This window comes from Schistocerca gregaria, chromosome 1, assembly GCF_023897955.1.
Source record: "Schistocerca gregaria isolate iqSchGreg1 chromosome 1, iqSchGreg1.2, whole genome shotgun sequence".
Lineage (NCBI taxonomy): Eukaryota > Metazoa > Arthropoda > Insecta > Orthoptera > Acrididae > Schistocerca > Schistocerca gregaria.
Window position 1 is genome coordinate 179,627,750 of NC_064920.1, and position 128,396 is coordinate 179,756,145.

Below are 128,396 nucleotides of genomic sequence, written 5' to 3' on the forward strand. Positions count from 1 at the left end.
TTTCCAAACCGCTCATGAAAGTATTAATACAAACTCAAATTTACTTTACAGTAACTATAGATACACTACATTCACTGTCAGTGGTCTCCTCAATATGATCATTATGTGAAAAACCACTTGTCATAATCTCCTACAGTAATGTTGCACATTATTCACGCCGTCCATTGCTTTGAACGTTATGAGTGAGTGCTACAATGCACTACATTCGTAAAAGTAGCTCAGTTTACCGCTAGATGTCCCTGTCTTGCAATGGCATCGGTAGTTTCATGCGAAAGGCACTGGTACTTCAAGAAAAAATTAATAAAATGGTGGTTTCAGATACAAATCACTGGTACTCAAAGGGTTAAATCACTTATATTCGGTATGTCTTTGTGCACGCAAAATGCGTTTCTGCTCGTATGGGACTTTGTGATTCCTACGTATTGCAGGTGACCTGCAACTACTGAAGGCGCTCTCACGCGATGGAGTACTATCGTCAGTGTACAACGGTTGGCAGCACTGGGAACAGCTTCCCACATTTCACATGGACGGGAATCCCCTGCTCTTCGTTCTTGACTTGGAATGTGAAGAATCTTCCGCTCTACTGAAGAAAGCAGGGGAAAACGGGGTACGTATTAGTATAAAACGTATAAGTGCATGCTGTCGTCTATTCGTTCGGCATGTCTTCTGTGTATTTCTGTTTTATTTCACTGACTTTAACGTCGTTTGTATTATAACATACAGCATTTAAGTATTACAGTTAACTGTAGTGATGCATCATTGGGATGTATAACCAACGTCTATGTTTCTACACTAGATGGCTCTGTAGTCCGTATTACAGTGTATTAGAATGTTAGCAAATCTACATCCATAATTTGCAAAATAATGAGAAATGGATGATAGATGGCACATTCTTTGGTGTCGTATACTAGGATTTCTCCCTTATTTGTGAATGGAGCGTGGGAAGACCTCTACACACGCCGTGATTTGTCCAATCTTGTCTTCGCCGTCTCTACAAGAGCGATATGTAGGGAACTGTACTATACTCTTCCAGTCTTCACTTAACACTAATTCTTCAAATTACGTAAGTAGGTTTTCTTGTGATAGTTGTCGTCTACCTTCAGGCTTCTGCCACTTCAGGTGTTCAGCATCTTCGTGAGGGTCTCCTGTATCATCTGTCGGCTGCTGCTGTCTGTATGCTTTCGGCACTCCCGTTATTCCTACTGGGTATGAGTCCCTTACAATTAAGCAATATTTAGGACGTGTTGAAAGAAGACTGATTACATTTTCAAAGTAGTCCACCAGTGCACCGAAGATAACTACCTTCTTTACCTATGACTGAACCTATGAGAGCTTTCTATTTCAAATCCTCACCAACTATTAGACCCAGTTATTTACGAAGGTTAGAACTTTAATAGTGGCAGCGATTTATTTACAGCTCGTACAAAATAGATACGTGTTTCAAAGTTTTACTGACTTTCAAAGTAGTCACCAGCATTGTATATAACCCGTTGCCAGCGATGTGGAAGTCGTAGGATACTCTTAGCAGAGCCAGTTGTGTCGACAGTTCGCCCGCATCTCGTGGTAGTGCGGTAGCGTTATCGCTTCCCACGCCCGGGTTCCCTGGTTCGAATCCCGGCGGGGTCAGGGATTTTCTCTGCCTCGTGATGGCTGGATGTTATGTGATGTCCTTAGGTTAGACAGGTTTAAGTAGTTCTAAGTTCTACGGGACTGATGACCTAAGATGTTAAGTCCCATAGTGCTCAGAGCCATTTGAACCATTTGTCGATAGTTCGAACGGCGCGGTCTATTGCCCGACGAATTTGTAGCAGTTCTGAAGCCAATGCCGTGAAGTGTTTCCTTCAGTTGAACTCACGAGGGCAGTAGGTGAGTGCTTGAGCATTGTCCAGCAAAATGATGGTCAGATCCTGCAGAAAGTGTCATTACTTCTGTCTCTATACTGTTCATTTTTGGAACACAACCTGTGACCAGCTTAGACAGAAGTGATGACACTTTCTGCAGAATTGACCATCATTTTGCTGGACAATGCTCAAGCACGTACGGTGTAAGCTGTTACTGATTTGTTTGACTGATGGGGCTGCTAAGTGCTATACCACCTACTACACTACACACCTAAGCCATCGTGAGCTCTACTCGATTTATAAACTGAAAGAAACACTTCACGGCAATCGCTTCAGAACTGCTACAAATTCGTCGGGCAATAGACCGCGCCACTCGAACTGTCAACTCAAATGTCTCTATCCTACGACTTCCATATCGCTAGCAACGGGTTATACACAATGCTGGTGAGTACTCTGAAGGTCAGTAAAACTTTGAAACACGTATCTATTTTGTACGAGCTGTAAATAAATAGTTGCCGCTATTAAAGTTCCAACCCTCGTATATGAGCTGACTGATTCTACACTTGACTCGTTATCATCGTATACTATATTACGTTTTTTGAAGGGCACAATTTTACATTTCTGAACTTCTAAAGCAAGCGGCCACTCTCCGAGTACACCTCAGTAGCTGCGTCATCAGTGCGATTCAGAATCATACGGAGCACCCTGGTTCAATTTCCGCTACTGCCTGGAATTTTTGTTCTTCGTGGAAAGACTGGAACCGTGTCAGCTCGGCCTCTTGATTCCAATTGACCCACCCACACAGCAGCCCAGCCGAATGATGCCATATGGCACCGCGGACTACCTTCACCGTGCGCTCATCCGGGCACGACCGCAGAGTTTAGTTTAGCCAGTCTTAGACTTTGTATGTCCCTCCTTGTAATAGATAGTTACAAGGATGCAGGCTATTCAGCATGAAATTAAAATTTTAAAACAACTGCAACCGTCTCTTTTGCATTTAATTTCTTTACGCAGGGAGTTTCGGTATTCCATTACACCACCTCACGCCCCTTGACAATAGTACATTAGAAGGAACCTCAAAACGTCTTTGTATGTCCCTCCTTGTAATAGATGGTTACAAGGATGCAGGCTATTCAGCATGAAATTAAAATTTTAAAACAACTGCATCCGTCTCTTTTGCATTTAATTTCTTTACGCAGGGAGTTTCGGTGTTCCATTACACCACCTTCACGCCCCTTGACAATAGTACATTAGAAGGAATCCAATCTCGTGTGCAGTCATAGCAGGAGCCAATATTAAACAACCGGTGTCCACGACACTATCCCTTGGTTCATCAAACGACGACTCAATATTTGCTCCTCTTATGAGTGCACGCGAGACTGGATTCCATCCAATTTAAATTGATCAAGGGGCCTGAAGATGGTGTAATGGAACACCGGAACTGATTACATAAATAAATTAAATGCAGGTGTTTTAACTTTTATTTCACTTTCAAATCTTGTCAGTATATGGCTGTACATTTGTGTAGTTTTTTTTTCAGAGAATACTTCATTATAGACCATTGTATCATCCGTAAAAATCTTAAGCTCTTATTAACTGTCTCCCATATCTTACATATAAAACATGAACAGAAAGTTCCAAGGAGCACGCCCAAAGCTACTTTTACGTATGTCGAAGTCTCTCCATCCCAGATAACAAGCTGAATCCTCTCTACCAAGAAATCTTCATCCACTCACAGATTTAGTTTGACGTCCTATGGGGTCGTACCATTACCAGCATTGGTGTGATACTGAGCAAATTTTTCTCGTAAGTCCAGAAATACTGCATCCGCCTGCTTGCCTTGACCCGTGTGAGAAAAGAGCTATACCAGTTTCGCATAACCCATGCTGCGCTGGTACTGCGAACGGCTGAAAGCAAGGGGAAACTACAGTCGTAATATTTCCTGAGAGCATGCAGCTATACAGTATGGTTAATTGATAATGGCGTCCTCTTGGGTAAAATATTCCGAAGATAAAATAGTCCCCTATTCGGATCTCCGGGCGGGGACTACTCAGGAGGACGTCGTTATTAGAAGAAAGAAAACTGGGATTCTACGGATCGGAGCATGGAATGACAGTTCCCTTAATCGGGCAGGTAGGTTAGAAAATTTAAAAAGATAAATTGATAAGTTTAAGTTAGATATAGTGGGAATTAGTGACGTTCGGTGGCAAGAGGAAGAAGACTTCTAGTCAGTTGAATACAGGGCTACAAAAACAAAATCAAAGAGGGGTAATGCACGAGTAGGTTTAGTAATGAATAAAAAAATAGGTGCGCGGGTAAGCTACTACGAGCAACATAGTGAATGCATTATTATAACGAAGAGAGACGCATAGCCCACGCCTAGCACAATAGTACAAGTTTGTATTCCAACTAGCTCCACAGACGACGAAGAGATTGAAGAAATGTATGAGATAAAAGAAATTATTCAGATAGTAAAGGGAGACGAAAATTTAATAGTCGTGGGGGACTGGAAATCGATAGTAGGAAAAGGAAGAGAAGGAAAAGTTGTAGGCGAATAAGGAATGGAGATAAGGAATGAAAGAAGAAGCTGCCTGATAGAATTTTGCACAGAGCATAACTTAATCATAGCTAACACTTGGTTTAAAAATCATGAAAGAAGGTTGTTTACAAGGAAGAGGCTGCAGACGCTGGACGGTTTCAGGTAGTTTATATAATGGTAAGACAGAGATTTAGGAACCAGGTTTTAAATTGTAAGACATTTCCAGGGGTAGATGTGGACTCTGGCCACAATCTATTGACTATGAACTGTAGATTAAAACTGAAGAAACTGCGAAAAGGTGGTAATTTAAGGAGATGGGATCTGGTTAAACTGACAGAACCAGAGGTTGTAGAGAGTTTCAGGGAGGGCATTAGGGAACGAATGACAAGAATATGGGAAAGAAATACAGTAGAAGCAGAATGGGTAGCTTTGAGAGATAAAATAGTTATGTAAGCAGAGGATCAAGTAGGTAAAAAGACGAGGGCTAGTAGAAATCCTTGGGTAACAGAGGAGATACTGCATTAAATTGATGAAAGGAGAAAATATAAAAATGCAGTAAATGAAGCAGGTCAGATCGCTAAGCAGGGATGGCTACGGCCTACAGGACAATTAAAGAGACCTTTGGAGAAAAGAGAAACACCTGTATGAATATCAAGAGCTCAGATGGAGAACCAACTGATAGCCTTGGGAGAGCTAGCCATGACAAAATTCCACCATCTGGTGAGGAAGAAGAGACAGGCGAAATACCATCATACTTCAAGAAGAATATAATAATCCCAATTTCAAAAAAGCAGGTGTTGACAAGTGCGAGAATTACCAGGATATCAGTTTAATAAGTCCCGGCTGCGAAATACTAACACGAATTCTTGACAGACGAATGTAAAAAATGGTAGAAGCCGACCTCGGGCAAGATCCGTTTGGATTCCGTAGAAATGTAGGAACACGCGAGGCAATACTGACTCTACAGCTTACTTCAGAAGATAGATTAAGGAAAGGCAAACCTACGTTTCTAGCATTTGTAGACTTAGAGAAAAATTTTGACAGTGTTGACTGAAATACTCTCTTTCAAATTCTGAATGGCAGGATAAAATACAGGGAGCGAAAGGCTATTTACAATTCGTACAGAAACCAGATCGCAGTTGTAATAGTCGAGGGGCATGAAAGGGAAGCAGTGGTTGGGAAGAGAGTGAGACAGGATTGTAGCCTATCCCCGATGTTATTCAGTCTGTATATTGAGCAAGCAGTAACGGAAACAAAAGAAATATTTGGAGTAGGAATTAAAATCCACGGAGAAGAAATAAAAACCTTGAGGTTTGCCGATAAGACTGTAATTCTGTCAGAGACAGTAAAGGACCTGGAAGAGCAGGATATAAGATAAACATCGACAAAAGCAAAAAGAGGATAATGGAATGTAGTCTAATGTGATGCTGAGGGAATTAGATTAAGAAATGAGACACTTAAAGTAGTAGATGAGTTTTTCTATTTAAGAGGCAGAGTAACTGATGATGGTCGAAGTAGAGGGGATATAAAATGTAGACTGGAAATAGCAAGGAAAGCCTTTTAGAAGAAGAGAAATTTGTTAACATGAAGTATAGATTTAATTATCTGGAAGTCTTTTCTGAAAGTATTTGTATGGAATGTAGCCATGTAGGGAAGTGAAACATGAACGATAACTAGTTTAGACAAGAAGAGAATAGAAGCTTTCGAAATATGGTGCTACAGAAGAATACTGACAATTAGATGGGTAGATCGCATAGCTAATGAGGAGGTACTGAACAGAATTGGAGGGAAGAGGAATTTGTGACACAACTTGACTAGAAGAGGGGATCGGTTGGTAGGACATGTTCTGAGGCACCAAGGGATCACCAATTTAGTATAGGAGGGCAGCGTGGAGGGTAAAAATCGTAGAGGGAAATCAAGAGATGAATACACTATGCAGATTCAGAAGGATGTAGGTTGCAATAGTTACTTGGAGTTGAAGAAGCTTGCGCAGGATAGAGTAGCACGGAGAGCTGCATCAAACCAGTCTCTGGACTGAAGACCACAACAACAACAACAACAACATGAAAACATTGAGCAGACGAGCATTTTACAGAGGCAGTGATCAAGTCTACTTTCAAGTGCCTTTTTAAGCAAAATGCTGAGATATTTGCAGGATCTCCAGAGAGACGCCATGGTAATCAAACACCAAAAATTTAATAAAATGGTTGTCTTATGTTTTCACACTGTCCTGAGGCCTGAATGTGCACAGAAGATGAACTGCCTTCTCTCTTATAAGCTTATATAATAATATAAATCTGTAATTTGTACAGTTTCTAAAAGTCATTTACCACTTTCTTTACAGGAGTTCTTCAAACCTCCACATATTTGGCTGATCCTGCACGATGCTCCTCCTGCAGGTGCTCTGCGACTCACAGATACTGTCGCTGACATTAAGTTACAAGTATCAACACGGATAAATGACGGAAGGAACTTCGTAAAAGAACAACATATTACCGTGCCCAGTTTCAACAATACAATAACGACGGATGTAATAAAGCTGGGAGATAAAGATTGCAATTCAGCGGAAGTCTATGACCTAAGTGACGGGACTAGTTCCATAAGAAGCACGGGGTACACAAACGGTAACAGTATGCACGTAACTCAAATACCTTTTCGCACCAGCAAGGAAAACTCTGAACTCAACTTTAAAGGAGTTAGTGACGATACTCCAGTGGATGAGACTGTAGAAATTTGTTTTTATTGTGAAGTGTTTCGTGAGCTGAACATCCTGGTTGACAGTCAGGTCCTTGTGGGTAGAAGGGATGCAGATAGTAAGTACACAATTCTGGAAGCCTACAGGCGTAGAAAACACGAAGAACTCGTCGTTTCGGAGCTGGGGTACTGGGAGAGGTCAACTGCCGTCGTCTGGAAAGCTGTCCGTGAAGTAGCGGTAAGGAGGCTCAACCTGAAGCGCACAAAGGTGGTGGCATCCATAGTGGTAAGTTTCAACATAATTACAAAGTAGATATCTTTTAAGTCTGATTCGTTACTAAAAAGCTACATAGTTCCACGCGTTAGGTGCAGTTGACACTACCATTTTTGAGAATTCATTTGTTTCAACAACGACTCTCTGACAGTTGGTAATGTCATAGGTTCCTGAGTGCAGCGTAGACTTCAATTACGTTCCCTGACTTATGACTTTGAACATTATCCATCTATTCCGTGCAATAAAGCATCATGGACGCCTTCACCCTGTTGAATGACTTCTGCTTCAGCTTCTGCCCCGTGCATCAGTGAGAAAAACAAATGGGTCGAGGCGGGAAAAGGGGGGTGGGGGGCACACAGTCAGCTTACTCATCTCGGAGCATTGCTTTTATTTCTTTGATTCCGTCGGACTATGTGAACCACAGCTCCTTAGTTGCGGAAAGAATCAGCACGTAGTTTACGGAATGGTGATTAGAAAAATTATAAACGAAGAGTTAAAGAATTAATAAAACACGAAAAAACTGGGACTATACAAATAAATAACTCATTATAAGTAATACTCCTAACAGCTCCTGTGCAGCTCTACCCAGTAGGTTCAGTTAACATTACTAGTATGGGAAACCCATTCCTTGCACTGGTGCCTCTCAGGCAGTTAGTGTTGTCATAAATCTCTGAGTACAACGTAGAATTCAATTCTCTCGCCCAGACTCGCACCGGGAGGACAAAATTCAACACAGCCGTAATTTTTCCCGAGGGCATGCAGCTTTAAAGCAAAACGACGATAATGGAATGAAGTCGAATTAATTCGGGTGTTGCTGAGGGAATTAGATTAGGGAATGAGACACTTAAAGTAGTAAAGGAGTTTTGCCACTTGGGGAGCAAAATAACTGATGATGGTCGAAGTAGAGAGGATATAAAATGTAGACTGGCAATGGCAAGGAAAGCGTTTCTGAAGAAGAGAAATTTGTTAACATCGAGTATATAGTTAAGTGTCAGGAAGTCGTTTCTGAAAGTATTTGTATGGAGTGTGGCCATATATGGATGTAAAACATGGACGATTAATAGTTTGGACAAGAAGAGAATAGAAGCTTTCGAAATATGGTGCTACAAAAGAATAGTCAATTAGATGGGTAGATCGCATAACTAATGAGGAGGTACTGAACAGAATTGGAGAGAAGAGGAATTTGTGACACAACTTGACTAGAAGAGGGGATCGGTTGGTAGGACATGTTCTGAGGCATCAAGGGATCACAGATTTAGCATTTGAGGGCAGCGTGAAGGGTAAAAATGGTAGAGGGAGACCAAGAGATGAATACACTAAGCAGATTCAGAAGGATGTAGGTTGCAGTAAGTACGGCGAGATGAAGATGCTTGCACAGGATAGAGTAGCATGGAGAGCTGCATCAAACCAGTCTCAGGACTGAAGGCCACAACAACAACAACAACAACATGTGTTTATCTCACTTTATTCCATTCCAGAGTAAGCCTGTTGAAAATGAAACCTGCTGAATAATGCACACCTTTCCTTACAGTGCTTTACGTACACGTTTCTGCACAATGTACAGTGCTATGCAACCGTATACTGTTTTTACGTCTAGTGCTCACTGAATGAATACTGCTGTTTATTCTGAATGAGTCACTGTTGTCAATAACGTATGCCTTGACTGAGCACGTGCACAGGGACGGCAGAGTTAGAATTTCGAAACATCTGAACAACGGCCTACACGAAGTCAGCAAACTGACGAATAGTGTGACCGCGCGCTTCTGGGCTGACAACATTCTTGGTGGGTTCACAGAGTTCCGCAAACCGTAACACCATACGAGTAACAGAGTGAAAGTAACCAAAGTAAATATAAAGTCTTCGAGTTTCGGTGTCAGAAACAGTGGAGATCATTCTTACACTCTGAATACCATCTTCATACAGATAAGGCTTACCGTCCAGTGACCTTCAGTGCGGATGAACTCACATTGCCCGAACTCTTACGGGAATCGGTAACTAGACTGCCACGAGTAATTAGTGAGCAGGGGCACTACAAATGTAGTGTGTGGACAGTAAGTTGGGTCTCACTGGGAGCGTGCCAGAGATAAGTCCCTGCAGTCGCGCTATTGTCTGTGTCCTCAGTGGCTCAGACGCATAGAGCGTCTGCCGCGTAAGCAGGAGATCCCGGGTTTGAGTCCCGGTCGGGCCACACATTTTCAACTGTCCACTTTGATATTTATCAACGCCTGTAAGCAGCTAAATGTCTGGATTTTGTTGTAATTTCAAAAAAAATCATTGACACTGGAGGATAACCATCTTCTTCCTACTCTGCAGCTGCGAAGTGAAGGAGTTTTGAGTTTTTTCTCCTAATCCCACAATTCTACGACTTAAACAGGAGTGCAAAATATATGATCAGGTCAATATCCGCAACTGAGGAACATATATATAAAGAGATCCGCTTCAGGTGCCAATAATTTTCGTAATTTATTCCACGGCCCATTTTGGAGATTAAAGCCTCTTCTTCATGTGGCACCAAATACGAACAAGAGGGGCTACTAACGTACAGGTAACATGTGGCTGATGTATTAGAATGAAAGCTATAGTTGCGGGAAGTGGTGTACCCGCATTAATTATCGGAACATAAATGTGTGGCGGTCGGGCCAGTGAGACATGGGGAAGCACACCCAAGTGAAATGAACACATGGGGCTCGAACAAAACCGCTAACTTCTCGACAGAAATGAACTCAGTAATACTGTAAACATAAGTAACTGAACTGACGAGAAAGATCAGCACTCGCAGCGACAGCCTTGACGGCACGACACGAAAGAAACTAGTGCAAATTTGGAAATTCGTGGTAAGGTACTATGGGACCAAACAGCTGAGGTCATCGGTCCCTAGGCCTACACACTACTTAACCTAAGTTTAAACTAACTTACGCTTAGGACAACACACACTCATCCATACCCAAGGATGGACTCGAACCTCCGACGGAGGGAGGGGGGGGGGGGGGGGGAGCCGCGCGAACCGTGACAAGGCGGCTAGACCGCTCGGCTACCCCGCGTGACAGTAACAAGTGCAGACGGCCCAGAAGCCAGATGACAGCGGCGGCGGAAACGACTGGCGTAGGAGCCTATGAGGAGGGGAAGCAAAGTAAATAGCCGCAGAGGGCAGGAAACGGGGGTTCACTGGTCAGTCTGCTTACGTACGTGTGGTTCACAAGATCGATACAAAACAGAACTATAAATATAAGAATAATGTAGTAACATACACATGTAGGGAATCGGCAAAAATACCTAAAAGCGCCCCTGACGGAGTCCATCAGAATAAAGAGATGTGTTGTCTTGGGGCCTTCGTCCCGCGTCACGCAGGGTCGGACGTGTTGCTATTGATTTGTACCCCAGGTCTGCGTCTAGTGTAAGCCATAGAATAGTGCGAACGTCTGTAAATGTCTGTGAGTCGTGTAACGGAGGCGGAACGTGGGGACCAGCCCGGTATTCACCTAGTGGGATGTGGTAAATAGCCTAAACACCACATCCAGATTGGCCAGCATACCGGCTCTCGTCGGTAATCCGCCAGGCGGATTAGATCCGGGACCGGCGTGCCTACTCCGAGTCCAGGAAGCAACGCATTAGCCCTCTCGGCGACCCTGGCGGGTCCATCAGATTAAAGAGAAATAAGTTACAAACACAACAAAAAGAGTGAGTACCGATGATATATAAAAATGTATCTAGAAGTTGAATATTAGGGCAACAAGAGATGTAACCACATTCAGACTTGTCTTACAGAGACAGAAAACATCTTAGTATAAAAGGCTTAGTTAGGCTTAAAATGATAAACACAAAGGTATAACAATATACACTTATAAGCTAGCCCTTTTCATCCTCACAATACCAGACGTAATAAAAATAAGCGAGGAGTAAAAGGGGCTAAAAACTAGGACTAGGGATAACGAGTAAATAATCTTATGGTTGGGCCACAGTAGGATTAACGCAACGATAGAGTCGATGACATGAAATAACGTAAACTCACTTAGATACAGGGGAACGTCATCTCTAAGACACTAAATGTACTAATACATAGACATGAGTGTTCAGGGAAGTGCGTAAAAGTCAACGCCCAATGTGTTACCTCTGTCTTATGCGACTGCGGCGGTGCTGTCTGCTACACCCCCTCTGGATCAGTCGTCACCGGTGTCGGCGCCTCTCGACGATGCGATGCTCTTTCCGTCTGCCTCTCCTACACCCCTGCCGGAGGCAATACAAATGAACGACGAATGTCAGCAGGCACACGTTGCCACATGTCGGACGATAGCCGCCCACCACCCTACACGGAACAGGAAGCAACGGCCGGCGAGGAAACAAAAGAGACATAGCTGTACCCCTTCTGATGACTGCGTCCATCGGAAGTCTGCACAGAATGACGACCCTGCTACGGATGGTGTGCTGTCCTCGGACGCCCTTACACCGCGACGTCGATCCCTGCCTTCATCTCCAGTCACCGACCACCTCCGGACATCGACCTTCTCCAGCCTGCGACTGATGCGGTTACGTCTCTTTCTGTATCTGACGCTACCTGTGGGCGCGCCTCCGATGGCCACTGAACCAGCCTTGTGACACGTCTGTTCCTGGGTGGACGATGTTGACGCTGAGGATGGACATTCTGGAGGTGTACAGAACGATGGACCCCCCCTTCGTGGGGTCGGCTCCCTCCCAGTGATGTGTCCTTCCTTGGGACCTAACAGGGTGATCCCTGCGTTTTCACTGTGTTTGAATCGCCTGTCCTCCTGGCGATGGCATCTTTCCAGACACCGCTTAGTCACGGTAAATGCCAAAACCATTCTCTTACGTCACGTCCTCACTTTACTCCATGACATGCTGTGTGTTGGGGACGTTGACGTAGCTCGCCTTCAGGAGGTGCATGTTGCAACTTTCTGTGCTCCTGATGGTTTTACAGTACATGTCTCTCATGCTTCCGCTACTGGTAGTGAGGTGACGATCCGCTTACGTGACGATATCCTCCTGATGCAGTTGACTAGAGGTATGGTTCTCATTTTTAGTGGCGTCGGGATCATTAATGTCTATGTACCGTCTGGTTCACGTCACTGCCTAGAAGTTCCTTATTCTCACAGACAGTAATGCCTCTCTTCCTGGGTCGGCAGGATGCTTTGACCATGGGAGGCGATTTCAACGGCACCCAGGCACCCAAAGACAAACTACCACGACACTCTCCGTGCGCGGTGCTAACTACAATTCTCCAGCACCTCAGCCTAGTAGATTCTCTGGAGCAGGTTCATTGCGACCATCCGGGGCTTACCAACTACAAGAGCCATTCTTCCAGCCGACTCGATCGTGTTTACATTTCCCGCAATATTGTCAGTAGGATGCAGGCTGCTGCGTTCTCTGACCATGACGCATATATCTGCGCCATCAATCTCTGCCGCCAAAGGGTGTAGCACGGCCGTCGACCATGGGGCTGGGACACGGTCCACCTTACTTCACCCAACTGCCGGCAGCTCATCGAGACCACGTGAGCAACTTGTCGTCGACGCCGTGATGCCAGTCAGTCTGCCCTGTCGCAGTGGGTCCTCTTTGCACAGCTTGCTCTCCGCAGTGTGTTGATTGGCTACGGAAAGGAGGTTGCGGCGTCGAGGCAACTGACTCAGGAATTCTATTTCACCTTTCTCCGAGAATGTTCTACGATGCAGTATTCGCCAGAGAGCCAGGCGATGGCGAATCGTGCCAAGGCACAGCCCGCGTCCATCTCTTGCCGCCACCTTGAACTATAGTCAGGTCGCGCACACACGATGGGTTAGTGCAAGAGCATCCATCTATGTATCATGTCATAGCGGAGCGACCCTACCGTCGGAGGAATGATGATGGGCAACGTTTTGATACCCAACGGGATATTGGTTCCGCCCTCCATGCATATTATGTTACGCTGTACTGTAAACAACGTCATCGCTCTGCTAACATTAAGGCAGTCTCCAGACTCTCATTTGGCTCGGTTCCCGTGGATACCATGATGGATCTGATTGCTGACGTCACGCAGGACGAAGTCCATGCCACTATCCAGGAGGGTTCTACAAACAAGTCGCCCTCATTTGGCTCGGTTCCCGTGGATACGACGATGGATCTGATTGCTTATGTCACGCAGGACGAAGTCCATGCCACTATCCAGGAGGGTTCTACAAACAAGTCGCCCTCATTTGGCTCGGTTCCCGTGGATACGACGATGGATCTGATTGCTTATGTCACGCAGGACGAAGTCCATGCCACTATCCAGGAGGGTTCTACAAACAAGTCGCCCTCATTTGGCTCGGTTCCCGTGGATACGACGATGGATCTGATTGCTGACGTCACGCAGGACGAAGTCCATGCCACTATCCAGGAGGGTTCTACAAACAAGTAGCCCTCATTTCGCTCGGTTCCCGTGGATACGACGATGGATCTGATTGCTGACGTCACGCAGGACGAAGTCCATGCCACTATCCAGGAGGGTTCTACAAACAAGTCGCCCTCATTTGGCTCGGTTCCCATGGATACGACGCTGGATCTGATTGCTAACGCCAGGCGCAAAAGTCTGGAACCGAGCGACCGCTACAGTCGCAGGTTCCAATCCTGCCTCGGGCATGGATGTGTGTGATGTCCTTATGTTAGTTAGGTTTAAGTAGTTCTTAGTTCTAGGCGACTGCTGACTTCAGATCTTAAGTCGCATAGTGCTCAGAGCTATTTTGATTGCTAACGTCACGGAGGACGATGTCCATGTCGCTATCCAGGAGGGTTCTACAAACAGGTTGCCTGGCCCTGACGGCTTCCCACTGGAGTTTTATGGAACATTTCGTCCCCCTCTGGCACCAGTGTGGACGGAAATTTGTCAGAACCTTATGTCACCTTTCGTGCCTTTGCCGCCATCTGGACATAATCGCTCTTGCTCATACTCGTCGTATGCCAGGACTTTTCGCAGCTCGTGACTTCACGCGTTCGCTCGAGTTGATCACTACTTCTAGGAAAGGGCGCTCCGCAATACGGGCTACCCTGATACTGCCGTCGACGTCGTAATCCGTCTCCTCCGTGGAGCTACGTTTCGCGTAATCCACAATGGCCGTCTCACTCCTCCCACCTCGATCCGTCGATCAGTGCGTCAAGGCTGTCCGCACCCTGCACTGTTGTATGCATTCGCCATGGAACCGTTGCTGTGCAGCCTCCGTCAACGCCTCTCTGGTATGCCTCTCGCTCTCGGTGACCATGTATTCAGGTGCACTGCTTCTGCAGGCGATCTCGTCACCGTTCTCCAAAGCAGTGCTGACGGCAGGGAGTCCCTGGCATGGGTTACCACCTACGGCGAAGCTTCTAGTAGCTGTCATAGGGTCAGAAAATAGAAAAAAATCGTTCAAATCGCTCTGAGCACTATGGAACTGAGGTCATCAGTCCCCTAGAACTTACAACTACTTAAACCTAACTAACCTAAGGACATCACACAATCCATGCCCGAGGCAAGATTCCAACCTGCGACCGTAGCGGTCGCGCTGTTCCAGAGTGTAGCGCCTAGAACCGCTCGGCCACCCCGGCCGGCCCGAAAATAGAACGCCACGGCTATGGGTGGAGGCTTCCTATGAGCAGTGCTGCTGCTTTCCGTGTAGCTGATACTCTCCGATCCTTAAGACTCGATTTCACAAGTGATCTGCGGCGGACAATTGCCCTCATCTGTGACGTCTACTTACCCAACTACGAGTTGGGCTCTTAGATCACCGTGTACAAACTCTCGATCTTCGGCAACGCATAAAATACATACATCTATATTTGGCGTCACGTATCCCCAACGTGGCACAGACACTTCCTATTCCGCCATCCATTGCCCACTGCTCTTGGCATTGGGTTCGTTTGCTTGCCATGGCCTGCTTTTCAAGATAAGGAACGAGGCCCTCACCCTTCCCCGGTGCAGGGGCAGTTTAGACCTGTGTCATGTGCCTGACAGAGCGGTGCCCCGTTTATTGGCTCCCACATGACTTCGTGACGCCGTAGTCCTACGTTCTTTACCAGCCTATTGCTGGAGACCCTTGCACCACACTCTCTCTCTCAACACCTATCCAGCTTTCGGAAGTCTCGCTGCCCTTCTTTTACTTCCGCCAGTTCTTCCTTGAACTGAGCTACTCCCTTATTGTAATACTGCCGGCGCAATTGACATCCACGAAGGCGATCTATGGTTTCCTTCAGCAGCGCATTTCACCGAATGTGGTTTAGAGGAAGCTTCCCAACGTCGACTGGAGTGGCGTTTGGCAATCGGTGTGCGCTCCTTATCTTGATTCTGAAGTCCAGTCTGCATGGTACCTTACTGTCAATGGGAAGCAAGTACGCCGGTCTCGCCTTCACAGGATTCACCTCGCAGGCACCCTGTTGTATGTCTACTGTGATGTTACGGAGTGAACATCGGCGAGAGGTGTCTGGTTCTTGGTCCGACAGATGTTGCCCTAATTACCCGTACTACTCCTCATCAGATACCTACTTAACTACTCCTGTTTCCGGACGTGGGATACTTCCCGCAACCAAAGACTGTGAGGTTTGTTGATGGCGGGAAATGTATACTTGACTTGTGGCAGTTCCTTAATGAACGCCATTGTGCAGTTATCCGCAATCCAAAATACAGACAATTTTTCTCCAGTTTCCTTTGATGTCTTCCTTAACCCACCTCAGACCTGAGGTGTTCCGGTCATGAAGAGTTGATCTCTGCCTCTTCCACACTTAGAACTGATATATTCACTGGTCACCGCAATGTTCTTCTCGGAAGAACTCTACATTGATAGTCTCCATTAGTCTGACCTCTTACTGCGCCTTCCTCCTCCCGTGACGCCTGTTTCCTGATATTCTCGGTGGTATTAACGACAAAAATGATAAATAAATAAAAATATAAGAGAAAGAAAATTAGAATAAATAAATAAACGATGTTCATTGTACCTCTGCTCCACGTTCCCTACGCTTTCCTTGGTTCCTGGAGGATGGGAGCGGGGCATGGTGGCCAAGCCTTGGGTTGCGATCCTTGCCCACTTTGCTCCCATCCCTCCCTTTGGACGCCGGCAAGGTTCTAAAAAAAAGGGGGGGGGGGTAGCCACTTTGGTTGGTAATTAAATCATCCGCGGCCCCAGATTCGAAACACTGATTAATAATCAGCAGGCAGTGTGATACTGGGAACAGTTCAGTGATAGGGTTGTTCTTATCAGAATCGACAGCAAACCAACACCGACAACGGTAGATCAGGTACACATGCTGACGTCGCAAGCTGAACACATAGAGAAAGTATAGGAGGATATTGGAATGGTAACACAGTACATAAAGGAAGATGAAAATCTAATAGTCATGGGGGTCTGGAATGCAGTTGTAGCGAGAGGAGTAGAAGAAAAGGTTACAGAAGAACATAGACTTGGGACAAGGAATGAGAGAGGAGAGTAATTGAGTTCTATAATAAATTTCATCCTGTAATACCTAATTCTCTGTTCAAGAACCTCAAGAGGCGGAAATATACTTGGAGAAGGCCCGCTGATATTGGAAGATTTCAGTTAGGTTACATCATGGTCAGACAGGTATTCCCAAATCATATACTGGATTATAGAACATTTGCAGGCGCAGATATAGTTTCAGATCATAATTTGGTAGTGAAGAAGAGTAGGATGAAGTTTAAGAGATTATTCAGCAAGAATCAATACGCAAGGAAGTGGGATACGGATGTACTAGGGAATGACGAGATACACTGGAAGTTCTCTAAGGCTGTAGATACTGCAATAACGAATAGCCCTGTACGCAGTTCAGTTGAAGAGGAATGGACATCTCTAAAAGGGCAATCGCAGACGTTGGAAAGAAAAACATAGGTACAAACAAGGTAGCTGCGAAGAAGCCATGGTAACAGGAGAAATACTTCAGTTGATCGATGAAAGAAGAAAGTACAAGAATGTTCATGGAAATTCATCAATACAGAAATACAAGTCGCTGAAGAATGAAATAAATGGGAGGTGCAGGGATGTTAACACGAAATGGCTGCATGAAAAATGTGAAGAAATCCAAAAAGAAATGACTGTCGGAAGGACTGACTCAGCATATAGAAAATCAACACAGCCTTCAGTGAAATTAAAAGCAAGGGTGGTAGCATTAAGAGTGCAACGGTAATTCCACTGTTAAATGCAGAGGAGAGAGCAGATGGATGGAAAGAGTACACTGAAGGCCTCTGTGAGGGAAAGATTTGTCTGATGTGACAGAAGAAGAAACAGGAGTGCATTTAGAAGATATAGGGGATCCAGTACTAGAATCAGATTTTGAAAGAGCTTTGCACGGCTTAATATCAAATGAGGCAGAAGTGGTGGATAAAATTTCATCAGAATTTCTAAAATAATTTGGGGAAGTGGCAACAAAACGACTATTCACGTTGGTGTGTAGAATGTATGAGTCTGCCGACACACATCTGACTTTCAGAAAAATATCATCCACACAATTCCGAAGACTGCAAGAGCCGATAAGTGCGAGAACTATCGCACAATCAGCTTAACAGCTCATCCCTTCAGGGGACTCACCGCTTTCTGGCGGGTTCGTGCTTGGCTACCACCGGGCCCCAGCCATTACAGCATCTTTTCCCTTCCATGCTGCATATCTGTCCTCTTGCTATTATTTTCCTCGTCCCTTAGCGAACATGTCTGGGCTGTTTTTGGAAACGTATTCTGCATTTTAGGTATATCAGAATTCCCTCCACTGATTTTCGTTGCTTTTTTCTTTCTACATTCACCTTCTCCTATCCTTCCTCTGCTTTGGCGTTTAAGGTTTCTCTTTCTCTTCTTCCTTCCTGTGTGCTCCTGAAGGCCGGCCCACGCGTAATTTCCAGCGCCAGGTCGACAGGTGGGAGTCTCACGTTCCCCTTTGTACAGATCAGGCACAGATTGCCGATTGGTCCCTCTGTCGGGTGTTCGGGAGGTGTGACCTGTGGTGTGTACGATCATTCAAGGTGGGTGCACCCCTCTCTGAAGGGGCCCCAGTAGGAACGAGCGCGCCATCGGAGACGCTGCCAATCATGGGGGATTTTCTCACAATGAGCCAATCATCTTCACAGTCAACGGCTACGAAACGTAAAAGGAATGAGGCTAACGGTTCAAAGATCTTCCCAGCTGCACCACGGTTCCTCTTGGTTTCACGTATTTACCTTCCGTGCCACACACCGTCAGGTGGCTTGCGGAGTATGGATGTAGATGTAGATGTAGATGTAGAAGGGGCAGCCGGCGCATCGCCGACTTCAGACGAGTCGACTGCTATAATTAGTTGGGGCATTCACACTGATGAGGGGCTAGAAGCGCTATTCTGCCATACGATTCCATGTTGTGCCCGAGCGGCAAAGTTCTACTTCCTGACAGTTCTTGCAACCCAAGACTCGTGGTGAACTCCAAGAAGCGACTGTCAACCGTCAGTATCTAGGGGCCGTCGGCCATCTTACCGTGCCGTTACTATACCTATTCTGTTAGGGGTTCATAATATACTTATTTATGTAAGTTACCAATTACTAATAAGATAGGTACATAGGCGGTTCGAGGCACTAGGCTACAATGTCAGTATAGGGCCTTCAGCAGTAAAATTTACTGACCACCTAATTGGCCCCAACATCTAGTTTAAAAATGATTATGACGCAGCAGTCCTTACCTATGTCTCCTGCAACTGTCGATCTACACCGCACGAACAACTGCTCCCTTGCCTATCTAATTTAGGCTTCCTAATAACGTTGCGTCTGTCACAGTTGAGCAACTGCTGCAATTTTTTATTAGTTTTGTTAAGGACTGAAAATCCTTAAATCAACATCACACATGAAATCTTCTTCATTTGGATTGATTAATAGTTTCGGCTAACAATAAAGCCACCGTCAGATCACGAAACGTTCTTGACTAAATTTGGTACCATTACTATGTCTCATATCGTTACAATCTTTCTTAAAATGACAACATCCATACACAACACAATTAAAAACAGCTTTTCATCGTACGTGAACCATGTAATTGAAACATGGACATAAAACAATGGCGTTATGTCGTTACAAAAAATGGTTCAAATGACTCTGAGCACTATGGGACTTAACATCTTAGGTCATCAGTCCCCTAGAACTTAGAACTACTTAAACCTAACTAATCTAAGGACATCACACACATCCATGCCCGAGGCAGGATTCGAACCTGCGACCGTAGCAGTCCCACGGTTTCGGACTGCAGCGCCTAGAACCGCACGGCCACCGTGCCAGCTATGTCGTTACAACTCAGTAACTGACACAATCAGAATTTACATAATTTCGTAACAACTCAATAACTGACAAAATCAGAATTTACATCATTTCGTAATTTACATCTCTGTTACGAAATTATGTAAATACTGATTGTGTCATTTACTGAATAATAACGACATAATGCCACTGTTATATGACCGTCGTTCAATTATACTGGCTACGGACGATGAAAAACTGTTTTTAATTATGTCGTGTATATCTGTTGCCACTTTAAGAAATATTTTAGCGATGTGTGAAGCCATAGTGGCACCAACACTAGTCAAGAATGTTTTAAGATCTGAAGATGCTTAGATTGGTAGCCGAAAATAGTAATCAATCCAAATAAAGAAGATTCCGTGTGTGATCTTGATTTCATGGGTTTTCAGTCCGTAACACAAATTTTAAAAAGCAAACACTCAGTGAACTGGACCAGCTACTTCTTCTCACCAACAAGCCGCTCACTGGCTTTTTCGACCAAAGAAATATGCTTGACGGTAATGAGGAACAAACCCAGTCCGTCGTGTAACGTTTAGTCATGCTTTCATGGTATTCACAGGTTTATCAATTCATAGTCCAAAAGCAACATTCCCTCGAGTTTTTGTTGCTTTTACAGGTCACCAACCCAGAGACGCTAGATCACCTTAATGACCTTCACAACAGGCATATCGATACAGTCACTAAGCTCAACTACCTTCTCCTCTTGCACGCAACTGACGTTTTGAATGCTAGGTGAGTACTTACGCACGAACTTTTTATCGTGGAAAACGAACGTATGTTCATATGTTATTATAACCTTCAACTTTTGGTTTGCATTTAACACACAACAAAATTCTTCTACTTGATCAAATTAAATATATTTTGAGGCTTTTTTCCATCAGAGGAAGTTAAATTCATATATCCATACATATTATAAAAGTGTGTGTGTGTGTGTGTACGTGTGTGTGTGTGTGTGTGTGTGTGTGTGTGTGTGTTTATGTTCCATACCGCCTCAATCCCAAGCACATGTTAAAAGTAAAAGTGGCTACTATTTTGTTAATAGCTTTGCGTTAATGCTGGTTAACAAAGAATGACATCAAAAATTTTTTTGAAACCACAGCGAAATTTTTATGGATCGTATCATATATGATACCACAGGACGTAATCAGGATAACTATACATACAACTCCGCGTCTTCATGTTGCTTTACTACAAAAAAATAAACATATTCATACACACATTCCTCATATTTGTTGTAGATTTCAAGATTGGTCAAAATACGCCCTTGGTATCAAAACTTTCAACAACTGTAAGTAAACAGATAAAAATACTTAAACAAAATTACTGTAGCAAAATTTTTCAAAGCATTTTTGTTTTTCCTGGTATTATCACATGGATCTGTATTAAATAAACATTACTTGTGCAAATTTAATTGTAGTTTTTGTGGTATATGTAAAGCAATTCCCGTCAGAATACTTCATTCTCCTCACACCGTACGACGATAAGGCCTCTGCAGCCTTCTGCGTGGTATTTTGTCCTGTTGTTCTCAAAATGGCAGTGAAGCCTGGCAATCAGACTAAAAAGAAAATAGCCTCACTTCCGCTCAGGTAAAAATTTAGCATTGAGTCCTGAGGTATCATATATGATACCCAAGAGTTTAATGCTTATAAATCCACCATAACATTAATTCACAGTTATCTAGTAACTGAGAAATGTCCGTACAGCTTTAATAAATTATTAAAGCATATGAAAACATTTGTTATTGGAAAAAGACATGTCTTTACCTTTATTTCGCCGAGACAAGCTGTGCAGTTGCAGAACCCGAATTTTGCAGAAAGTGTTGCTACGTGCTACTTCGTGGTGCTCGACGCAAGGATTTACAAGTGGGCTGCGGCACGCGCGGTGAGTATAGTACATGATACCACAGGCCAGAAGAGGTTCAGCTGCATATGCACCAGAGAAAAAAATTAAAATCTGTAGGTATATATGAATCCTGGGGACTGTAGAGGATAAACCACTGAACCGATTTCAACCAAACTTGGTGCACACACATCGTTCTATCAGGTAAAAATTGGAGAGGGGGGGGGGGGGCGGGAGGGTAATAACTACCTACCTGTCGCAGTTCAGGAGATATGACGTCATAAACACTACGATGCATGAAAACTGCCGTATCATGCATGAAGTTTAAACACACGTATGCGTTACTACTGAGAAACTCCCACAGTCGATTCAGTATAAGGCAATCCCTGACAGCTGGCAGCGCTTTTGATAGGGTTGGACTATGAAGCGCAATGTGCTGTAGGCGAAAACAGTAGTCAGTTACAGAGCTATGAAGAGGCAGTTCTTTAGAGATGTATACAAAATCATACTGTAGACACATCTGCTTGCAACATTGTTGTTGAGGATCATGTTTCTTAATTTGAATGCTGGCCTAAATCTCCCACAACCTAGAGTCCCAACATTCGAATTGCATTCCCCATCTTTCATAAACTTGCCTCTTTCTGCCTTACCTCTATACACAAGTCCCACCTTTTGACACCACCAAATATTTCACAGGCTTTCCTCCGTCTTCCATCCACTGATATAATTCCTAAGATCTGTCCATCCTATCAACTGAGCCTCATATCACCTGTTCCATCGCAAACAAAGACTCCATTGCATCCCGTTCCAGCCTACTTGAAATCGAACCGACTAATTCCTGCATCTCAGTTATCATCCCACATCCATTTTGATGTAACATTTTTTGGCATACTTCCCTCTTCCTCTTCAGTTTCTAGGAGGACCCACCATCACCGTCCTCGCAGAGCAGATCAAATACATCATTATCACATGTCATTTATATCACCATTGCTTCATTCTACTAATTATTTTTTACTACTTTTACTCTTGTAAATCAAGGCCAAAGAACAGCAACTTGGCTGCTCACAGCTCGCCCCCTGTACCATTAAAGCATTGTGTGACGTATGTTTCGTTATGTATTCTGTCACGTTGTGTAACATGGTGGCTCTATGGTGTAGAAGCACAAAAGATAAAATTCATTCTTATGTACATTTTCGTGTTAGACATATTTGCCTGTTCCTAAAAGAAGCAACTAGCGCTTATCACTCCACTATTATTAGAACATGGACCCCATGTCTTACCTCACTGTTCCCCTCATGATCTAATTTACATCCTGCCAAAAGTCTTAGAAGTCTCGTCCCTGCCAGTGTGCCACAACTGTTTGATTGTTAAAAACCTATACTTCCGATCCATATAGTAGTAGAGGTACTAGCATAGTAGATGACTATTCAAAAACAAGGAACAGCTGGCCGAGGTGGCCGATCGGTTCTAGGCGCTTCACAGCTACGGTCGCATGTTCGAATCCTGCCTCGGGCATGTATGTGTGTGATGTCCTTAGGTTAGTTAGATTTAAGTAGTTCTCAGTTCTAGGGAACTGATGACCTTAGATGTTAAGTCCCATAGTGCTCAGAGCCATTTGAGCCATTTGAAAAACGAGGAACAGATTTCAAACATTTGTTCCTTCGTAACTACAAAAGACAGAAACACAAACGAGAATTTCTCGAATCACGTTCGACGTTACCTAAATGACACCGTCACAGGACATTGTATTAGAAGAACTTCATCCCCGTTACCTTCCCAGGTCTCCAGACCTCATTTTTATCTGTAAGGTTACGTAAAAGACAACGTTTTTATTCCCCCTATGCCTGGTATTGTTGAAAATCTGCGACATCGCACTTTTGAAGCTTTGAATTCGATAACGAGAGATCAGCTGTTTCGTGTGTGGCAGGAAATGAGCCACAGTTTTGATATTTGTCGTGTAATATAAGGTTCTCACACTGAATGCATATAAATTTGAACTTTTCTCCTTCCAGGGACGTTGGAATTGTCTTTCTATATCTTGTAGTTTGGAAGCAATAAATGTTTGAAGTTGTTCCTCCTTTTTGAATAGCCCTGTGTTACAGAATTTAAGCACTGTTCCTTTCCTAGTTTTGTTCACTAGCTTCCTTTTAATCGTATCGAACATTTATACGTACCTTCGTAGTTTCTTTTCAGGATCATTTTCATAAGCGTAAGAGATCATCTGAAAAGTGTTTCCTATCGGAGCACAAAAAAGGCGAATATGCTCCTGCTTATTAAACAAGTATGAAGTGGAAAGTGGGACACCAGCTGCTTCATTCTATCTTGCTCAGCAGTTTTAAAAATTTTTCCAAAAATGCTGGCATGCGAACCTTTTCGCGTTCTTTTTAACATGCAACTCACCTCTCACTGCCACAAGCCCCCCTAACTGTAACTCGCTCACGACCACTGGTCCATCGCTGTAAGTCGTTCGTATCCGTCCACTTCACTTGCCCATCCTCACTCACTAATTGAGTCCAACTCATTGTCATCACCTCTTTGTGTCCCTCCTGCTGTCACCAGCAACTGTCTCACAGCCACCGTCTTCTCATTCGTTCTGTCATACTAATTCTGTCTTCTCTCACTGTCACTGTCTGTCCCTCCACCGCTGAACTCGTCGTGCCTGTCTGTTTGTCTGTTTGACACGCTACTCCTCAGAACGAATAGAGGAATTCTCGTGGAGTTTCCACAGGATACGTGAGCATAGCTTGGGGCAACATATAGGCTTTATTTCATCAAAATCGGAACACGGAAAAGAAGATATCGAGATTTAAAGTTTTATCTAAAATAGTCTGCTCAGCTTAGTAATTCGGATATTTATCACAGTGATACGATCGCCACGTCGTAGTATACCGAAGAACAAATAGATGACGCTTGTCATTTTTTTTAACTCAGTGACCGATGTATTGAACATAACTGAAATATTACATATCTACTCTGAAAAAACTATTTTGTCTTTGGGTTTTGAACTTTTTTATATTTTTGAAAATGATTTTATTGTTGATAAGTACTACTTAATACGATTCAGCGCAATGAATGCAATACACAATCCTCTACATATTTGATCCATATTTCCATGCAAATATTACTGAATGCGAAAGAAACTCTCTATATTACTTTTCATGACTAATACGCTGATTACTAGTTACAGCAAAGTTACACTACTGGCCATTAAAACTGCTACACCACGAAGATGTCCTACAGATGCGAAATTTAACGGACAGGAAGAAGATGCTGTGATGTGCAAATAATTAGCTTTTCACAGCATCCACACAAGGTTGGCACCGGTGGCGACACCTACAACGTGCTAACATGAGGAAAGTTTCCAATCGATTTCTCATACACAAACAGCAGATGACCGGCGTCGCCTGGTCAAACGTTGTTGCGATGCCTCGTGTAAGGAGGAGAAATACGTACCATCACGCTTCCGACTTTGATAAAGGTCGACTTGTAGCCTATCGCGATTGCAGTTTATCGTATCGCGACATTGCTGCTCGCCTTGGTCGAGATCCAATGACTGTTAGCAGAATATGGAATCGGTGGGTTCAGGAGGGTAACACGGAACGCCGTGCTGGATCCCAACGACAACGTATCACTAGCAGTCGAGATGACAGGCATCTTATTCGCATGGCTGCAACGGATCGTGCAGCCACGTCTCGATCCCTGAGTCAACACATGGGGACGTTTGCAAGAGAACAACCATCTGAACCAATAGTTAGAACACGTTTGCAGTAGCATGGGCTATCAGCTCGGAGACCACGGCTGCGGTTACCCTTGACGCTGCATCACAGACAGGAGCGCCTGCGATGGTGTACTCAACGACGAACCTGGGTGCACGAATGGCAAAACGTCATTTTTTCGGATAAATCCATTGGAATCGTGTGTTCGTCATCGCCATACTGGCGTATCACCCGGCGTGATGGTATGGGGTGCCATTCCACGTCTCGGTCACCTCTTATTCACATTGACGGCACTTTGAGCAGTGGACGTCACCTTTCAGATGTGTTACGATCCGTGGCTCTAACCTTCATTCGATCCCTGCGAAACCCTACGTTTCAGCAGGATAATGCGCGACCTCATATTGCAGGCCCTGTATGGGCCTTTCTGGATACAGAAAATGTTTGATTGGTGCCCTGGCCAGCACATTCTCCAGATCTCTCACCAACTGAAAACGTCTGGTCAGTGGTGGCCGAGCAACTGGCTCGTCACAATATGCCAGTCACTACTCTTGATGAAATGTGGTATCGTGTTGCAGCTGCATGGGCAGCTGTACCTGTACACGCCATCCAAGCTCTGTTTGACTCAATGCCCAGGCGTATCAAGGCCGTTATTACAGCCAGAGGTGGTTGTTCTGGGTACTGATTTCTCAGGATCTATACACCCAAATTGCGTGAAAATGTAATAACATGTCTGTTCTAGTATAATATATTTGTCCAATGAAGACCCGTTTATCATCTGCATTTCTTCTTGGTGTAGCTATTTTAATGACCAGTAGTGTATATTGCCATCTTCACAACATGGGACACGTGAATTATAAAGCTCCTACGTGCGGCACACTCCATCCAGCCATTGAAAACATAGAGGCAAACTAACATAAAAGACATTCCCGTGCAACACTAAGTACACTAAAATTTGTTGCACAATTTATACATTGTAAAATGTGTAGTTAGTTCAATAGCATGAAGCATAAATGCTCGCTACTGTGCACATGCCTCTGCAAGGATCGCTCGGCTACGATGCTGCACACGTCGCTACATCGTGGATTGGGGCAGGAGGTTGGGGAGGGGGGAGGGGGTGGGCGGGAGGAATACATCACGAGCTACGCCTATCTGAACTGGCAAACACGTAAGCGCAGCTGACGTTATTGAATGCACAATAGCTTACTCACCACAACTAATCACAACAAAACTACTGTAAGTGGCCACTATAGGTTAGGTAAGTAGGTTTTGTGTCAGGAGCCTTTCTCTCAGATGGCTCTTTGCCAGTTGTCCACCGGTAGTTGCAGTGGAGGATGATTCAGAATTAGTTATCTATTTCCATAAAACTCGTAGTTGGCACCGTCTGTCAATTGCCGAAGAGGTATCACGCCGTAAGCGGCCTCAAGCCTGCTGACAACAGCTGACACAGCACGCTTCGTTCCAGACGGCTGCTGCATTGGCGGTTCGCCGCTTGCGGTGGCCGCGGCACCAGCTGTATCGCGATGCCGCGGCAGTGAGTGGCGGCTGCGCGTGTATTGAACTTAGAACACGCCAACTTGGGAGGTGCTCTGCCCCCTCTTGTAAGTAGGCTGTTTAGGTTTTTATGGTGGTAACGCCACATTTCACATGTAAAACAGTTTATTGAAAGATAATCTGCTTTTTAACTTAGTCTTTGCCATCAAATCTTTCACTTCACGTTACTAGTACGCTTTGTCACACTTAGAAATTGTTAACATGCAACTATGTTTTGAAGTCAACTATACAGGCAAGAACCTAGGAAACTTATTTAGACAGTAATTACGAATGCATTGTTATAGGCAGCAGACGACACAGTATTATTGTGTGAACAGTGTTCCTTGTTCGTTACATACGGAAACTTATTTAGACAGTAATTACGAATGCATTGTTATAGGCAGCAGACGACACAGTATTATTGTGTGAACAGTGTTCCTTGTTCGTTACATACTTAGAACATATACTGCTAATGAAATTTTACTGCAACATTTTGGTTTACTTGAAAATACATTCTCGATTTAAAGTACTTTCTGAGAGATACCAGATGACACATTCGTTAGTTTCTTTGACAGCTACACGATTATATCACGACGCTACTAATGAGTGACACAATTTATATTATTACTTTTGCGCTGTATCTGTTTTATATCTACACAGTTTTTCTGAATTCTTCTGGAAAGTAAAAAATGTTTTAGTAGTAACTTTTATGATATAGTTTCAATGAGACAGCCTTTTCCGTAGCACAACAATATGTTACAGTATAGTACTCTCTTGATCACAGTAGTGTATGTAATATCTACGATATCTACATGCATAGCATTTCAATTTTGTTTATTACGAGGTAAGTACATTGACTTCCACAGAACTTTGCTTAAGGATGACGATAATTACGACACTTGGCACATTTTTACCGTTAAGTAGTGACAGACATTATCTTACAACAAGACGCACATGTATTTGAATGATTAGTTTTGTACTTTAAACATTTATTTTTAAATATTTTTGAATTACAAAGATACAAAGAAGGTTTTCGGTGATACAATTCATTCCATTGCTGTAATATTTAACACCTGATGGTATAATTATCTTTATCCTCAGGGGGTACACTCCTACTTCGTGTACTAAGCGTGTGGCAAGCGCTAGGAGCTAATACAGTATTTGCTTACACAACTTTACACATCGATACCATATTCCTCTACCACAGAATTACACAGCTATCTGATCGATGTATGTGGCTCCCCACATGGGATGAGATGGCAGAGTTTTGAGAGCGGACGATCTGGACGTGTGTCCATTAGAAAAACGAAATTTGTACGACTGGATGTCATGAAGTGATATAAAGGGTGTTTCAAAAATGACCGGTGTATTTGAAACGGCAATAAAAACTAAACTAGCAGCGATAAAAATACACCGTTTGTTGCAATATGCTTGGGACAACAGTACATTTTCAGGCAGACAAACTTTCGAAATTACAGTAGTTACAATTGTCAACAACAGATGGCGCTGCGGTCTGGGAAACTCTATAGTACGGTCTCTTCGCGAGATATACGTAGGAGGGAGCAATATACTGCTTGACTCTTGGGTGAAGGTATGTTCTCGAAACTTTAACAAAAGCCCGTACCGAGCTACTGAGCGTCTCTCCTGCAGAGTCTTCCACTGGAGTTTATCTATCATCTCCGTAACGCTTTCGCGATTACTAAATGATCCTGTAACGAAGCGCGCTGCTCTCCGTTGGATCTTCTCTGTCTCTTCTATCAACCCTATCTGGTGCGGATCCCACACTGCTTAGCAGTATTCAATCAGTGGGCGAACATGGGTACTGTAACCTACTTCCTTTGTTTTCGGATTGCATTTCCTAACCCACAGTAAGTATCTAAGATTATTACTTTTCGCTCCTTCTCAGTGAACTCAGTACTGCACTGTAGGCTACGCTTTAACGTACAAGCTGTGACAAATTTTCTTTCAGAAAACACTTTTTTAGTCTTTGAGGAAGAGACGTGTTCTTCACTGAGTTGCCTTGGAATTTTCAGATTTATTTAATCCAAGAGGGATTTTTTTGGAGGTCTTTCTTTTGGTGAGCTGTTTTGGGGGCGACACGATTTTTTGCCGATGTATTTCTTTATTACTATGTTGATATGACGAGAGTAGTGAAGAAAAACTAGCCCCTACTATATATGAACATGTGGGATGGGCATCAGATACTCGTAATGCATGAACTCTGGTTAAGGGGCTATCGGCAAATGGGGAAGCATTTTTATCAAAAATGGTTCAAATGGCTCTGAGCACTATGGGACTCAACTGCTGTGGTCATTAGTTCCCTAGAACTTAGAACTACTTAAACCTAACTAACCTAAGGACATCACACACATCCATGCCCGAGGCAGGATTCGAACCTGCGACCGTAGCAGTCGCACTGTTACAGACTGCGCGCCTAGAACCGCGAGACCACCGCGGCCGGCAAACATTTTTATCCTCAGTTTCAGACAGAAAGTCTTCTGTACATGAAGATTCACTCTCTGAAGAAACTTCATACTCTGGATCACAGTGCGAGTCATGGACAGGTGGTGATAAACTATCACTGTCTTCATTACATCTTTCTACAAAAGAAGAAAGATTTTGTTTCGGAGATGTCCCACAATTAGCAATGAGTGGGCTACACTTTCTCAAAATGAGCCTCGTTTCACCCGAAGCGTGCATTTCACTACAATAGGATAATAAATTTCGAGTCACAGCAATTTCATTACTGCCTTCAGCTTGTTCTCCTGTAGGTTCACAAGTTCCCTCAGAAATTGTACACTCCTGGAAATGGAAAAAAGAACACATTGACACCGGTGTGTCAGACCCACCATACTTGCTCCGGACACTGCGAGAGGGCTGTACAAGCAATGATCACACGCACGGCACAGTGGACACACCAGGAACCGCGGTGTTGGCCGTCGAATGGCGCTAGCTGCGCAGCATTTGTGCACCGCCGCAGTTAGTGTCAGCCAGTTTGCCGTTTCATACGGAGCTCCATCGCAGTCTTTAACACTGGTAGCATGCCGCGACAGATTGGACGTGAACCGTATGTGCAGTTGACGGACTTTGAGCGAGGGCGTATAGTGGGCACGCGGGAGGCCGGCTGGACGTACCGCCGAATTGCTCAACACGTGGGGCGTGAGGTCTCCACAGTACATCGATGTTGTCGCCAGTGGTCGGCGGAAGGTGCACGTGCCCGTCGACCTGGGACCGGACCGCAGCGACGCACTGATGCACGCCAAGACCCTAGGATCCTACGCAGTGCCGTGGGGGACCGCACCGCCACTTCCCAGCAAATTAGGGACACTGTTGCTCCTGGGGTATCGGCGAGGACCATTCGCAACAGTCTCCATGAAGCTAGGCTACGGTCCCGCACACCGTTAGGCCGTCTTCCGCTCACGCCCCAACATCGTGCAGCCCGCCTCCAGTGGTGTCGCGACAGGCGTGAATGGAGGGACGAATGGAGACGTGTCGTCTTCAGCGATGAGAGTCGCTTCTGCCTTGGTGCCAATGATGGTCGTATGCGTGTTTGGCGCCGTGCAGGTGAGCGCCACAATCAGGACTGCATACGACCGAGGCACACAGGGCCAACACCCGGCATCATGGTGTGGGGAGCGATCTCCTACACTGGCCGTACACCTCTGCTGATCGTCGAGGGGACACTGAATAGTGCACGGTACATCCAAACCGTCATCGAACCCATCGTTCTACCATTCCTAGACCGGCAAGGAAACTTGCTGTTCCAACAGGACAATGCACGTCCGCATGTATCCCGTGCCACCAAACGTGCTCTAGAAGGTGTAAGTCAACTACCCTGGCCAGCAAGATCTCCGAATCTGTCCCCCATTGAGCATGTTTGGGACTGGATGAAGCGTCGTCTCACGCGGTCTGCACGTCCAGCATGAACGCTGGTCCAACTGAGGCGCCAGGTGGATATTGCATGGCAAGCCGTTCCACAGGACTACATCCAGCATCTCTATGATCGTCTCCATGGGAGAATAGCAGCCTGCATTGCTGCGAAAGGTGGATATACACTGTACTAGTGCCGACATTATGCATGCTCTGTTGCCTGTGTCTATGTGCCTGTGGTTCTGTAAGTGTGATCATGTGATGTATCTGACGCCAGGAATGTGTCAATAAAGTTTCCCCTTCCTGGGACAATGAATTCACGGTGTTCTTATTTCAATTTCCAGGAGTGTATATCCCACGTTACTACTGCTGCTGTTGCTGCTGCTGCTACTGCTGCTATAGAAAAGCCAACGTTTCGGTCTACCCAGAAGAAGGCCGCTGCAATCGTGGCCGAAACGTTGGCTTTTCTATAGCAGCAGTAGTTTTTTACATTATGACGCGGTACCAAACCCAGAAAACTTTGATGTCGACTGGCTCTGGCCGCGGAAGCCTACGTGATTATAATAACCTAAGGACATGACACACATCCATGCCCGAGGCAAGATTCGAACCTGCGACCGTAACGGTCGCGCGGTTCCAGACTGAAGCGCCTAGAACCGCTCGGCCACAGCGGCCGGCCCACAGGTGTACTGTAAGTATCCTTCCCCGTGTAGGAATTTTAATAGACAGTGGCGTAGTGTGAGCGTTTCGAGCGTGCTGCCTGTGTGTTGTCAGCCTGGAGCTGATGGTGGCGACCGAGTGGGGCTATGAGAACAACGGGTCGTGGAGCGGCATGGTGGGCAGCCTGCAGCGGTCAGAGGCCGACGTGGGCGGCACGGCGCTCTTCGTCACGGCGGACCGCATGCGGCTCATCGACTACATCGCCATGACCACGCCCTCCGTGTGAGTAGCGCTCGCTCGCCCACCTCATCGTCACGCCTCGTTACCTGTCAAACAGACCCCCTTAATTTCCTTAGTCAAAAGAATTTCAATCCAAACAGTGTTCGAAACATTTAGGGATTCTACTGAGAAGCGATATGAAAAGGGAGACCATCTACATCTACAGGGTGTTTCAAAAATGACCGGTATATTTGAAACGGCAATAAAAACTAAACGGGCAGCGATAGAAATACGCCGTTTGTTGCAATATGCTTGGGACAACAGTACATTTTCAGGCGGACAAACTTTCCAAATTACAGTAGTTACAACAACAGAAGCGTCCTGGGACCTCTGCTGTTCCTGATTTATATAAATGACCTGGATGACAATCTGAGCAGTTCTCTTAGATTGTTCGCAGATGATGCTGTAATTTAGCGTCTAGTAAGGTCATCCGAAGACCAGTATCAGTTGCAAAGCGATTTAGCAAAAAATTGCTGTATGGTGTGTCAGGTGGCAGTTGACGCTAAATAACGAAAAGTGTGAGATGATCCACATGAGTTCCAAAAGAAATCCGTTGGAATTCGATTACTCGATAAATAGTACAATTCTCAAGGCTGTCAATTCAACTAAGTACCTGGGTGTTAAAATTACGAACAACTTCAGTTGGAAGGACAACATAGATAATATTGTCGGGAAGGCGAGCCAAAGGTTGCGTTTCATTGGCAGGACACTTAGAAGATGCAACAAGTCCACTAAAGAGACAGCTTACACTACACTCGTTCGTCCTCTGTTAGAATATTGCTGCGCGGTGTGGGATCCTTACCAGGTGGGATTGACGGATGACATCGAAAGGGTACAAAAAAGGGCAGCTCGTTTTGTATTATCACGTTATAGTGGAGAGAGTGTGGCAGATATGATACACGAGTTGGGATGGAAGTCATTACAGCATAGACGTTTTTCGTCGCGGCGAGACCTTTTTACGAAATTTCAGTCACCAACTTTCTCTTCCGAATGCGAAGATATTTTGTTGAGCCCAACCTACATAGGAAGGAATGATCATCAAAATAAAATAAGAGAAATCAGAGCTCGAACAGAAAGGTTTAGGTGTTCGTTTTTCCCGCTCGCTGTTCGGGAGTGGAATAGTAGAGAGATAGTATGATTGTGGTTCGATGAACCCTCTGCCAAGCACTTAAATGTGAATTGCAGAGTAGTCATGTAGATGTAGATGCAGATGGCGCTGCAAATGATGTGAAAGGTATAGAAGACAACGCAGTCTGTGGGTGCGCCATTCTGTACGTCGTCTTTCTGCTGTAAGCGTGTGCTGTTCACAACGTGCAAGTGTGCTGTGGACAACATGGTTTATTCCAGAGGATTTTTCTGGTGTTGGAATTCCACCGACTAGAACACAGTGTTGTTGCAACAAGACGAAGTTTTCAACGGAGGTTTAATGTAACCAAACGACCGAAAAGCGATACAATAAAGGATCTGTTTGAAAAATTTCAACGGACTGGGAACGTGACGGACGAACGTGCTGGAAAGGTAGGGCGACCGCGTACGGCAACCACAGAGGGCAACGTGCAGCTAGTGCAGCAGGTGATCCAACAGCGACCTCGGGTTTCCGTTCGCCGTGTTGCAGCTGTGGTCCAAATGACGCCAACGTCCACGTATCGTCTCATGCGCCAGAGTTTACACCTCTGTCCATACAAAATTCAAACGCGGCAAGCCCTCAGCGCCGCTACCATTGCTGCACGAGAGACATTCGCTAACGATATAGTGCACAGGATTGATGACGGCGATATGCATGTGGGCAGCATTTGGTTTACTGACGAAGCTTATTTTTACCTGGACGGCTTCGTTAATAAACAGAACTGGTGCATATGGGGAACCGAAAAGCCCCATGTTGCAGTCCCATCGCCCCTGCATCCTCAAAAAGTACTGGTCTGGGCCGCCATTTCTTCCAAAGGAATCATTGGCCCATTTTTCAGATCCGAAACGATTACTGCATCACGCTATCTGGACATTCTTCGTGAATTTGTGGCGGTACAAACTGCCTTAGACGACACTCCGAACACCTCGTGGTTTATGCAAGATGGTGCCCGGCCACATCGCACGACCGACGTCTTTAATTTCCTGAATGAATATTTCGATGATCGTCTGATTGCTTTGGGCTATCCGAAACATACAGGAGGCGGCGTGGATTGGCCTCCCTATTCGCCAGACATGAACCCCTGTTACGTCTTTCTGTGGGGACTCTTGAAAGACCAGGTGTACCGCCAGAATCCAGAAACAATTGAATAGCAGAAGCAGTACATCTCAGCTGCATGTGAAGCCATTCCGCCAGACAGGTTGTCAAAGGTTTCGGGTAATTTCATTCAGAGACTACGAAATATTATTGCTACGTATGGTGGATATGTGGGAAATATCGTACTATAGAGTTTCCCAGACCGCAGCGCCATCTGTTGTTGACAATTGTAACTACTGTAATTTCGAAAGTTTGTCTGCCTGAAAATGTACTGTTGTCCCAAGCATATTGCAACAAACGGTGTATTTCTATCGCTGCTCGTTTAATTTGTATTGCCGTTTCAAATATACCGGTCATTTTTGAAACACCCTGTACATGGTTTCTCTGCAGTTCACACTTAAGTGCTTGGCAGAGAGTTCATCGAACCATTCTCATACTTCTTCTCTATCACTCCACTCTCGAATGGCGCGATGGGAAAAAGAAACACCTAATTCTTTCCGTTAGAGCTCTGATTTCTCTTGTTTTATTATGATGATCATTTCTCCCTACCCAGGTGGATGTCAAAAAATATTTTCGCATTCGGAAGAGAAGGTTGGTGATTGAAATTTCGTAAATAGGTATCGCCAAAAAGACTGCCATCCCAACTTCCGTATCATATCAGTGACACTCTCACCCCTATTGCGCGATAACACGAAACGAACTGCACCTCTTTGCACTTTTTCGATGTCCTCCTTCAGTACTACCTGGTAAGGATCCCACACCGCGCAGCAATATTCCACCAGAAGACGGACAAGTGTAATGTAGGCTGTCTCTTTAGTGGGTTGTCGCATCTTCTTAGCGTTCTGCCAGCAAAGCGCAGTCTTTGTTTCGCCTTCCCCACAATATTATACATGTGGTCTTTCCAATTTAAGTAGCTCGTAATTGTAATTCCTAGGTATTTAGTCTAGATTTGTGCAATTTATCGTGTACCCAAAATTTATCGGATTTCTTTGGGTACCTATGTGGATAACGTCGCACTTTGTTTATTTAGAGTCAATTTCCAAGTGCCAATTGCCTCTCTAGATCATTTTGTAATTGGAATTGATCATGTGATGATTTTAGTAGACGGTAAATTACAACGTTATCTGCAAACAATCTAAGGGGGCTACTGAGATAATCACCTAGATCATTTGTCTAAATCAGAAACAGCAGAGGGCCTATAACACTACCTTGCGAAACACCAGATATCTAACAGTAATCAGTATTACAGGAGGTTAGTGTAAATCTTAGAGTCGTTGCAAAGGCTCTGTGAAAATTCAGTGTACTTGTACAGAAAATTGCGTTCCAGTGTTTGGAGTCCTTATCAAGTAGCCGTAACAACAGGAAACGAAATATTTCGAAGAAGCTCTCTTAGGATGGTAACAGGTGTGTATAGTCCATACCAAGTGTAACAGACATGTGCGGCGAACTTAAACGGAAATACGTGGAAGAAAGATGATGCATTTCTTCCGAAACGTCATTGGGTACATTTTGAGATCGTAAGTGATAAGAGGGATTAGGAAGCGCACAGAGACATATAGCAATCATTTTTGCTTCGCTCGGTACGGGAATCTAATTGCAAAACTAGTTGATAACATTGATATAAAAACCCTCCGCCATGCACTGTGCAATGTCGAAGTGTTTATGTAGATAAAGAACCATTTTTGACATCATGAAAAGTTTTAAATGAAATGGACTCTGTCTCAGCGAAGTAAGGTAGGGAGAGAGCGGAGAGGGCCATAGTGGAGATTTTATATTTCACTGCTCAGATAGCTACAGAGCTGCTAGTTGTAGATCCGAAATACTAGCAGGCACGAGACTAAAACGAAAAGATACAAAATTAAGATAAATAAATGACAGACTGATATGATACGAAAACGACCAAGAAGACAAGAAAAGACCGAGAAGACAAAAAAAGTGGGCGTGGTCTAGATTTCATGAGACAACAAAGATAAACCTTGTCAAAGGTAAAATATATCTACCTATTTTCAGACCAACTAAGAAATACGGCACACCCTGAAGTGGGAGCAGGAACAGCTGACTAGCGGCCATACAACCGCGAGCAAACAAATCTCACGCCGCCCTTGCTAACGAGGGAAATGATACCGAGTGACAAGACGCCACGCGCAAAGCAGCAACCGTGCCTACCCCTCGACCACAAAATGTGTCCTGTCTCCTTGTCTTTGTAGTACAATTTATAGCACACAAGAAACGATTTAATAATGGCATTAGTTCAACGAAAGATCAGTTAACTGTTAGGTCCAGTAAAGATTTACCCACGGATTTACCTTCAAACCAACTTCCGGACCAGAGGCGGAAATTAGTAAACTTGGCATAAGTTTTCACCACACCGATAAATAAGAAATCAAATTAAACAGTAGCCAAAATACAGTCACGATACGCAAGCCCTTCAAGACCTTGCTATCGTACAGTTATCATTAACGGCGAAACATACACAAATGAATGACAAGAAATTCACCATTGAAAGCAAAAAAACAACACACCACAAATGTTAAATTAATTAATTTGCAGACGAGCCAGTCACTGAAAGCTCAGTTTCACAATATGAGAGCTAACTTCACTCGGCACAATACATTTGTGTAATTGATAACTAGGACTCCAAAACATTACATTTGTGTGACTGATAACTAGGACTCCAAAACCCAACACAGCTCACACGTTAGCTGTCTTATTATCGGATACTAGGCACAACCGGTCTAAGACAATCGCGACGGAAAAAAAGTCTCTGAAATTACAGCTGCCTGCAGCAAAACAAATGAGTCCGGGTGCATGAACGTAAAGGACAAGCCAGTGTTCCAGCCGGAGCGTAACCTTTTCAATGCATATACGGACAGAACAACACGTGGGCATAAAGGGAGCAGCAGATGCGTACCAAGCAAACTATACTGCGCCAAAATACGACCCGCGTCACATCCACAAACCGGAGCACTGCTCCCGGAGCTGGTGTCTGCTCCCTGGACTGTCGCAACTCTCTGTCGCCCGGAAAGCGATGCTGACTGCCGCCTTGCTCAACGCTCCCTTCTCGGCCGTGCACAACTACTCTTCTCTTGTAGCCTCAGAGTGCGGCCGCAATGTCCGTTCACCCCTGCTGTCCGCCCCAGACTCTCGTTACTCGTACTTACAACCCCGTTAGGACCCGCTCCGACAGGAGGCGCTCGCGATCGCACATAGTGCCAACCTCAACCAGAGGAGTAATCGATAGCGTCCAGCGCCCGAGAGCCGCGCCACGGCTCAATAGGGATAATTTTAACAGAAAAGAACAAGCCATGAAACTCAGCGATATATGGACAGTGGCACAACAGAAATGATGAGAAGTTTTTATCTTTGACGTACTATGATCGATAGTTATATTTTATCTTTGACAAGGTTTATCTCTGTTATCACGTGAAATCCAGACCACGCCCACTTTCCACGGTATTTAGGCTGCTCTTCGTCGTCCGACTCGTCAGTCGACAAGACTCAGCACAACCTGGAGTACCTCCGAAGATGTCCAACGTAAGTTTGGACGAAACGTCAGGGCCAAAAGAGTTCCATGGACTACGGCCTACAGCCATACAACCCGAAAGAATTCTCGGTAGCTGAAACATTCGGTCGTGAAAGCCTTCATTGTATGATAAGACAAAAAAGACGCATCGGGAAGCAATCATTCGAGTGGGAAGGAAATCGGCAATGTGATGTGCGTATCTACTCAGTCAATCCTCTCTGGTAAAGCTCCCATACCGCTAAAAGAGGGCGGACAAGCGTAGTGTAGGCAATCTCCTTAGTAGATCTGTTACATTTCCTAAGTGTTCTGCCAATAACACGCAGTATTTTGTTAGCCTTCCCCACATTTTCTATGCGTTCCTTGCAATTTAAGTTGTTCGTAATTGTAATCCCTAGGTATGTAATTTGATTTACGAGCTTTATATTTGACAGCTTTACCGTGTAACCAAAGTTTAATGGATTCCTTTTAGCACTCATGTGGATGACTTCACAATTTCCGTTATTTAGGGTAAACTGCCAATTTTCACATCAAATAGACATGTTTTATAAATCGTTTTGCAATTTTTTTGATCTTTGGATCACTTTTTTAGTCGATAGACAGCGTCATCTGCAAACAACATAAGGCTGCTCAGATTGTCTCCCAAATCATTTACATAGATAAGGAACAGCTAAGGGCCTATAACACTACATTCGGGAACGCCAGAAATGGTTTCTGTTTCACTCGATTACTTTCCGTCGATTAGTACGAACTGTGACCTCTCTGACAGTAAATCACGAATCCAGTCACACAACAGAAACGATATTCCATAAGCAAGCAATTTCACTGCACGCCGCTTGTGTGGTACAGTATCAAAAGCCATCAGGAAATACAGAAATACGGAATCACTCTGAAATCCTTTATCAATAGCACTCAACACTTCATGCTTGTTTTTCACAAGAAAGATGTTTTATAAATTCATGTTGGCTATGTGTCAATAGACTGTTTTTCAAATGGCTCTGGGCGTTATGGGCCTTAACATGTCATTTGTCCCCTAGAACTTAGAACTACTTAAACCTAACTAACCTAAGAACATCACACATATCCATGCCCAGGGCAGGATTCGAACCTGCGACCGTAGCGGCCGCGCGGTTCCAGACTGAAGCGCCTAGAACCGATCGGTCACAGCTGCCGGCTAGACTGTTTTCTTCGAGGTAATTCATAATGTTCGAACACAATATATGTTCCAGAATCCTACTGCATATCGACGTTAATGATATGGGCCTCACACAGAGAAGGCATTGATTGTGTCCTGCCGCTGCGCTAGAATTCTTTACATGCGCCCGAATCTCTTTGTACTTTGTGCCATGTTTCCAGACAAAGTTTAGTTGTGGAAACTACTATAAGCATCTCGCATTGAAGTCCATGCTAAATTTCGAACTTCTATAAAAGTTTGCCAATCTTGGGGATTTTGCGTCTATTTAAATTTGTTTGTTTCGTTGTATCTGCAACAGTGTTCTGACCCGTTTTGTGTACCAAGGAGGATCAGCTCCGTCGTTCGTTAATTTATTTGGTATCAATCTCTCAATTGCTGCCGATACTTTTTCTTTGAATTCAAGCCACATCTGCACTACAGTTATATTATTAATTTGGAATGAATGGATATTGTCACTCATGTAGGCGTCAAGTGAATTTTTATCTGCTTTTGTGAATAGGTATATTTCTCGTTCCTTTTTTGGAGGATTTGGGAGTTACAATATTCAGTCTCGTTACGACAGTCCTGTGTTCACTAATCCCTGTATCCGTTTTTATGCTCGCTATTAACTCAGGATTATTTGTTGCTAAGAGGTCAAGGGTGTTTCCGCAGCTGTTTACTATTCGCATGGGCTCATGAACCAACTGCTCGAAATAATTTCAATTTTGGATGATGTTTATGCGTACCTCTGGGATTAAATATGTATCTCAGCCTACATATCGAGGGTAAGTTAAAGTCACCATCAACTAAATCGTATGAGTCGGGTACTTGTTTGAAATCGCACTCACGTTTTCTTTGCACCTTTCAGCAATTTTTATTTTATTCTGGTTGCCAACCGTGACCTATGCCCATACTAATTCACAGGAACTATCTAGTTCAATTTCGCGACAAGATAAACTTCTACCAGCAACAAACATGCCACCGCTAGCCGTATTTCCTTTGGGAACACTGTTAGGTTCTTCGCAAAAATTTCAGCGGAGCTTATCTCAGACTTTAGCCAGCTTTCAGTGCCTATAACGATTTCAGCAGGTTCTTTCTATAAAAATTATTATTATATAACAACTGTTATACCGATGGTTCCTGTATCTACGTTCTTCCTGTGTTCCGCCTGCACCCTTTGTGTTTTCCCGAGACCCTCTAACCTAGAAAACCGCCCAGTCCACGCCACTCCTATTCAGAGCTATCCAAAAAACTTGATCAACGGAAGGCGAGATATCACCCCCTGATTAATGAAATTTTATGGAACATGCTGTTTCTGTGCTCTTTCGTACTCGGACCGATTAATTGATATTAATGAAGACCTGTTTAATGTGAAAAGATTGTCTCAGCCGAAGTATTTGAACTGCTGCTTTAAATGGGATAACTCGATGTCTTCAAAACCGCCCAATCCACGCCACTCCTATTCAGAGCTATCCAAAAAACTTGATCAACGGAAGGCGAGATATGGCCCCCTGAATAATGAAATTTTATGGAACATGCTGTTTCTGTGCTCTTTCGTACACGGACCGATTAATTGATATTAATGAAGACCTGTTTAATGTGAAAAGATTGTCTCAGCCGAAGTATTTGAACTGCTACTTTAAATGAGATAACTCGATGTCTTCAACTAACTATTTTCAAAAAGAGAGCATCGCGTTTCTGTCAGGCTGGTTGCCATTATATCATGCACGTAATGTTCCACCGAAGTTATTATGTCACTGTAAATAAAAGGTGCTTCTGACTTTTAATAATTGTGAGCAATGTTAGACATCAGAACCACCTTTTATTATGTGGATATTTAGGTTATAAGGGACAAAAGGCTTTAAGTCTGAAGCAATCAATAAGTTGCTTGTAATCGATATTTGATGAAAAGAGAAGTCAGTTCAACAGAATTATATCACAATTAATGGGACTATTTTTAAAAGCACTGGGTTGAAAAGCCGCAATATGGGTGGTGTCTGCTGTCTTTCCTCTCCATCCGTACGAAGAATGAAATGAAAAACAAAGCGGAAAACAGGTGCAACAACAAACATGGAAAGTTAGAAAGTTATCTTGTTTACATGCTTACAACATCCTGTTATCTTTCGAAAACAACGTTAATATCCGTACATTATTCAGAAGCCAAAGTCGTTATCCAACTGATGACACACAGTTACGGATATCATCCTCAGATTCGGTAGTTCTACGTCTCTCAGTGCGCCACAAAGTAGCGACTAATTTTGCCATCAATACATTGATAGATGTGCCACTAGAGGAGTGTACAGTTTACGGTCGGTAATCAGCCGTTGCGACACGTCGTATTTCCTCCTCCACGTCGTCGCCTTCACGGCTCTGTAATGTAAATTTATGTAAATGATAACGTTCTACGCCAAACACGAACTCTATCAGAGTCAGTATCATGACGTCAAGTGTGACGTATGCCAAGAGGCCGTCGACGGTTGCTCGGAGTAGCGCTGCACTTCGCACATCACACCGTTAGCAGCACCATATGGAGCTCCAACTAGGCTAATGATTCAGCTAGTCATCACCAATCAGCACATGAATTTCTAGGTGGACAAAGGGTCAGTGGTGTCACCAAGGTTCTCTCATTCACTCTCCCACCTCTCCACTCTTCATAATGTACACAAACGACTTATCAGTAATACCTCACGTCGTATTAGTCCAGTCTTCAGGTGGCACTGCTCTCTTAATAAGCAATAGAAGGATAAAAACAACAATTACGCAGCTACTAAGACAACTCAACATTACAGATCAATGGGCAAGTGAAAACGTAATCGAACTAAATGCAGAGGAAACTAAAGTTATAATGTTCATAAGACGTAGACCAACCCTGTGTGACACACCGACCATTAACAAACTAGCGGTTAAGTGGACATTGGTGTCTTAATAAATAAAAAGCTTATATACACTACTGGCCATTAAAATTGCTACACCATGAGGAAACGCAGATGATAAACCGGTATTCATTCGACAAATATATTATACTAGAACTGACATTTTCCCGCCGTTTGGGTCATAGATCCTGAGAAATCAGTACCCAGAACAACCACCTCTGGCCGTAACAACGGCCTTGATACGCCTGGGCATTGAGTCAAACAAGACTTGGATGCCGTGCACAGGTACAGCTGCCCATGCTGCTTCAACACGATACCACAGTTCATCAAGAGTAGTGTCTGGCGTATTGTGACGAGCCAGTTGCTCGACCACACCATTGGCCAGGGCAGCAGTTGAACATTTTCTGTATCCAGATAGGCCCGTACAGGACTTGCAACATGCAGTCGTGCATTAACCTGCTGAAATGTAGGGTTTCGCAGAGATCGAATGAAGGGTAGAGCTACGGGCCGTAAAACATCTGAAATGCAACGTCCACTGTTCAAAGAGCCGTCAATGCGAACAAGAGGTGACCGAGACGTGTAACCAATGGCACCTCATACCATCTCGCCGGGTGATACGCCAGTATCGCGATGACGAATACACGCTTCCAATGTGCGTTCACCGCGATGTTGCCAAACACGGATGCGACCATCATGATGCTGTAAACAGAAACTGGATTCATCCTAAAAAATGACGTTTTGCCATTCGTGTACGCAAGTTCGTCTTTGAGTACACCATCGCTGGCGCTCCTGTCTGTGATGCAGCGTCAAGGGTAACCACAGCCATGGTCTCCCAGCTGATAGTCCATGCTGCTGCAAACGTCGTCGAACTGTTCGTGCAGATGGTAGACGTCTTGCAAACGTCACCATCTGTTGACTCAGGGATCGAGACGTGGTTCCATGATCCGTTACAGCCATGCGGATAAGATTCCTGTCATCTCGACTGCTAGATACGAGGCCGTTGGGATCCAGCACGGCGTTGCGTATTACCCTCCTGCACCAACCGATTCCGTATTCTGCTAACAGTCATTGGATCTCGACCAACGCGAGCAGCAATGTCACGGTACGATAAACTGCAATCACGATAGGCTAAGACCTTTATCAAAGTTGGAAACATGATGGTACCCATTTCTCCTCCTTACACGAGGCATCACAACAACGTTTCACCAGGCAACGCCGGTCGACTGCTGTTTGTGTATGAGAAATCGGTTGGAAAATTTCCTCCTGTCAGCACGTTGGGGGTATCGCCGTCGGCACCAACCTTCTGTGAATGCTCTGAAAAGCTAATCATTTGCATATCACAGCATCTTCTTCCTTTCGGTTAAGTTTCGCGTCTGTAGCACGTCATCTTCGTGGTGTAGCAATTTTTAGTGGCGAGTAGTCTATAACACGCAGATACAAGAGGGGTGTAACAGGACAAAACTATATTAGTCAGGGCCCAGAACTGCAACGAGACCGCAGGCAGACAGCAGATGCTGGACGTCGGACCACGAGCGCCGAAATCAAGCCACGGACATCAGCCGCTGCCGGACGTCGCTCCTGTATGATCAGCACCCCTGAGCAGCAGCAAGACTTCCGGACACCGGTCATATGGTTCAAACGGCTCTGAGCACTATGGGACTTAACTTCTGAGATAATCAGTCCCCTAGAACTAAGAACTACTTAAACCTAACCTAAGGACATCACACACATCCATGCCCGCGGCAGGATTCGAACCTGCGACCGCAGCGGTCGCGCGACTTCAGACAGTAGCGCCTAGAACCGCTTGGCCACTCCGGCCGGCCCGGACACCGTCCCGGGTGTCAATGCTCCGGGGCCAGCCTTCGAGAAGCCATTCTGGCTCGACTTACGACAGACCCGAACATTGCCTGTTCCAGATGATTCTCAATGGCTCTCAAACGCAGCCCTGTGTCGGGAACCAGCATTTAGTGGTTAAACGCTGACCCAGCCGAGCACAACACGTTCGGGGGCCACACCCGGCTCCTGCCATATGTCAGCCGGGAATCCTTGCTGTGAACTCTGCCGCCACCGAACCACAAAGGAGGGACCTCTGCTTGTCTGCCCAGCCCGAGCACGCGACACCGCACCATCCGCCCGTCCCCGCTCCTCACTGTCGGCCCAGACTTCGACTCCGGGAGACGACATCTGGAACGGTGCGACCTCCTGAGTAAGAGCAGACCTGGTGGCCGCATCCTCACATAACGGAGACACCAGTAAAACACTGTCTCCGGAGCAGCGCGTGCGTGCGTGCCACTCGCCATACTTCAACGTCTGCAGCTACGACGTCACAATATTACGAAGGGAAGTCGGGCCGCACTAGAGGATGGAGCACAATCAGAAGAGTGTCTGAATCAGTAAAGAACTAATAAAGGATTGTTGTATCTTCACCATGACCTGCCTCCGCTGCTGTCCACATCCCTCACCATCGACAGAGAACCCAGCCCGTAGCCTGGCGGCCTACATCTCTCGCCTAAACAGAAGAAAAATCACCAGCCTACTACATAAAATGTACACTATCTCATTGTTTTCACAAATGAATATCAGAACAAACGTAAGTTCACACAAGACAACAATAGTTCCGGAAATTTCCTGGGGCTGCTCTAGGTGGAGGGACAACCAGCAACACCAACATCAGAATTTAACGAGTTCGACAGAACGAATGACTCCGAATGACAAGATGGGCACGAATACAAGATATGCACCAAGACTTAGACATCGAAATAACCCAGAATCAAATCATAAATCGTATACAGAAACTTCCCGAAAAACAATTTTACTAAGATGAACATCTTGATTATACAGGATCTGTTGCATCAGGATGTCATCGAATTAAAGTACCATGAAAAATAATAGAGAACTCCCAATAACTTACAATATGTAATAACCTTACCAACTTAGGTGTAAAAGGACCACTAGGCCCATAGCCCAACTAAATACAAAGAAAAAATAAAATTGCTCTTGAACCACTCATCCAGGAAGTCCATCCACCAAAGGTAGTAATATATCTCAAACATCTCAAAAAGAAAGAGAAAGTCGTCTCCTTAATCAACTTTCGCACATGCCGGCTGACTGGCTCCGCTCAGCTTCGGAGAACAGAGAGACAAGTGACGTCCCACAGTGGTCAGCGGATGCCGCTAAGAGGACAGTTAATTCACAAACAAGTACGCTCTTACACTAACATTGCTCCAGCATCGACTGACATATTTGGTGTATGAAGCCTTGAATATCCTGTAAGTCAAGATCGCAAATAATTGAATTTAGTTTATTACTAGTTTCCGCTACACACGAACATGACAGCTCAAGACATTGTTAAAACCTTATTTAAAACTGACATCATCCAGACAGAAGGCATAAGTAAAATAACATGTCGCTTTATGAATGTAGACTCAAGTGGCGAGTGAAAATTTGTTCGATGGCCGGGAATCGAATCCGTTTCGCCCGCTTACCTTTGCAGGCAAGTGCTCTACCGCCTTTTTTTTTTTTACATTTAAACAGGAACAACAGAAATTAAAAAATCTAACTTTATGTTGGTATTACAAAACGAAATTAACAATTTCTTTATCATATACACAGATAAGTTGAGAGAATAACTATAAACCAGACTGACGTAAAATTAACATTGTGAGAAGCAGTAGGCTTTGAGAAGGTAATAATAACTTAAAATTGAAAAACACATTACCTTAAAAAGAAATGCTTCTAATTTCAAAGAATATCTTTCACAAATTAAAGCAAATCCTCGTTCACATATAACATTTAAGTGAAGTTAAATTTCGGTAACAGCCACTGCATTGTCATACGACAAACAATATGTCAGTATTGCTTGAAAGCTAGTAAACTGAACATTTTTATCGCATTACATAAAGAAAGAAACACACATCACAACGGAGAATCGTATTTCCAATCCCCCTCCCGCTGTTGTCTTCTCGTAAGTATAATGCATCCACCGATCGTTATCTTCTGTTCATTATTTCTCCACATCGAAAATTTAACTTCTCCTATCCTGAACGTTCCAGTTATGCGCCCGCATTTCGTGGTCGTGCGGTAGCGTTCTCGCTTCCCACGCCCGGGTTCCCGGGTTCGATTCCCGGCGGGGTCAGGTATTTTCTCTGCCTTGGGATCGCTGGGTGTTGTGTGATGTCCTTAGGTCAGTTAGGTTTAAGTAGTTCTAACTCCTAGAGGACTGATGACCATAGATGTTAAGTCCCATAGTGCTCAGAGCCATTTGAACCTTCGTTCCAGTTATGCGGGGCTATTGAAACGCACTGCATAGGAAGTTAGGGAAATGCACTCAGAATTTCGGATTGTTCACGATCTTTAAATGTCGTTCCTGTAAAAAAAGTCCGAAAGTCTATTATATTCTGTGGGTCATCTCTGAACAAATAGAACACCGTCTGGCCTCGAAGCCACGTTACGGAATTCGTTTTGGTACGTGGGAATTATGTCCTTCAGGAAAGAATATAATTCCTGATTCAATCTTGTGTTGTCCCATTCGAAGAAAGAAAGCGATCATTTGTGTCGCCAAAAGCTAACTTCTGCCGAAGGACCGCATATGAGGCGCTGTTCAACGTTGTCCAGTGTTTGGCGCTGAGGGCACAACAGTGAAACTGTCATATGAATCGCATGTAGTCTGGATCGGGTGACATTTTTACCATTAACAAGTTGCACGTCTCTCTGTGTCTATGGAAATATGGAGTATCGATCGCCATACTACTTGCCAATTGATAGGTGGATGCTTCCTCTCAATAGTTTTGCTGTGTCGTCCGAGCGTTACTATCCGATATCTGAGGCGTGTTTTTTAAGTAAGTAGCGTTTTGAAATTACGAAAAGACGTGCTATGGTATCTCAATAATTTTATTTTTAAATGTAAGCCTGAACCTTAATCTACTTTTCTACATATTTTCCGTCCATACTGAGGCACTTGTCGTAACGTTGTACCAGTTTTTGAATACCCTCCTCATAGAAGTCTGCCGCCAGACTTGTTAACCACTGCATCACCACCGTTTTGACTTCGTCATCGTCTTGAAGACGCTGGCCGCCCAGGAGTTTCTTCAAGTGCAGGAACAGATGGTAGTCACTGGGTGCAAGATCGGAGTAGTACGGAGGATGATCTAGAGTTTCCCATCGAAAAGACGTGATGAGATCTTTGGTTTGATTCTCCACATGCGGACGGGCATTGTCTTGCAGCAAAACGATGCCCTTGCTCAACTTCCATGGACTGTTGCTTTGATTCTGGTGTGACGTAGGCCAACCATGTTTCATCGCCCGTAACAATTTGGCTTAAGAAATCATCACAGTCGTTGTGGTACAGCTCAAGGAAAGTCAATGCACTATCTAAACGTTTGGTTTTGTGCACATCCGTCAACATTTTCGGTACTCAACGTGCGCCCAATTTTCGGTAATTCAAGCGCTCGGTCACACTACGAGAAACATTAGAAAAGTCATCCCGCAAGGAGGAAATCGTAATGCGTCTCTTTTCTCTCACCTTATTGTCCACTTCCTGCACCCAACTATCATTAACGACCGAAGGACGCCCACTCCGTTGTTCATCATGCACATTTGTGCTGCCATCTTTAAATGCTCTCACCCACTTTCTTACCATTTCATCACTCATAATGTTTTCACCCTAAACTTTTCAGATCTCACGATGAATATCGATCGCTTTTAGGCCTTAATCATTAAGAAATCTTATAAGAACCCGTACTTCACAGTCGGCGGGACTCACGATTATCGGAGGCATCTTAAACACTTAGTACACAACGTAAACAAGGAAGAATCAGACTGTAATGGCGTCAGTGCGTAGATTAAGGTACAGGCTTTCATGTAAAAATAAAATTATTGAGATATCTTAGAACGTCTTTTTTTTAATTTCGTATAGTCTGTAGGCCACAGCCCTGCTTGTAGCACGTCAGCGTTAAGATTGCGTGTGACATATGTTCTTCGGTCGAGACGGCTAGCGGAATGAGTCGTTGGTTGGTGACTTCCCTTGTTCCCAAATGGCTTTTTCCCTCACAAGAAGTACACTCATTAAGGATAGATCCGTAATTATTATCAAACTGTTGTGCTTGCACTTAACATTAATCTGACAGGGGTAAACATTGTATACAAATCGAAGTAACCGGTCACATGATGGCCTGTGTTTGGACGTCGTGGACTCCAGAAGCTAGTGCGTTATAAGAATCAGAATTATACAGTGCCTCCACCTCATCCAGCCAGTAACACATACACACTCAGGATCCCAGAGAGTCCCGTAGCCATCGGCGCAGGCACAACCTGCCACCGACGCCATTCTCACCAATGACGATGGCACGGTGGCAGTGCCACCTCCGAACCAACCACAAGCCACTTGCGCCTTCGAAAGGACGATCGAGTGACAATGGTTGCCAATGTAGAAAGAACCATGCTCACCGCCCTGGACTCTCCTGGCACCCACTTCTCCGAATGCGGCCAACATTATGGCTCGCGCCCCTAAATCAACCACGCCCACCCCGTGCACTGACTGGTCACGACACCAACGTCATCACGCTAGAACTTTAGAGCGTTACATGCATGTTAAAGGAGGGAGTATTTAGTATCTTAGGAAGTCAGTATTAACTCAGAGACATAAACTTTAGTCGGGGTGGCAGCCTTAAGATCATAGATGAGTGAGGCACCATTGACAGGTATGTTGGACACATCCACAAGTAAGCAGACGAGTAGCTTTAAGAGAGAACGTTCATGGAATTGCCCAAAAATATAAATTTCCAAATTATTTTTTGTTTATTAGTAGAACTCTTCTATAGTAATTCCCCAAAATTTCAGTGTTGAAATCGCATTTGAAGTACCTGAAAAATAATTAAATACAAGACACGAATTTCCTGCCACCCCTTCTTTTTGAAGCAACACTTCAGTACTAGCTGGTTAACAACATTCTGTGGATTACTTTCAAGTAAACATGGCCAGGATACATCTAAAAGGCTGTGATATACACTCTTTGGTTTCATAGATCATCTGTGGCTCTGTTACATATCTTAGAAACAATAACAAATCAGCTGCTTTGTTTATGAAGAAGCAAATCCGCTGGTGGACACAACAGACACACGAAGAAGACGATAGACACTCTTGAAGTGTATTATGTCAAGGATGTCTGACAGAACCTATGCAGTATGGGCTAAATATTTCCACACGGTGTCAACAGATGAACATCCGATTCATCATCTGTTCCCCACAGATAAGTAGGATTCTCAGCCACGTATGTAATACCTCTTTGGAGCAGGGTGTTTTCCCCGATAGACTGAAATATGCCATTGTAAAACCATTGCATAAAAAGGGGTATACGTCGGATGTCAACAACTATCGCCCAATCTCTCTTCTGACAGCTCTATCAAAAATTTTTGAGAAAGTAATGTATTCAAGAGTAGCCTCCCATATATGTAAAAATAAAGTACTAACAAAATGTCAGTTTGGTTTTCAGAAAGGCTTTTCAACAGAAAATGCTATATACGCTTTCACTGATCAAATATTAAATGCTCTGAATAACCGGACATCACCCATTGGTATTTTTTGTGATCTCTCAAAGGCCTTTGACTGTGTAAATCATAGAATTCTTTTAGATAAGCTAAATCATTATAGTTTGAGTGGGGCAGTGCACAAATGGTTTAATTCATACTTAACTGGAAGAATGCAGAAAGTTGAAATAAGTGGTTCATGTAATATTAATACAACAGCTGATTCCTCAAACTGGGGGCCTATCAAGCACGGGGTCCCACAGGGTTCGGTCTTAGGTCCTTTACTGTTCTTGATATACATTAATGACTTACCATTCCATATTGATGAAGATGCAAAGTTAGTTTTTTTTTTTGCTGATGATACAAGTATAGTAATAACATCCAAAAACCAAGAACTAAGTGATGTAATTGTAAATGATGTTTTTCACAAAATTATTAAGTGGTTCTCAGCAAACGGACTCTCTTTAAATTTTGATAAAACACAGTATATACAGTTCCATACAGTAAATGGCACAACTCCAGTAATAAATATAGACTTTGAACAGAAGTCTGTAGCTAAGGTAGAATTTTCAAAATTTTTAGGTGTGTCCATTGATGAGAGGTTAAACTGGAAGCAACACATTGATGGTCTGCTGAAACGTCTGAGTTCGGCTACGTATGCTATTAGGGTTATTGCAAATTTTGGTGATAAGAATCTCAGTAAATTAGTTTACTATGCCTACTTTCATTCTCTGCTTTCGTATGGTATCATATTCTGGGGTAATTCATCGTTGAGTAGAAAAGTATTCATTGCTCAAAAACGTGTAATCAGAATAATTGCTGGAACCCACCCACGGTCATCTTGCAGACATCTATTTAAGGATCTAGGGATCCTCACAGTAACCTCACAGTATAATATTCACTTATGAAATTTGTTGTTAATAATCCAGCCCAGTTCTAAAGTAATAGAATGTGCATAGCTATAACACCAGGAGAAAGGATGATCTTCACTATGCAGGGTTAAATCTGACTTTGGCACAGAAGGGGGTAAATTATGCTGCCACAAAAGTCTTTGGTCTCCTACCAAACAGCATCAAAAGCTTGACAGATAGTCAACCAACATTTAAAAATAAATTAAAAGAATTTCTAGATGACAACTCTTTCTACTCATTGGTTGAGTTTTTAGATATAAATTAAGGGAGGGAAAAAAACTAACTTAAGCATTAGTGTCATGCAATATTTTGTGTAATGTACTATCTTGTACAGACATCTTTCATTAACCTGACACGTTCCACATCATTACGAAGTGTCGTATTAATGATCTATGGAACCAGTATTAATCTAATCTAATCTAATCTAATCTCTGCCACATCAGCTGGTGCCAATATCTACGGGTTCAAAGGGGTAACAACTCCCACATCCACAAGGAGAGGTTGCCAAATTGCATCATGGATGTTGTCAAGCCCACTTACAGATTTTGGCGGATCCTCAACTTCTATAAAATTTTCTTAAGTGCAAAACCAGTAATCCAAATGATTCTATAAATTCACTGCTATGGAAGCGATTCCCTAAAACCACATTTTCATTTGTTACAGTTGTCAGATTTGCAAATTTACGATGCAGTTCTTGTGTTAAGTGAGGGGAACGTAGAAAAGATATATGTGTTACAGAGAATGAGCGTTAAGATAGGAATTTTCACTCAATAATTAGGAGGGAAATACATTTATAGTGCTTCTCTGTATCTGAAAAGTCAGTTGAAGACCCGATAAACAAACGAAGGAAGAAAACGAGAAAACAGAAGAGAAGCCTTGAAGGGAAAGAGGACCCTGAGTACAAATCTGGAACCTTCTCAAGAGGTGTCAGAACAAAAAACGTTAAGTTGAACTTTAGAAACTGCATTTCCTAAATATTATGCTTTTTTAAATTTATGTACCGTTTTTTCAGGATCTATGAAGGCCAGAATTGTGAAATTTTGTACACTCTTTCGATAAGCTCAGAAAATGTTGTCTCAAGAGAAAATTTTGAAATTCTGAGAGTAAGCTGAGATATGGAGCGAAAGGCTTGGACTTTTGCATGAATTTTCTATTGAAGTTGTAGAACTATAATTAAAAATTATTAAAATTGTCCTATTCGACATATTCCTAACGCCTCATGCGAGAAGCTCAACATACATAAATAAATTAAACAAAGAAAATTTTCTAGAAAGCTCTTGATTAGTTTCTGAGACAATGGTACACACAGTTTTTGAAAATAAAATTTTTAAATTTCATAAAAAGTAAAATATACATAATCTAAGGAGAGGTGGTCATCCCTGTGAGTTTGTAAATAGTTCCACCAGCTAATGTGGCACAGATCATTAATTGGATGTTCATTTTTTGGACACCATGTAAATGTGTTAATTTTACGTAAAGCATGGGACAAAATTTCACATCTACATGATTACTCTGCAATTCACACTTAAGTGCTTGGCAGAGGGTTCATCGAACCACAATCATACTATCTCTCTACCATTCCACTCCCGAACAGCGCGCGGGAAAAACGAACACCTAAATCTTTCTGTCAGAACTCTGATTTCTCTTATTTTATTTTGATGATCATTCCTACCGATGTAGGTTGGGCTCAACAAAATATTTTTGCATTCGGAAGAGAAAGTTGGTGACTGAAATTTCGTAAATAGATCTTGCCGCGTCGAAAAACGTCTTTGCTTTAATGACTTCCATCGCAACTCGCGTATCATGTCTGTCACACTCTCTCCCCTATTACGTGATAATAGAAAACGAGCTGCCCTTTTTGCACCCTTTCGATGTCCTCCGTCAATCTCACCTGGTAAGGATCCCACAACACGCAGCAATATTCTAACAGAGGACGAACGAGAGTAGTGTAAGCTGTCTCTTTAGTGGACTTGTTGCATATTCTAAGTGTCCTGCCAATGAAACGCAACCTTTGGCCTACCTTCCCCACCATATTATCTATGTGGTCTTTCCAACTGAAGTTGTTCGTAATTTTAACACCCAGGTACTTAGTTGAATTGACAGCCTTGAGAATTGTACTATTTATCGAGTAATCGGATTCCAACGCATTTCTTTTGGAACTCATGTGGATCGCCTCACACTTTTCGTTATTTAGTGTCAACTGCCACCTGCCATAACATACAACAATCTTTTCTAAATCGCTTTGCAACTGATACTGGTCTTCGAATGACCTTACTAGACGGTAAATTACAGCATCATCTGCGAACAACCTAAGAGAACTGCTCAGATTGTCACCTATCTCATTTATATAGATCAGGGATAGCCGTATCTTCACAATTGTGGATTTGGAGCGTCTTTTAAATTGTGTGTGTTTTTCATTAACGCCCCTTCTTAAAGAATCACGCAGCTCGCAAAACCAATAGGCTTACTTGCAGTATGTCTGTAACGCTATTAAACAGCTGCCTTAACAGTACCAGCACAGCCATGATGTATATTTTACACTGGACTACACTTTCGGAATTCTCTCTTGCTACGTAAGGGTTTGCCTTTTGACGAAATTGGCTTTTTTCTGGTTTTTGATCGTTAATCCGTTGTACCGACTTGCTGGCCGAACTGCGCGCGTGTCTCGGGCATCTTGTGTGATCGCCATTTCACTACCTGAGCTTGTGGCTTTCCCACCTTCGCTACTCTACACAAGTCACAAGACACGATTCCGTCTTTTTTTGTTGAGAAATTAGGAATGCCAACAACCGTACTTTTTATAAAACGTATGAATTACATGTCGTTTCGACGCTATATTGGTTGTCTGTCTCCTTAACCGAGTGCTCAGCGTGTCTGGCTGTCACGAGCGGGTCTGGGTTCCATTCCTGGCCAAGTCGAAGATTTTTTTTTTCGCTCGGAGACTGGGTGTTACGTGGTCCTCATTATCATTTCATCACCATCATCGACACACAAACCGTGCAGTGTGACGTCATCTGAAAAGACAACTCGGCGGCCGAACTACCCCAGGTGAGGCCTCCCCACGATCAATGTCATACGACCATTTCATTTTATTTGACTACATTCCCGTGATCTTCAGGCCGCTATGCAAAGCGAATGGTGATATCCAAACCCACCAGTGCATTATGACAGGTATCATGTACATTCATGTACTGTTAGATGGCTGAAGTAAGTGTGTTGTGTACATAGAAATCCATGAAACCAGTGAATAACATCGTACCTCACCATTTATTTACATAGATGCCTGAAGATGTGTTGTGTACATAGTTCTGCATAGTCAGCGCATACACAGCTTTCCCACTAGAGCGCACCCTGCGAAGCACAACAACGCAGGCGCAGCGCTCGTCCGTCTCTGCACTATGAGATGGCGCTGCCTTAGAGACGGACCAAATTCTGCTTCCGCCGATCCGCGTATTAATATGTAACGCAGCCAATGATATTGCTGCTAATGTAGAACCTTTTCTCCTCGCGGATCACACTCACGCAGTGATACCTGAATGCGCGAGGTATTATAACGAGCGTACAGACCTCCGATTAGTCAGTGTGTACCAGTCTGCATTAGTCTGTACCAGTCTATAGTCATGTTTCAGTCTGTGCCCAACAAGATTGCCGTGTTGCTGTACATAGCCATGAAGATAAATGTATAGACACTTTTGTCAAGTATCAGAGATATGTGAGAATAAGAGTAACATACCAAGACCAAAGGAACTTCAGATTGTCAATTGTAAACAGCATCCAGAATCAAGTTACGTAATGACTGTGCTTTTTATTATTTTAATAAATGTGTGTGAAAATTAATCAAGTTCTGTTTAAAGTTGGTCACCGTCAATCTGCTACTCTAAGCGTGCAAGTGGCATTTATATCGTCTGACCTAACGGCAGAAGATAAACACGCCACGATAATACCACGAGACATATTGCTCACACTCGCCTAGTCAAATCTTCTGATGGTGAGTGTACCAAAGGTCTTACAGTACGCACACCACAAGATGACACTAATTTAGTGTTGAAACTGTTTTATATAGAGTACGACTATTGGTGTTTCTACAAGTTTATGACCTGGAGCAGTCCCACGACCACTTCAGTGATGGATCGGCTTAAACAACTCTGTCTCGTCTGGTTGCAAAGTGTTCCTGCATCGTGACTGACCTCTGGACAGTGACCTGTTGCGGTGTTTGCAGGGCGGCGTTCGTGTTCCGGCAGCCGCCGCTGTCGCTGGTGAGCAACCTGTTCACGCTGCCCTTCAGCCGCGCCGTGTGGGCCTCGGCGGCAGCGCTGGTGGCGATGTGCGCCGCCCTGCTGCTGGCCGCCACCCGCTGGGAGTGGCACCGCGGAGACCCGCAGCTCACGGCATACCTGCAGCAGTTCCACGCGGCCGGCGCGCAGCTGCGGGACAAGTGGGGCGAGGTCGCCATGCTCGCCGTGGGCGCCGTCTGCCAGCAGGGTGAGACTTTCTGTAACTGGTAAAAATAAAAGACCCAACAATGTGACTACTCGTAGCCCATGCAGCTTTAAAAACCGTTACTCTCAATAAAACTTTAAACTTCGGTAAGGATGAATAATATTTTAAACTGGTGGTAATTATATATTGACAAAAAAAATCGCCACACCAAAAAGTAATTAATTAAGAGTAATGGAACTTCCTGGCAGATTAAAGCTGTGTGCCGGGCCGAGACTCGAACTCGGGAACCTTGGCCTTTCGAGGGCGAGTGCTCTGCCATCTTTTGTTTTTTTATTGTCAATAAACATCACTCTGTGAAAAGGAACATGTAGATCATTTCATGGTATAGTATTTGCATTACATATTGAGTGGTGAGAGAAGCGTGAGGTTCATTATCAACTGTCAAATGTGCACACCGACTGCACCTGGCACATCCCAACTGCGTGGGGGGTCGAGGAAGACTGCCTGAAGATAGTTGGCAAAGGTTTTCCGATAATGTGACCATCTATGAAGCTCATTGTGGGCTTGCTGCAAGAAATACCAAAAGTCAAGTCGCAACTTGCCAGCATCTCCATAGAGGCACCCGATCGTCTAACCTTTGACCCAAATGATAGACTGCGATTTAGTCGCCGGAAAGCAGTCACTCTCCGGATGTAAGAAGGAAGCAGGTGTAACATGTTGCGGGGTCACACGGAGGTAGCAAGCCACCATCTGTCTTCCTAGGAGCCAGACGATCTCCACCGCGATACAAGTTAAGCGGTGATGGTCGTCATCCGCTTGGTGACATTTCGGGCACAGTGGAGTGTCCAGTAGTCCAGTCGCATGGAGCCGTTGGTTGGTGTTGAACTTGCCACAGGCGACAGGAACCACAGTGCCCGAACGAAGGTAGAAAGGACTTTTTGGTGCACATGTCTCCAAATCTTCGGCCAATGCAACCTGCAGTGTTGGGAGTTCAATGACATTACGACTTATCCGTCGTAGCAGCCAAACATAAAAATCCTTTGCGCATGGAGGTCTCGTGCGCGGTAGCTCGTCTCTGATATAACTAAGTTCCACGATAAATGTTGATACATGTGCAAAATGTGACGTAATGTTGCCCATCGCCACCGGAGGTGCGAGGGACGCTGGAACAAGGAGATCCACTAGGCGGGATGTGAAGGAATCATCCCTGCTACGCCATTGCTTGTACATCGTGGCTAGAAGGAGCGCCGTCGCTCGGCAGTGAACATTCGTAAGTCCGAGTCCCCCCTTGTCCGTAGGGAGCGTGAGCGTTGCGTATCGCACCTTGAGGGGCTATCCAATCATCACAAAGTAGTCTAGTGCTGATTGAAGTCGACGTCAGAGCGTGAGTGGTAGGGGCAGGATCTGCGAAATATGCACCATTCGAGAAACCACATAAGTGTTCAGATACTCAACTCGCTGCAAAGGATCAAGGCGCCGTAGGAGATGTTGTCGGACCATAGTACGTGTTGTCTGTAAAATACTTCGCTAGTTAACTGCCGCAGTGTGGTTTTTAAAGTCTGTGCCGAGATAAGTGATTCGTTGCACATAAGGAAACGGAATGATTTCTTCCGGCGTAAGGCCCCTTCCAACCGGCATTGCCGCCAATTTGTTCATGTTCACTGCACTACCCGCATAAGCACGACACTTCAAGGTGTAGCCCCGCAGTTCCACCCCAGAAAGAGAATTTGTTAGCCTCCCAATTAATGGTTCCAACGCTATCCCGAACAGCAGCATCGAAAGAGGGCAGCCGTGGCGAATTGATCGTCGAATTTGAATGGGCCCTGCTATACGCCCATAAACCTGTACCAAGGATTGTGCGCCCCCATAAATCATTTTAAGGAGACCAGTGAAACGGTCTGGAAATCCCATTTGTTCCATTATAGCGTACAGATAGTTGTGGCGCACCTTATCAAAAGCACTGTGAAAATCAACCGTAACCATCGCCGATTTAAGCCGGCACCCCTCCGCTTGCGCTATCACATCACGGCATTCGCCAGTAGCTGTTTGCACATTTACCGATCCACCCGGTGTCGTCAGTTCTGGAGAGCGATGGCCCAAATGGCTCTGAGCACTATGCGACTTAACTACTGAGGTCATCAGTCGCCTAGAACTTAGAAGTAATTAAACCTAACTAACCTAAGGACATCACACACATCCACGCCCGAGGCAGGGTTCGGACCTGCGACCGGAGCGGTCGCTCGGCTCCAGACTGTAGCGCCTAGAACCGTACGGCCAATCCGGCCGGCTCTGGAGAGAGAAAGCTACAAATTAATATACGACATTGGGTCGCTAGCAACCGTACAAAGATCTTATAGTCGGAATTAAGCAGGGTCATGGGCGATAATGTGTGACCGTAATCCCTGGCTTCGGTTTATGTACTGGCACCAAAACCGGTGGAATAGGCGCATCGGAATTTATTATCTCGTTGTACATTTCCGTCAATCGCCGTGCCATTTCGTTGCGAAATTCTCGGTAAAATTCAGTAGGAAGCCCATCAATGCCTGGGGACCGATTCAACGCACCTTGTGCTATCGCATCATGTACGTCCTCACAGCTAATGGCTTCCAGTAAGGTTCCCGCGGGTTCCACCGTCAGTGTACGGCATACGTGCGTGGCTATACGGTCGAGGTCATCGACAGGGGCTGCTTCTTCCAGATAGATGTGTTGGTAATGGTCGACAAATGCTGAGACAATGTCCGCTTGACGCGTCATTCTTCGGTCTTCGCGGGTAATTAATTCCCGTATCAAAACGCGTCGTCGGTGCTTTCGTTCATTCACGACGTGGTGCATGGAAGGAATCTCGTACCTTATCGTATCGTGACATCTGGCGCGCAACATGGTTCCCTGAAGACGTTTCCGAGCTAAAGCCACTAGTTTAGCTTTTATCCTTTTCCGTTTGATCCAGATATCCTGTCCCGGCCGACCATCATCCAGGTCGCGCAGCGCTGCAAAATAAAACTCGGTCGTACGGCGGCGCCATTCTGCCGTCTCCCTGCTATATGAGATGAACGTACGGCGAAGCGCCGGTTTAGCACAAGTCAGCCACCAATCAAGAATCGTCTCATACCTTCCAACCCTTCGCTCGCACATCGTTCATGTCTCAAGCATCCGTTGACGGCATTCAGGATCGTGTAGAGGTTGAATGTTTAGTTTCCACGGGGCCTTACTTTTCCACACCTCTCTACGGGGCGTGAGATATAAATGTGATCTAATCTGCTGGCCGAATGACTTGTCACATAGGTGTATCCCGGTGCATCTCCATGTCGTAATTCCCACGTGTCACTAAGTACAAGGTCGTTGACAACGATTCGCAACTCCTGGCTGATGTTTGCTTGCGGCCATTGGTCTTTCTGGCTGAGAACACAGTTGAAATCTCCACCAATTATTACACATCCATAACGTCCATGGAATAGTGGGGCAATGTCTTGTACATAAAATCGCGCCCTTTCCCGCTACCGGTTATTTCCCGACGGTGCATAAAGAGTGATGATGCGTGTCCCAAACGTCGTGAAAGCCATTCCCCTGGCCGACGGAATATAACAAACGTTTTCCACTGGGAATCCATCTCGCACGTAAACTGACACCTCACTCCCACTGTCATCTCCACGTGACGAATAGGACTGGTAGCCTGCGATGTATAGGAATGCAGCTATGTGGACTTCCTGTAGCAAAGAAAAATACACATCAGATGCCCAAATCGTTTCCTTCAGTAGGTGTATTTTGGCCGGTGAACGCTCGTCATTTATATTTAATGTCGCAATACGGTTAGCATGGCGTTAAATCCCACTCTGTCGAGGCGCAACAACATCTCCCTCCATGGCGCTGGGGGCTGAGTTAGAAGACGTTCTCCCGCCCCTCTCCCTTCACCTTCAGCAATTATTAGGCCGTCTTCGTGAGCGTCGGCTGCCTCTGTATGACGTCCGGCGTCTCCTCAATATCGCCATACTACGTCTTTTCAGGCAGTGATATATTCGTGTCCATAGCCACAGCATCTGCGTCTGGAGAGCCAACTGGTTGTGATTCCTCTTCAGCATCACCACGTCCCGCTACCGTCAATGTGACAGACCGCTGCCGGTCTGATCGAACGGTTTCCATTGCCTCATCCTGTTTGGTAGAGGCTGTTGTGTCGTCTTGGTCCACAGGCACATCTTCGTCGGGGCAAGGGGAGTCATCCCGAGGAGATGTAATGCGACGCCGCCGTTTCCTCCTTTTCGGGGAACGTTGTTTGCGTGACCTTCCTTCCGTGTCCTCAGATTGTAGGGAATCACGACTGCCCGACAGAAAAGCATCCGTAGGGACTGGAAGTGTTTCGAGTCCCATCGTTGTACCTGGCGGGAGTTCGGTCGAAATTGATGTTGTCGTCACAGAGTGCGTTCTAGACGGAACAGCATCCGTAGTAGCCGGAACTGCTTCGGGTACTATCGTTGTGCTTGGTGGGAGTTCGATTTCAACTTATGCTGTCGCCGTAGATTGTATGCTCGATGCAGCAGCATCCTCTGTGATCCCGACGTCTGCCACAAGGTTTCGGAGAGTGCCATCTTGATCTTCCACCGGGGCTGTGTCCTTTCGGTCATCAGCGGACGCAGGTGATGGTTTTGGCATAAGTGATCGGTAGTACTGTCATCGCCGGCGACGGCTCCCGCACATCTGAAGGCAGTTGCGTAATCCGCCGTTGCATACAGTTCAACCTGAGGTGTCCCTCCTGGCCACAGCCAGAACATGTACGTGGTTGACCATCGCAAATCACCACCGCCCGACATCCACCAATTGTCACTTAGGACGGTACATGCTTCTGAATATCAATAGTGGTCTATCGCACTTCCTGGCAGATTAGAATTGTGTGCCGGGCCGAGACTCGAACTCAGGATCTTTGCCTTTTGCGGGCAAGTGCTCTACCATCTGAGCTACCCAAGCACGTCCTCACAGCTTTCTCTCATACCATATCAGCGAGACTCCGCTGCAGAGTGAAAGTCTCATTCTGGAAACGTCCCCTAGGCTGTGGATAAGGCATGTCTCCGCAGTATCCTCTCTTCCAGAAGTGTTAGTTCTGCAACGTCAATAGGAAAGCTTCTGTGAAGTTTGGAAAGTAGGAGACGAGATACTGGCAGAACTAAGCTGTGAGGACGGGGCGTGAGTCGTGCTTGGGTAGCTCAGATGGCAGAGCACTTGCCCGCGAAAGGCAAAGCTCCCGAGTTCGAGTCTCTGCCCGGCACACAGTATTAATCTCCCAGGAAGTTTCATATCTGCGCACACTCCGCTGCAGAGTGAAAATCTCATTCAAGAGTAATGGAGTTTCGGGATTACATATGTCTGATAACTTATTTAAGAGATAGATATTGCAAGATCACAGGTTAATGTCAGGGTGAGAAAAGCCATTGCAAATGTGAAATACTGGTACAATTACAGCCTGTGTAACCGTCAGAATGTGGAACGCAAGCTTGCAAACGTGCATTATCCTGTTGGAAAACGGCCCCTGGAACGCTGTTCAAGAACGGCGGTACAACAGATCGAATCACCAGAACGACGTACAAAGATTCACTCACGGTTGTGGGGAAACTACGAGAGTGCTCCTACTGTCATAAGAAATCGCACCCGAGACCATAATTCCAGATGTAATTCCAGTGTGTCTAGTATGATGACAGAGTGGTTGCAGGTCCTCAACTGGCCTCCTTCTAACCAACACACGGTCATCACTGGCACCGAGGCAGAACCAGCTTTCATCGGAGAAGGCAACAGACTTCCACCCTACCCTCCAATGAGCTCTCGCTTGACACCAATGAAGTCGCAAATGGCGGTAGTTTGGGGTCAGCGGAATGCACGCCACAGGACGTCCTTGAAGCAACCGATGTGTAACAGTTCGTTGCGTCCCTGTAGTGCCAACTGCTGCTCACACTGCTGCTGCAGAGGCAGTTCGATGTGCCAGAGCCGTACAATGGTCTTCCCTCTACATTCCTACATTCCTGCCAAGTCTTCCTGCAGAAGAAATATCCAGTTCCTGGTAGCCTTCTTGCACCAACTCGTTCAAACTCAGTGAGGTTTTGATAACGGATTCTTTGTCACTGTAATGGCATATTAGACTAACCTAAACTTACCACGCCCAATCTCAAAGGTAACTAACGCCCACGAGCGTTTCAGCATGTATTTAAAGCAAACCTGATTTGCATTCTCATAGCACCAATCTTATACGACTGGCGCGAAATCTGAACAGACATCATCTTTTAGATGTACACTCATGCTCATAAATTTATGATAGTTGCAGAATGTGGTGCCACACAACGTGGCACTACACAAAACTGGCGCTAATAGCTTATGCACATAGGGAACACAAACGACACAGGTCTTTAAGTCCACGTTATTGATGATAAGTTGTGAAAGCCGTCACGAAACACATATGCTACAAAACGCTAGTGTTTCCTGCGCATGTATCCCGACATCAATATGGGAGATGATCACAATGCACACGTACACAGGTCGCGCAACGGGTTGGCATACTCTGGATTAGGTGGTCGAACAGCTGATGGAGTATAGCCTCCCATTCTTGCACCAGTGCCTGTCGGAGCTCCGGAAGACGTGCAGCTATACGTCGACTGAGAGCATCACAGAGGTGCTCGATGGGGTTTAGGTCTGGAGAACGGGCAGGCCACTCCATTCGCCTGATATCCGTTCAAGATACTCCTCCACGATGGCAGCTCGGTGGGGTCGTGCGTTATCATCCATCAGGAGGAAGGTGGGACTCACTGCACCCCTGAAAAGACAGACATCCTGGTGTGAAACGACGTCGCGATACACCTGACCTGTTACATTTCCTCTGTCAATGACATGCAGGGATGTACATGCACCAATCATAATCCCAACCATCAAACCACGACCTCCATACAGGTCCCTTTCAAAAAGGACATTAACTGGTTGGTATCTGGTTCTTAGTTCACGCCAGATGAAAGCCCGGCGAGAATCACTGTTCAGACTATACTTGGACTCGTCTGTGAACATAAACTGGGACTACTGTTCCAATGACCATGTACTGTGTTCTTGACACCAGGCTTTATGGGCTCTCCTGTAACCATGGGTCAGTGGAATGCACCTTGTAAGTCTCTGGGCGAATAAACCATGTCTGTTCAGCGTCTGTAGACTGTGTGTCTGGAGACAACTGTTGCAGTGGCTGCGGTAAGGTCCCGAGCAAGGCTACTTGCAGTACTCCGTGGCCGTATGTGGACACTGATGGTGAGATATCGGTCTTCTTGTGGTGCTGTACACTGTGGATGTCCCGTACTGTAGCGCCTGGACGTGTTTCCGGTCTGCTGGAATCGTTGCCATAATCTTGAGATCACACTTTGTGGCACACGGAGGGCCCGTGCACCGACCTCCTGTGTTTGACCAGCCTCCAGTCGCCCTAGTATTCCACCCCTCATAACGTCATCAATATGTGTTCTCTGAGCCATTTTCAACACACAGTCACCATTAGCACGTCTGTAAACTTACTCGCTGCACCGTACTCTGACATGCACCAACACACCTCTGCGTATGTGGACTGCTGCCAGCGCCACCGTGCGACGACCGTAGGCCAAATGCACAACATGGTCATACCCCGAGTTGATTCAAACCCACAAACCACCCACCAGAGCGTTGGTTCACCGTGTATCAGCATTATCCTTAATTTATGAGCATGAGTGTCGTATCACGCCAACCAGCTTTAGTTTATGTCACGCAACTCCTTCTAGGTGTAGTGATTTCTTTTTCAGTTGTTGTAATGATGATGAGCGCATCAAATGGGAGCCCGTTAAGGTTGGTGGTGATGGTGATTGGTGCGGTCATCAGGAATTTCAATGACCAGATAAAGAGGTGGGAGGGACAGCTTGTGAATAAGGACTTGATTAAGATCTAAGGCAGACTGTACTATGTGACCTATGTAAGGGTAGACGAGACGTGATTTTAAACCAGATAAATAGGAACTGACGGACATATACAAATAAATTAATAAGAGACGGTACTGATACCCAACTGCGCACAAAACAGGCCAGAACACTTTACGGAAGCAACGAGAAATCTAAAACAACTCAAAATCTCCAAAATTCGCTAAGTTTTACACAAGTTGGAAATTTAGCACGAAATTCAAGACAAAATACTGTTAAGAGCTTCCACAACGAAAGTATATCTCGAAATATGGCACAAAACCTAATGAGATTCTGGTCGTATGTATAATATACCTGCTGCAAGACGCAATCAGTGCCTTCACTTCGCGATAACAGTGGTGATCTTACTGATGACAGAGCTACTAAAGACGGTTTTCCGGAATTCCTTCACAAGAAGAAATAAATATTCCAGAATTCAAATCAAGAACAACCTCCAGCATCGGTATAGAGAAGCAGATTAAATCATTTATTAAAGGCAAGGCCTCCGACTGAGACTGTATACCAGTTAGGTTCGTTACATACTATGCTAATACAATATCTCTATACTCGGCAGCCATATATAACTGCTCGCTCGTCGACAGATCCGAACCTTAAGACTGAACAGCTGTACAGGTCACACCAACAACCGAGAATGGGAATACGAGTAATCCACTAAATTTCAAACCCATATCAGTAGCCATCGAATTATAGACCCATATCGCTAACGTCGATTTGCAGTAGCATTTTGTAACATATACCGTGTTCGAACATTATGAACTACCTCGAAGAAAATTATTTATTGACAAATAGCCAACAAAGATTCAGAAAATATCACTCTTCTGAAACACAATTAGCTCTTTATCCTCACGAAGTAATGAGTGCTATTGATATGGCATTTCAAATTGAGTCCATACTTTTAGATTTCCAGAGGGCTTTTGACACCATGCCTCGCAAGTAACTTCTAACCAAATTGCGTGCATATGGACTATCGCCTCAATTCTGCGACTGCATTCGTGATTTCTTTGTCTGGAAGATCACAGTTGGTAGTAACTGACGAAGAGTCGTGGAGTGAAACAGGGCGTTATATAGGGCGCATGCTGCTCCTGATCTACATAAACAATTTAGGAGATAATCTAAGCCGCCCTCTTTGATTTTTTGCACATGGTGCTGGCGTTTACCGTCTAGTAAACTCACCAGACGAACAAAATGAACGGCAGAACAAACTAGATAAGAGTTCTGCATAGTGTGAAAAGTGGAATTGACTCTAAATAATGAATTCACATGAGTATTAAAAGAAATTCGCTAAATTTCGGTTACACATTAAATCACACAAATCTAAAGGCCGTAAATGCTGCTACATACTTTTTGATGTTGTGATCTTAAGTGCAGAGACTGGTTGGATACAGCTCTCCATGCTGCTCTACACTGTGCAAGCTTCTTCATCTCCGAGTAACTACTGCAGCCAACACGCTTCTGAATCTGCTTAGTGTATTCATCTCTTGGTCTCCCTCTACGATTTTTACCCTCCACGCTTCCCTCCAGAACTAAATTGGTGATCCCTTGATGTCTCAGACGTGTCCTGCCAACCGATCCCTTCTTCTAGTCAAGTTGTGCCACAAATTCGTTAGGGATTACAATTACGAATAACCTAAATTGGAAAGATCACATAGATATGTTGTCAGGAAAGGAAACCAAAAACTGCAATATATTGGCAGAACATTTAGAAAATGCAACAGGACTGCTAAAGAGACTTCGTACAAGACGCTTGTTCACCCTCTTCTGGAGTCCTGCAGTGGGGTGTGGAATCCACATCAGGACATCGAAAAAGTTGAAAGAAGGGCGGCTCGTTTTGTATTACCGCGAAATAGGGGAGAGAGTGCCACGGATATGATACATGGGATTGATATATCAGTCATTAAAAAAACGCGTTTTATATTGCGATAGGATCTTCTCAGGATATTTAGATCACCTATGTACACAATGAAATCAGAGAAAAAATCAGAGATCACATGGAAACATTTAAGAGCTCGTTTTTTCCGCAAGCTGTTCGAGAGTGTTGGAACGGTACAGAAATACCCTGAAGGTGATTCTGCCAGTCTTTACGGGCACTTAAATGTAGATGGAGATGCATCAGCTTATGCGTCCACCGGCGAGCTGCCTTGAGCCCACATGCACAGGTGGCAAAAACGAGCTTCTCGATATATTCATTTCTGCTACTTTTCATTAATTCCGTCTTTCTTCGATTTACTCTTATGAGCGTGGGATTAATCTGAGATTTTCCCTTCACCCTGTGGCTTCCACCCCCACACTACTGCAGAAGTCAGACAGACGCTCCTAACGTTCTAAAGAGAAATGCCTGAAAAACTTTAATATCTTCTGGAGACGTCCGCTGTAAGGAAATGACACAAAAATTCACAAAATCTCTTACGTAACTAGTGAGATACTTGGGTACTGGAGTAGTGCTAGTTAGTGTAAGAAAAACATGAAACTAACGAAAATTATTATTTATTTTGCAAAAATTCTGTGAAATCACAATGGCACTTTTAGTTATGAATTGAACAGGTTATATCCTGGTTTTTTTTCGGAATGTGAAGTTACCTCTCAAGGATAGGATTCGCTAATGAAATTTCTATACAAAGTTTAAGATTGTTATAGACTTGGCAGAATGGTTGAGAGCCACGCCTACTCAACTTGAATAATTATACGTTAGAATGTTGCTAGGTACCGTCGAGACTGTCGCGTGTGAAATGCAGTGAAGGATACTGTTGTGGAAGAAATATGAGACTCGCAATAGCTGTAGCTCATAATACCATAAGCTGCGATGACTTCCGCCTGCGCCGCTCGCTGCTGACAAATAAGATAACTTTCGTTCCATCTGGATTGACCTTTGCCAATCAAACTCTCCCTACACCTTGATGAAGTCAAGGACTCTTATTCGCCCCTAGTCTAGCTATTAGCGTGGTACACCGGTCAGATAACCAGCCCACCGCGATGCCACTCAAAAATTCGCTCGCAAGCGTTTAACTATAACTCTGTGCGTTCACACTGCACAATAAGTGTGTCGGCCAACACAGTGTACAATGCTTAATCACAAGGACTCAACGTAGAGTCGCACTTAGATTCGCTATCGACAGAGGTACTCTCCCAGTGAAGTACTGAGGAGAGACTTGTTCCTCACTCTTTGAATACACGTACGAGGGCGCACGCTCTCGTTACGTGTTCTCACTCCAAGATCGACAACGGAACGGCCCCTCTCCACACCAGACATGAAAGGGTATATCTTTCGGTCTCTTTCATTACTCCCTCAGCTCAAGACGTTAGAAATATCGTCTACCAATCAGCATTGTTATTCTAAAACGGGAGAATGACGTTTCGTTTAAGGCGACCAATCCGGAAATCCGTAGCATTGGCGTTTGGCGTTTGCTGCCTCCCTGTGAAAATCTCTGAAACTGCATGCTATGTGTAAAGAATGCGTAGGCTGCCCGCTCCCACACAATGTAGCGGAATTTGCTTTTAAGCCGAACACGGGGTCAATCCTCCTTTCCCTCGGGCACACGCTGTCCGCTCCACGGGCGGTCACTGGCCGACATAGATAGGTTGGGTCGTCCTATGAAGGGACCGGAGTCCTGTTGTGCGGTTTCTCTCCCAAACTAAAAGCTCCTATGACTGTCGTGTCTGGAATGTATGTGTGTACGCCAGCCTCGAGTATTTCAACCATGGTGCGCTTACTTGTTATTTGCATATTGTTTACATGAATTCATACAACATTGACTTTATCCTATCGAGTTTGGGTTCGAATGAAGCGTCTTGATGTGCGGAATATGTTTGTGAGGACGGAATATGTAAGCAATTAAGGTCAGGTGACCACGACGTCTTACACTCTCAATCCACATTTTGTTCTTATTAAGACTGTTCAGTCCATCTAACAGATCCTGCAATTCTTCTTCTCTCTCACTGAGGATAGCGATGTCTCAGCGTATCTGATTACTTATATCCTTTCACCTTGAATTTTAATCCCACTCTTGAGCCTTTCCTTGCTTTCTACATTGCTTCTTCGACATATGGATTGAACAGTTGGGGCGAAAGGCTACATCACTGTCTCCCCCTGTTATTGTTTTTTCTTGGTTCTTGTACATATTGTATATTACCCGTTTTTCCCTATAGCTTAACCATATTTTTCCCAGATTTTGGGACATCTTGCGCCATTTCATATTATCGGACTCTTTCTTAACTGTCTGTAAAACTTCACACCCCTACGTCGTATGTGTGGTGTCATGAGAGATGCTGAACATGGATTAACGTAGATTCGACATTATGCAAACTCTTTCAACTAGAAAATATCCATATGTTGCAGGTTCTTACGTTCTATGCACTGTTAAGGAAACAAGAAAGAGGACCCTCCTGGAAAAACTTGAAATCAATAAACATATTACCCACGTTGCTAACTTAGCATTAAATGACCAAACCCGATTTCCTTGTTCTTCTCTGTAAAATTTACTTACACAAATAATGAAGTAGTTTTTGATTGAGTCGAATGTAAACATTTCTTCGTGACATAATAATGCAATACTTTCCATTAAAAACACGCTAGATGTCATCTTTTTTTGTATCTTTTGCATCCTCTGCATACTTCTTTTTTAAGTCGCAGGTCATTTTTATCTGTGGCTGCCACATTCAGTTATCACCTGAAGATTGCCATTGCAGCGAAGAGCTAGTTCATGACCAAATAAATAGAAGTTTTTTGGGAAAGTGTTACCTATTTAATATTATTGATACGTTCTGGTAAGCATAGACCGAAAAATTCAGTGAAAAATAGAACATCATTTGAGTTTAACAATACATACAAAGCAAACAACAGCCGCGCAGGGTAGCCGTGCGCTCCCAGGCGCCTTACCACGGTTCGCGCGGTTGTCTCTGTCGGAGGTTCGAGTCCTCCCTCAGGCATGGGTGTGTGTGTTGTCCTTAGCGTAAGTGAGTTTAAGATAGTTTAAATAATGTGTAAGCCTAGGGACCGATAACCTCAGCAGTTTGGTCCCATAGTAACTTACCACAAATTTTCAAAGAAAAGCAAACAACTCACATTAAAACAATATGGTGGATAGAGGGAATACCTGATATTCCATAGTATGATTTAGTGACACAGTTTATCATATATTCCATCAAACGGAGGTACAGTGGTATGACTGTAGCAGAGGATTATATGAAGTAGATTATTAAGCTAATAAACCAACTTTATTTGATTCTTTGTTGGCATAAATGCCAATTACATCATGAAATAACTGACAAGTCAGTGTGAGACGAAGAATATTTATTACTCTTTTCAGCGCGTTAAACGATCTCTTCGGCTGAGCCACAGATACCGACAGGGAACAAAATGTTCTGAAAGCAAAGCTGACGTTTGGGAAAACATTGCTAATTTTTATTAAAGAATTGCATTTAGTAGTTGAAGTGGAGTCAGTTACCACAGTTGGCGTTGAATTGTTTTCAGATTATTCTTTTTTTTTCACTGTATTATCTGAGACGTGGTCACTATACACTTCATATCACATTTTGGTAAGAGCACTGCATTGGGGGAATTCATTACCCTAACAGCGGCATACAGGGTGTTACAAAAAGGTACGGCCAAACTTTCAGGAAACATTCCTCAAACACAAAGAAAGAAAATGTGTCCGGAAACGCTTACTTTCCATGTTAGAGCTCATTTTATTACTTATCTTCAAATCACAATAATCATGGAATGGAAACACACAGCAACAGAACGTACCAGCGTGACTTCAAACACTTTGTTACAGGAAATGTTCAAAATGTCCTCCGTCAGCGAGGATACATGCATCCACTCTCCGTCGCATGGAATCCCTGATGCGCTGATGCAGCCCTGGAGAATGGCGTATTGTATCACAGCCGTCCACAATACGAGCACGAAGAGTCTCTACATTTGGTACCCGGGTTGCGTAGACAAGAGCTTTCAAATGCCCCCATAAATGAAAGTCAAGAGGGTTGAGGTCAGGAGAGCGTGGAGGCCATGGAATTGGTCCGCCCCTACCAATTCATCGGTCACCGAATCTGTTGTTGAGAAGCGTACGAACACTTCGACTGAAATGTGCAGGAGCTCCATCGTGCATGAACCAGATGTTGTGTCGTACTTGTATAGGCACATGTTCTAGCAGCACAGGTAGAGTATCCCGTATGAAATCATGATAACGTGCTCCACTGAGCGTAGGTGGAAGAACATGGAGCCCAATCAAGACGTCACCAACGATGCCTGCCCAAACGTTCACAGAAAATCTGTGTTGATGACGTGATTGCACAATTGCGTGCGGATTCTCGTCAGCGCACACATGTTGATTGTGAAAATTTACAATTTGATCACGCTGGAATGAAGCCTTTGCACTGAAATGACGATTGACACATTGTTGGATGAACCATTCGCAGAAGTGTACCCGTGGAGGCCAATCAGCTGCTGATAGTGCCTGCACACGTTGTACACGGTACGGAAACAACTGGTTTTCCCGTAGCACTCTCCATACAATGACGTGGTCAACGTTACCTTGTACAGCAGCAACTTCTCTGACGCTGACATTAGGGTTATCGTCAACTGCACTAAGAATTGCCTCGTATGTTGCAGGTGTCCTCGTCGTTCTAGGTCTTCCCCAGTCGCGAGTCATAGACTGGAATGTTCCGTGCTCCCTAAGACGCCGGTCAACTGCTTCGAACGTCTTCCTGTCGGGACACCTGCGTTCTGTAAATCTGTCTCGATACAAACGTACCGCGCCACGGCTATTGCCCCGTGCTAATCCATACATCAAATGGGCATCTGCCAACTCCGGATTTGTAAACATTGCACTGACTGCAAAACCACGTTCGTGATGAACACTAACCTGTTGATGCTACGTACTGATGTGCTTGATGCTGGTACTGTAGAGCAGTGAGTCGCATGTCAACACAAGCACCGAAGTCAACATTACCTTCCTTCAATTGGGCCAACTGGCGGTGAATCGAGGAAGTACAGTACATACTGACGAAACTAAAATGAGCTCTAACATGGAAATTAAGCGTTTCCGGACACATGTCCACACAACATCTTTTCTTTATTTGTGTGTGAAGAATGTTTCCTGAAAGTTTGGCCGTACCTTTTTGTAACACCCTGTATATTAAGAACAGTAAAACCAAGACCGAACCTTGCGGCACTCCATTTTGAGAAATCGTCAGTTTTTTGCATATTATGTGAACTGCTTTTTTCAACTTTCTGCACTCTTCCAGTTAGGCGTGATATAAACCATTTGAGCGCTGTCCCATTCATACGACAGTACTTGAGCTTATCTAGAAGTATTCAGCGCTTAAAAAGAAACGGTCAAATTTTATATACGATATGATCAAAAATGTCTGTACACCCCATTCTGATGTGGAATCAACCACTAGATGTCGCTACAGGCGGTCCTGTCAGTATGAAGAGATGGGGAGTATTGTATTTTCAGCAGACTAGCAGTAACAGCAGGATGGGTCGGTCAGAGCAGCTCAGTGACTTCGAACGTCGACTTGTCATTGGACGTCACGTAGGCAACAAATCCATCTGGCACGTTTCAACCATTCTAAAGATGGGCAAGTAGACTGTCGGTAACGTGACTGTGAAGTGGAAAGCGCGGGCACAGCCACAGCTAAAGCATCACCAGACAGTCCTGATATTCTGACGGACAGTGATCCAGGAGCATTGCGAACTGTGGCTGTAAAAATCAGATGAAATCAGGTGAAAGACTCACTATGGGTTACAGAATGCTGCTAGTAATCCAACTAGCGCAGTAACTGCGCGTAAAGAGTTAAAAAGAGCAGGATAAAATGATTGAGCAAGTCGTCATAAGCCACACATTTCTGTAGGCAGTGCTAAACGACGATTATGATGTTGTAGAGAGAAAAGCCACTGGACAGTGGATGACTGAAAATGAGTGATTAGGAATGGGTAAATCACCCTAGATCCCGTGGTAATGCGATGGAAGTGTCTGTGTTCAGCGAATGCCTCTGTAACAGTGGTTATCAACTTGGTGGTAATTACTCCCTGAAGGGTAAAATGTAATTTTGTTGGGTTAAAAACAAAAGGACTCAATTGTATTTCGGTCACAAAATAGAATTATTTTTAAAAGGTCAGTACTATTATCACTATTTTCTAAGACTGTAAAACTGATTATATAAATTACCTGATAGTTATTCTTTTTTTCAAATGCGTGAATTGGTACGTATCACAGTTTGGTGGAGGTTACTTGTTGTGCACCACACGCATGCTTTGTACCATGCATATTCGACAGTGAAACTGAAGCACATATATTTCATGGAGCATGCTTAAATAGCGCATGGGAATGCCTTCCCCACGTTGTAGGTAGTTCCAACACTACATCGGAATTTCCTTCATTATTTACTCCACAAAATTAAACTGACACACAAAACAAGACAGACTACTGTACTACACCGCTGTGGGGCCTGTACTGTTATTACTATTGTTATTATTATTATTATTATTATTATTATTATTATTATTATTATTATTATTATTATTATTATTATGAGTGGCGGTGGTCAGTCACAAAACATTGGAAGCCTCAAGTCTTCTAGTTTCCGCCAACCACGTGATTTCCAAACAGTAGGTTAAAGCATCATCGACATAATTTGGTTGATATTAACTTGTTATAGGGGGTAGGCGAAGCAAGTGTCGGTAAGGAGAGGAGCTGTGTGGAGGTAGCATCTTTCGTAACAACTGTCTACCCTCAGTGTGGATGGTTATCTTTCTTTTCTGTTTTTAGTTTCATCATTCTACAAATATTTTGTTGGAAATAAACAGTACCAGTTATCAGAATGAGATTTTCACTCTGCAGCAGAGTGTGCGCTGATATGAAACTTCCTGGCAGATTAAAACTGTGTGCCGGACCGACGCTCGAACTCGGGACCTTTGCCTTTCGCGGACAAGTGTTCTACCATCTGAGCTACCCAAGTATGACTCACGCCCCGTTCTCACAGCTTTACTTCTGCCAGTACCTCGTCTCCTACCTTCGAAACTTTACAGAAGCTCTCCTGTGAACCTTGAAGAACTAACACTCCTGAAAGAAAGGATATTGCGGAGAGATGGCTTAGACACAGCCCAGGGGGGCGTTTCCAGAATGATACTTTCCCCATGCAGCGGAGTGTGCGCTGATATGAAACTTCCTGGCTGATTAAAACTGTGTGCCTGACCGAAACTCGAACTCGGGACCTTTGCTTTTCGCGGCAAGAGTTCTACCACCTGAGCTACCCAAGCACGACTCACGCCACGTTCTCACAGTTTCAGTACCAGTAATCTCAGTTATTCATTTCCTAATTTTAAAAATGACTGTGTTCAAAGAAAATTCTTTTTGATTTTTAAAGTTAGGCGCTAATGTTGATGATAGTGGAGGGAGCGGTTACAGGGGGAGGCAGCAGGGCATCAGGGAGGTAAGGTACTAGGTAATATCTGATTGCACTTGGGAGTGGAGAGATCTTAGAAGGGTTGGGAACCACTGTTCTAGAAAGTTAGTTGGTGTCATGTGTAGTGTCAAAGCTGAACTAGGGAGGAAGTGGTGTTACGGTGTGCTGGTGTTTTTCTTGGTTAGGGTGTCATCCGCTTATTCCGCTAAAGATAGCGCTTAATGTGGAAGGATATGAACACAGTTTACAAAATTTTGTATTTAGTACAATAGAGGAACAGTTCGTAGTCGATGATTTCACTAGCATAGCAATGTACGCTGTCATAAAGCAGCATCTGTGAGGCAATGGTATGTGGACAATAACATTCCTGAAGTGAACTGGCCTGCCCAGAGTCACGACCACAACCCAATGAGGCACCTTCTGGATTAGTTATGATGTCGAATTCGCTCCAGACCCCATTGTACATCACTCCTTTCTCTGATTTGGGAAGAATGGGCTGCCATTCCTCCGCAGATATTAAGATGCTTCAGTAAGAGAATGGGCTGCCATTCCTCCACAGATATTAAGATGTCTCAATGAGAGAATAGGCTGCCATTCCTCCACAGAGATTAACATGCCTCAGCGAGAGAATGGGCTGTCATTCCTCCACAGATATTAAGATGCCTCAATTAGAGAATGAGTTGCCATTTCACTGCAGATCTTGAGATGCCTCAATGAGAGAACGGGCTGCCATTCCTCCGCAGATATTAAGATGCCTCAATGAGAGAGTGGCCTTCCATTCCCCCACAGATATTAAAATGCCTCAATGAGAGAATGGACTGCCATTCCTGAACAGATTTTAAGAAGCCTCGATAAGTGTGTCCCCAGCAGAGCTATAAAGACCAAGACTGGACACAACCCATATTAAAGTCCACAAATAAGAGTCCAGATAATTTTGATTAGACAGAGTATAACTGGACAACCTGCATCGCCCAACTTTGTACTGTTATTCCCTCGCTCTGTATGTTCCACTCATTAGCCTCCGAATCAGGAGAACGTTATTCCGGGTTCTTGTTACTGATCCTTCACGTAGTCCAAAAGCATTCCCTTTAATTTTGGCGAGCGAGCGATTTGCTATCTGCCACGCTGGCTCACTGGTTTCATTGGTTCACTACTCCACGAATTCCTGCCATTTTAGACGATGGCTGCTTACAGACTGCTCTTCTTGCTAACAAAAATCTATGGATGCCAGCCGGGTTGTAGCGAAGAGATAGCGGGACGTTTCGACCAGTGTAGTTCCCAGCACATTCAGGCAAAGTGGCAAGATATTGTGTATGTCACAGCTGGAAACGCAAGAGTTTTTCATCAGTAGAATATAACATGAAAGTCTACATTCAGAGGCAACGGCCTTGCCGCAGTGGATACACCAGTTCCCGTCAGATCACCGAAGTTAAGCGCTGTTGGGCGTGGTCGGTAGTTGGATGAGTCACCATCTGGGCCACAATGCTCCGTTGCCATTTTTCGGGGTGTACTCAGCCTCGCGATACCAATTGAGGAGCTACTCGACCGAATAGTAGCGGCTCCGGTCACAGAAAACAATCATAACGACCGGGAGAGCGGTGTGCTGGCCACACGCCCCTCCTATCTGCATCCTCAGCTTAGGATGACACGGCGGCCGGATGGTCCCGATGGGCTACTTGTGGCCTGTAGACGGAGTGCTCTCTGTACTTGTCATCCTTTGTGAACCAGAGTTGATTTAGGATTATTGTGTGAGACAGAAAAATGGTTTCGTTTGCTATTTCACCTTAACATCACCTCCAGTTACCTTTGAGACTGAATTGAGCGTTTCCGCTCTTAGTTACGTTAATGTAAAATTCTAGCCCGGAACGCCTCTAGCAGACATCTCATTCGATCCACGTATACCGCGTCGCGGTATTTCACACTTCTCACTCCGAACCAGTGCTGAATACTCTGTTGGCGCCAGTGTTTCGGGACGACGCCGTGGCAGTGGGAATCGCGAGACTCCGGCAGCACTGGCTCGGTCTCCTCTTCCGCAGGTTCGCCAGCAGAGAGCCGCGGCGTGCCGGGCCGCATCGTGACGCTGTCCCTGCTGGTGACGGTGATGTTCCTGTACACCTCCTACTCGGCCAGCATCGTCGTGCTGCTGCAGTCCACCACCACCTCCATCCGGACGCTCGCCGACCTGCTCTACAGCCCGCTCGGGCTCGGCGTCCACGACATTGTCTACAACAGGCACTTCTTCCCGGTAACCAGTTAGTCAAGTAAACCAGGAGTTTCTGTCAATTTAAGTACTGATGTTTTACGAAATAAAAGGGAAATCATTATAGCCACCATCACAGTATCAAAACTCTACTGGGGACACTTTTTTCCGTGAGGTGTTGGAATATCCGTCGAGGAATAGCGGCCCATTCCTCCTCAAGAACCGGAACCAGAAAAAGAAGCGATGCAGGACGATAAGGTCTGGACAGAAGTCAACATTCTAACTTATCCCGAAGGTATCGCACGTTCTTCCGGTGTATTTTTAAGCTGCAGAATTCTCGGGAGTCCAGCCAGGTCATGTCGTAATGACTCCATGGCCATACTATGGACTACAACAACACTAAAATAGGGAATCTTCCTCCTTATGGGGCTGCGTGATAAAGACGTCTTTGAGATCAGGGCCCAGGATGGTGTAATCAATAAACATAGTGGCGTACAATTGAGTCAGACTTGGAACCCTGCACTGAACATAGAAAAAAAAAACTTTCCGAACAGTGAGGTCCGTATCCGACAGCGATAGCGCGTACAGTGGAATCGCTCAGAGCCGCGGGCATCTGCCCCGACCATCGCTACCGTCCAACATGGCCGCCTCGAGGATAGCATAAGAAGCGGAGTGGTGGTGGGGGTAAGGGCGAGCATACATAAAAATGGTTCAAATGGTTCTGAGCACTATGGGACTCAACATCTGATGTTATTAGTCCCCTAGACGTAGAACTACTTAAACCTACGGACATCACACACATCCATGCCCGGGGCAGGATTCGAACCTGCTACTGTGGCAGCAGCGCGGTTCCTGACTGGAGCGCCTAGAATCGCCAGCATACATATATCGCCGACAGGAGAGGAGCAGTAGTCATCAGGAACCACCTGAAGGTGGCAAAAAGACTTTTTGCCGAATTATTCTCGTGTAATAGCAGACTAGCACTGGCAATAAGGGCATTCCTGGGCAGTAGAAGCCTACTAGCGACAAACCTAACTCTTAATTTGAGGAAGAAATTTCTGACAATGTCCGTTTGGAGCACAGCTCGACTGATGTTTACGTTACTATAACACTTCTGTTTCATTAATACGTCTATGACGATACTGAACATTTTACAATATATATGAATGACTAATCAAATTTGATAGTGTATATTACGATGTATTATGGAGTTATATTAATACTAAGTTGTTTTAATTAAGTAAATTTACATGGTACACCTGCAGCTTTTAAGCAATACGCTCTGTAAACTGAGACATGCAGGAATTAGTTTATCTTAGTATTACTGAAGTGACACTCTTCGTTATTTGTGTGTAACTAAAATATTGCGCAAAAATTTTTACGAAAATCCAAAATTCAACAATGGCTTGATTAAAAAAGCGATATTCGCCCCACAGGTGGATGTTTGAACCGGCCATCCACCTCCCATGTCGTTGTTCCCCTGACCGCACTGTGTTTGTTCGTATCCAAGTGTCAATCCATCAGATCTAAGCAAGCAGGAAGGTACGCCTTGATCTGAGACTGTATCCTCACGGCACGAACCTTCGCCGCCCCGCCGTGTGCCGCAGGCAGCAGATGAACCGGTGCGGCGCGCGCTGTACCGGCAGAAGGTGGCGCCCCCGGGCTCCGAACCGCACTTCATGACGCTGGAGGAGGGCGTGCGGCGCTTGCGCACCGAGCCGTTCGCCTTCCACTCGGAGCTGAGCCCCGCCTGGCAGCTGGTGCAGGAGACGTTCCGCGAGGAGGAGAAGTGTGGCCTGCAGGCCATCCCCTTCCTGCAGCTCATACACCCCTACATCGCCGTGCAGAAGAACGGCGCCTACAAGGAGATGTTCAAGATAGCGTGAGTGCCGCCGCAGTTTCTCCAAAATCAATCAAAAAAATCTATTACCGGACGATGCGGTTCTGAAACTTCCTGGCAGATTAAAACTGTGTGCCGGACCGAGACACGAACTCAGGGCCTTTGCCTTTCGCGGGCAAGTGCTCCATCAACTGAGCTACCCAAGCACCTCCTTACAGCTTTCATATCATATCAGCGCACACTCTCCTGCAGAGAGAAAATCTCATTTTGGAAACATCCCCCTGGGCTGTGGCTAAGCCATGTCCCCGCAATATCCTTTCTTTCAGGAATGCTAGTTCTTCAAAGTTGACAGGAGAGATTCTGTAAAGATTGGAAGGTAGGAGACGAGGTACTGGCAGAAGTGAAGCTGTCAGGACGGGGCGTGAGTCGTGCTTGGGTAGCTCAGTTGGTAGAGCACTTACCCGCAAAAGGCAAAGGTCCCGAGTTCGAGCCTCGGTCCGGCACACAGTTTTAATCCGCCAGGAAGTTTCATATCAGCGCACACTCCGCTGCAGAGTGAAAACCTCCTTCTGCAAACATCCCCGAGGCTGTGGCTAAGCCATGTCTCCGCAATATCCTTTCTTTCCGGAGAGCTAGTTCTGCAAGGTTCGCAGGAGAGCTTCTGTAAAGTTTGGAAGGTAGGAGACGAGGTACTGGCAGAATTGAAGCTGTGAGGACGGGCTGCGAGACGTGTTTGGGTAGGTCAGTTGGTAGAGCACTTGCCCGCGAAAGGCGAAGGTCCCGATTCCGAGTCTCGGTCTGGCACACAGTTTTAATCTTCCAGGAAGTTTCATATCAGCGCACACTCCGATGCAGAGTGAAAATCTCATTCTGGATTTGCTTCTGTTTTCTCTGACACTGAACTTTTACAAAGATTAGGCAGAAGAAAAGAATGTTCTTTCTTTTCTTTTTACAAATACGTAGTACCTTAGCAGGAGAACGGTGATGTATGTCATTCTACACCACCGCCCATCACAAACGAAGTTTTGCGATTGCACCCGGATGTCGCTGGCGTCTTAGTACTATGTTTCGGGTGACAATGATACAGCCACCTTGAGGTGAAAAAATAACACCGGAGAATGTTGGTGCATACTGATATGTTTATACCAAAAAATTATGTGGGGACGTGTGTACACGCATCAAAAAAGTTTTGCGTCACCTCGGTTCCGAGACTTCCCGAACCCTGTACAGAAAATTGGAATAGACCTCAACATAAACATCACTTCCTCCCTTTTTATTGCTCATGCAAACCACACATTCCATGTTGTACCACCATACAGTGAGACCTTCAGAGGTGGTAGTCCAGACTGCTGTACACACCGGTAGCTCTAATACCCAGTAGCACGTCCTCTTCCGTTGATGCATGCCTGTATTCGTCGTGGCACGCTATCCACAATTTCATCAAGGCGCTGTTGGTCCAGATTGTCCCACTGCTCAAGGGCGATTCGGCGTGGATCCCTCAGAGTGGGTCACGTCGTCCATAAACAGCCCTTTTCAATTTATCGCAAGCATGTTCGATATGGTTCATGTCTGGAGAACATGCTCGCCACTCTAGTAGAGCAATGTCGCTATCCTAAAGGAAGTCATTCACAAGATGTGCACGATTGTGGTTCGAATTGTCATCCATGAAGACGAATGCCTCGCCAATATGCTGCCGATGTTGTTGCACTATTGGTCAGATGATGGCATTCATGTATCGTACAGCCGTTACGACGCCTTCAATGACCACCGGCGGCGTACGTTGGCCCCACATAACGCCACCCCAAAACAGCAGGGTACCTCCACCTTGCTGCACTGGCTGTACAATGTGTCTAAGGCGTTCGACCTGACCGGGTTGCCTCCAAACACGTCTCCGACGTTGGGCCCATCTGTACCACGTTGTATGGTGTAATGGTTGCAAAGTGGACCTCGCCATGGACGTCGAGAGTAAAGTTGCGCATCATGCAGCCTATTGCTCGCCATGTGGCTGCAGGAAAAAAATTATTCAACATGGTGGCGCGGCTATCAGGGTTCCTCCGAGCCATAATCCGTAGGTAGCGGTCATCCACTGCAGTAGCAGCCCTTGCGTGGTCTGAGCGTGGCATGTTGTCGACAGTTCCTGTCTCTCTGTATCTTCTCAATGACCGAACAACATCGCTTTGGTTCACTCCGAGACGCCTGGACACTTCCCTTGTTGAGAGCCCTTCCTGGAACAAAGTAACAATGCGGACGCGATCGAACCGCAGTATTGACTGTCGGGCGTGAATGAACTACATACAACACGAGACGTGTACCTCCTTTCTGGTGGAATGACTGGAACTGATCAGCTGTCGGACCCCCTCAATTTAATAGGCGCTGTTCATGCACGGTTGCTTACATCTTTGGGCGGGTTTAGTGACATCTCTGAACACTCCAGAGGACTGTGTCTCTGATACAATAACCACAGTCAACGTCTATCTTCAGGTGTTATTGGAACCGGGGTATGCAAAACTTTTTTCGATGTGTGTACTTAAGTTATTGCATTGTTAGCGCCGTCTGTCGAGTTCAGCTCTCTCTTAGAGTAATGCTCCAGCTGAGGCGTGCAGTCTCATGCAAAATGGTGATATTGCCTGTATGCCTTCATTCAGATTGCGGGTCCGATTTAAAATTCCGATGTCAAAATAATACCGTTAATAAGTAGATTTGTCATTAAGCGCGAAACATTACCTTTCCGAAGAAATTAAAGAAATCGCCAGGTCTCATACTTTATCCATCTCAAAGCCTGCATCCCGATTAATAGGAACTGTGATCAAACGTATTTCCATTAATTTCTCGATAGCTTAAAATCAGAAGGATCTCCTCGGGGACAAGATTTCTGGGGCAGAATAATCCATAAAATGTCCTGTGGAGCAGCTGCAAAAGGTGAGTGTGGCAATCAAGTTCAACGCTAGAGCTGTAACACTACCACAGGCTACCGTAGACTACCATAAGTAAGCGTAGGCTACTGCAGTTTTCGTAGTAACCTTATCAGTTAAGGTCGCACCCGTGTTGCCTGTACAATAGGTGTGTTGCACAGCTGTTGGATGTTACCTCACAATGATTGCTATCTTTACATACGAGATCAATATTTTACCAGATTCCCCTAAAAACCAGATGCGATGTACCATCTAGAAACGGAGTGAGGATATACTCTGAAGAACCAAAGAAACTGATACAACTGCCTAATATCGTATAGGAACCCGCGAGCACGCACAAGTGCCGCAACACGAAATGGCACGGATTCGACTAATGTCTAAAGCAGTGCTGGAGGAAACTGACACACTGAATCCTGCAGAGCTGTCCATAAATCCGGAAGAGTACAAGACATGGAGATCTCTTCTGAACAGCATGTTGTAAAACATCCCAGATATGCTCAATAATGTTCATGTGTGGGGAGTTTGGTGGCCAGCGGCAGTGCTGAAACTCAGAAGAATGTTCCTGAGCCACTCTGTAGCAATTATGGACGTGTGGGATGTCGCATTGTCCTGCTGGACTTGCCCAAGTCCGTCGGAATGTACAACGAACGTGAATGGACGCAGGTGATCAGACACGATACTTAAGTACATGTCACCCGTCATAGTTGTATCTAGACGTATCATGGGTCCCATATCGCACCAACTGCACACGCCCCACACCATTACAGAGCTTCCACCAGCTTGACCAGTCTCCTGCTGACATGCAGGGTCCGTGGATTCACGAGGTTGTCTTTATACCCATACATGCCCGTCCACTCGATACAATTTGAAACGAGACTCGTCCGATCAGGGAACATGTTTCCAGTAATCAACAGCCCAATGTCTTTGTGAACGGACACAGGCGAGGCGTAAAGCTTTGTTTCGTGCAGCCATCAAGTTTACACGAGTGGTCCTTCGGCTCCGAAAGCTCCTGTCGATGATGTTTCGTTGAACGTTTGGCACGCTGGCACTTGTTGATGGCCCAGCATTGAAGTCTGCAGCAATTTGCGGAAAGGTTGCACTTCTGTCACTCTTAACGATTCTCTTCAGTCGTCGTTGGTCCCGTTTTTGCAGGATCTTTTCCCAGCCGCAGCGATGTAGGAGATTCGATGTTTCACCGGATTACTGATATTCACGGTACACTCACACGGGAAAATTCCAGCTTCATCGCTCCCTAAGAGATGCTCTGTCCCATCGCTCGTGCGTCGCCTATAACACTACGTTCAAACTCACTGCCTTTGTAGCAGCAGTAACCGATCTAACAAATGTGCCAAACACTTGTCTTGTATAGGCGTTGCAGACCGCAGCGCCGTATACTTCCGTATTTGAATACGCAAGGCTATACCAGTTGCTTTGCTGCTTCAGTTTATAAAGAGACGGGTAACATACAGAACACTTATGTTCCGCGCATTTACTCTCATGTCCGTTACTTAATAATAGACAGTATTTATAACAAAACTGAAATTGTCAACAATTATTTCAGGTCTTATTCAATAATTTTTGATTTGTGACTACAAACAGAGGGATGTTTCTGTGCAAAGATATTCTTGTTTTCCCGCGCGCTGTTCGAGATTGCAATAATAAAGAATTATTGTGAAGGTGGTTAGATGAACCCTCTGCCAAGCACTTAAATGTGGTTTGCAGAGTATCCACACAGGTGCAGATGTAGAAATATTGAAAACAACTCAGATTTATCATGTATCAAGGAAACGCAATTTCCTCAATAGAAAGGTAAAATAAAAAGCTGCAAAACAAAAATAAGTCAGACATAATTTTAATACTTCGTCGAGCTTATACATAAAATATGTTTGTGTTATTCATATACAATTTTCCCATTTATCAATAATAACAGGGAGCTCTTGCCTTTCATCATGATCAAGCACGCGAACATTTTTAAAGGTGCTGAGGGAGGTAGAATGAAGCAGCTGGTATGCCATTTTTCCGTTCGAGAGTCGAACGATAAAGAGACAGCTCGAAGGTGGTTCACTGAATCCTCTGCCAGGCACTTTATTGTGAATAGCACAGTAATCACGAGGCACACAGGGCCAACACCCGGCATCATGGTGTGGGGAGCGATCTCCTACACTGGCCGTACACCTCTGCTGATCGTCGAGTGGACACTGAATAGTGCACGGTACATCCAAACCGTCATCGAACCCATCGTTCTACCATTCCTAGACCGGCAAGGGAACTTGCTGTTCCAACAGGACAATGCACGTCCGCATGTATCCCGTGCCACCCAACGTGCTCTAGAAGGTGTAAGTCAACTACCCTGGCCAGCAAGATCACCGGATCTGTCCCCCATTGAGCATGTTTGTGACTGGATGAAGCGTCGTCTCACGCGGTCTGCACGTCCAGCACGAACGCTGGTCCAACTGAGGCGCCAGGTGGAAATGGCATGGCAAGCCGTTCCACAGGACTACATCCAGCATCTCTACGATCGTCTCCATGGGAGAATAGCAGCCTGCATTGCTGCGAAAGGTGGATATACACTGTACTAGTGCCGACATTGTGCATGCTCTGTTGCCTGTGTCTATGTGCCTGTGGTTCTGTCAGTGTGATCATGTTATGTATCTGACCCCAGGAATGTGTCAATAAAGTTTCCGCTTCCTGGGACAATGAATTCACGGTGTTCTTATTTCAATTTCCTGGAGTGTATTCACATGAGTACTAAAAGAAATCCGCTAAATTTTGATGACGCTATAAATCACACAAATCTGAAGGCTGTAAATTCCACTAAATACTTAGGGATTACAATTACAAATAACCTAAATTGCAATGATCATTTGGAAAATGTTGTGGGTACAGCAAACCAAAGACTGTGATTCATTGGCAGAATACTTAGAAGGTGCAACAGGTCTGCTAAAGAGACTGCTTGCACTATGCATGTCCGACCTATTCTGGAGTATTTTAAAAAAAATTATTTATTAATACAATACAATATAATGATACAACAAAACCCTCAACCATAACTAATTAGTGGGTCTATGTATGATACAACTTGAAGCAGCAGCATTGTTACAAGAATTTTCTAAAACTGGCATATCTATGAGCAAGGTTAATCTATTTATTTAATCTATTCCAATTCTAATCTAATCTACTATGCAGCGATTACAGTCCATATGTATGTTGTGGCCTGCTCATCGAGCTAATCCCAGCGAGCGTGCCCCTGTCACTGGGCTGGCGAAGTCGGTTTTGTCGCTGCAGTCCATACTTGGTTAGCGTTGTTAGTGTTCTAATTCTACCTAAAACTAATACTAATTTCTAGTACTTAAAATAAGAGTGCAAATTGTTTTTGTTTGTGATGTGATGCACCCGCTGGCCTATTCCAGTAGCGCGGTGGATTAAGAGCGACTGGCCAGTACCGCAATCGTCCGGTATGGGCGAGTACATCTCAGTCTATTTCGGTTTTGCTGCTAACCATTTTGGTTACTTATGAACTCCCTCAAGATCTTCTGTGATACCTCGTTTGCCAGAATGTTAAGGACGTTGAAGATATCGGTTCGTCGTATTAGGGCGTAAGTGTCGTTGTTCGGTAATTGTATGCTTAGGTGATGTGCTCAGGTGTACCGTCTTGAGCGCCACAGTCACACGCTGGTGTAGCTCTTTTTCCAAATCGACATAGATGGATATTGCCCATGTCCTGTGAGAAAGTGCAATAATCCTCTACTCGGAGTGTTGCTGTGTGGTGTGGGATCCGCATGAAGTGGGACTGATGGATGACATCGAAAAAGTTAAAAAAAGGGCAGCTCGTTTTGTATTATTGCGTAATAGAGGAGATAGTGCCACAGACATGATAGGTGATTTGGAGTGGCAATAATTAAAACAAAGGCGTTTTTTGTTGCGACGGGATAAACTCATGAAGTTTCAGTCACGAGTTTTCTCCTCTGACTGCGAAAACATTCTGTTGGCACCCACCCACATAGGGAGGAATGATCATCACGATAATGTGAGAGAAATCAGAGCTCGCACCGAAAAAATTACCTGTTCGTTTTTCCCGCGCGCCGTTCGAGAGTGGAACAGTAAAGAGACAGCTTGAAGGTGGTTCACTGAACCCTCTGCCAGGCACTTTATTGTGAATAGCACAGTAATCACGTACATGTAGATGGGAAGAGGGAGGGAGCGTATTTCGCCTGTCGCCTAGATAGATGGAGAGTAAAGCCAACAGCCTTGCCACAGTGATAAAACCAGTTATAATATAAGAAAATAATGTAATAGATGATAATAAAACGTTGAAATGCGTGGCTTTTTTAAGATGTATTGAATTAATGAGATTAATTTTTCGGCGTGAATGACAAGCACAATAAGCTGAGCTATGCCTGGAAATAAGTTTGTATTAGTTCATATTATTTTGCAGGGCGAAGTAGTTTCTTTCTCCGCTGTAGATTTGTGCTTACCATTCTTTATAATGCTACGTTTGGTCGCCGTGTTCACCTTTGAAGTCTTGACCGTGTTCCCATTACGCTTCCCATTACGCTTATCGTAATTTTCCAAAGTACACAGGTGGGCTTCAGTTCTTGTAATTATTGTACTATTTGAAATAACAACTCACACGACCATTCTGTTAATAAAACAATACTGTATTTTTCTAAACGGTGCACATATGAAATACATACTCCTGATTTATTCATAGCGACCCCAAAATAGCGGTCTACAATTACTCGCTAAAAATTGCGTGCTTCTCACTCGTTCACTAGCTGAGCGCGAATCCTTCCTTCCTCCTGTTGGTACCAGAAAAAATCCTCTGTTTTTTAACAACTGAAAGTCAAAAAATACATGAAGGTAGGCATAGGCTCTATGATGGGCTACCGCTTCATCTCCTCTCTTTGCCTTTAAAGAAGACGAAAACATAAAGGAAATGCAAAAGGTTTATCACACAGTTCCCATCAGATCATCGAAGTTAAGCGACGACGAGCTTGGCTACACTTGGATGGGTGACTGTCCAGTCTGCCTAACACGTTTGGGAAGCGAGCTGCACTCACCCCTTGAGTGGCCTATTAAGAAGCTGCTTGTCAAAGGAGCGGCGGCTTCGGTAACAAAAACTGACAGCGACCTGAAGAGCGGCACGCCGACCAAATGTCCCTCCTCCTCCGCATCCAGCGACGCCTGTCGGCTCAGAATGACACGGCGGTCGGTCGGTGCCGCTGGGCCTTCCAAGGCTTGTTCGGACAGAGAGAGAGGCGGGGAGCAAAATCTCACTTCCCCCGAACGCTAGTCCAGTGGCTGGAGCAGTATGGCGCCGCACGCGGTCGTGGCGCTCGGCTCGCTGTGACACCTGCTGTCCGTGCCCTGCAGGTACCGGCGCATCTGGGAGTGCGGCCTGCAGCACCGCCAGCTGTCCCGACTGTACACGACGCGGAAGCCTCGCTGCGCCGCCGGCCGCGGCAGCAGCTTCGTGTCGGTGGGCATCGCCGACTGCTACCCTGCGCTGCTCGTGCCCGTCTACGGCGTCGCCTTCGCCGTCGTCGCCCTCTTGCTCGAGATACTATTCCACCGCAGGTACGTTGCTCCTCCTTGAACAAAAGAATGTGAATACTTGCGTAGTGATAACAAAATCAGCCACTGTACTTGAATCCAAAATTCTTTTTAGCACATGCGACCAGTTTCGACACCAAGTGGTATCATCTTCAGGCTTCAAGCATAACCTGCGATCCGAAACCGTTTACATGCACAATCAACAGATTTCGATGCAGCGGGCCACAACTGTTGTGGAAGGTCCTGAAACTGGTGTCGAAACTGGTAGCATGTGCTAAAAACGATAAAAAGAGTGTTTTGTAGGGGTGCTCATGTGGGTTCGATCTAGGTGCTTGTAAAACAATAAACTGGTAGCCAAGATCGCAGGAATTTTTTTTATTCCATGATTGCCGATTTCGCCGAAACTAAAGCCGCCATCATCGGATCTAGGGAGAACAGAAAACGTTATAAAAATGGGCTTGGATTCCACTTATATAACATGTATACAGGTTGGGAAGGGAGTGAGACAGGGTTATTCAATCTGTATATTGAGCAAGCAGTGAAGGAAACAAAAGAAAAATTCGGAGTAGGTATTAAAACCCACGGACAAGAAGCAAAAACTTTAAGGTTCGCCGATGACATTGTAATTCTCTCGGAGACAGCAAAGGACTTGGAGGAACAGTTGAACGGAATGAATAGTGTTGAAAGGAGGATATAAGATGAACATCAACAAAAGCAAAACGAGGATAATGGAATGTAGTCGAATTAGGTCAGATGATACTGAGGGAATTAGATTAGGAAATGATACACTTAAAGGAGTAAAGAAGTTTCGCTATTTGGGGAGCAAAATAAGTGATGATGATCGAAGTAGAGAGGATATAAGATGCAGACTGGCAATGGCAAGGAAAGTGTTTCTGAAGATGAGAAATTTGTTAACTTCGAGTATAGATTTAAGTGTGAGAAAGTCATTTCTAAAAGTATTTGTGTGGAGTGTAGCCATGTAGGGAAGTAAACCTAGACGATAAATAGTTTGTTCAAGAAGAGAATAGAAGCTTTCGAAATGTGGTGCTACAGAAGAATGCTGAAGATTAGATGGGTAGATCACATAACTGATTGGGAGGTATTGAATAGCATTAGGGAGACGAGAAATTTGTGGCACACCTTGACTCGAAGAAGGGATCGCTTGGTAGGACATGTTCTGAGGCATCAAGGGATCACCAATTTAGTATTGGAGGGCAGCGTGGAGGATAAAAGTCGTAGAGGGAGACCAAGAGATGAATACACTAAGCAGATTCAGAAGGATGTAGGTTGCAGTAGGTACTGGGAGATGAAGAAGCTTGCACAGGATAGAGTAGCATGGAGAGCTGCATCAAACCAGTCTCAGGACTGAAGACCACAACAACAACAACATATAAATTTAGTTACATATCTTACGACACATATAGGTTACAACATCAAGGCAAAAAATGGTGTATTAATAGTTGCCCATACCACGCAGGCCTTACAAAATTGTCGTAAGTAGCACATAGGCTTCGAAGAGAGATGACATTATAAATGTTCAAGTGTCTCCATCACATACAACCGCAAGCTAGGTACTACCGCAACTACGGCTCTGTTCTTACGCTGTAGGCAGCGTCGCGAGACAGAGCTAGCAGAAGAGGCGCCAATGAATGTCACAGCTCGCGGGTCTTCGTGTGTAGTAACACTACGTCATTAGGGCTTGTACATAATTCTAGAGATTGCTGTATCACATAAACATATACAAAACTTATGGAAGCTGCAGACCTAAACAATTGTACATCTGCCTGGTCACATATACGACATATCGAAAAGCAAATGCAAATTTCATGAAAACTGCGGAATTACAAAAATGTACATCTGTCTGGTCCTATATGTAATAAGATACGAACATACATAGATATTTTATGGAATATGCAGGGTTATGCACAGCCCACCAGTCTGATGATATACAAAATCTACCGAGATTATATACAAATTTTAAGAACATTACAGGGTTACACAGTGCATACCCGTCTGGTCATATATAAAAATACCAATAAAACACACCTTGTGATGGAGACACTTAACATTTATAATGTCATCTCTCTTGGACGCCTATGTGACACGACAATTTTGTAAGGTCTGCGTGTTATAGGCGACTATTAATATCACCATTGTTTCCCTTGATGTTGTAACCTGTATGTGTCCATAGGTATGTAACTAAATTTATATGTACACATGTTACATGAGTGGAATCCAGGCCCACTTTTATAGTGTTTTCTGTCCTCCCTAGATCCGATGATGACGACTTCAGTTTCGCCGAAACCGGTAATCATGGAATACAAAGAATTCCTGTGATCTTTGGTGCTAGTTTATTGTTGTACAAGATAAAAAGAGTGAACGACGCTGGATTCAAATTCAACCGCTAGTTTTGCTATCGTTATTCAGTTACTTCGTGTCCAGCTGCAGCCCCACTTTCCTTGATGGATTACCAGAGATATGTGAACGTTCGTCGAACTACACCGCTGAACCAAGTCATTACGACCACCAACTCAGCCGCTTGCCCAAATGTGGACCACAGTGTAGCAGGGATCCTGTGAGTCAAGGATTTGCCAAGTACTTGGCAGCTCTCAGGGGATGTGTATTGCCAGATGTGTACGTTCAGTTCATATAACTCCTGTAAATTATGGACCGGTGTTTATAGGTTGGAGCTGACACAGGTTGAGATCAGGTAGTTCTGGCGACCAAGTCATCAGTATCAGATCACTACCGCGCTCCTCAAAGTCCTGTAGCATAGTTCTGGCAGTGCGACACGGATAGTTATCCTGCTTGAAGATGCCATCACCATCGGGGAAGACGTCAAGCGCGAAGGAATCCAACTTCCCGGCAGATTAAAACTGTGTGCCGGACCGAGACTCGATCTCTGGCGTTTGCCTTTTGCGGGCAAGTGCTCTACTAATTGAGCTACCTAAGCACGGCTTAGGAACCCTCCTCATAGCTTTATGTGCGCTAGTAACTCGTTTAATACAGGGTGATTCAAAAAGAATACCACAACTTTAAAAGTGTGTATTTAATGAAAGAAACATAATATAACCTTCTGTTATACATCATTACAAAGAGTATTTAAAAGGTTTTTTTCACTCATAAACAAGTCCAGAGATGTTCAATATGGCCCCCTGCAGACACTCGAGAAATATCAACCCGATACTCCAACTCGTTCCACACTCTCTGTAGCATATCAGGCGTAACAGTTTGGATAGCTGCTGTTATTTCTCGTTTCAAATCATCAATGGTGGCTGGGAGAGGTGGCCGAAACACCATATCCTTAACATACCCCCATAAGAAAAAATCGCAGGGGGTAAGATCAGGGCTTCTTGGAGGCCAGTGATGAAGTGCTCTGTCAAGGGCTACCTGGCGGCCGATCCATCGGCTTCAGACGATAAGGTTTCATAACTAACCTTTTTCGTAGGACTCTCCATACAGTTGATTGTGGAATTTGCAGCTCTTTGCTAGCTCTGCGAGTCGATTTTCCTGGGCTGCGAACAAATGCTTGCTGGATGCGTGCTACATTTTCATCACTCGTTCTCGGCCGTCCAGAACTTTTCCCTTTGCACAAACACCCATTCTCTGTAAACTGTTTATACCAACGTTTAATACACCACCTATCAGGAGGTTTAACACCATACTTCGTTCGAAATGCACGCTGAACAACTGTCGTCGATTCACTTCCTCCGTACTCAATAACACAAAAAGCTTTCTGTTGAGCGGTCGCCATCTTAGCATCAACTGACGCTGACGCCTAGTCAACAACGCCTCAAGCGAACAAATGTACAACTAAATGAAACTTTATAGCTCCCTTAATTCGCCGACAGGTAGTGCTTAGCTCTGCCTTTTGTCGTTGCAGAGTTTTAAATTCCTAAAGTTGTACTTTCCAGACTTTACTGAGCCAACGGCCTTGCCACAGTGGTAACACTGTTTCCCGTCAGATCACCGAAGTGTCGGGCTGGGCTAGCACTTGGATGGGTGACCATCCGGTCTGCCGAGTGCTGTTGGCAAGCGGGGTGCACTCAGCCCTCGTGAGGCAAACTGAGGAGCTACTTGATTGAAAAGTAGCGGCTCTGGTCTCGGAAACTGACGTGCGGCAGGGCGAGCGGTGTGCTGACCACATGCTCCTCCATATTCGCATCTAGTGACGCCTATAGGTTGAGGATGACACGGCGGCCGGTCAGTACCGTTGGGCCTTCATGGCGTGTTCGGGAGGAGTTTAGTTTAGACTTAATAGAAGTTCTGTCGACTACGTAAACATTACTGCAGACAACCATCACCCCTTTCTCTACAGAATGAACCTTTCAGTCAGCGGTGGAGCGTGTGCTGATATGAAACTTCCTATCAGATTAAAACTGTGTACCAGAACGAGACTCAAACTCTGGATCTTTAACTTTTGGGACAAGTGCTCTACCAGCTGAGCTACCCAAGCAACAAAAGACAAAGGTCCCTACCCAAGCAACAAAAGACAAAGGTCCCGTGTTCAAGTTTCGGTCAGACACACAGTTTTAATCTACTATTTTAGGAAAGATAGAAATTATCTCACATTCCGCTGCAGAGTGAAAATTTCATTCTGGAAACATCCTCAGGCTGAGGCCAAGCCATTTATCCACAATATCCTTTCTTCCAGAAGTGCTAATCCTGCAAGTTTCGCTCGAGAGGGTATCTGATGTTTGGAAGGTAGGAGATGAGGCACTACGGAAGTGAAGCGTTGATAACGTGTCGTGAGTCATGCTTGGGGAACTCAGTTTCTAGAGCAATGTCCTGCGTAAGACAAAGGAACTTACATCGAGTCTCGGTCTGGCTCACACTTTTAAACAGCCAGGAAGTTTCATATCACACAGCGCTGCAGAGTGAAAAGCCATTCTAGAAATGAAGGGGAGCAGGAGATCCGCAGTAATTTTCACGTAATCCACAACTGCCATGCTTCCTTCGATATTACTGGTCTTACATCCGACCTGATGTAACAAAAAGTATGATTCATCCGACCAGATGATACGTTTCCACTGAGCCACGGTCCAATGTTTTTCATCTTGTGCCCACTGCAATGATAACTGACATCGTAATTGGGTCAACACGGGAACGTTTGTGAAAAGACGTTGCCGTCCACCACATTGCCGCCCTATTCATGGCTTCATGTCCTTCAGTTTCATGTCCGTCAACCACTTTTCTTAGGTGCTCACGTGAACGGCCGAGCGGATTTATCGCTTCCGAGACGCCCATTCCCAATCGGTGGGCCATAGCACTTTGTCCTTTGTCGAAATCTCAGAATTCCGTGGATTTCTCTCGAATTTTGAGTGGAGTTTCAGCCATGATGAAAAGAAAACCAACAAAATTTCGAACTTTTTCTGGTATTTTTCAAATTTCTGAAACTAAGCGTTTAATCGAGAAGCTAATAGTATCATAACTGTAGAGCATTAGATTCTGCATTTATTTAGTAGCAAAACGTTGCTCTTTGATTGCATTTAATAACATAAAAGTTACGCCAGAAAATGGAAATTTGCACCCTTTTCGAAAAACAATTGTTTTCGCTCTATTAAACATGGAGGATATGAGAACTGGCCGGTATGACGAGAAGCTTTATAGGACAAATGTTGCAGGGTATCAAATTGTGTTTTCAAAAAGTCAAACAAAATGAAAAATACCTAGCTGGTAAATATATATTGCCATTACTCAATTATAAGTAAACCGAATAGTTAACGACCAACATCAGCTTCCTACTCTCTGTTCAATAAATTTTTCCACTGTTCACATTTTATATTTCTCTTTCTGGTACATAATCCGTAACCTACACATTGTCGAGATAATAGTGAAATTCGCAGAAAAAATAAATATAAAATTTTATATACTGGGCAAAAAATTGCTTATAAGTGTTTTAGTGAAAAGAAATGTCATAGGTTTATTAATGTTATATTAGGAATAGAGAAACTTCATTCAATTAACAAAAAATTGAGTTACATGGGATTATATAATATTGCATTATGTTTTACAATGAAACAAAGAATCTTAGACCAAAAGATTGATGTTTAGCTATGTAGAATTTGTTTTCCTTCATTTTACAATTTTACGTCTTTACCCACTTGTAGGACGAGGGTCCAAACAATATTAATTCTAGTTGTTCCATTTCTCCCGTTTCAAATCCTCGGCGGAATCTCTTCTTCATATTTCTAAATTGTCATTATGTATGTCAGAGTCAGCAATGCCAATCATAGGGACGTTAGTTGAAACATTGGTATAGAGCTAGCCACTGCATAGTTCGCAAATGGTGGTATGCTTAGCTTTGTTGTTCCTGCAGGAACACTCTCCATGGCACCCTGTATCACATGTGCAGTAAATAGTCTTCAACAGCACAAGCTGTTTCTTTAGTAGTGGGAGAAATATCTGTGGACGCCCCAGAACAAAGAAACAATCACAAGTCATTCGCTACTTCACAAGAATGCAATAACCTGTTATTTCAGGGATAACAAAAACACTCATAACATACAAGTGATAATAGTTCCTAGCAGTGTACGTAATTAATAAGGCGCAACTAACGCGTGCAACAGATTTAAAATGTTAACAGCAGAATTTCAGCAGAAAATTAGATAAAACGATTAAGGAAAGACATTCACGCAGTTACTCCAAAATTTCTACAATGAAACCAATTGATGATTGATATGGTAACTTAAACGAAGAAATTGCACCATTTTAGGAAGGACCAACAAGCAAGTAGTACAATCAGATATAATTGAAACACGCCGTTAGCGCTGGGAAAACAATGACAGCAACGATGCTAAGGATTACTGTTCCAACATTTGGCTGGTCGAAGGGGATACTTGGCATTAACCCATATAACTTACAAGAAGTGTGGTAACATTAAATTTCACACTACTGGTATCTGACGAGCTGAGACCCATTAAGTAGTAATATTATATGCAACGAGCACAAGAACAAGTTTCAACGAAAATATCCAATATTTGATCAATCAGAGAAGCCCCGTGGGCATAATCGAGATACTGACGTGGAAGAATAATAAAATACCATTTAACGAAATGAGCATTACACCAATATTAAAATTGTTACGTCAAAACGAAACTTCAAACAGGGAAAACGTGGAAGGGGCAGGTACGGTTAAGTTAACCTCCGATTGCTACGAGATGGATGGAAGAAGCCGTTGCAAGCCAGGAGGCCGCAACGTCTCTGAGGCTACGCTGAGACGGGAAGCGGCGCGCCGCCCGCGCCCACGTACACACAGGCTACGCCCGATGGACGGGTGGGTAACAGTGGGTAGCAGAGAACACCCCGGGGCAGCGCCTCCAAAAAGCACGGTCAGCTCGGAAAGCCGAGAGCAAAACAAGCAAACATATAATTCAAACATCATTATCATAGAGCATATGAAAATGCTCAAACCAAGATAAGAACGCCGGCCGCTGTGGCCGAGCGGTTCTAGGCGCTTCAGTCTGGAACCGTGCGACCGCTACGGTCGCAGGTTCGAATCCTGCCTCAGGCATGGATGTGTGTGATGTCCTGAGGTTAGTTAGGTTTAACTAATTCTGAGTTCTAGGGGACTGATGACCTCAGATGTTAAGTCCCATAGTGCTCAAAGCCATTTGAACCAAGATAAGAAAATTATGTGAGCGTGGCTCCAAGCCCCAACAAAACTTTACTATTACATCAAGAATATTACAATAAAAATTACTAAGAAGATTAACCGCTTAATTTTACAATAAAATATAAGAACAACTTAAACAAATAACGAATTAATCACAGGACTACTCAAACACGTTAACTTCGGTGACTTAAAATCTTGTGGGCTAACACTCAAACAGCGACAATAGTAATTGTATCTAGAGCAACAACTTTTTTTTCAGAATGAGATATTCACTCTGCAGTGGAGTATACGCTGGTATGAAACTTCCTGGCAGATTAAAACTGTGTGCCGGACCGAGACTCGAACTCGGGACCTTTGCCTTTCGCGGGCATGTTCCCTAGCACCCTACCATCATTTTTTTTTTTTTTTTTTTGTTCAGGGCGGACGCCCAAAGACACCCGTTTAGGTTCTTAGTTGATCCATTCACTCAGTTTCTTATTACAGAGGGTAGCTAACCCTCTGACCGAACACGCTTAGCTACCGTGCCACCGCCATCTGAGCTACCCAAGCACGACTCACGCCCCGTCCTCACGGCATTACTTCTGCCAGTACCTCGTCTCTTACCTTCCAAAATTTACAGAAGCTCTCCTGCGAACCTTGCAGAACTAGCAATCCTGAAAGAAAGGATACTGCGGAGAACATAACAGCGCACACTCCGCTGCAGAGTGAAAATCTCGTTCTGGAAACATCTCCCAGGCTGTGGCTAAGCCATGTCTCCGCAATATCCTTTAACGTCCAAGCCCTGTAATCGTAGGTCGTCGGTCGCTGGATCAAGTCCTGTCCGTCACTTTTTTTCAGCACAATAAATAATAAAAAATAAAAAAAAGATGGTAGAGCACTTGCCCGCGAAAGGCAAAGGTCCCGAGTTCGAGTCTCGGTTCGGCACACGGTCTTAATGTGCCAGGAAGTTTCACTTTTTTTTTTTTGAAAGGGGTTGATATCACACCAGAGTTATGGAACTTAATTACCCAAATGAGGAAAGATTCACTGGGCCACTAGCGTTTGCTTACCAGGGCCGTAGGCAATTTTACAGCTTTTATCTCGGTCAGGGAAGCAATAACTTCCAATATAAATAAGACTCAATTTCGACCTCATCGGTCACTAAAACACGTGGCGGCCTAGAACACGTGATATAATTAATTTCAGGCCCGAATGAAATGATAAGCAGTCATTGAACAAGTTGCAATAAAAAGAAATTTTTAAACACATCAGATATGGCACTCAAATAATTTCAGTCAGAGGCACAAGAAAGTAGATTCAAAGCTCGAGACAGAGTGACGGAGAACCATAGGTAATCCAGCGTAGCGGGAGAAACTTCAACGCTGGAGTACATGTGTCAGTCCGCCCCGATAGCTGAGTGGTCAGCAGGGCGGTCTGTCTCTCCATTGGGCTCGGGTTCGATTCCCGGTTGGGTCGGAGATTTTCTCCGCTCAGGGACTGGGTGTTGTGTTGTCTCCATTGTCATTTCATCATCGTCAGTGGAAGGCAATGGTTTTCCTGCCTCGAGATGACTGGGTGTTGTGTCGTCTTCATCATCATCATCATCATTCATCCTCATTGCGGTCGGAGGAAGGCAATGGCAAACCACATCCGCTAGGACCTTGCCTAGTACAGCGGTTCGGGTCTCCCGCATCGTCCCCTACGCTCCTCGGAGTATGGGACCTCACCATCATCACATGTATCAACCAAGTATTGAGCACCTCACCCCTCGAAGGGCAGAACAGACGGCCCCATAAAATGAACAGCACTCCAACACACACTCCAGCAACTATGTCTGCTAAATCCAGGGTAAACCGGCTGCGTCGACATTTGGCCCAAATATTGGCGACCAACACAACTCTACCGACCATCGGACGCTTAGACAATCGGGTACCCGTAAGCTCCGTGAGCAGCTTACCGTACGTCACAGGTGCCTCTTGTCTCTCATTGAGAGCACCTTACAGCCTGCCCACGTGGTCAACAACCCACTCCTAGAAACTACAACCAAAGAGTCAACTAACAGGCGACTGAAACGCCACCTGGCGACTGGACAGAGACGGCCTGCGTCAGCAGACAGAAATGTAAGGACACAGTACGAGCCGAACGGCTCAGTGGGAACTAGCAAGACGCCAAATTTTGTAACCTACTAGCCCCATTGCAGTGGACGTAGTGGGTTGTTTTTCCAAGCTTGCGCCTGCAAATACATTCTCAGAGATCGTTTCAAAGGGTGCCATTTGAGGGATATCATTACCAAGTAATCGATTACAAACACCTCTTCTGATGGAACCTGTCATGCTGTACGAAGCGGTAGGTTCTTTTGTCTGTTCCGGAAGAAGACGGAATGGAACTATAGCGTATAAAATATTGGTATACATATAGATATGAAGATTTACTTCACTTTGTATAATCCATTTCTACAAGAACGTTCTGAGTATTTACAATTGTTCTGAATATTGAAGTATCACATGAGTACATGCCGATTTAGAGGACTCTTCACGTGAAGACTAAAGAATACAATGTTCACATTAAAGTTCTGCCTAATATATTCAGTACACTGGAGGCGTACCTAAGATGATGCTGTCGTCTTCATTGTTAACTGCGAACTGGGCCGAGTCTTCCTGTGCTCAGCGGCAACGTAGCGAAACTCTGGAAGGAGTGGCTATTCCAGTGTTGCTCGCTCATTCGTCATTGCGGCATGCAACTGTTATACTTCTCTGTGATTTCGTTGCGAGGTGCTAACCTTGCTTTGGTAGCCCACTCTTCGGATGACGTCACGCATATCATATCTCTGGCTTTGGGGTCATCAGAGATGGACCACAAGTTCGGAATAATGGATGATGAAGATCACGCGCATTGGGCAGACACGTTATAAGAAGTTCGGCCTGGAACGAGCGGCCAATGATGACGGTCGGGCTGCAGCCCCAGTGTCGGAATGGTTTATCCTAAGCAATATCCGCAAGATTATGAGGAGTCCAGTGAGCAATGGAAGTAAGTCAGAAAAATTGGATGAAGTTCTATCTACATAACTACAAGGAATTGGAAGTTGTAAGTGAAAGTGAGATCTCCAAATATTACGCGTGTTGCTGCCGTTAATGACACGCGGGTGTTCCAACATTAACAAAGTGCTGACTGATATCGGATCTTCGAAGAAGTTATATTGTGTCTCGGTAAGTCAGTTTAGCCTTTCAGACAGTACTTTTCAAGTTAAATTCTACGCTGTCACTAGCAGAAGTGAGTGAACTTACTAAAGACGGATTATGAAACAGTTACCTGTTTCAAGAATTAATAAACTTCGTGTGTGGCCGAAAGGTTCTAGGCACTTCAGTCTGGACCCCGCGACCGCTATGGTCACCGGTTCGGATCCTGCCTCAGGCAAGGATGTGTGTGATGTCGTCAGGTTAGTTAGGTTTAAGTAGTTCTAAGTTATAGGGGACTGATGATATCAGATGTTAATTCCCATAGTGCTCAGAGCCAGTTGAATAAACTTTGCTTCCATAGAGTGACTTTTATCATTTATAAAATATCATTGAATAAAGATTCCTATGAGATTAAGAAGCAGTGCGTAGTTCAGCTTAATGCAAAAGGCAGACTTCAGTAATAGCCCACATATATGCATTTAATCGCCAACCCTCCTCTATTCGTGCGATAGTCAAAAGAACTATTAAATAACAGATGGGTATTACATGCTGTGTAGCAGTTGTTTCTGTAGGAGTCAAAAAGGTGAGGTTGAACGATGTCTTTATTATGCATTTTTCAAAGATTTTACAGGGAAGCATATTTCATAGCTTTGTTTCATCTTCGCAGTACAGAACTGCTATGACCTTCCGTCCAGCCTCGTAAGTCTCAACAGAAGTACACTGGAATTGCTTAATATATCTGTTGCTTTATGTAGGTTATTTTTCGTCTCTAATGCCTTGAAGAGTTTCAATTTTCCTTTGCCGTAAAACAATGAAGTCGTGTCGCGACGACTGAAGGCATGTAAGAATAAAATGTTGCCTTTCGTTACTTGAGGCAACTTGAAATGTATGGGGCTTTGTCTGCCTTTGCCTGGCTTTAGTAAAAACTCATGGGGGTCAATGGGACCGAAGCGGTCAGAACCACAAAAAGGTCGGCGTCCGCCCCAACGGCAATAACGCCGAGTGCTGAACGTCGACAGCAGTAGGTACCACAATTATAGTTTCATCGCCCTCAGCACCTCACCATCTTGCTTAATACTAAAGTGTGCAGCCAGTAAAGAAAGGAGGCGCTGTTTATTTTGTTCTTTCGTCAGAAATAAATGTTAAGCCATTTTTACTGACCTTGTTTCACTAAACGTGACAGTTGGTGCAGATCTTTTCGTGCCTCTGTGCAGCCGCTCAGCTGACTTCGTGCTCCTGTCACTTGTCACATCAGGGTATCCGTCAAACACAATTGCGACTTTTCTGCCAAACCAAAGCTTGATATAACTGTATACACGGTCTAGCCACATTAACGTCACCACCGCCTATGTTCGACAGCAACCTGCAATAACCACTCTCAGACGGCAGATGGCAGCACTAGCATTGGAGGGTATATAAAGCTTAGTCGTTGTCAAAATGGGGAAACGAAGCGATTTATCTGACGTCCAAAAAGGTGTGATCATTTGCGTTCGGGCCAGCAACTGTGATGCACCAAGAGCTATAGATGAAAGGGGCGAACGATGACTGTAGAGATGTGTACGGCTGAATAAATGTGCAACCGTTAGGCAGCTGATCGCCCAGATGAACCAAGGGGCTGCCAGCAGTGTCTCCTCAACGATCGCTCAGGGAACGTTGTAACATATGGGCCTCTGCAGCCAGCATTCGGTTCATGCACCCATGCTGGCTGCTGTTTACTGGTGACGAAGACTGGAATTCGCATCCAATACCGCAGCTGGACGTCCACTGAATGGCGACAGGTGGCCTTTTCAGATGAATAACACACAGGAGGGATCATTACCATCTGCGGAATGTCTTCGTGGCATTCCCTGGGTGATCTCGTCATTCTGGAACACACAATGGATCAACACACGTATGCCTCTATCCTTGGGGACCGTGTCCGCCTTCACACACAGTTTGTTTTCTTCGGCAAAGTGACATCTACCAGCAGGACAACGCAACAGATCACACAGCTCGTAGTGTTCGTGCGTGGTTCGAAGAGCACCAGGCCACCAAACTCCCGGGATTTTAAACCAATCGAGAATCTATGGGACCACCTGGATAGGACTGCTCGCGACATGGCTCCTTAGCCGACAAACCTAACGCAGGTGGCCACTGCGCTGGAGACGGAAGAGCTCCACATCCGTGTTGGCACCTTCCAGAACCTCACCTACTCTCTTCCTGCAAGTCTCGTGCTGCATAAGGTGGTTATCCTGGCTTTTGACAAGTGATCACATTCATATGATGGGAGAGTGTACTTTGTAATGATGGAAAAAATAGCTCTTTTGCCTCCCATGTCACTCTATGCAATAGAAATTCTCCACCTACAACAAACTCTACCTTCTCGAAATCATCTGGGACTTTAAAGCCGTCAAACAACTTGTTAAACATTGCTTTTTTGGTCTCCGAATATCTGCGTAGGCAGAGAATGAATGTACCGAAAAGTAAACGGACAAGAGTGAAATTTTAATAAACCATTCAACCGAATTCAGAAAGCTCATGTTAGTCGTTAACCATGAGATTTACATATAACTGAATGAAGGTAATATCTATTTACCAACTAGACTTTTTGTCACTTTCTTTGAGTTTTTGAAGATACAACTTGATGTTGTACAACTTTCGTCCTATAAATGTTTGCGTCATTTCTCAGGAGCTGTACGTTTTGTAGCGAAGAAACGAGTGTTTTTCGGAAAGCGTGAAAAATACCATTTTGTAACGTAGGAAAATTTAAGTAAACGGCGACGTTTGGTACTTAACCAGTGCAAATTTGAATTCTCTACGTGTTTGGAACTTTGGTTTTTTTCTATTAACATTCGGAGCAGTAACAGAATCGACTAGAGTCAAAAGATGGTGTGCGACTTTTCGACCGATGTTCATTTGCTTCGCGTTGCTACCAACCTTGCCCACCATTCAGTACAGTCCACAGCGGCGCTGTTGTCGCTATGCAGTGTTGTTTTGTTTCGTATGTCGTTATCTCCACGTGTCACTTACGCTTTTGTACAGAAAAGCAGATGACATGTTCAGCTCAGTGATGTCTGCTAACGAAGTCAGACTAGGATGGCAGCGAGAGATGGCTGCCAGTGCCAGTCTAGTACTGTTTGAGCCTCCATCAGCCGCTACGCCAAGTGTCTGTCATCTGAGAGTACGCAAGTAATACAAAGTTTCAAGGACCACACGACATAAAAGTTATGACCCAGAAGAAGGCCGCTGCAATCGTGGCCGAAACGTTGGCTTTTTTATAGCAGCAGTAGTTTTTACATTACGACGCGGCACCAAACCCAGAAAACTTTGATGTCGACTGACTCTGGCCGCGGAAGCCTACGCAGTTATATTTCAAGGACCAGTTTCCAGTGAAGAACCTACAAATATACCTTGACCAGTCAACCGTTTATTTTTAGAAAAACAGTGGGTACAAGATGACGCTGAAGTTCCAATACAAGGAGCGAATTATTTTCGCCTGTCTTGTACCTACTTTTTTCATTTCTCTCGTTATCATGTTAAAATTAGCTTCTTATCCCAAAACACAGCAGTGCTTACACAATTTCACCCTACTAACATACTAATGCAGTTGCGGCAGAATTCTGAAACAGTCTACTATTAATCGAGCAACTGAGGGCAAGGCCCACAGCGTAAAAATGAAAGTACGCTTCCTTTATTTTTTATTTATTTATTTATTTATTTATTTTTGAGCCGTTAGACTTTAGACTGGTTTAATGCTTCCAGACACCAATTTCTCTTCTGCCAAGCTTTTCATCTCAGAGTAACAACTACAACCTACTTTCAGTTATTTTCTGGATATAGTACAATTTCTATCCTCCTCTGCAGTTTTTGCCCTATAAATCTCCTTCTAGTACCACTGAAGGTAGCCCCTTGCATCTTAACACATGTCCTATCATCCTGTACCTTCTTCCTGTCAATTTTTTTCATATATTCCTATCCTCACCGATTCTACAGAGAATCTCCTCATTCCTTACCTTGTCAGTCTACCTTATTTACCAATATATTTTGTAACACCACATCCCAAAGCGCTCAGGTCTCTCCTGTTCCGGTTTTCCAACAATCCATGTCTTACTAATCGTACAATGCTGTGCTCTAAACTTGCATTCACAGAAATTTCTTCTTCAATTCAAGACCTATGTTTGATGCTAGCAGACTTTTCTTGGCCAGGAATGTCTTTCTTTCCGGTGCTAATGTGCTTTTTACTTCCTCTTTGCTTCGACCGGCATGGTTTATTTTGCTGCTTAGATAGCAAAAGCCCTTAATTTCGTCTTCTTCATGATCACCAATTCTCATGTTAAGTTTTTCGCAGTTCTCATTTCTGCTACTTCTTAATACTTTCTTCTCTCTTCGACTTAGTTTCAATTAGACTGTTCATTCCATTCAACAGAACCTGTAATTCTTGTTCATTTTCACAGAGGACACCAATGTCACCAGCGAATCTTATCGTTGATATCCTGTAACACTGAATTTTAATCCAGTTCTTGAATTTCTTTTATTTACATCACGGCTTGTTCGATGTACAGATTGAACAGTCGGACGAAAGACTATATATCTGTCTTACACCTTTTTAATCCGGACACATCGTACCTGGTGTTCCAGTCTCATTGTTCCTTCTTGGTTCTTGTATATATATTACCCGTCTTTCCCAATAGCTCAAAACCTGTCTTTCTTAGAACTTCGAACATTTTGCTCCATTTTAGGTTGTCGAACGTATTTTCCAGGTCGGCTAATCCTATGGACGCGTCTTGATTTGTCTTCAGTCTTGTTTCCATTATCAACCGCAACATCAGAACTGCCTCTGCCTTTACCTTTCCTAAAGCGAAACTTATGGTCATTCAATAGATCCTCAATTTTCTTCTTCCTTTTCTGTATGTTATTATTGTAAGTTGCGTTCATGCAGGAGCTGTCTCCAAAATTGTGTGGATGAAGGGTTTCCGAAAGTCAGACAGTAGTTCGCCAATCTCATATATTTTAAACACCATCATGCGTAGTGATTTTGTTGCCATTCCCCAAATGATTTAAAAAATTCCGATAGCATATTATCCATCCCTTCTGCGTTATTTGATCTTACGTGTTCCAAAGCCTTTTTTTTTAATTCTGGCACTAACATTGGGTCTCCAATCTCTTCCCTGTCAACTCCTGTTTCGTCTTCTATGACATCAGACAAGTCCTCCCCCTCACACAGGTCTTCGGTGTATTCTTTCCACCTATCCGCTCACCTCTACATTTAAGAGTGGAATTTCCGTTGCTCTATTAATGTTACCTCCCTTGCTTCTGAATTTAACTTTTCTATATACTGAGCTAGTCCTTCTGACAATCACTTCTTTTTCGATTTCTTCACGTTTTCCATGTAGCCATTCCGCCTTAGCTTCCCTGCCCTTCCTATTTATGTCATTCCTAAATGACTGCACTTCTGTATTCCTAAATTTCCCTGAACATTTTTGTATTTCCTTCTTTCGTCGATCAACTGAAGTATTTCTTCTGTTATTCATGGTTTCTTCGCATTTACCTTCCATGTACCTATGTTTTTCTTTCCAGCTTCTGTGATTCACCTTTTTAGAGCTATCCATTCCTCTTCACCTGAACTGCCTACTGAGCTATTCTCTATCGTAGTATCTAAAGCCTCAGAAAATTTCAAGCGTTTCTTTTCCTTCTTTACTACGTCATATCCCACTTCTTTGCGCATTGTTTCTTCCTGACTAATGTCTTTTCTGCCTACTCTTCATCATCACTGTATCGTGATCTGTGTCTATATCCGCTCCTGGGTACGCCTTACTATCAAGTATCTTACTCCGGAATCTCTGTATGACCATGATGTAATCTAACTGCAATCTTCCCGTATCACCCGATCTTTTCCAAGTTTACATCCTCCTCTTGTGGTTCTTGAACAGAGTATACGCGATTACCATCTGAAATTCATTGGGGAATTCAGTTACTCTTTCTCTTCTCTCATTCATACTAACTAGCCCATATTCTACCGTAACACTTTATTCTACTCCCTCCCCTACAAATGCATTTCAATCCCCCATGACTGAATAATTCACGGAATTGTTCACAGTAACTCACTCTCTGTCCTACCTTCCTATTCATAACGAATAATATTCCTGTTATACCATTTTTGGCTGCCGCTGCTGTTACCCTACACCCTTCTGACCAGGAATCCTTGTCGTAGTTCCATTTCAGTTCAGTACCAACGCTATATCTAGACTGAGGGCTAGCATTTCCCTGTTCAGCTTTTCTAGTTTCCCTACCACCTTCAAACTTCCGACATTCCACGCTCCGACTCCTAGAACATTACCCTTTCATTGATTATTCAGCGTTTTTCTCCTTCACTTATATTGTCACAGACCTAAAATAGTTCTCTCATGTGACCAGCTATCGATGACTCTTAAAATAATTACATTACTTCATTAAAAAAAAACTGTTGTCGATTTTATACCGCAACAGATAAGTAAGTTTTGTGTGTTAGCCATACGGAAAAATATCCTACGCATTGCATGCGATCAGATGCCAAAAATACGGCAGCGTTATGTGGTCTAACATGGATTAAACGCAATTTCAGGTGAACCGTATATTTCATTACAAAATATTCAAATTTAATGTAGTATCTTGCTTAAAATGGGAATGGAAATGTCACAGTAACTATAACCTTTAACGAAATGATATTAGTTCATCATGAAGCTGACGCATGAGGCTATGAGATGGAAGGAGAATTAATTTTTTTTCTGAGCGACTAGTTTCTTTAAAATCGTTTAAGGAAGGTTGCAGTACAGCCGGCGTGCGCACGCCTCCGTTCCCGCAATGTAGCCCAGGTGGACAGCGAACAAATCGACATAACGGATGAAACACATAGCTCATTTCCGCGCTTTAATCATGGAATTTTTCTGTCACACAGAATTCCTATGACTTACTGTAATCGTATCCATGCTGCATTGATTCTGGCTCTAGCATCACAATTTATTCCACCATCACTTTGTCTATGAACCGCACAGAATTCCTCCAACTCATTGCAGTTATAACCATACTGTATTGACTCTGTTTGTTATGTCATAATTTAGGCCACCATCGCTTTGTATACTAATCACAGCCACAAGAAATTTACTGCCACCTCTAGATTGATGTAATGGTACGAGGGATTTGCATGGTTTTCTGATATTTACTCTTGCGGCTGTTTACACACAGGCTATATTTTTAGAGCAGTTATTCCAAAAGCGATCCGTACCGACGCCCATGGGTCGACTCCGACCTGCAGGGAATCCATGTCAAAGGAAACAAAAACTGGGGGATGCGTTAGATTTAAATGGGATCCACACGAATGGACGTCATTTAGACAGGTACCACGCAGGTTCCTGTTCGGGAAGCAGCGCGTTAGGCCTCGCGGCTAGCCGGGCGGGCTTATGTAAGTAGTACTATTATTCATATTAAAATATCCACAGCTTAGGTATTAAAACGGCTGAAGGCCTTTGATTTTAGAAACACAATTTCAAGCATACAAATTCCAACCATCGGCTATGAGCCATTAAAAATACACAATTAAACGCCAACAAGAAAGACAGTATAGGCAACGGCTCTCAGAAGTTTCCAGGGGTCTCAGTCTGCCCTTGAAATCTTAACCTTCGCTGAGATGAGACAAGAAGTCGGCCCAACTATTCTCGATCCGCCGGCAACACAACCAAGAGACAGTCAGGGACCCACCGACAAGACGACTTGCTAACCACCGACCAGTATACGAGAATTCTAAAGCCAAAACATTACAGACATATCCTTCCACAACAAAAAGCACATTAAGCTGTCGAAAACTGCACACCATGTTGTACAGCAACAACAGGGGAGCAAAGGACACTGACTGAATTTACGTCAGCGGCCAGAGCAGGTAACTGGAATACTAACGGCCACAGGGCAGAAAATTCCACTGGTGCATTTGAATTTCAAATATAGTTAACTCCACCACACGGCGGATAAATCTTCCACCAACTCGTTCACTCGCTGTTGCTCCCAGGAATACCACCGACAGCGAACCACCAATCAACGGGACAACGTGAACAGACGTGGCCTCGGTAATTAAACCACCACTCAACTTTCATGTCCTAGGTCGGTGAGCCACGAACCTCGTAGCACTTGGGACAGCCCCCCACACACTCTCCGACACTGCACAGAGACCGTCGGTGGGCCTGCCGACTGCGGCGCGCAGAGACTTGCTTGGTGATCCGCTCCAACCGACCGACTGCTGCATACCGCCAAGCCGGAACTGTAAGCAGCAGACCAAAGATGGTACACGGTACAAATATCGATACACACAGCTGCTGTCGCACGTAGGAAGAGTAGGAACCACGGCATAACAGCAATAACCACGGGAAACCAAGCCAAGTTTAAAGCAACACACTAGCCGGGGTCAGCTCGGCTCAGGTCTATTACAGAAAAATAAGTTTTGCAGTTAAGTAAATATTACACAAAAAGTAAACATTGCAGGAATTAAATATTACAGAAATTATATTATAGAAAAATAAGTATGTTTACAAAAATGAATGGATATGATCACAAATTAAGATCTGCGCGTGTATCTGAAAGTTACCGTGAGTCGGTCTAACGTTATCTCGCAGAGCCATAGAAAAGTAAGTAAATTATTTTTTTTATCAGATTTTCTTTTTGTACTGTTCTCGATTATGCAGAGGTGGGCTGACCATGACTTGAGTTTTAGAGTTGATTTTGGTTGCTATGCCTTACAATGTTTACCCAAACTGCTTAATTTTTGTCCACGAACTGAGAGGTTGGTAATCATCCTGGTTAGTCACATCTCATCCATGTAAACAGTGAAGGAACATTTTAGTATGTTAACGACAATTTAACACGCCAATTGTACTTGGTATCTTAAGGAGGGAAATGGCAGTGATTGCAGGGGCAGTACTAATTCTCTGTGGTTTTCTGTTCTGATAGGATTTCATATGTATCATACTAAGCCATATAGGGGCCAACACTGAGCTGTCAGGAGCAGGCGAGCACTAGAGAGCGTGAAGGGCTGACAAGAGGGTCAGTCCGTTCAGACGTAGGGGGCTGTGTCTTTTACGGGCTGAACACTGAACCCACAGCTGAGGGAAATCAGAAGAACAAGGCTTTGTGCACGTGGCTGGGCAGTTGCCAGGCCAGCACTATTCCACTGGGATATCATAGATCAATACCAGCCCCACCGGCGTCTCAAAGTTGGAAACGCACGTTTCCGACAGACGGCGATATAGCGGTAGCGCGGGGACCAAGTGGATCCAATGATGCACGTCCGCTGAGCCATACCTTAAGCGGCTCAGACTATGAACATCCTCTGCCGCCGCGATATAGGATGCCTGCTGACAGCTACATGGCCCACCTCAGTTGCAGTCTTCGACAGTCTTCGATCTTCGTCAGCCTTCGAGAATTTGCTGATGCATTACTAGTGGGAGCCTCACACTGTACCATGCTCTTTAGTTTGCTTCCGGTAATAGCTGGACTTTATTACGGTCTGTTCGTTTATAAAATTTATTTGAAATGCTTCGCGAAACTTACAAGTTACGTAAAACTTCTCATTACTATATTTATGTTTTCGCTTATCATTTCTGCTCCTGTACAAAACAGCCACAGTCTGCCAGGGCCAAGGACAATATGTCAGGATGCAGTCACTACTAAAGACGCAACCCGTATAGTTCCCGCCCAGTGGAACTTGAGGGCCGTACAGTACACCCTCAGGTTAACAAGAAAGCGGGGCCTGGTTGTGTGAGGAATTTCAGAGAAACGCTACTCTGGGTGTGCAAGAGCATAGGATCCGTCTGCAGATAACATCTTTCGTTACTATTGCAAAAACACCACTGACAGTGACTCTATTGTTTGGCTGGTCGCTCGCCAAACCGATAGCGAGAGAATGGGACTTTTTTCTTCTTTTTTTCCCCACAATGGCGAAATCGCGCCGGTGGGAAAAACACGATCTGCCACTCTGGCAGACGGCCTCTGAAGTTCGTCCTGAGGTACGACTTTTTAGACTGAGAAGGGTAGTAAAACAGACTGGGAGAGGAGTTTATAAGGATCCGCCGGGGGGCTGTCGAAACACATTACAAAATTATATCAGTAGCCAGTGTGGGCGGCAAACTGGGTGATTGGTTGCAAATATTAGGCGCGCGAAGAATTGTCGCTAGGCATGGACAAGTGCGTTTTTACGATACACGCAAACTTTCGGGCATGGAATACAGAACAGGACGTTCACGTACACTTGGTCATGGAGTCCGGAACAACATACGTTTGGGGTCGAATTTTCGGACCCTGAGATTCGGAGACCGGCAGACTCTGAACACACGCCGGACTGGCAGAGACAGAACTCTCTCAAGTTACGCCACTGTGGTTCGACGTCGACCATCGCTGCTTACAGTAAGTACACACTGCAGTGTCAGCATGGTAGGCGCAGACACGTGCGATAACTTGTTAACTTTTACGGCAGCAGCGAACCCTTTGTCTGTCTCTATGCCCCATTAAGATGATTGTCCTCATTTTCTGTCATCCAACGCCTTGAAGTCATTGTATACCTGTCATATATCTTCGCAATGTAGTAACAATGGTAGTAAATTGTTGTAACCAAACTGCCACCTCCATCCATCTCAGAACCTTAGCAACAACTAGGTACTGTCATCAATGTGACCATTATGTACTACTTGAATTGAAACTGCCAGCAATGAATTTTTAATCCCTTCAGTTGCGGAATAAATTATAAATATACTTTACTCAATAATTTTCGTTTCGTAATTTATGATTAAAGTCTCTATATGTAGGGGTAACAGAAAGGTCAGTGAGATCAAATTAGGATACAGCGCTCAGCGGCCCATAACATATAGCGTTTTATTAAATTCCATTGCGTAACTTAATTAATCAGCACTGGCTCCTGAATATCGAACTGTCGGCGAAACTGCATCAGTTAGGTATAAAACCATATGGCTCGTGGGATCTCGCGAGGTAACTGATGCCAAAATTAGTGAGTCTAGAAAGTAAAGTAGATAGTAGAGTGTCGATTATTTGAGGGTTGTTCGGGGGAGGAGACCAGACGGCGAGGTCATCGGTCTCATCGGATTAGGGAAGGACAGGGAGGAAAGTCGGCCGTGCCGTTTCGAAGGAACCGTCCCGGCATTTGCCTGCAGCGGTTTTAGGGAAGTCACGGAAAACCTAAATGAGGATGGCAGAACGCGGGATTGAACCGTCGTCCTCCCGAACGCGAGTCCAGTGCGCTAGTCACTGCGCCACCTCCCTCGGTCGAATATTTGAATTTTCACTTCATTCCATCACTGCCAGACAAACGGTTACCTATGTGCCTTTTATGCGACAAAGTGCTAAGCAATAACGTCGTGAAACCATCCACTCTGAGGATCACCTCTAAATGTGTCACCCCGATGAATCAGGTAAAAATTTGAAATACACTCCTGGAAATGGAAAAAAGAACACATTGACACCGGTGTGTCAGACCCACCATACTTGCTCCGGACACTGCGAGAGGGCTGTACAAGCAATGATCACACGCACGGCACAGCGGACACACCAGGAACCGCGGTGTTGGCCGTCGAATGGCGCTAGCTGCGCAGCATTTGTGCATCGCCGCCGTCAGTGTCAGCCAGTTTGCTGTGGCATACGGAGCTCCATCGCAGTCTTTAACACTGGTAGCATGCCGCGACAGCGTGGACGTGAACCGTATGTGCAGTTGACGGACTTTGAGCGAGGGCGTATAGTGGACATGCGGGAGGCCGGGTGGACGTACCGCCGAATTGCTCAACACGTGGGGCGTGAGGTCTCCACAGTACATCGATGTTGTCGCCAGTGGTCGGCGGAAGGTGCACGTGCCCGTCGACCTGGGACCGGACCGCAGCGACGCACGGATGCACGCCAAGACCGTAGGATCCTACGCAGTGCCGTAGGGGACCGCACCGCCACTTCCCAGCAAATTAGGGACACTGTTGCTCCTGGGGTATCGGCGAGGACCATTCGCAACCGTCTCCATGAAGCTGGGCTACGGTCCCGCACACCGTTAGGCCGTCTTCCGCTCACGCCCCAACATCGTGCAGCCCGCCTCCAGTGGGGTCGCGACAGGCGTGAATGGAGGGACGAATAGAGACGTGTCGTCTTCAGCGATGAGAGCCGCTTCTGCCTTGGTGCCAATGATGGTCGTATGCGTGTTTGGCGCCGTGCAGGTGAGCGCCACAATCAGGACTACATACGACCGAGGCACACAGGGCCAACACCCGGCATCATTGTGTGGGGAGCGATCTCCTACACTGGCCGTACACCTCTGGTGATCGTCGAGGGGACACTGAATAGTGCACGGTACATCCAAACCGTCATCGAACCCATCGTTCTACCATTCCTAGACGGGCAAGGGAACTTGCTGTTCCAACAGGACAATGCACGTCCGCATGTATCCCGTGCCATCCAGCGTGCTCTAGAAGGTGTGAGTCAACTACCCTGGCCAGCAAGATCTCCGGATCTGTCCCGCATTGAGCATGTTTGGGACTGGATGAAGCGTCGTCTCACGCGGTCTGCACGTCCAGCACGAACGCTGGTCTAACTGAGGCGCCAGGTGGAAATGGCATGGCAAGCCGTCCCACAGGACTACATCCAGCATCTCTACGATCGTCTCCATGGGAGAATAGCAGCCTGCATTGCTGCGAAAGGTGGATATACACTGTACTAGTGCCGACATTGTGCATGCTCTGTTGCCTGTGTCTATGTGCCTGTGGTTGTGTCAGTGTGATCATGTAATGTATCTGACCCCAGGAATGTGTCAATAAAGTTTCCCCTTCCTGGGACAATGAATTCTCGGTGTTCTTATTTCAATTTCCAGGAGTGTACTTTGAAATACACTGACGGAAAAGATCGCAACAGCACAAAGGAGTTGTGCGATAACAACGAAAATTGGTAGGCGTATTTCTACGTCTGAAAGACAATATCTGTTCGAATTTCAAGCCAGTCGTGTAAGACTAGCGCCACGATGTGGATGCTTTAAATACGCACTGTACAGGCCGTCAGCGTTGGTTACCTTTGAGACTGGCTACAGAGACGCAGTTATCTACACCTCACTGGGTTTGATTGAGGTCGTGTAGTAGGGCTACGAGGCGCTGGATGTTCTTTCTGCGATATAGCAGAAAGATTTGGCAGTAATGTAGCCACTGTACGTAACTGCTGACAGCGGCGGTCGTACCACAACGCCTTGTTAAAAATCACTTACTTAAAGATCAGTTAAAAATCAGTTACGAGCGAGAGCCCATTGAAGCTCAGAGTGGAGGCCTGTTGTGTTTGCTGATGAAAGCTGGTTCTGCCTCGGTACCAATAATGGCCGTGTGTGGATTATAAGGAGGCAGTCTTCTCTGCCTCGTGATGACTGGGTGTTGTGTGCTGTCCTTAAGTTAGTTAGGTTTAAGTAGTTCTATGGTCTAGGTGACTGATGACCATAGATGTTAGGTCCCATAAAAAAAAGGAGGCAGTTGTGGACCTGCATCTAAACTGTCTGTGTGCTAATCACACTCGACCTACACCTGGCGTTATGGTCTGGGATGCGATTTCGTATAATACCAGGAGGACTCTCTGCTGTTGTAACCCAACAAGTTCTGCACATTGTCGACATGTTGCCTTGACCTCCTCGATCACCAGATCTGTCTCCAATCCTTCTTCACGCGCCGGGAGGAGATTCGACTCTTAATGATGTTCGTCCCCGTCGGTGTGACGTGGAACAGCACCTGTAACTCTCGCAAGAACACAACTCCTTGCGTGGTTTAGAAATATTCTGTTATCTGTCCGCAGCAGCCTTCCCAGTTTGTGCGAACTGGTAAATTTCAATAGTTAATTTTTATTTTTATGCCCGTTTGTTCTGTGGTGAAATAAAATCTTGATTCTTGATTTCGTCATTGGGGTCGTTTTTCATATCATACATAGCGAGGATGAAATTTTGCTGTCTACGATTCCGTTGCTCTGCCGTTGCTACGTCCATTTATTAACAACGGTCCGACGTAACTCCAGAGATAACTTATGTTGGAGTAATTTTTTTTTAAACGCCGTAATACTGGTTTAGACTAATCACTCTTCACTGTCCATTATTCATGTACTCTCTTAGTCACTTAAAATGTTTAAAAAGACAATTCACGTGCATTAATACATATTTTATTGTCCGTTTAATGACTTAGGCGACACGTAAAATTTACCTGTTGACTCAGTTTTAATTGTCGTTTCTGTAATTAATTGTTTGTCCGTACAACACACGCACACCGATATGTCATTCAAGATGAACTTCTGTTCAGCTCAGTAATCGTGATGCTGACGACGACTTTTGACTAATTTCTTCGTGTCTTCGTTTTATTGTGTCCTACTCAGGACTACGAATTGTTTTTCTATCGTGGATGCATTGGTCTCAAGGTTTGTAGCTGTTCATCAGTACGAAGGCTAAGTCCGATAAACCAATATCACTCAATTGAAGTCTAACGCTCGTCCTACTATACCGTCCGCGTTGAAAATTGTAAATATTAACTTTCATCAGTCGAATGACTGAGCAATACTTGAGTCTCTACCTCACGAAATATCAAACTTCAAAAACTGAAACACTCTAATAGCATTTGCGTGCAGATAACTATCGCAGAAGTACTCTAGAGCGACTCAGAAGCAACTAACTAACTGAACATTTCCGTATCCGAGTTGCATTGTAGTCGCATTGAATTTCCTTTTCGATGCGGCTACAACTCTCTTCCGTGGTAAATGTTATCTTTGACTGAATTACTTTCTTGGATTCAACCTTAGTTTATATGATTTTGAATTTATTCTATAGATGTTTGATAAAGAATCTATGATAATCCTTTCCTTTTATCTCCCCTTTTAGTACGCAATTCTCAGTATTTGAATGATATAGGTGTTAATCAAAATATTACTGGTGTAGATTTTATAGTCAATAGTTGCCGTCACTGTCAAGATGACTCACTTCCCTACTTTAAGTCTCCACAAAGTTTGTTAATTGGGGTTTTCTGTCCTTGGGGCGTTACAATATGGAACATCATCGCATGACAACTCGTGCTTCATCCACAAAGGGCATTATTTGCCCTTATATTGACCGACCAATTACAACAGGCATGCAACTCAACCCCAAAAACTGATCCGGTACTCGTACAGAACAATACATGCCCGTCTCCATGCTTGCATTCAACATTCTGGCGGTTACACCGCTTATTAATGTACCAGCATTTCACATCTGCAATGGCTTATCTCGCACTTACATTAACCTGTGATTCTGCAGCGTCAATCACTTTAATATGTTATCTAGACAAATGCATTCCTGAAATTTCATAACTCTATATTACTTTTTTTTGGTGGTACGATCTTTTTCGTCAGTGGACATAAAAAAGCTTCTAAAGAGACCCAGAGTAAACAGTATGTTCACTTCAGTGTCACAGAGAGACAATGCTGGTTTGCAGGCATCACACAATATCTTGCTACTTACAACAAAATCTGGGGAACCAGGAACTTATATGCAGAGGGCCCCTTACTCCATATAATTGGATGAATGAACTTGACCTTGTAATGAAGCACTATTATTGGCAAGTGTTTGCTTTGTTGTGGACCAACAAATCCATGAAGAACCGCACTTCACAAGAACAGTGACAACAGGTACTAAAGGCCAGCCGAACGCGAAACGTTACGGATGTATTATTTAACGTCTCCTGAGGTAGGGCCCCATGTTTCCGTCACTTCCGACAGATAGCGTAGCTGCAGGACAGTTTCAAAATGGCGTCTGTAGGTGAAGTACATTACAAGCAACTGCCGTCATTGACTTTCTCACTGCAGAGAAAGAATGTGGGGATTATTCACAAACGCTTGCGCAAAGTCTATGGAGAATCTGCTGTCGACAGAAGTACGTTAGCCACTGGGCACGGAGGGTGAGATCATCAGAAGGCGGTTCGGGGGAACTCCAAGATTTGCAGCGGTCAGGGAGACCAACCACGGCTGCCACACCTGACATGTTGCAGCGAACTGATGTCGCGAGGGCGGACGCAAATAGGATGTGTAGATAAAACACCACTGTTTCGTGCTTGAAATTCTCATTATGTTCAGTAGAGAATTGTTGAAGGAAAAAATGCGGTGCGTTACTTTCTGGACAACCCTCGTAACATCAGCGGCAGCAGATGGAGCACCTATCACGTTTGGGTGCTTTCGTGGATTCATAGACTGATTAAAACCAAAAGTTTAGTGAACTGAAAACTAGACATTGCTAATTTATGAGATTTGATTACTACACTCCTAGAAATTGAAATAAGAACACCGAGAATTCATTGTCCCAGGAAGGGGAAACTTTATTGACACAATTCTGGGGTCAGATACATCACATGATCACACTGACAGAACCACAGGCACATAGACACAGGCAACAGAGCATGCACAATGTCGCCACTAGCACAGTGTATATCCACCTTTCGCAGCAATGCAGGCTGCTATTCTCCCATGGAGACGATCATAGAGATGCTGGATGCAGTCCTGTGGAACGGCTTGCCATGCCATTTCCACCTGGCGCCTCAGCTGGACCAGCGTTCGTGCTGGACGTGCAGACCGCGTGAGACGACGCTTCATCCAGTCCCAAACATGCTCAATGGGGGACAGATCCGGAGATCTTGCTGGCCAGGGTAGTTGACTTACACCTTCTAGAGCACGTTGGGTGGCACGGGATACATGCGGACGTACATTGTCCTGTTGGAACAGCAAGTTCCCTTGCCCGTCTAGGAATGGTAGAACGATGGGTTCGATGACGGTTTGGATGTACCGTGCACTATTCAGTGTCCCCTCGACGATCACCAGAGGTGTACGGCCAGTGTAGGAGATCGCTCCCCGCACCATGATGCCGGGTGTTGGCCCTGTGTGCCTCGGTCGTATGCAGTCCTGATTGTGGACTGCGCTCACCTGCACAGCGACAAACACGCATACGACCATCATTGGCACCAAGGCAGAAGCGACTCTCATCGCTGAAGACGACACGTCTCCATTCGTCCCTCCATTCACGCCTGTCGCGACACCACTGGAGGCGGGCTGCACGATGTTGGGGCGTGAGCGGAAGACGGCCTAACGGTGTGCGGGACTGTAGCCCAGCTTCATGGAGACGGTTGCGAATGGTCCTCGCCGATACCCCAGGAGCAACAGTGTCCCTAATTTGCTGTGAAGTGGCGGTGCGGTCCCCTACGTCACTGCGTAGGATCCTACGGTCTTGGCGTGCATCCGTTGGTCGCTGCGGTCCGGTCCCAGGTCGACGGGCACGTGCACCTTCCGCCGACCACTGGCGACAACATCGATGTACTGTGGAGACCTCACGCCCCACGTGTTGAGCAATTCGGCGGTACGTCCACCCGGCCTCCCGCATGCTCACTATACGCCCTCGCTCAAAGTCCATCAACTGCACATACGGTTCACGTCCACGCTGTCGCGGCATGCTACCAGTGTTAAAGACTGCGATGGAGCTCCGTATGCCACGGCAAACTGGCTGACACTGACGGCGGCGGTGCACAAATGCTGCGCAGCTAGCGCCATTCGACGGCCAACACCGCGGTATAAATGTCCTTCACACAGGCTTTGAAAGTATGTTTGAAGATGTTGTAACTATGGAAATACCCTAGTAGATTACCAGCCATGCTGTGATACTGAAAAACTGGATGCCACATTACAGTCAGAAATAACTGTAATAAGCACTAACGAAGAACTTAAGGTACATTCTGGAAAGGGGTATCAGCAGTTCTGGCTTCAGAGAGACATACCTACTACTTATCATGTATTATAGACTGTTACAAGACAGTTTTTGATAACTTTTCCATCTTCGTACATCGTGGGACGGAATTTTACCGTAGCTGCTAAAATTATTACAAAAAATAAAATGAACTACAAATAGAAGGATTTAAACAAAAAAAATGACAGTTTGCGTGTAGGTCTCGCACACTGAGGGTTAGATACAGACTTAATTATAGATACAAACAGTAAACAACTCCTGGAATCGAGAATCTCGACAAATTTCTGCCTGTTATCGATTTTGGTTTTGGCAAGATATCGCTCTCAGAGATTTCAAGACTTTCTAGAATGTCCTAACATAAATGTGACATAAAGTCATTATTATAATAATCAATGGTGCTGCGTTCAACCGAGTGGGTCGTAATTGTGAAAGGCAAACATCAGGCAAGGAGTGACTCTATTGCTCATATGGTGCATTTCGGAATTCATCCATTGTCAAATTTCCAAGGGTGATTCCTACACATAGGTATGGTGTTTTAAGTTGTATATGAAACAAACAATCGCAGACTAGTCTGTGAATAAAACAATATAAAGTCATTACTTGCCTGATGTTAGACTTTTACCACTGCAAACGAGTCAGCCTGAATGTAAAACTACCGATTGTATTAATTCCAAGTTTGACTTTGGATAGCAAATGACAAAAGAAATATATTTCTCGTGTGGCATAGTTTTCGGATTTTTTTTCCTTTGATTGTGCTGTGCAACCATCCTTGTTGTCAAATTTCGTGATTCTAGGCCAGTGTGGGAAGTACTCTGTAGGTTTTGATAAGTGAATTTCCGAGTATCAAAATATGTGACATTAATGGCCTGAGACACTCGTACAACAAAATGATTTTATTGCGGGTTCCGTTTTTTACCGACTGATATACAGAACCCTAAAAACAGACTGTAAATCACGTGTTGAGGAAATTTAAAATTAAATCTAACTGATTTCACGCCATATATTCAAAATGTACTGATAGAGCGTCAGGATCATGAGTGCCTTTAAAAGAATTTATGTATGAATGTTACTATATCTACGTTCTGTGTCGTTTAAATTAATAAACGGATAAAATGTAATATGATTCTTTTTTTGTTTTTAGTTTTGCACCCTACGCTGACTACAGTAAAACAGAGTGAGCAGCACTGTATCAGCTATTAATGCTTTTAATTTATTTCCAGAAAAGTGAAGAAGACAACAACTGCGACCGCCATGAACACAAGACGTAATGAAGATCATAAGACGTCGAGTTTCTCAATACGCACATTCCAATAAATTAAAGGAAAGACATGACATAATTATGAATACTGCTGTTACCTAGGACAAAATATGTTTTTTGCCGTCCAATCCAAATACTAAATATTTGCTCAGTAATTTTAGGATTCTTGTGTAACGGCCAACACTCGTTCTCCTGTGTTGGTTAAGCTTGTTATTACAATCACGGCCTTTAAATTAACACTGCTGTTTATGTGTCAGCCTGGTTATCAAGCACTGCTGTTATTTCTATCGTATGGCTTCAATAAACTATGTGAAAATATGATCCTGTAAGGTATTACTATCCGCTAGACACCTATCCACAGCACTAATACGTAATATAATAAGCATTAAATGTCAATTTTCAATAAAATAATTTTGGATATTAGGCCGCTTCACTGCGAAACACAAAGCCGATGTTTCGACCGACTTGCAACAGTTTTCTTCGGGGTGTTTAACCGCCCTGAAGAGTGCAGCAAGAAGGTTGAAGCTTTGAGCTTTACAGTGACAATGGCCGTGGAAGCCTACCAACTTATACAAAACGACAAATTTCTGAACTAGCGTTGGTACCGCAGCCACTGCATATTTTACGTGCTTCACTGTGTGTCAGCAACCTTTCAGACGTAACTTCCAGCGCATTTCAGCACTTAATAAAATGCCGATCTGGCTACCCACTTAAAAATGAATGTCGAGATATGAACTATATTTTCAATACAACCAATAGGGACACAAATATTTGACCTGATGTGCACAATAAAGCCAAAATAAACATACGCCTAAGTAACTGCCTGTCCTTTACTCATGCATGTAACCACCTACTATTTTCAAATTTTTCATACTGGAAATTCTTTAAACTAATTGTATCAGCGCGCGTCTAGTATATCTTTTGTAATTTATTCCTTACTTACGTAATTTCCCTTAGAATCATAACCTGTTCAACCTGAAAATCTGTTTGAAAGAAAGGCTGAACTACATGTCCAACTGAAGCAACAGAATGAAATAAGTTCTGATCTAAAGTGTTTGTGCTATATCCTCATTTGAACGATGTACCCCATGCTACCAAGTGCAGACAACACACAATGCTTGATGCAAAATCCAATATTTGCTCATAGCTTGCACTATCACGCCGACGTGCATAGCACATTCTCTCAGTAGTAGCCAGCACAAGAACAGATCTCGCGACCTGATATCTAAAGAACCGCAACTTACAACAATGAAAAAACACTTTGTATTTGCAATGACGATTGTCAGTTGTGATATACTTGCGCAGTACTACAAAATTCACAGACATTCAGTGATCTGTGTTCGGAATTACGACTGCATAGCACGCCACACGAAATTTTTAAGCGCATCGGAAGAAAGTCGCAAAATTCTATAAAAATCTGGAAACATCTGGAGACATTGTTTAGGCCAGATCGTAATCATTTCCTGAGCCACTCTGCTTTTTAGCGGAAGCAAATTACAACATTTGGTAGCATGCATAAGCATACTTCCGCACGCTGCGGTAGGTGATTCCCCCCCCCCCCCCTCCCCCCTACAATAGAGCCCACAAATTTCTCACTCTTCAGACTGCGAGCGATCTTCCTACTGATTGGCTGAAACGTATTGTAGCAAACCAGCTTCATTGTTTTTCACGCTGTGCCTGGTAATGACCTTCTTTAACCAATCTAAATTCTAAATTTAGTTACATCAGTTCCCAGAGCCTGTATTTCCTGAAATGAAATAAACCGAAATTAATCTGCACTTTGCAATTTCTGAAATTTTCCCTGTGTATTTCTTCTTCTAACAATTTTCGGCTGCGCAGCCGGATACCGTCGACATTCTGCCACGATATTTCGGCCCAGAGATTTTCAGATGAGTAGATAACTACTGAAGAGCCCAGGGGCACTCACCGTATTTATAACGAACCTCGCGCATGCGAGATGTGCTGGATGATACACGGTGAACATCACGAATAAGTTTTTTGACGATGCGTCGATATCAGTGCTTTAGAAACGTTTAAACTTCGCTCCTAAACATACTTCAGCTCCTTTAATGGGTTTCATCATTTCTATTCAGGGAGCTATTAGACCTGTCTCTGTGGATTCGACGAGAATCTTGCCGAACGCTATTGAAATGTGCGCGACAATGTAGTAACGTCTCGCTAGCTGGAAGAGCTGCTCTCCGCTGCCTCCGAGAAGATACTAACACTGTCGTACTCCGTGCATATCAGGGTAATGCCACGGTTCTTTTGATAAGGGAAGCCTGCTACACGAAGATGTATAATCAGCTAAGTGATTCTACGTATCACAAAATCGAAAAGGTCCCAACGAGCTGTAGATCAAGATACTCTGCTACTCTTCTGAACGATAGTTCTCTACCTGAACAAGTTATCAATAGACTGAGACCACAGATAGCGGTACCACCAAAACCACTTGATCTTCCAAAGATTCACAAGGATGGCCTCCCAAGGCGATTAATAGTAAGTAATATTGCTGCCTCGAGTGAAAAACATCTAGCCTCTCTACTCAAACTGTATGTGGGTAAGTGTTGTCACCATTCATGTAATTCACAGGATTTTGTCAATTACTTGAGGACAGTTAAGATAAGCAGGTCGAATTTACTAGTTATCTTTTATGTGGTTCACTTTTTGCCAGAGTGCCTTTAATGGACTCGGTACATCTTATTGGCAAGTTATTCAGTGCTGACCTGATGGCGTTGTTTGAACATATTCTCTCCTCGACCTACTTGGTATTTAAAAACGAATTCTATGAACAAACAGACGGCATCGCCATGGAGAGCCCATTGTTCCCTGTGGTGGCTAATCTTCTAATGGAGGACTGTGAAGGGAAAGTACTTGAGTCTGCTGGTGTAAAGCCCACGGTTTTCTGGCGTTATGTAGACGATACTTTTGTTGTATTGGGCTCATGGCAGACAAGAAATCGAGAATTCCTTTGTCACTTAAACTCATTACATGAGAACACCAATTTTACAATGGAGACTGAGAAGGATGGGCCTTTGCCCTGTCTAGACTTGCTAGTATGCTGTAGTATAATGGGTCATTGGGACATTTTGAGTACAGAAAACCCAAGCACACAGATCTATATCACTAGGCAGATGCCTACACCAACCGCCACCAGCCCGCCCAAACCGCGTGTGTTCTTAGTACCTTAATACATCGGGAGCACATAATATTGAACGATGAAAACCTCCAAGCAGAATTAGAACACTTGGAGAAGGGTTTTAAAGAGAATGGCTACACCGCACATCGAATAAGAACGGTCATGAACAACTATATAATAATAAGATGCAAAGCACTGAGGACACTGATGACGACTACAAATCAACTGTGTCTTGTAAAATAGGCAGATGGCCTAGGAAAAAATGAAATCAAGGATATCATCCGTCCACCAGCTCATAGCTTGGCCCTGGAAGGATCTGTTAAAAACGACTTACAACTGAAAAAAAAACGTGCGTTTACAAAATTCCCTATGAGTGTGGTGCTGTATATATACGCCAGACGACACGAACTGTCCAGGAGCGTTGTACAGAACACGAAAGATAAACCGGTCTTCGGCAACCGTTAAAATCAGCTGAACACTGTATTTCCATGAGACACTCAATGGAACACAATATAACAAAAATTTCAGCTCCACTTTACAGTTTTTGGGATTCAGTAATCAAAGAATCGGTGGAATAATCTTACAAATCGTGACAACGGCTCTCAACTGCATAAAAATCGGAACCCTATAATTAAAATTATCCATTCACAACGGATTAGACTGGCTCATTCGATACTCAGTGATAAGATAATTTCTCACTTCCACCATCGAATGTAGCACATATTATTGGGCTCTCCCGCGCGTGCCATCGACTGACTCACGGTGCCATCAAATTTCACATTCACGAGACTCAGCGAAAATACCATGAATGCACCTGGGCTCTTCAGTAGTTGTCTACCTACTTGAAAATGGCCAGACGTCTCTGGGCCGAAATATTGTGGCAGAATGTTGACCGGATCCGGCCATATGCTCGAAAATTGTTACAGAAAAATACTGTCTTGTACATAACATATAGTTATACAACATAATTTATACGCTCTTTCATCATAAATAAAAGCAAATTATTCATGATGCATATGTGACGTATACTCTGCATTGACTCCCTCACTCACTCAATAAGCGCAATACAACAAACTAATAATTTCAAACACACTGAGAACACTGTGTAACTTACACCGTTATACAAAATATTCTTTAATTAATACTTTTGGTGATTAAGTACTGAGTTTAAGCAATTGCCTGATGAAATTACTACAAATATGTATCAAAACCCCTGAAGGTCGATTGTAATACGAACGTGAAAAGAGATTACAGCTCGCCTCATGTAAGAAGCTGCTTCCGCGTATGGAGGCGGAGCAGTAGGAGAATGAGAACTGCGCATGCGCGGCAGTAGAGAGATGGCAAAGTCTATGTTGCCGAAGTGCGTTGCTGCATACAACACTAAGGCTCATTTGCCTGCGGTACATCGTATTGTACGTTCAAATATATGAGGGAAATAGTAAATATTAAAACCAATTTCGATCAGTGGTCATGAGAGAAATATTAATTTACGTCTTGATGACGTTGTGTCCACTGCTCCACAGATATACTCTGAGTGACGTCAGGAGGCGAGAACAGCTGACTCAGTTTTGTGAAGACGTGAAGTACAATTTTTCTCAAAAGGACAATTGTCTAACGACAAGATTTATGAAACTGCTTGCAATAATTATCATTTATTGTCATTTGAACTGTATTATAAGTAAAAATGTAATACACAACAAAATTAACTTCAAGCACAAACGAAATCATTATAATTGCTTGACAACTGCTTATGCTCAATGGAATATTTAAAAATGTGTATGTGTGTGTGTTAATGTGTTTGACTGTTGTTAAGAGTAATCACTGTGCACAAAAAAGAATTAATGGTAGGAAGGACCAATGAAGAGACTATCGTAAAAATGGCCAGTAAGTTGTCATATTTATCGCTGCTAATGGGCATTATGAGTATAAACTAACTCGTTCGACATTACAGTGAGAGACCGCATTTATAATTCATTGAATAAGCAACCAATTAACCATCACCTGCGAATAACTCCGGGGAATGATGACAGATAAAATCGAAAACCACAGATATCATTTGCCCAAATTAATTCCATAGGGATACATTGACAGCGACACGTGTGTGAACTCAAAACTGTGTGACCCCATTCACGAGCAAGAAAGTCAAGTTTATATGTTCTGTCACGTAAATTAACGAGTTGCAGGAGGTCGGCACGAGTCTGTTTTATACTGTACTTAATGTTTTTATTTTTAAGCCAGCGAAAAATATCCTCTTCTCTGGTGTTTATACTTGGTGTTTTCTCTGAAACAATTGAATTATAACTGATAACGGCCGACTTCGAAGCAAGGTAGGACAAGAATTGTAAATCAACTCACGAAACTGACAGCGTTCGTTTCCGAATGGTAGTCATTGCTGTTTTTCTTACATGTAGATGCATGTTCACTCTCAGAAACAAAACCACAAGAAGAGTCAGCATGCAGAATAATTATCGGAGAACCTATTCCTACGAGAATTTTAAAACCACCAGTACCATCACTCATTTTCCAGCAGATCTTCCTGGAATGATTCTAATTGCCCCACGTTTCATCAAAGTAATACACTGTTGAACTATCTCCTCTTATTGTATCGTGAATCTGTATATGCGATGTAGTTCGTGCTGCACCTATGTCACTTCTCTGAATTAAAAACTCTCTTCTTAACATATCAGGAACCAACTTTTTTTTAAAATTCTTTAGATTGACGAAGTGTTTACCATAGAAGTAATTTTTCTCCTGTATAACTGTAACACGTCTTTCTGACGTTGGGCATTCATCATTCAGGTGGAACACTTTGAAACGTCGTTGTTAAAAGCATCCATTTGGCCAGCTGAGGTGACCGAGCAGTTCTAGGCGCTACAGTCTGGAACCGCGCAAACGCTACGGTCGCAGTTTCGAATCCTGCCTCGGGCATGGATGTGTGTGATGTCCTTAAGTTAGTTGGGTTTAATTCGTTCTAAGTTCTAGGGGACTGGTGACCTCAGAAGCTCAGAGCCGTTTGAACCAAAACCATCTATTTGTGTTCCAAGTTCCTTCCGATTTCGATGCGTTCCAGACAACACGAAACCAACTTTTTCTGTGGTTCCTACAGCTCTGATATTTCAATTGTCTTTACATTTCTCTTGCAGACACCACATTGTTCTGGAGTCCGCTCTTGTGTCTTCAACTGTCAACAGTAGGAGACTTTCCAAATTCACGTTTGAAAAAGTTATAAATGCGGTAAATAATACCCCTCGCCTGCTTGTGAAGCACCTCACATTTATTGCCATCACCTGGCCTTTTTTTTTTTTTTTTTTTTTTTTTTTTTTTTTTTTGTAATCGCACTTAAGCATTTACAGGTATACATTCACCTCTACACAGCTACAAGTAAGAAAGACAGTTGAATGAATGATCCGGTTGTTGCAAAGTACGGTAACATTTCAGCATGTAGGAGCGAGATTCTCGCTGTCTAGCTGTAACTTGATGTTAGCTGCTCGGAAAGAGAATGAACATTATTGGCTGCCAGTGGATAGTGGAGAGGGATGCGCAGAACGGCTGAAAATTGGACCGCCTTCCAACACGGCACGGACTTGAGTCTTCAGGTAATTTTAAACATCTTCAAAATTATATCAAGTACAAAACTGAGAATCGTACAGCAGTTAACGGTTGTTATTCTGAAAGTCTCGGCAAAACTGCATGTCAAATTGGTGTAGGCAAATGACTTCATTAATTCACTGGTTGGTGTGCAAGTTGAACGATCTGCAGAGCGTAAGAAACTGGCAGCCTTCGACCATCAAGTGAGAACAGATGCAACATATGGCATGTTGATCGCATTCTGTAACCCAGCCAGCCCACTGAGACAAATTTTATAGCTTCCTAAGCGTCAGTATTCTCACTGCCATGTTACAGGATGAAGTAGTGAGCATTTCCATACTGAAATCTGAACTTTTTACATTAGCCAACAGTGAAAAAACAACTAGGACGAAATAAATATTTGTTAGCTTGCTGATAACGAAAGTTCGTATTTTACTAACATTCATTGTCAATCACTTCCCAAATAGGTTTCGAAATATCTCTGATGGTAGACAGAATGATGAATTTCATGCAACAACAGCTGCCTTTTTTTTTTTTTTTTTTTTTTTTTTTTTTTTTTTTTTTTTTTTTTTTTTTTTGCTCAGGATCGTAGCAACAAGGCGAAGTGGTAGAGAGAGTGAGGTGCGGTTTCATATAAGCGTTGTTGCGTTGTTTCAGTCTGTTACATGCCGTGTTCTGTTCATGCGCTGAAAAGGCGTGTTATTAAAGTGTAACCAGTGCGTGTAGTCATTATAATTCCTGTGGTTGAATGTACCTCGCAAATGCGTAAACAGTAATGACAATTTTTGGTGCATTTGCGGACAGACTGCATTGAATTGCAAAGGAGATCAATAACGCCATACATTAGGTAATCGTACAAACTGTACTTTGGCTGCGAACACAGGGACTTGTGTCTCGAGTCTTCATTCGTGGTTCAATCGTAAATGATCTTCCATGGACTTTGCTATATCTAAGATCTGGCGAAAGCCATCAGACCACGTGAATGATTGTTACGTTTGTATGACGACCCCATTAACACATGGTATTTCCAAGAAGAAAAGTGTGGTGTCACCGCCAGACACCACACTTGCTAGGTGGTAGCCTTTAAATCGGCCGCGGTCCGTTAGTATACGTCGGACCCGCGTGTCGCCACTATCAATGACTGCAGACCGAGCGCCGCCACACGGCAGGTCTAGAGAGACTTCCTAGCACTCGCCCCAGTGGTACAACCGACTTTGCTAGCGATGGTTCACTGATAAGATACGCTCTCATTTGCCGAGACGATAGTTAGCACAGCCTTCAGCTACGTTATTTGCTACGACCTAGCAAGGCGCCATATTCAGTTACCATTGATATTGTGAATCATGTACTGTCACGAGCGACGTGCATCATTAATGGATTAAAGTTAAGTATTCCACCAGCTACGTCCGTTTTTCTCAATTCTAATTCCCTTGCCATGTTCCAGACCTCACGCGTGAGCTAAAACGCGTGCATTTCGGCCTCCTTTAGTAAGACGGTGTTGGCTCTCCTGCCAACCACAACAAAAAGTCTTCCTCGACGTACCCTAACATACCTTCGGCCACGCGAACGGTCGCTCACTGAGACGGACTGCCTGTTCCTGTCCCACCAGATTCTGATAGTGACAAAGGCGGCTGTGACACTATCGCTGTACCATCATCTTCAAAGCCCAATTCTTCGAAAGATTCTGACTTTCTGTGTGAAAATGAGTGTACAGACATACACAAAATAACACAGTGTGACCTTAATGACCTAGTGAGACATTTGGAATTGCAGAAAGGTAAAGTTGAACTGTTTGCATCAGCACTGTAACAGTGGACTCGTCTTGGTAACATCTACATCTACATCCATACTCCGCAAGCCACCTGACGGTGTGTGGCGGAGGGTACCCTGAGTACCTCTATCGTTTCTCCTATTCCAGTCTCTTATTGTACGTGGAAAGGAGGATTGTCGGTATGCTTCTGTGTGGGCTCTAATCTCTCTGATTTTATCCTCATGGTCTCTTCGCGAGATATACGTAGGAGGTAGCAATATACTGCTTGACTCTTCGGTGAAGGTATGTTCTCGGAGCTTTAACAAAAGCCCGTACCGAGCTACTGAGCGTCTCTCCTGTAGAGTCTTCCACTGGAGTTTATCTATCATCTCCGTAAAGCTTTCGCGATTACTAAATGATCCTGTAACGAAGCGCGCTGCTCTCCGTTGGATCTTCTCTATCTCTTCTATCAACCCTATCTGGTGCGGATCCCACACTGCTGAGCGGTATTCAGGCAGTGGGCGAACAAGCGTACTGTAAGACGGTAAACGTGACTACGTTCCGTAACAGTCATATGCTGATCCTCCTATTTATCAAAAGTGAAAAGAGCTTGGTATTTTATAGTGCTGCAGCTATGGGTATTGACTATACAAGTGATCAGTGGAGTTTGTTCAACGACTCCTCCAAAGTAAGTCACAAGTTTAAGAACCTTCAACATTGCAGCGCGTCAGCAATCGTTTGTTAATATATTAATGGACTGAGATCCGCCTCGATTGCGAAAAAACACCTAGTGTTTACCTAGGTGTTTTTTCGCAATCGAGGCGGATCTCAGTCCATTAATATAAGTCACAAGTGTGTGCTACTGCATAATGGCAACGTGTTACCATCGGTTCCGATTAGGTAAGCACCTTACACGAAAGAAACATATGATAAGATGAAATAGGTGTTATTACGATTGATCTGTGATAAGTTTAAATGACAGATTTCCGGGGATCTGAAGGTCACAGCCGTATTACTTGGGCTACAACACAGCTACACCAAATTCTGTTGATTCCTGCGCCTGTGGGATACTCGCACCAAAGCACTTCACTATGAAAGAATGATTGAAAGCACAAGAAAGATTGGCATAAGCGTCAATCACTTGGACCAGGATCTCACAATGTTATGCACCAAGCACTTGCCCACTTGCACTTTCAAATAATTCTCCCAGCTCTTCATATGAAATTGGACCTAATGGAAAACTTCATTAAGACCTTAGAAAAACTGGGGAATCATTTCTCTATTAGTGCGGGAAATTCTTCGACTGCGTGAAGCGAAAATAAAAGAGGGAATTTTCGTCGGTTTCCATATACTCAAACTGTACCGGGATAAACATTTCAACACCGTCTTGAAAGGTGATGAAAAGTTAGCTTGGTATGCATTTGTTCAAGTGTCAACAGACTTTCTAGGAAACAAGAGGGCAGAAAACTACTAGGATCTTGTGACAAGTTTCCTGTACTGTTGCAATAAATTAGGGAGCATCATTTCCTTAAAGCTACATTTCCTAGACACTCACCTGAACTTCTTTGCTGACAACTTCGGTGCTATAGCCAACGATCACGGAGAACGTTCCCACCAACAATACTTCGGACGTCACATTTCCTAGACACTCACCTGAACTTCTTTGCTGACAACTTTGTTGCTATAGCCGACGAGTACGGAGAACGTTTCCACCAGCAAACCTTCGGACGTGGAAATGAGATACCAGGAAAAATGGAGCGCATCTATGTCAGCGATTGCTGCTCGAACTAATCAGGGAATCGTCAGTAGAAAACTTTGCCAGTCAAAGCGGTTGCACCAACAATGACCTTCCTCCGAGGGATAACACCAAGGTAAATACATTCATAAGCTTATGTAGAGGCAATAACGTAAAGTCATCACGCACTAAAATTTAAAGATTAGCTGTCTTCATGCTGGTTTAAAAAAAAAAGTAAAATTCTGTTGGCTAGTATTATCGTTCAGGATTTCTTCCACCATTAATTACTAAAGGAGGTTTTCCGTTATTATGTCAACAAGCGACGGTTAGTCGCATTATTTATCATGGTTTGCACATATACCACAAACGTTGTGTTCATCTGCAAACAGATATGCCACCATTTTTTCAGCAACTTTAACCCAATACTGCATGACTGTCACTAATACGCGACTGATACTCAACAGAATCTTACCACCTCCTAGGCCGGTATGGAGTCCTATATGGGGCAGCCAAATGAAAACGAAACCGATGGAAAAAAAAGTAAACTGTTTAGTATTCTGAAAGTTATCGCTGTATTGTTAATACGTTTATCACACTGTGAAACAAGACGGTCAGTGCCTCCATGGAAAAATGTTTGTGGTCGTTGATTGTACTCAGGCGTGCATCTCTTCGTCTGAAGTACCGGCAAAACAACAAAGCCACCAGCTCTGTAAAAGTTGCCAGATCTTTTTCTTTGGTTTAAATAATCCTCTGCTCATTGAATTTCTGGATGACAGCGGCAAGGTTACGCACAGCGGTACGTGGACACGTCGCAAAAACTGAACCACAGGACTGTTGACGGATGGCATCATATTATAGCACGACAATGCTCGCCCACATGTTGCTAAGGTTGTTTCGACTATGCTTCAGAAGTTTCGTTGGGAAGCCCTTATACATCCTCCATACATTTCCGATCCACCCCCAACGATTTCCATATTTTTGGAACCCTGAGGAAAGACATTCGTGGCCTTCGATTTGCTTTGAAAGAAGACGTGAACGCCTGGGTATAATCATGGTTCCATATGTAACCTCAAACGTTTTTGCGTGAAGGCACTGACCATCTTAATTACAGGGTCGAGATCAGAACTGGGGAGGAGTGCTTTTATTAGTATCTAGAATCCTTCTGCAGCTGCCAATATTTCGTCCGTTGTCGGGAACCCTTTGGAGTTGTCCAAAAAATATCACGTGCCATGTAATCCAGGTGACAGCACAACAGTTTTTGCACACAGCCTCAAAAATATTTTCACTGTCTGCTCAGTTGCTCTGACTGTTTTTCTCTACATGCTAGAAGTAGTTGCCCATAAATGAATTATAACTGTCAACAATTTTTCCACAGCCAGCCACATCACTAGCAGTCAAGTGTGCGAATGCAAAACAACATCACAGAGTCAAGGGTAGCACCACACCATCTTATGCTGTTGGCAGTGGTTAATGGTATTCCCATTTTATACATTTTTGTTACTGAGGCCTCTGTCTAAATTATTAATCAGCCTATGTTTCTCTGATTAAGGATCTCCACCCTTAAAATCAGGATCACCTAAACTATAGACTCCCATTCATTACGAAATTCTGATATATGCGAGGTAGTCCTGGAATTAATATAAAAGCAAGTAGCCAGAACCTTTTCATTTTCTCTGTAGTAGAAGAACCCACAATGAAAAATATTTTCAGCCTGGATGTGAATTTTTGTCTTTGTCTTTTCTGTCCAACACTCAGTTCAAACAATTCTTAACAATGTTCCGTGTGCAAAAGTAGATTCTATGTTTTCAGTATGCACTCTTATTCTCTCTGTCCTGGGAATGGCTTCTAATTATTTTCACCCACATTACAATAAATGAGTCTACACTACTGGAATTTTTCAACATCCACTCAATAACTTCAACCATGCTGGATGAGGTTATAGTAGAACTCCATTGCTTAGAGGAGTTAAAAGCGCTGTCGTCAATCCCTTTTAGCAGATGAGCATCACCTTTAGTCAGTGTTAATAAACCAGGTAGTGTGTTACACCTTGTGGGAAATTAAGAAACACACTAAATGCGCAGTCATTTATTGACTCAGACCCCTTTCCATGTCCTAATGAATCTTTTCCAAAACTGGCAGGTGTCAGTATTTCCCTAACATCAATATTTCAGAATAATATTTTCAATTTCCTTTTGATAAAGCTTCTAAAGCCATTCTGGTATGAAGTACACCTTTTGGCTGGCCTCTGTCAATGTAACAGGTTACACTTTCAGTGTTCTTTGCATAAAAGGAGTCCTTCAGAAGTTTCTAGAACAATTTTTCCCAACATTCTACAATGGGTTAATTATGTGTATGAAATAACAGTGACAGGAAGAACTAAGACAGAAAGTTTATTGAGCCTAAGGCATGTATTTTCCATTCGTTGAAAGCCAGATTAAACTGCAACTTATTAAAATGTTCCTTCTTTCAGCTTTGTATTAAGTAAATATTACACATTCTTAGTCAGGAAGGCCTCAAATTGACATCAGAGGTTGTGGCAGCCATTTAATATACTCTAGTACCAAAGAACTTTAAGGACCTGCTGGTCTTTATAGGCAAGTTTATATATTATGCACAATTGCAATTATAGTTCAATCATTTGCAGAGCAAACAGGATCTTTTTTCCAGTGGGCCAGGTATTGTCACCAAGCATTTCTTATGATGAAAAAATTTCTCCAAACTGCTCTTGCCTGATTTTGTATCAGCCTTATTTACCTTTAGTGTTGGCCACAGACACATCATCCTATGGTGCTGAGGCCATTTTGTCTCATAAGTATCTGAATGGTTCAGAATGGCCCATTTTATTTGTTTCCAATATGCTCATCAAAGCACAAAAAAATTATTCCTAGGTAGGGAAGGAGATACTGAAAATTATCTTTGGAATCCAGATATTCTGCAGCTTCCTGTGGCAACTAATTTCATCTTGTCACAGATTATAAGCCACTGTATCCATATTTGGCCCTAAGTCAAAGTTTCCTGAATGGGTATCTCAGAGGTTAATACAATGTTGAACACTTTAGTTATCATACATGGGACCAGCAAGGGAATGTAGTCACTCTGTCATGGCTTCCTATAGGTCCCACTAGGGAATCTGGTGAGCAACTTCCACACTGATTCACAATTGGAATAGTTGATGGAAGAGTTTCTCATCACAGCCAGATATGTCACGGAAGCCAGATATGTCACGGAAGCCACTACTAGTGGCTTTGGCATTGTCCATTATGCCTACTTGCAGACTCACATAGGAAATTATCAATGTATTGTTTATATATTGGCTGATTTTATATCAATATAGAAAGTTAACAATCTCCTACAATAACAACCTTCCACTTAATCTTAATAAAACCACATTTACCACAGGATTCAATGATACTAACATAATTTTCACTGGATTTTGCTGACTTCATATGGCAAATAAAGTCTCTCATTTGTTTGAATGTACCCTGTTATTAGTCAGGAAAGTTTGGGCAGAATGTAAATAATTTAGGAGTAGACACTCACCAAACAGAAGAGGCTTTTTACATCTACATTTACATAACTTCTCTTCAGCTCACAATTATGTGCCTGGCAGAGGCTTCATCAAACCACTTCCACCTACTTATCTACCATTCCTTTCTGAAATAGCACTGAGAAAAACAAACACTTAAATCTTTCCATGTTAGCTCTGATTTCTTGTATTTTATTACAATGATCACTTCTCCCTACACAAATGGGTGCCAACAAAATATTTTCAGATTCAGAGGTTGGTGATTGAAATTTTGTGAAAAGATCCCATCCCAATGAAAAATGCCTTTACTGCAGCCTCAATTTGCACTTAATTTCCACTCTCTCCCCACTTCACAATGATACAAAACGAGTTGCTCCTCTTTGAAGTTTTTATGTCATCTGTCAATCATCTTTGGTAAAGTTCCCCCATTGGGCAGCGATGCTGCAGAAGAGGGCAGACAAGCATATTGCAGGCAGTGTCTTTAGGAGACCTGTTGCATCTTCCAAGTGGTCTGCCAGTAAATCACAGTTTTGGTTCACTTTCCCTTCAATATTATCTATGTGACCATTCAAATTTAAGTGATTTGTAATTGTAATTTAACCTAAATTGGATTGAAAATCCTTACAGAGGAATGCAATCATTATCACAGTAATTTTGAAAATGCTGTAATGTTGCTAAAAAATATTGGCTGATTTTTTGTGAATTTCTTTGTTGTTTCTTGTCATGACACATTTCAGGATCATCCCATCATCTGATGACCATAGAGTACACATGTACAACACAACTTTGACATATCAGTTGTGTAACATCAATTAAAGATTAAGCTTCATCCATTTAAAATTTAACACTAACAAGA

The 128,396-nt window shown here is 44.1% G+C and overlaps 1 protein-coding gene across 1 annotated transcript; it reads left to right on the forward strand.

The window, feature by feature from the left end:
• Positions 1 to 7,012: 7,012 nt before the first annotated feature.
• LOC126336338 (probable glutamate receptor) lies at positions 7,013 to 84,062 on the forward strand. The gene is made up of 8 exons (XM_049999943.1): positions 7,013 to 7,360; positions 20,218 to 20,333; positions 31,331 to 31,498; positions 53,937 to 54,105; positions 54,154 to 54,199; positions 73,551 to 73,759; positions 75,322 to 75,596; positions 83,840 to 84,062. The coding sequence occupies exons 1-8, from the start codon at positions 7,013 to 7,015 to the stop codon at positions 84,060 to 84,062; spliced, it is 1,554 nt and encodes a 517-aa protein (XP_049855900.1).
• Positions 84,063 to 128,396: the final 44,334 nt, after the last annotated feature.

Coding starts and splice junctions, on each gene's coding strand:
- LOC126336338 (XM_049999943.1), top strand. CDS start 7,013: ATGCACGTAACTCAAATACCTTTTCGCACCAGCAAGGAAAACTCTGAA. Junction 20,334..31,330: donor ACTGACGTTTTGAATGCTAG/GTGAGTACTTAC, acceptor GTGTGTTGTCAG/CCTGGAGCTGATGGTGGCGA. Junction 54,106..54,153: donor GCGGAGACCCGCAGCTCACG/GCATACCTGCAG, acceptor CTGCGGGACAAG/TGGGGCGAGGTCGCCATGCT.